This window comes from Gossypium raimondii, chromosome 6, assembly GCF_025698545.1.
Source record: "Gossypium raimondii isolate GPD5lz chromosome 6, ASM2569854v1, whole genome shotgun sequence".
Taxonomy (NCBI): domain Eukaryota; kingdom Viridiplantae; phylum Streptophyta; class Magnoliopsida; order Malvales; family Malvaceae; genus Gossypium; species Gossypium raimondii.
In genome coordinates, this window is record NC_068570.1 from 2,871,187 (window position 1) to 2,991,893 (window position 120,707).

General features: G+C 30.4%; 8 protein-coding genes and 1 long non-coding RNA gene across 16 annotated transcripts; 5 read left to right on the forward strand and 4 right to left on the reverse strand.

Moving 5' to 3' along the window:
* Window positions 1-4,751: 4,751 nt before the first annotated feature.
* LOC105772371 (phosphoglycerate mutase-like protein 1) lies at window positions 4,752-6,625 on the reverse strand. The gene is made up of 9 exons (XM_012593649.2): window positions 6,507-6,625; window positions 6,304-6,411; window positions 6,117-6,196; window positions 5,905-6,010; window positions 5,722-5,796; window positions 5,514-5,602; window positions 5,282-5,401; window positions 5,160-5,204; window positions 4,752-5,045 (listed from the first exon to the last, which is right to left on the reverse strand). The coding sequence occupies exons 1-9, from the start codon at window positions 6,564-6,566 to the stop codon at window positions 5,015-5,017; spliced, it is 714 nt and encodes a 237-aa protein (XP_012449103.1). The 5' UTR covers window positions 6,567-6,625; the 3' UTR covers window positions 4,752-5,014.
* Window positions 6,626-20,131: 13,506 nt separating this feature from the next.
* LOC105772290 (phosphoglycerate mutase-like protein 1) lies at window positions 20,132-21,148 on the forward strand. The gene is made up of 5 exons (XM_012593590.2): window positions 20,132-20,288; window positions 20,383-20,490; window positions 20,599-20,678; window positions 20,818-20,923; window positions 21,041-21,148. The coding sequence occupies exons 1-5, from the start codon at window positions 20,220-20,222 to the stop codon at window positions 21,146-21,148; spliced, it is 471 nt and encodes a 156-aa protein (XP_012449044.2). The 5' UTR covers window positions 20,132-20,219.
* A 48-nt stretch (window positions 21,149-21,196) lies between these two features.
* On the forward strand, window positions 21,197-22,505 carry LOC128041897 (phosphoglycerate mutase-like protein 1). Its single transcript, XM_052632622.1, has 4 exons — window positions 21,197-21,285; window positions 21,353-21,472; window positions 21,581-21,625; window positions 22,226-22,505. The coding sequence occupies exons 1-4, from the start codon at window positions 21,197-21,199 to the stop codon at window positions 22,305-22,307; spliced, it is 336 nt and encodes a 111-aa protein (XP_052488582.1). The 3' UTR covers window positions 22,308-22,505.
* Window positions 22,506-30,941: 8,436 nt separating this feature from the next.
* On the forward strand, window positions 30,942-35,154 carry LOC105773313 (CBL-interacting serine/threonine-protein kinase 8). Of its 2 annotated transcripts, XM_012595088.2 has the most exons (14): window positions 30,959-31,399; window positions 31,619-31,681; window positions 31,774-31,845; window positions 31,934-32,041; window positions 32,127-32,201; window positions 32,311-32,364; window positions 32,472-32,597; window positions 32,778-32,867; window positions 33,352-33,483; window positions 33,654-33,773; window positions 34,069-34,185; window positions 34,389-34,445; window positions 34,541-34,615; window positions 34,701-35,154. In XM_012595088.2, the coding sequence occupies exons 1-14, from the start codon at window positions 31,241-31,243 to the stop codon at window positions 34,800-34,802; spliced, it is 1,350 nt and encodes a 449-aa protein (XP_012450542.1). In that variant the 5' UTR covers window positions 30,959-31,240; the 3' UTR covers window positions 34,803-35,154. The 2 variants fall into 2 exon arrangements, with proteins under 2 accessions (XP_052488385.1, XP_012450542.1); XM_052632425.1 differs by lacking the exons at window positions 33,654-33,773; window positions 34,069-34,185; window positions 34,389-34,445; window positions 34,541-34,615; window positions 34,701-35,154 and adding an exon at window positions 33,187-33,249 and having other exon boundaries at window positions 30,942-31,399; window positions 33,352-33,484.
* A 91-nt stretch (window positions 35,155-35,245) lies between these two features.
* Window positions 35,246-37,849, reverse strand: LOC105773312 (pentatricopeptide repeat-containing protein At2g22070). Of its 2 annotated transcripts, none has more exons than XM_012595085.2 (2): window positions 37,647-37,849; window positions 35,246-37,513 (listed from the first exon to the last, which is right to left on the reverse strand). In XM_012595085.2, the coding sequence occupies exons 1-2, from the start codon at window positions 37,737-37,739 to the stop codon at window positions 35,333-35,335; spliced, it is 2,274 nt and encodes a 757-aa protein (XP_012450539.1). In that variant the 5' UTR covers window positions 37,740-37,849; the 3' UTR covers window positions 35,246-35,332. The 2 variants fall into 2 exon arrangements, with proteins under 2 accessions (XP_012450539.1, XP_012450541.1); XM_012595087.2 differs by having other exon boundaries at window positions 37,652-37,804.
* A 6,817-nt stretch (window positions 37,850-44,666) lies between these two features.
* Window positions 44,667-47,060, reverse strand: LOC105773508 (pentatricopeptide repeat-containing protein At1g09900). Its single transcript, XM_012595482.2, has 2 exons — window positions 46,896-47,060; window positions 44,667-46,717 (listed from the first exon to the last, which is right to left on the reverse strand). Exon 2 carries the CDS (start codon window positions 46,708-46,710, stop codon window positions 44,923-44,925), a length of 1,788 nt encoding a protein of 595 aa, XP_012450936.1. The 5' UTR covers window positions 46,711-46,717; window positions 46,896-47,060; the 3' UTR covers window positions 44,667-44,922.
* A 15,246-nt stretch (window positions 47,061-62,306) lies between these two features.
* Window positions 62,307-70,274, forward strand: LOC105773721 (uncharacterized). Its single transcript, XR_001127130.2, has 4 exons — window positions 62,307-62,689; window positions 63,237-63,293; window positions 68,970-69,861; window positions 69,993-70,274. It is a non-coding gene; the product is annotated as an uncharacterized LOC105773721 (long non-coding RNA).
* On the reverse strand, window positions 69,326-87,025 carry LOC105773720 (MADS-box transcription factor 23). Of its 5 annotated transcripts, none has more exons than XM_012595815.2 (9): window positions 86,911-87,025; window positions 86,522-86,746; window positions 74,054-74,132; window positions 70,886-70,947; window positions 70,265-70,364; window positions 70,123-70,164; window positions 69,999-70,040; window positions 69,680-69,834; window positions 69,326-69,591 (listed from the first exon to the last, which is right to left on the reverse strand). In XM_012595815.2, exons 2-9 carry the CDS (start codon window positions 86,701-86,703, stop codon window positions 69,573-69,575), a joined length of 681 nt encoding a protein of 226 aa, XP_012451269.1. In that variant the 5' UTR covers window positions 86,704-86,746; window positions 86,911-87,025; the 3' UTR covers window positions 69,326-69,572. The 5 variants fall into 5 exon arrangements, with proteins under 5 accessions (XP_012451269.1, XP_012451268.1, XP_012451265.1 ...); XM_012595814.2 differs by having other exon boundaries at window positions 69,326-69,588; window positions 69,957-70,040; XM_012595811.2 differs by having other exon boundaries at window positions 69,957-70,040.
* A 21,946-nt stretch (window positions 87,026-108,971) lies between these two features.
* LOC105774395 (uncharacterized) lies at window positions 108,972-112,510 on the forward strand. 2 transcript variants are annotated; one of them, XM_012596884.2, is made up of 6 exons: window positions 108,972-109,096; window positions 109,190-109,251; window positions 110,136-110,271; window positions 111,054-111,191; window positions 111,279-111,400; window positions 112,099-112,510. In XM_012596884.2, exons 2-6 carry the CDS (start codon window positions 109,208-109,210, stop codon window positions 112,256-112,258), a joined length of 600 nt encoding a protein of 199 aa, XP_012452338.1. In that variant the 5' UTR covers window positions 108,972-109,096; window positions 109,190-109,207; the 3' UTR covers window positions 112,259-112,510. The 2 variants fall into 2 exon arrangements, with proteins under 2 accessions (XP_012452338.1, XP_012452339.1); XM_012596885.2 differs by having other exon boundaries at window positions 108,989-109,092.
* The last annotated feature ends 8,197 nt before the right edge of the window (window positions 112,511-120,707 follow it).

Genomic DNA, 120,707 nt, shown 5'->3' on the forward strand with positions numbered 1-120,707 from the left:
AAGTCCTATAAGTAAACTTTATCATTCTTAACTTAACCTTACTCAAAATTTCTAACTCTTCTTTTCTCTCTATTAAAATATGAACTTTAGCTAACTTCACATAAAACTTATCTTGTTATGAAGTTGTTCTCTTGATTTCACTAAGAATCTATGGAGGAAATTTGAAGTTTAAAACTTGAAAGGGTTGGAAATGGAGGAAAAGAGACTAAAATGAAAGAAAATAAAACTTGATTTAGAAAGGGATGAAGGTGACATGAATTAGAAAGAAAGAAAAAAATGATGGAGCTTGATGACAATTGAAGTTGGAAAGAGTTTTCTACATCTTTCCCTAAAATATCTACTAAATTTTTATATTTTAAATTACTAAAAAATCAAGTCGTCATTATCCAAACAAGTAATTCTCATTATTTCAATTTCATCCACAAGCTTATGTACTCTCTTAGTCAAATTACTCTTCATGTCTTTCCCCTTTTTCTCATGCATCAAATTCTATTAATTATTATTTCTAATTTTTACACTACGGCCCAACACTTCTCACACTTTTACAATTTAATCAATACCTTAAATTAATTTCTCTAAATCCAAAAGTTTTTTTTATTTCTTATAATATCCAACCACCTTCTCCACTAATATTAACTATTCTATTTTATCTATTTCTAAATTTTCTAGCACATGCGAACCCGAATTGACACTATTCTCACTTTGGGGGGTGTCAGGGATGTTACACTTAGACTCATCTATATTCATCTCAAAGGTTTGTAGGAATCCAATGAGCTCATCAATTATCATTGTATCAATTTCCTTTGCCTATTCTATGATAATCACCTTGATTGAAAAGTGTTCAAGAAGATATCTCGATATTAGGATTTTTGGTTCTTAGTGCAGTGATTTCGTCATTCTACTTGTAAAGTTTGAATTGATTGAATAAATAAAATTCTATAATTAATTTATTATATCTTTGTATGGTTGTACTTAATGGTTTGCATATGTAACGCCCTAGATTTTTAATTTTGGGTATTGTGAATGTGTGACACAAATATCTGTCAGCTTTAGTGGTTATGTGCTCTGGGAGTGTTTGGGAGGTCCCAAGTTCAAGTCAGGACTTGGGCAAATTTTGGTATTTTTATGAATAAACTCTATCTTTGGTCAGTAGGCTTTTAAGTAAAAGTTGGCAAATAATTAACAGAATGGGCTTGCTGGTCTGGTGGATAAGTGGAGTGTTGGTGTGAGGGAGGTCGTGGGTTTGAATTTTTGGGACGGCAAATGTTGTAATTTTGCTCCTAATTTCGGTAAGAGTTGTGCTAAACTGGATTTCTAAGTGGTGGATGTGTAGTGGGAAGTGAGGGAGCGATTTTAGGAGTGAATTAGGGGATTATGAGGGAGAATATCCAAAATATGATCACTTTTTCCTTTTTCGAAAAAAAAGAGAGTCGTTTTTCTCTCCATCTTTCTGATGTTTTCTCTCCCCCATCTCTACCAAATTGTTTTTTCTTCCTTTCTTCTTACTCGATTATCTTTTCTTTTCTTTCCTCTACTACCGAAATTCCCTTGTGCCCTCTAAATCATTCTTTCTTCTTGATTTCGTAGCGTTAAGCAGCACTTGTGCAAATTCAGTAAGTTGATGGGTATCATTTTAAGAGATTATTTTGTGTTCAATGGTCTAATTCTGGGGTGTTGGCAACAGCATTTCACGAGGATTAAGGCTCTCCTTGTGATTTTCGTAAATGTACCGATTTGAAGTTTTTGCGGTAAGTGTTCATCGTTTTATGGGTAAGTATTTTGGTTTCGGGATTTTGATTAATGGCGAGGTAAGACTGATTATGGTGTTACTTGTTCAATTATAGGCTTTGGAGTGCTCGGGGACTATTTTAGCATCAAACAAAACCAGGTGTATACCCAAAACACAAAAATAAGGGATTCGGCGAAAAGCCGAAATTGCTTGCTACTTGGACAGCAGCAGTAGGCTAATTTTGAAAAATCACCATAAATTGTGGAAATTGAATTAGAAGATGAAACAAATATGGGATTAAATATATTTGAGTCTAGTTTCTCATAGAAGAAACAAAGTAAGCAAAATAATTTCATTTTATGATATATTTGAATTTTAGTGACACAAGGTCAGAATGATTTTGAAATCTGCTATCTTGAATTTGGAAAATTATTAAAATTGTATAAAAATAATTATAGGTTATAATTTATATTTTAAAATCTTTAATGAGCCTAATTTCAAGAGAAACAAACGAAAACATCATCCAAATTCTATACAAGAAGATAATTAATTTTTAGTGCAGAAAGGTCGAAACTGTCAGATAGTAGAATAGGGGAAACTTTAAAGAATAAATTGTACTTATTGGCTAAACCAATAATTCTAAAAATTTTATGGTAAGAAGATTTGTGAGTTTGGTTTTAGGGAAAATTTGCGGATCTTAATTCGGAATTCTGTAGCTTAAGATACAAATAATTTAGTAACAGTGACTCAAGTAGACAGCTTTGAAGGATAATATAAGTAAATAGTGAAAACACATATGAATAATTAACTAGCATGGGTTACATTAAAATGAATCATGAGGCCAAGGCCAATTTGGGTCATGTGGGCCACACGGGCGTGTGGGCCCACTCGGGCGAACATCATGGGCTTGTAGGGCCATTTTCACTGTTTGACTGATAAGGTTGCACGGGTCGCCCAAGTCGACTGTGAACCTACTGTAGGGTCAGTAAGTTTACCTAGACCTCTAATTGACTGAAATGATTGTATAACTGATATGATTAAACCTGATGATGTCCCCCTGATTTGATACTGTATGCCCTGTTTACATGCATGATATTATGTTATAGCATGTCATATCTGTATATTGCATTACATTGGGTTGGGGGATTATAATGTTCGGAGAAAGTGTACTGAAAGACCTTGAGCCTAACTTACTGGCAGTTCAGCTGCAAACTACTGTCTAGTGTCGCATTCGGTACTACTTGAAGTGTAGGGATAGATGGGTTGATTATATCCCCACATGGAGTGTAGGGTTGGACAAAGATGGTGTGTAGAAATTTGGATGGGTAGGATTTTGTGATGCATACACCATTATCGCTATCGATCTTGTGATGGGCTAAGGCCCAAACTGGATTGATACTGATACTGAAAAGGGTTTAAGCCTAGGCTGTGATTATTTATTTACTGTCTGTTCATTTGTATGGGGATTACACACTGAGTTTACGTAAACTCACCCCTTCTGTTTAATCTGTACAGGTAATCCCTAGATATAGGAGGATCGGTGCAGCGGAGGACTCAGTGGTGGCCACACGACTTCTTTTACACTGTTTACTACCTATTTATGATTTTACTTTTATTTAGGAGTATTTTGCTGTAATTATGACCTTTACGAATTTTGGTTTAAAATTTAGATTTTATACGGTTTTATGATTTAAATCTGCTAGTGTTAGGTAAAACTCAAGTTTTCAATTGAAATTAATGTTTTATCAAAAATACCACGAATAAGCAAACTATTTAAAAGCTTTCGCAATAAAAATAAAAATACGTTTTGAAATTGAATAATGATTTGTAAATGAATAATATTTTGAAAACAAACGACACGATTTAAAGTTAATATAAGATAATAAAAAAATGGTTAAATAGAAAAGAGGATTTAGCGATGACATATTTTTCGAAAAGCACTACCATGTGACATCGTCAGATTCGGCCATAACGTCTAGGTCGGGTTTGGGGTGTTACAGCATAAAAAACAAAATGAATAAGTAAATATTAGCTCACTGATTACCTAATGGTTTAACTAATATTAAGTTGCATTATATGTAAGGATTATAATCTGAGAAAACAAATTAAATTAGTAGTTAATTCGAATTGTCTATAATCCATGGAATCCAAATGAGTAATTGATTAATGGGGACTATTATGTTGTCTATTAGTCCAATTTGGGAGATACCTTGTCTTAGGTATCGGTGCAGTTGACTACTAGAAAATAGAGATATAGGTGATATTCTCAACTATTGTTTGAATTGACAATACATCAAACTGGATTGAAGTAGAATTTATCCTAGATCCATTTATGGATTTATTCACTTGTGACGTTCATGGTGTGACTTAACTCAATCCTGAGTAAATTGACCATGTGTACCTAACTCATATACTTTGATATATTAAAAGCGTGCATGTGTTCCTTTGGTATCGGAGTTGAAAGTTTGTATATTGGGTATATAACCTATGTATGATATGACTTCACTTAGAACAATGGAATTCATAGCTCGATAAAAAGGTAAATGGTAGCTTCTCTATGGAATTACATGAATTATGGAAAAGGAATGTGAACACGGATCATTTGTCCAGGATGAATGATTATTATTACTATTTGTAAGCAATGGTCTTTTTCTTCTTAGAAGATGCAATGATGATTATGTGATAAAATATTATTGAATTGGGTGGATGAATTTTAACCCTAAGGGGATCAAGGATATCCTGTGAGAGTAACACACAAATGACAAGATCGTTGGACAAAAACATTAGTCTAAGTTGTTTTCTTAAAGGTATACAATTGAGAGACCGGTCATGTACTTTTAGTGAATTGTTTCTATGACAAAATAATTTGTGATTACTAGACGAAAAGTCAAAACTTAATTACAAATTATTTAAACTTTAATTATATATGTCTGATTAATCTCTTCACTAGCTCAAGACAACTTTGTATGGATTGCTAATAAGAAGATCGATGTATGCAAAATATATTACATGAAGCAACAGATGACTTAAAAATTAATTTATTTTATTTGAAAATCAATCCAATTACAAATTTTGCTCACAGGATGGTTATCTACCGTTTGTTTTACAATAGAAACAGACATCAATTGGTCAAACTAGCTTTAAAACAAATAATAAAAAGAAAGAAAGAACAATAATTCAAGTTTGGATGCAATAGATTAAAGAATTCTTGAATGCAGCGGTGAGTATTTATTTCGAAGTCACTTGAGTCCAGTTCAACACATTCTCTTTTGCTACATTTCTTGGTTAGCAAAGCTGTGAATCCGCTTCCATTGAGCTGCAACATGTTCAAAACAGTAAGTGGATGCGGATGTTGATGTTTTATATATATGTATGTATACGAGGTTGTCTGAATGAATTATGTCCCTAAATTTGGGAACAAAATGCTCACCTTTTGTCCACGATGACCACAGATCGAAGCTCACAATTGTCAAAGCTGCAAATGGCCCACATCAGATCATTAGTCCTTGTCTAAACAACATGAAGAACATAGAGACAATGTTTAAGGCTCACCGTTTGCATAAAGCGGTTCTAACTGATTGATGACAGTCGTTTCCAAGTCTGTATAGAATATGTTGAAGCATTATTCCATGACTTACAATAACAATCTCTTGCTCTGGCCTTGTCCATAGCCTGCAATATATATAGCCACTAATGAAATTGTACTCTAATATGATCTTGAAATTTTACATTCCAAGATTTATTTATGAATCCTAAATTGTTCATACGAAAATTTGGAGTTTACCAATTCATTAAAAGACCCATTCGAGCAGCCATTTCTTCTTCAGATTCTCGAAAGTCTGGATTCCACATGTTGTCTTCTTCGCCATCCATCTGAACAACCAAAACTCTTTGAGTACTGATATTTAATGAAGATATAATATATATATATATATATATATATATCAGCATATTAAATCTTGTTCAAAGATGGGATGGTTAAAGGAACTTGCCATTGAAAAATCAATAGAAGGGAAAAGAGCTTGACACTCGCTGACCCTTCTCCTCATATCACAAGGACGAACACCCTGTATTGAATTCGAGAATGCGTCAGTATATATAATTGAACTGCAATCATGGTTGGCGCAAATGAAGGAAGGCCTAGCATGAGAGATTTTGGCCATATATGTTACTACCATGCGGTCTCGACAAAGCTCAACTGCCATAATTTTGGGGCAATTAACCCCTGCATCTTCGTTGCTTTCAGTACTACCGAATACTCCAAAAGCAGTTTGCATGGTCCTGCAGTGATCATTAAAGTGTATATGAAGAATACAGATATTTCCTTGATTCCTTTTTCATAGACTTAGATATTCCATTGAAATTCAGGCAAAACTGAGTTTTATACCTGTATAAAGGGGAAGTGATGACTAACTCAATCCGCTTAAGTAGCCCACTAGCATGAACATCCTCCCGCAGTTTACCAACCTGAAATAAAAAAGGTAGAAATTAATATGATTATATCAAAAACTGGATTAATTCAATTCAGGATTGAAGATTGATGATAAGCTAGCCATTGAATGTTGTGGAATTACCTGGTGCCGGCCCAGTGGGGAAAGTTCGGCATCAAATAGGTGAGGAGACAACAGTGCTTCACGGTTAATGTCTCCTTCTACATTATGCATGGCTTGTCCATGCCTCACCTTTAAAAAAAAAAAAGATAAAAAAAACTACGGTTTAATAAAAAACAAATTTCAAGCAAATAGTTGATACTGGAATGGTGTATGTATATACATACCAGGTGGACAATTTTGCAACGCTGCCATGGGTATGGAAACTGAGCTGCTGTGGTATTCATTTTCTGCAAATAGGGGAGTAATGATGAAAACAAATGATGGGTATCGATAGATGACACAAATGGCCAGAAACTTGTTCCGGTAAATGGTAAGAAGTGAATGTAAAACGTTGCAGACTATATGTATATTTATATATAGGGAGAGAGAATTTCAATGTATTTTCTACGTTGGTTCATATATATTTCTTCGTAACTCATAATTGAATAATTATGATGGAATTAGACAGTAGTAAACTAGAAGGAAAAAGATGGAAATTGAAGAAGGAAATATTAACGAGAAAGATTGATTTTGTTAATTAATTTCCTATTTCGGCTATTACAAAAAAGAAAAGTAATTTCAATGCAAGTGACTTGGAATAAAAGAAATACTATTTAGTAGGAAAATTCAAAATTTTCTCAGCTCATCATAAACTATAATTTAAATAACGCCTACACATTCAAATGCCTACACATTTTCATGGAAAACTCACAGCAAATACCATCAAAATGAATAGAAAATATCATTGACATGCAACTTCATGTCTTAGCTTTACTTACCAGAAAAGAGGCAAAACACAATAGATCGATCAAAGGAAAAGTAATTAAGTGTTAGGGGGAAGAACTGGTTGTATAATTAATGACAAGTGATGGATAGAGCCATAGAGGACTTATGGTATACATATATAGCATGCAAAAAGGGAAAGAAATATAATATCGTAGGCAGGGGTTTAGTTTGATTTTCTTGGTAGTAAAATTGAGTCCATGCAAGCGTAAAACCAGGGGTTTTTTTTTTCCTTTTTCCTTCCAAAAAGAAAATAGAAAATTTGTATGTGAACACTATGCTTTACGCGTGACTATATATATCAAAGTCTTTTTCTTTGTCTTTTTTGTTTTTTACTTTTCTTGAACAAATCTCTTGTTGATTTATTAATTACGCCTTATGTCTGAAATAGTCGAACATTCTCTTGTGTGTCACATCATCACTTCCAATTAGAGATATTCATGAGCCGGGTTTGAGTCGGACTCTAATAAAATTTTAGACTCTATTTATATGTTCGGGTCTAACTTGGCTCGAAAAATAAGCCTAAAGTTTTGCACAAGTCCAGTCCGGATAAAAATATTAAAACCCAAGCTTAACTCGGCCCACCCGTATTGATTGTTTTAATTTTTTTATATAATTTTTTAAAAAACATATAATATACCAAATATACTAAAAATATTAAAATAAATATTTCCCAACAAATTGAAAATAAATTGAAAAAAGTTTTTATACTTAAATAACCAGTGCAACTTAATAAGCAAAAACCTCTAAAATAGTAGCAAAATTAACAATAAAACAAGTATTATACAATATCCAAATATTAACAACATAATAGTAAAATGGTGATGGGTGTCGAATCCACCAATATAAACCTACGCCTTAGTTTGCAAATTAAGCAGTATAGAGAGTAGGGTCGATCCCTCAGAGACTGGTTTACTGTAAATTGTTGCTCGCTTGACCAGATTTATGTCGGGGCAGCTGTCTTGCCCAAGACGTTCGGGGATAAAATTTGAAAACACGAAATTAATGTAAAAATAACGTCAAAAGTAAAAGTTGAAAACCAGAATAATAAAACCGTGAAATAAATATTAAGAAAAATTTAATTAGAATAAGCTCAGCTTTAGGCACGAATTTTCCTCGTCTTTGAACCGATCCTCGAAATTGGATGAACTCCTCTTTTCCAATAAGCTAGTTATAGCTACCAAGGACGCCTCGGACACCAACTCTTCCTTGTGTAAATTAGTTATGGAACGTCCAATAACTAACTCTTACCGATCGAACAACCACGAAACGTTCGTGATTTAGAACTCCGCGACTTTGCGTTCTAGAAGAGCCTAGCTCGAACCAAAGTGCCCTCAACCGCGTGGGGCATTCAAATCCGTTACTACTTCCTTGAAGGAACTAAACAACTATCTCCACTTGGCACGCCAATGTGTTCCTGAAAACCGATTAGAAACGTTCCTTTCGAATTCCAATCAGACGTCTAATCACACTAAATCAAACGACGTCTTTTTGACTTAGTGTTGATCGACTTTATGGTGACAAAATCATACTCTTAATCGAGAGTAATAAGTCTTTGGAATTTTAGGAGTTAAATGGGCTCGGGTTCAGTAACTCACGGGTTTTGACGAGGTTAATTTCTGCCTAAAGCTGAAAATGGGTTTATTTGGCTAAGGTTTGGGACATGTTGGTATTTGATAAATTAATTAAGGTAAATGGGTGAAAAGGTGGGTGATGTGATTGAGTATGGGAGTTGGAATATATTAAAGTGGGGTGGTTGAAAAGGGAATTTGGAAAAAGGAAAGGAATTGCAAATGGCTAAAGTTGGTTGCTGCTAGGAATAAATTGAAGGCAAAGAAACTAAAGAAACAATGCTACGTGAGAAAGGAGAGAATTGAAAGATAGAAGCTAAATATTTTTTTGATTGATGAAATGATGAACAATACAAGCTCTATTTATACTAGTTGATTTACTAAATTAGGAGCCAACTAGTCATAGGAAATTAAGGAAAAAATATCCCAAAATAAAATAAATCTCAAAATAATCTCCCCCACTAAGTCAACAAAATTTTCAGCTAATTAATATTGGAAAAATTCTACTTTGGCCCTCCTTCTTTGCTTCTTTCTTTAATTTGGCCCAATTGTTTCCTTTTTCTTCTATTTAGCCTCAAATTGCATTCCTGCACAAAAATCAATAAAAACATGGAAAAATTAGTGGTGCACTTCATAAATTAACCAATTTAATTACATAAAATATGTAACTTTAGCATTTAATCAAATCCCCCCTACTTAGCTTATGCTAGTCCTCGAGCATTTTATATGTATCTGCAAAAGAAAATTTTTCCAAAATAGGACTTGATACTCATGGTTTGCACAATTTAACAATTCAATCCTAGCTCATTAATATCTCAAATAACCTAGCCTAATAAGTAAATAAATATATTTCAGAATTTATGAGAACTTGATAGGCTTACCTTTCATTTATTTTATATATATATTTTTGTGTACTTAGGACATTATCGAATTTTTTGACGCGAGACATGATGACAACCCAAGCACCATGTTCCGGTTACTCAATTCGGACGTCTCTAAGCGGGTTATTTCGCCCTACTCATGATAACTTGTTAGCGGAGTGAGTGCAAATAAATTGGACAGCCACACGAACCTTTTTACGCGAGATGTGATGACAACCCAAGCACCACGTTCCGGTTACTCAGCCCGATGCACAACCCCAATTGTTCACTCTTAACATTCATATCAGAGGAGTATTATTTTTTATTCTTTTTTTTTTTTTTGAAAGCTAAGGCATGATAAAAGGTAGGCAATCAAGCAAACTCATCATTTCCAAAAATTTCTTACCCACTAAGTCTAGGTTATTGAAAAGTTTCATGTGTAAAGAATTAAATAGCTAAATCGGTCAAACCATAAGTGTACCATCCCAATTAAAAGAAAAATTTACCTTTTACTAAAAACATGCAAAAATAGTGATGACAGATAAGCAAATTAGAACCAATTTATGTTTCCCTCCCCCTACTTATTTTACATTGTCCCAATGTAATTTAAAGAATAAAAGTAAAGATCAGTAGGAGAAAGAAAGAAAAAGAAACTCCCCAAGTATTTCAACGTCGTGGAGGGCGGTCTCGTAGGTAGAGTGGGCCTTAACTGAAAAAAGAATTTTGTGGGTTGACATATGGAATTTAATTGTCTTGGAATGTTTTCCTGCAAAGATAAAAATGAAAATAAAATAAAATAGTAAAAATAAATAATAATAATAATAATAGGAAATTTATTTTTTTTTCAAATTTATTAGCTAAGCTATAAACTCGAGAAATAAATTATTAAAAACCAAGATTACGAGATTTGGTAAAACAGTTGTGATAAATGCACCAAGTAAGTTCCCAGGAAAGAGAGGTGAGTCACAATGGACATACTTAAGTACCAAGTCTTTCCTTAGACAGAACTAATCCTCGACATGCATTTTTCATTTTCCATTTTACCAAAAGTTTTATTTGCATAAAGGAAAAGAAAATTTGGGTTGCCTCCCAACAGCGCTTTGTTTAACGTCGTTAAGCTCGACGACCTGTGTTATTCAAATTCTTTATCCTTTTGTAATAGACTGCAAAGCGGTTGCATGATCTTCGAGAAGTCTTTTATGAATTGTCTGTAAAATCCGTACACCGTGAAGTCATTCATGAAGACTTCAAGATTTTCTTGACATAATCAGAGAATTTGCTCAACATGCATCTCTGGAAAGTGGTCGGAGCATTATAAAGTCCAAACGGCATTCGTCTATACGCAAACATTCCGGAAGGGCACGTGAAAGTTGTTTTGTCTTGATCCTCTGCCTCTCTCAATGTTTCGAGGATTTCTTTTTCCTCCTTTGCTTTCTTATCCTTTACGAGCCTCTCTGGAAAAGGAGGTGGCATCACAAATGGTTTCTGAATTTTTTATTCTGGTCTGACTTTTAGATCAGAGATCTGCTTTTCCCGTTCCTTGTCTTGCCCATGACTTTTTTCTGGAACTGTTTCTAGAATCTTTGCGCTACAAAGAGTTATTGCACTTACATTCTGCCTAGGATTCAACTCTGTCTGGGAAGGTAATTTACCTTGAGATTCCAAACGATTAACTGCCATCGAGAATTTACTAACTTGATTAGTTAACTCTTGTATTGATGCGTCTGTCCTCTGTTGATATTTTGCAGCATCGACGGCAAGTCTTTCCACAAGAGCTTCTAGAGATGTGCTTGACTTGGGTTGTTGTTGTGGTGGTTGCAAAGGTCTCAGTTGGTATGATGGATTATATCGGGGATTAGCTCCGTAATTCAAGTTGGGATGATCCTTCCACCCGGGATTGTAGGTGTTGGAGAAAGGATCATAGCGTCTTTGTGGAGGTTCTGAAAATCCTCCGACAGCATCAACATGTGCCTTTGAATTTTCGTTAAGGATTGGGTACAAATCCGTCGGATGTTCAGATGTAGTACAAATTCCACACAGTTGGGTCCGATTCTTCTTTTCTGAAAGCATAGATTGAACAATATTAGTAAGCTTATCCAATTTATCTTCTAAGGATGAAACGTTTACCCCATTAACCCGTCTTGTGGGTTCTGAATTCGGCCGATACTGTTGAGAATTTGCTGTCATGGTGGATATCAGTTCTCAAACGCCCCTCCACTAGCAGCGTCAATCATTTTCATCTCCATAGGGAGCAAACCCTCGTAGAAATATTGAAGAAGTGATTGCTCGGTCAAACCGTGTTGAGGACAACTTGCACACAGTTTCTTGTATCGCTCCCAATAGTCGTAGAGCGATTCACTCTCTATTTGGCGGATTCCCACTATGTCTCTCCTTAGTTCAGCTGCTCGTGATGCTGGGAAGAACCTGTCAAGAAAAACACGAGATAAGTCATCCCATGTTGTAATTGAACCGGGGGGTAAGTAAAATAACCATTCTCTTGCTGTATCAACTAAAGAAAATGGAAAGGCCCGAAGTTTAATTTCATCTTCGGTTACTCCCTGTGGTTTCATGCTGGAGCAGACCATGTGGAATTCTCTCAAGTGGGTATGTGGATTCTCATTCTTCAAGCCTCGAAAAGTGGGCAAAAGGTGAATTAAGCCTGACTTCAACTCGAATGGGGTTTCTCCGGCTGGATAGTTGATGCACAACGGTGTTTGCTCATTAGGAGCAGCGGCTAGCTGAATGGTTCGGTTCGCCATCCTTTCTGGTTCACCGAGGTTGTCTTTCGCTTCTTTTGTTTCACGAAGTGGTTCGGTCTCAAGTTCAACCACTTCGACTTGTTTTCCACGTTCAATTGCTTCTACACGTTTAAGAACTTTCGTCTCTTTACGTCGCGCTCATGCGGATTTTTCGATCTCTGGGTCGTATTCGAGATCTCCGGATGAAGATCTGGTCATGAAGATAATCTAAACAATGTAAGTGTTGCGGTCCCAACAGCGGCGCCAAAACCGATGGGTGTCGAATCCACCAATATAAACCTCGCCTTAGTTTGCAAATTATGCGTTATAGGGAGTAGGGTCGATCCTCGAGACCGATTATCAGTAAATTGTTGCTCGCTTGACCGATTTATGTCGGGCAAATTGTCTTGCCCAAGACGTTCGGGGGGATAAAAATTTGAAAACCTGAAATTAACAGAAAAATAACGTCAAAAGTAAAAGTTGAAAACAGAATAATAAAAACTGTGAAATAAATATTAAGAAAAATTTAATTAGAATAAGCTCAGCTTTAGGCACGAATTTTCCTCGTCTTTGAACCGATTCTCGAAATTGGATGAACTCCTCTTTTCCAATAAGCTAGTTATAGCTACCAAGGACGCCTCGGACACCAACTCTTCCTTGTGTAAATTATTTATGGAACGTCTAATAACTAACTCTTACCGATCGAACAACCACGAAACGTTCGTGATTTAGAACTCCGGCAGCTTTGCGTTCTAGAAGAGCCTAGCTCGAACCAGTGCCCTCAACCGCGTGGGGCATTCAAATCCGATTACTACTTCCCTTGACGGAACCAAACAGCTATCTCCACTTGGCACGCCAATGTGTTCACAGAAAACCGATTAGAAACGTTCCTTTCGGAATTCCAACTGTACGTCTAATCACACTAAATCAAACGACGTCTTTTTTGACTTAGTGTTGATCTGACTTTATGAGCTGACAAAATCATACTCTTAATCCGGAGAAGTAATAAGTACTGGAATTTTAGGAGTTAAATGGGCTCGGGTTCGTAACTCACGGGTTTTGACGAGGTTAATTTCGGCCTAAAGCTGAAAATGGGTTTATTTGGCTAAGGTTTGGGACATGTTGGTATTTGATAAATTAATTAAGGTAAATGTGTGAAAAGGTGGGTGATGTGATTGAGTATGGGAGTTGGAATATATTAAAGTGGGGTGGTTGAAAAGGGAATTTGGAAAAAGGAAAGGAATTGCAAATGGCTAAAGTTGGTTGCTGCTAGGAATAAATTGAAGGCAAAGAAACTAAAGAAACAATGCTACGTGAGAAAGGAGAGAATTGAAAGATAGAAGCTAAATATTTTTTTGATTGATGAAATGATGAACAATACAAGCTCTATTTATACTAGTTGATTTACTAAATTAGGAGTCAACTAGTCATAGGAAATTAAGGAAAAAATATCCCAAAATAAAATAAATTCCAAAATAATCTCCCCCACTAAGTCAACAAAATTTTCAGCTAATTAATATTGGAAAAATTCTACTTTGGCCCTCCTTCTTTGCTTCTTTCTTTAATTTGGCCCAATTGTTTCCTTTTTCTTCTATTTAGCCTCAAATTGCATTCCTGCACAAAAATCAATAAAAACATGGAAAAATTAGTGGTGCACTTCATAAATTAACCAATTTAATTACATAAAATATGTAACTTTAGCATTTAACCAAATGGTAACAAAACAGCAGGAAAACAATAGCAAAACAATAGAGTTTTTATTGCAAATTCGGGCCAACCTGGGCCTAGGCTAAAAAAACATTGCCCGAGGCCTAGCCCATGTTCTAAACTAGCCTTATTTTTTGCTCATGCCTATTTTTCGGACTTATATTTTTGCCCAAACTCTCCCATTTTTGGGTGGACCTTCGGGCCAAGCCACCCCATGGACAACTCTAGTACCAACTTAATTATTAAAATATTAAAATATTAATAAATTTTAATTTAAGGATATTTTTGTCTTCTTATATAAAATAAAGAAAATATTCATGCCTACAATTGGATTTGAACCCAAGACACCAAGCATACACTATCCTAACATTAACATTTTCAACTAAAGTAACATTTAATATATATGAAGTATATGTTATTATCGGTTTCAAATATTACATTTCATTATTTATTGTATGTTATTTATAAATACTCTTATGCATTTTAAATATATGATTTCTACACGCATACTCGTGTAATAAAGTTTCTAGTATTATAATATTGTTCATTAAGTTAGTGTCACAAACTAAGTGAAACCAACACCATGATAAAGAATTGTACTCATTTTTATTTTTAATTTGATGTATTTTTTGTGTTTAAATTTCGTTTTAATTTGATAAAGAATTGTACTCATTTTTTATTTCTAATTTGATGTATTTTTTGTGTTTAAATTTCGTTTTACTTACAATTTATTTTTTTCATTTCAATAGCGTATATATTTCATGTGTTATTATTAATTAATTCTAAACTATATATTTCATTATTTATTGTATATATATATATTATTTTAAACGCACATCTATGTCCTAAATATTTCCATACGCATACGCATGATAAGATTTCTAGTAAAGATTGTTTAATATTAATATATAGTAATATATTATAAGTGGATTAAGTTATTTTTAATTATTAGAAATATTTTCTATTGATATAACCAAAGATATTCTCATTCATTTTACGGTTTGAGCTTAATCTTATTCGAGAATAGTGTATATAAACTTATTTGAATAAAAAATTAGGAGCATAATACTCTACAAACATATAGATACGAATATATGGATATGACTTTTAAATATCTAAAATACATATATGTATTCACACTCACATTCAATTTAAATAACTTAACAAATATTAGATTTTGTAAAATATTTTATATTAAAATTATTTTTAACTTTATTCAATAATAAATATAAATAGAGTGATAATAAATTTATATTTTAATATTGTTAAATATGTAATTATTAATCCTTAAATTTATAATTCTTAATTTTTTATTTAAAATAATTTAAAAGTATAAAATAAAACTACCATCATAATAATATTAATTAATAAAAAAATGATGTACTGACTTCTTTTCCTCTCCACATGTGTTGACTTCTACCATTAAATTCGAATGACTAAGACTTTGTTTAGCATTGCTTCTCAAAAGTGCTTTTGAGATCAAAAGTACTTTTGAAGCCAAAAGTACTTTTGAAGCCAAAAGTAATGTCAAACAGACAATTTTTTAAGTCAAAAGTGTTTTTCAATCTAGAAGTAAAAGCAATTTTTTTTAACTTTTTTTTTTGGCAAAAGTGCTTTTAGGATTAAATGACAATTTTAACCCTTATAATATATTTTATATAATACTTATATGGTGTATGTAATTATTTTCTTATTAAATTTTATTTTATTTATAATATTATATATTTAAATTTTTATTGGTCATATTTTATTATTTAAAATATAGTTTATATATTCAATTAAAATTTATGAATAATTAATATTAATTGCTTAAAAATATTTAAAATTTATATTTCATATATTAAAATATTAACAAAAATTATAATAAATTGTGTTTTATATTCTTACTAAGATATCATAAGATTAACTAACTTATTTTTTAAAATTTATATTTCATATATTAAAATATTAACAACAAATTATAATAAATTATTTTTATATTCTTACTAAGATATCATAATATTAACTAATTTGAATATTATTTAAATACATATTTATTACTTTATAACACAATGTCTAAAATGGACATTTTATTTATCAAAAGTACTTTTTGACAGCAATACTAAACATTTAAATCTTAAACCAAACTTTTTAAAAGTACTTCTCAAAATCACTTTTCCACAACACTTTTTAAAAGCACTTCTCAAATGCAATGCTAAATTAACCCTAAGTAGTACATTAAATAAAAGTAATCATTTTAGCCTAATTAATTATTAGGTGCTTGTCGCGCGCTTCTTAATATAAATACCGCGGATGAATGATTTTTTAAATCGGTAGAAAACGATTACGTGGTTGATTTATCGGTTCAATTGGTTCATTAAATATTATTAAAAAATTTAAAACTTTTGTTTAATCAATTTGCTCACCGGTTCAATTGATTTTTTTCGGTCCTCAATCTAGTCGGTTCAAAGACACTTTTCAAAATGGTACCTTGATCATAGTGGCATATCTAGGGGGCTGGTAGGAGCCCCGACCCCCTAAAATAAAAAATTATCCATTTAGGCCTTCTAGAAATTTTAAAATTTTAAATTAGTAAAGGTAAAATTACACTTTGACCCTCTAAAAATGATAAAAATTTGATTTAATCTTTTAAAAATTATAAAAATATAAGCTATTAAAAATTAAAATTTAATTTCAGCCCCCTAAAAGTTTTTCTAGCTTCGCCCTTGCTTGATCAATTCCTGATTTGATTAAAAAATTTTAAAAAAACCAGTTTAATTGATTTTTTTATTTAACCAATTTGATCACCAATTCAATCAATTTTTAATCAATTCGTTCCGATTTCTAATCTAACCAATTCAAATGCACTTTCCATCGATTCAATACAAGCAACACTACCGCAAATGATGATAAAATAACAAGCTTTTTCATATAAATGTCATAATATTGGTATTATTTTTAAAAATAATTTATTTGAAAATTATATCAAATTATTTGCGTAAAAAGTTAGTGGCGCTTTAGGCAACAGACGCCGCCATATGTAAGGCTATTGGCGCTTTAGGCGTTTATTGATTACGCCAGCAAAGGTTTAGTATGTTGTGGCCTTTACATCTAGAAACACCGCTAAGTTTACTTTAACCCGTCAAATACACTATTAAAATTGAAATACACATATTATTATAATAAATTATTTAACAATCATAATATTTAAATTTAATTAACACTTTACATTCAATAATTACTAATTACATGATTTACTATTATGATATTTATATTTTAAAAGTAATTCAAAATAATTTTTATATAAATTCAATGATGATGTTTTTTAAAATAAACTTCTAATTTTTTAATATTTTAGAATATTTTAAGATTGTTAATATTTTTATAATTTTTTACAATTCTTTAAAGATTCTAACATTTTTTAAAAAATTTAAACATTTATAATTTATTTTAATTTAAAAAATAGGTCATTTTAATGATGATGTCATAGTGATTTTAGCGTATGCCATGTGGAAATTTATGTTTGGCTTGATATTTTAACTAGTTTTTTTAACGTCTAAAGGATTAAATTGAGAACGTCTAATAATATTAAGGACCGAAGTAAATAAAGAAAAACTTTAAAATTAAAGTGAGAAAAGCGATACAGTTAAAAGAAGATGATGAAAGAGGCTATTCAAAGTTGGAAATTATAAACTTTATATTAGAATTATAAAAAGTAATAAAGCGAATTTAGATAAAGAAGAAATAAGTTGACCAATAAAGGAATAGATTCATCTTAAAGAGAGACATGTTAAAATAGGTTAGAAGTTCTCGTATTCAAATTTAATCTCTGTATTTCTATTTTTATGGAATTTAATTTTTTTTATTTTACAAATTTTAAAATTTAAGTCCAACGGTTAACATTTAGAGATGTTCATAAGCCGGACCTAAGAATGAAGTTAAAATACTTTGTACTTGCCCAAGTCAGGCCCAACCCGAACTATGAGCCTGAATTTTTGTCTAAGTCTACTCATATTTACAAAAAAACTAACCCAAGTTCATTTTAGGCCCACCCAAATTATTTTTTAAAACAATATAAAAAATATTTATATTATTTTAATTTAATATTTAATAATTTTATTTTTTACTGAAAATTTTTATATAATCATCTTAACATTATTTTAATATTTACATTAGAGTAGTAGTATATATTTAGTATAAGTTTATTTTTTAAATGTGTTATAAATTCATAATATATAAAAATAACATAATATAAAATTTTATAAATAAAAATGGGTCGGGTCGGGTCAGGCTCGAACCTTGAATGCTTATGCCCGAGTCCGGCACATATTTTAAACAAGTCTAATTTTTTTGCCCAAGTTCATTTTTGGCCTAATATTTTTACCCAAACCTTCCTAAAATTCGAGCTGGCTTTCGAGCTTGGGCGGGTAGCCCAACTCATGAAAAGGTGTATTAACACTATTATTCTTTTTGTTAAATTTGTTGCTATAATATTTTTTTAAATAAAAAATTTACTTGATAGTCATGTAATTAAAAATATGACTTTATAATTAACTTAAATTTAATAGGGTTAACAGTTGGATCTAAATTTTAAAATCTGAAAAATAAAGAGATTAAATTTCAGTAAATAAAAATACAATGACTAAATTCTTAACTTTTAAAAAGTAAGACATATTTTAACCTAAATAGTATTGCGTTTATATAAGAGTATAAAATTTTCAGATTTTATTTTTAAAATTATAAGAGCAAAGTTGAAATTGCCCAAAGCCCAGCTCTACCAATTTTGGATAAAACTTTTGGACAGAAATCAATTTAAATAATAAAAAGACCTTTCTTTTGAAATAATAATGATGATAATAAAGAAAAGTTTGAATACCCAAAATAAAGTGTATTTTAGGGTCACTATCATCATATGGCCTGGACTACCCTTTATCAAGAATTACATACATATTTTTTTATGATAGCCTCCATATGTACAGGGAAAACTTTACTTCTTTATTTCTTTTTGCGTTTTCATTTTTAGATTATTATAAATTTTTTGGTATTTTAGTTCGATTGGTATAGTAATTATTGCTAATGCAAGAGAACATGAGTTTGAGTACATTGAAGCATATTATTCTCCCATTTATGGATCGAGGAAAAACTATGATGTAGTTTAGTTGTTTTATTTTTTTAAATGTGAATTTAAATATATTTCAGTATATATATATTTTATTTTTAGGAGTAATCTAATATATAAATTATGGATTAATGAAGGGTATGATTGAGAATCTTTGAATACTTCATATCTCATAAGATTTGATTAATAAATCAACAGGAGACTTGAATAAAAAAGGAAAACATGATTGTTCACATTGGCAACCAAGTCTAAAGACTAAAGTCTTTTCTTTTCTGTTTTTTTTTCTAAAAGGAAAACAAACAAACCCAGATTTACGTATGCATGGATTGAATTTTACTACCAAGAAAATCAAACTAAACCCCTGCCTACGATATTCCTTTCCATTCCCCGTTGCATGCTTATATATATCCATCCCATATAGCATTAATTATACCATTAGCTTTCTACAGTTCTTCCCCCAGAACACTGAACTATTTTTCCTTTGATTTCTTGCCTTTTTTCTCTCAGTTTTCTGGTAAGTTAACATAAGAGACTTGAGGTTTTCATGTCCATGATATTCCTTTCATTTTTAATATATTTATTCTTTTGGGGGTTTCTAGGAAGACTGTATGCATTTCAAGTGGTATTTTATTATTTATTTGTTTTCTAATATTAGTTAGCTAGTTTTGGCCACTACTGAGGAAAATTATAGTCTATGATGAACTGAGAAGATTTTGAGAGTTGTTGGGAAATATTATAGCAAGTCAAATCCGACTAAATATTATTTTCAGAGTCCCATGCATTGAATTTAGTTCAATCACGTCGTCTTGATCTCGTTATTTCCTTCTTAAATTCCATCCCTTTCCCTTATTGATTACTAACAGGCTATACCTACCGAATATATTCTCATTATTCTATCATAATTGTCCAATTACGAGTCATGTAAAGATATATGAACCAACATAGAAAATACATTGCAAGTCCCTCTCTCTCTGTATAAATATAGGGTCTGCTACATTTTACATTCACTTCTTACAATTTCCCTTAAAAAGTTTTATAGCCATTTGTGTCAATTATTATCAATCCCCATTCTTTCTTTGCCCTTTATTCCCCATCCTTTTGTTCTTACGAGCATCTTCTATTACTTGAATTGAATTCCCAAATGCAGAAAATGAAGACCACAGCAGCTCAATTTACATACCCATGGCAGCTTTGCAAAACTGTCCACCTGGTATATATATACACACCATCCTAGTATCAACTATTTGCTTAAATTTTGTTTTTTTTTTATTAAATCATAGTTTTTTTTATCTTTTTTTTTTCAGGTGAGGCATGGACAAGCCATGCATAATGTAGAAGGAGACATTAATCGTGAAGCACTGTTGTCCCCTCACCTATTTGATGCCCAGCTTTCCCCACTGGGCCTGCACCAGGTAATCCCATAACATTCAATGGCTAGCTTATCATCAATCTTCAATCCTGAAATGAATTAATCCAGTTTTTAATATAATCATATTAATTTCTACCTTTTTTTATTTCAGGTTGGTAAACTGCGGGAGGATGTTCATGCTAGTGGTCTACTTAAGAGGATTGAGTTGGTCGTAACTTCCCCCTTATACAGGTATAAAGCTCAGTTTTGCCTGAATTTCAATGGAATATCTCAGTCTCTGAAAAAGAAATCAAGGGAATATTTGTATTTTTGAAATACATTTTAGTGTTAGATAAAGATAGTTGATGAGTGTAAATGATCATCACTGCAGGACCATGCAAACTGCTTTTGGAGTATTCGGTAGTACTGAAAGCAACGAAGATGCAGGTGTCAATCACCCCCAAATTATGGCAGTTGAGCTTTGTCGAGACCGCATGGTAGTAACATATATGGCTGAAATCTCTCATGCTAGGCCTTCCTTCTTGATTTACTCCAACCATAATTGCAGTTCAATATATGCATAATATACTGACGCATCCTCCAATTCAATACAGGGTGTTCGTCCTTGTGATATGAGGAGAAGGGTCAGCGAGTGTCAGGCTCTTTTCCCTTCCATTGATTTTTCAATGGCAAGTTCCTTTAACCATAAGATGCTGATATAGATTATATCTTCATTAAATATCAGTATTCAAAGAGTTTTGCTTGTGCAGATGGATGGTGAAGATGACAGCTTGTGGAATCCACACGTTCGAGAGTCCGAAGAGGAAATGGCTGCTCGAATGGTTCTTTTTATAAAATGGTAAACTCAAATTTCTTATCAACAATTTACTATTCAGAAATAATTCACCAATTTATATATATTGCAGGCTATGGACAAGGCCAGAGCAAGAGATTGTGATTGTGAGTCATGGCATAATGCTTCAACATATACTAAATGTACTTGAAAACGACTGTCATCCTACAGTTAGAACAGATTTATGCAAACGGTGGGCCTTATACATTGTCTCCATTTTCTTCTTCTTCTTTAGACAAAGACTTGATTATACATTCTTTGCTTTCAAATTCTGACCTGGTCTGATGTGGGCCTTTTTCAGCTTCGGCAATTGTGAGCTCCGTTCCGTGCTCATTGTCGACAAAAGGTGAGCATTTTGTTCTGAAATTTAGAGGCATTCATTCAATCACGTATATGTTGTTTTTTTTCGGTACAGATTTTGAGTTGTTAGCTGTACGTACATGACCGCATAAAATATATAAAACACATTAGGTCAATGTATTTTCTATATTCAAAGACCCATTAGGGTACATTGACCAAAGTCATTTATACTAATATTCATGGTACGCGTAAGGAATCACCTCCCAAAATCATTGTATCATATTAAAGTTTTATGGAATTACTATATAAAATGCCATTAATGGTCCCTTTCTCCACTCAACCAAGATTAATATTTTTTTCCCAACACTTAAAATCAAACATGAAGTGGACAAGGGGAGGGAAAAAAATCAAGTTTGCTTCAAAGTTTGAGTCTAAAATACGTATGTGTTTTGAATTGAATATCTACAAGATTATCATAAGTCATGTTCCAGAATTCCAAAACCCGAACGTCTCAAGATATGTTTCATAAAAATAAGCTGTATAAGACATCATAATTTTTATGGTTCACAAAATTAGTCAAAGATTCATTATTTTCTAACATGCTTAAATCTGAAACATCCACTTGCTGTTTTTGAATATGTTTCAGCTTGAAGGTAGCGGATTCACAGCTTTGCTCACCAAGAAATGCTGCAAAAGAGAATGTGTTAAGAGAGGAAGTTTCCGTCTGATTCGACTCAAGTTACTTTGAGAACTCACTGTTGAACTTGAACTCTCCAGGATCTTTAATCTGCTTTGTCAAAAATTGAATTATTTTCATTGTCAATTGTCTTAAAGCTAGTTTGACCCATAGAAAGTCTATTTCTATTGTAATTGGATTGGAATGATTCCACTAGGATGTTGTAATAAGAAATGAATATTATTTTATCTATTTGATGTTGATTAGGATAAAATGTTTTAATCTATTCGACTTTGATTAAAATAAGGGTTTTAAACCTATAAATAGACGTAATCGTTTTTCCTCTTGTATCATTCGAATTCGACATAGTAAATTTTTTTCTCCTCTATCCGTGACTTTTTCCTGAAAGAATTTTCACGTAAAATTCTATGTGTTGTATCTTTCTTTCTTTTCTTTACGGTATATTACTATTATCGACGTTGTAATTTTACAAAAGGGTATATTTCAAACATTAACATTCAAATACCAAATTTTGTTTATGTTGTTTGATAAACTTGTCTTTGGAATCTTATTCAGAGGTAAATTCACTAAATGAGTCACGGTACAAGTATTAATACAAGCTCAACCAATTTAAAATTTGTTGCAGTTTTAACCACGTATACTTAAAGTGAACTCATTCAATCAAAACTAAATTTTCCTACTGAAAATAGATTGGTCACTTGCCTAGAACAACTATAGATTCTCTAATTTGCACTTAGAATACCTCGCCACTAGTGCTTCACCAGTACCTCACCAATATCCAAGCACGTCAAGGCATGCAAATGTGACATGTGGAGTTCAGTCCCCCAACCTAGCAAGAGACAAGTGTCGTACCCTTCGGTCTATGGGGGACACGTAGAACCTCGCCATCTATCCCGTCATATTGAAACCTACTTAAGGTTGGGATGCTTTTAAAGTGGTGGACCATGAATAGACCAAAGACATATGCATGTCAAGATCTAAGGATCAAAGAAAGGACTCACATCCACCTGTAAGTTGTACTAATTGAGGACATGACATTATGATTGTCAAGGATTCTCCCATAGAGTTCCTCACAATCAGCCTTGTACCGTACCTAACAAAGACAATAAATGCACAAATTGGCAAAAATTCACTGTCACAAGATATATATATATGTAATGTTGCATTTATGTTCCATGGTTTAAAAGTGTATTGGGTTGAGCCTATGGCAATGCCAAATCCATTCACAGTCGAGTGCCACAACCAAAGGGCCTTCCGAAACCGTAGACTCCGTATGCTTGGCAAGTAGTGGAAGCCAACAATATTTATACCTAAACTTGGACATTATCAAAGGTAAATGAATAGTCACTGCTTAAAATTAAGAGCAGGTACAAGTATCATGGAAGTACCTATATTAGAAATCAGATTATATTTTGTTCAATTTATTCAAAAAATGGATAAATTAGTTTTTATATGTTAGATCAACAAGCAAATTGATCTTTTTTGTTAAAAATCTTATTAATTTTTACTATTAAAAACTGATATGACTGACAAAATAATCATACGGTTATATGTGACACGTCATGTGTACCTAATTCTGACATATAGGGACCAGTTTTTAACAATGGAAATAGATGAAATTTTTAATAGGACTAGTTTGCTCTTTGATTTCTCTTTGATCTAATATACAAGGACTAATTTGCTCATTTTTTTGAGTAGAGAGGAAAAAATGCAATCTGACTACTAGCATAAGGGCCTTTATGGTACTTTTACCACTAAGAATATGAATGAATACATTAAAGTTAATTACACCAGACACCCCCAAACTATAACCTTCATTCTTAATCGGTCCCCAAACTTCAAAACATTTTAATTACATTGACAAACTATTGACACTATACTAATCAAGTCCTTTTATTATTAAAGTTGTTAATTTAACATTAAATAATACATCACATAACTTTTAAAAGTAAAATCTAAATATAAAGTAAAACTTTTAAAAAAGTGAATGATAAATCTTCGCAAAGGTTTTGAAAACCTCAAAACTAAAATTTTTAAATATCTATTTTTACAGTATTCATTTTTCTTAAAATTTTATTTTAAATCATGTTATATAAGATCCGACGTGTCATGTAACAATTAAATTAATGATTTTAGTAATAAATTAAAGGACTTAATTGATATAACATCAATAGTTTAAGAGTGTAATTAGAATGAATTAAAGTTCAAGAACCAATTAAAAGTGAAGGACATAGTTTAAAAATGTTTGGTGCAATTAATTCTATAGATTAATATCATTCAAGGCAAAAATTAAAGGAAAAAAATTATTAGACTTATAAGATTGACCTATAAATGGCCAAGTCTAAGATAAGGCCATCATAGAGGGTCTGATTCCTATCAACCTCATCAACTTCGATAAGAAATCGTAGGTATTGTTTGGCTGAAGCGACAAGATCAACACTAATGGCGAGCTTTTAAGCCTCTCTCCATTCTAATTTTTGCCCTCTTTCCTTGCTAAACATAAACAAGGTTTTTGCTTCAATATTTACTCCAATAATAACTATTAATTCGAATTAATTATTGCAAAGTTATATTTAAATGCGGACGTAGGGAGTTTTTTCTACTCTAAACTTTTCGAAAATTTTTGAAAATTCTCATTAAACATTTAAATTTTTTAAAAAGTTCAGTTAGATGCCTTGAAATTTTTTTGTAAATTCTCATTAAACCTTCAAATTTTCTGAAATTTATAATTAGATTTGTCAAAATTTCATATTAAAACCCTCAAAATTTTTAAAATTTTAGTTACACTTTCCCAAAACTTAATACTAAAATTTACCACTAACTATATCAAAATAAATTTGAACAAAAATAACATATAACGTGATTTACATAAGGTGAAACTCGAAACTCTCTAAATTTCAGAATATATATGAAGCTAATTACTATGCAAGTCTAAACTCAACTGTACTCATGTCCAAAAAATATATTATTTTTAAAATCTTAATTAGATAATATTCAAATACAATTAAAAATAATTAAAAAAGTAAATACATAATCTTATCCGATATGAATAAATATTCATGGTGCACTAATGTGATATCCATTCTGTATCTTTCTCTTAACCAAATAATATAAAATTAAAATTATACAGCTGACGTGTGCAATGCATAAAAATTTTACTTTGATTAATTTATATAAATTAAAGGGTAAATTATATCGATAGTCACTTAACTATTAAAACTTTTATTTTAAACACTCAAAAAATAAAATAAAAATTTAAAATTTAAGCATCCACATAATATAGTTTGATAATTTTGGTCACTCCGTTAAAATCACAAACGTCAAGTTGGTATAACAATTAAAAATTAATATAATAATAAATTTAGTCATCAAATGTTACATATTATATCAATTTAATCCTAATTTTAAAAAAATCAACTCTCAAAATGTACAAATATTCTCAATTTGATACTAATTCTAAAAATTCAAAGAAATATATAAAAATACATAAATATTTTCAAAAAAATATATTAATAAATTTAGATTTTATATTAATATTAAATAAAATAAAAATCTCCCACCTCTCCCCCTCCCCCACCGGACCTCCCCATTACCGTCCCTCTCCCCCTCAGTTTTCTCCACAAATTAAGATTTCTTCTTAGTTTCAATTATGATAGCAAGCAAATTTTGGTTACGCTCAAATTCCCATAAAAGACTTGATTCATCTTAACAACAATAAATGGGTGAACCATAAGACTAAGCATATTTGATATTCATCCTAAATAGTTGATACTTCTAGTATATTTGCAAATTAGTCAGTATTTAGAGGAATGGGATTAAATTTTCAAATCGAGATTACCTTGATTCTAAGTCTTTCATCAACTTCAGACTGTTCATCATACTCATCAATTACTTGCGGAAGAAAAGAGCTCATGTTTTTGTGGTTCAAAATCCCCTCCTATCAACCATGAAAATTCTATCTTAAGTTGTTTATTCTTTAATAGAATCCATAAATTAGAATATAGGACATAAATTTTCAAAGTTTGGGTCGTGAAAAAGACACTCACATTATGTTTCAAGAAAACTATTGCAGCATCTTCATCACCAGCACCCTTGCTCTATGTACTTACAGCTTCCACAAGATGATTATGTTTCAAGAGGGACGGTGGGGGGGAAGTCCGGCAGGAGAAGGGGGAGAAGGACGGTAGTGGGGGGAGGTCCGATGGGGGATGAGGAGAGGGAGAGAGACGGGGAGATTTTTATTTTATTTAGTATATTATAATTATATTTGTTTAATATTAATATAAAATATTTATGTATTTTTATATATTTCTTAATTTTTTAGAATTTAGATTAAATTGAGAATATTTATAAATTTTGAGAGTTATTTTTAAAATAGGACTAAATCGATAAATATATAAAGGTTGATGGATGAATTTGTTATTATATCGATTTTTAATTACCACATCAATTTGTCGTTTATGATTTAAATGGGAGTAATGAAGATGACTGAACTAAGTAACGTGGATGCTTAAATTGTAAAAGTTTTATTTTGGGTGCTTAAAATGAAATTTTTTATAGTTGAGAGACTATATGTGTAGGTTATCCTAAATTAAAATATTAAAACATAATATAATAATATTTTTAAAATATATATATATGGTAAAAGTATTCGAATTATACAAAACACATCGTAAAAAAATCATCAATCACATGCTTTACAGTAGATAGAAATATTTAATTCCTTGATGGTAACTAAGATTTCATACGTAGTTTTATTAAAAAGGTTAAATGTGCCAGAAGTCCCTATACTTTTGAAAATTAAAATTTAGTCTCTTTACTTTTTAGATTTCAAAATTTAAGTCTAACTATTAACACTATTAAATCTTTTTTGTTAATTTCAAGTTAATTACAAAGTCATTTTTTAATTACATGGCTACCAAGTGAGTATTATTTTTTCAAAAAGTCACAGCAACAAATTTAACAAAAAGAATTTAGCAATGTTAAGAGTTGGACCTGAATTTGAAATCTAAAAGGTAGAGGACTAAATCCTATAAAATAAAGAGACTAAATTCTAATTTTTAAAAAGAACAAGGACTTCTGGCACATTTTAACCTTATTAAAACTCTTTATTGTTACATATGTTGTATGTGATTCTATGCCTTTAATTTTAATTATTTTTCAAATAATATTTTTTCAAGTTGTTAAATATAATTAAAATATATTAATTTAGTTAAAATTTAAATATTATAATAATAAATTTTAAATAATAATTAAAGCACTTTTAATTAGCATAATTAATATAAAACAACATCATTCAAAACAATAACTAATTAGCATAATTAATATATATCAATTATGTCACGTGTATTGCACATGAATATATGTATTTAATGTTAAAATGAAAATATTTTTCTATTATTCAATCTTTATTATTTTAGTCTCTAAAAATAATATACATAAAATAAATATTTAACTAAAAACACAATTAAACATAAAAACCTAGAACTACAGAAAAGAGTAAATTATAATATTAAATAAAAATAAAAATTAAATAAAACAAATTTTAATAATCTATGATAAATACGAAAATATTTACACTAAATAATAAACACATTAAATACTTTTAATAATAATGATTAAAAATTATTGTTGAAAGTATTTTCAAGAATCTAAATTATTTAGAATAACTAATTATTCTAGATTATCATAATTTCGTTTTAAAAACAATTATAGTATATTGTTTTTAACTAGTAAATCTAAATTAGATTATAAATCTTTTAATGTAATTTAAATAGATCTATATTATAATTAGCACATTTTTTACTGTAATCTAGTCCATTTTCCAACTAATAAATCTAAATTTATTATAATTTTCACAAATTTATTTTACTATTGCTATCGTATACTAATTCATTTTTAGACTTCTTCTTTATTTTTATTTAACTAAACCTAAATCTATAAGATAATTATCAAAACCTTTTTGTTATAATATATTTCTTTTTCAATTAATAAATTTAAATGTATTATAATTATCTTAAATTTTATTTTGACATAACTATTATGATATATTTTTCCCACTTTTTAAACTTGATAATAATTTTTTTAAATGTTAATTTAGTAATATAATAAAAAATAAAGAGTATTTTTATTAGTTCAAAAGTTTTTAATATTTTTAAATAAAATCTTAAAATCATTTTACCTGCCTATTATATTTCTTTCTTTCTTTTTTTTTTTTTTTGAAGTTTTTTTAGATCTGTTTCAGGAGAAAAAAAAAAAGAGTCAAAATTTGAGTCTAACAGGTGACCTGTCACCAACCATAGAAGAGAAAAGCAGCAGTCAGCTCAGCCCTTAGCTGATGGCCACCGAATAGAAAAATAAATAAATAGATAACAGAAAACAACTTTTTAGTGCATAATTTAGTGTTTGAGTAGTGGTACTGTACATATGTTTTTTTTCTTTGATAAAAATTATACATTTTAATACTTGAAGATAATTGTGTTAATTTTTAGTGTTTAATTCAAGTTTTAGAGTTTAATGAAAATTCATAATTAACTAATAATATTAACAATTAATTTTCATCGATCAATGCTAAAATCAGAAATAAATCACATTTGTACTTAACAAATTAAACATAAATTTAAACAAATTCACAATTAACATTAAATTCATTCTTTTAACAAAATCATAGAAAAAAATTTGAAACCTAATAATATTAGCAATTAATTTTCATCAAATCAACCCCAAACCTAAATTAAATAATAAAAGGTTAACACACTTTTTCGGTATCAAAATATATAACTTTTATTAAATACATGTACCAAATAGGACAAAAATATAACACAGGTACCACATTAGACAAAAATGTTCAACTTGAATACCAAATGATATATTACGTCAAACTAAAATTACTCAAAAATAAAAATAAAAGGTTTAATTCTGTTCAGTCCCATATTCTTTTGAACTTTAGAAATCTAGTTTTCTACTTTTAATTTAAAACATTTAATCTCTTTACATATCTAATTTAAAATTAAAATCCAATTAATAACAAGTACTAATTGAGTTTTATTAAATTTGAATACGTGTTATCAATTATAGTTCAATTTTTAAATTAGATATCTAAATATTGAAATGTAACATATTCAAACTTAACGAAAATCTATTAAAGGTGCTACCAATTCGACTTTTATTTTAAATCAAACAAGTAAACGAACAAATATTTTTGAAAAAAATAAAACAACATTTGGTCTCTAAACTTTACAACTTTTCTCAAGGTCTTTGAACATTTTTTGCCAATTAGTCTTGGAATTTGACAACTTTTTTCAGTTTAGTCGTTGAACTTGGATTCTAATGTTCTATTCGTGAGTAATAACATGACACTCTAAAATTACGTCATGTCATCACATGAAAATTTAAATTTTATAAAAAATTTATTTTTTAATTTATAAATTGTCCCGGTAATAACGTTGCATGATTTTAGAATGTCATATCATCATACTTTAACAAAATCCAAGTTAATGGACCAAATTGAAAAAAATTGTAAAGTTCGATACTACAATGGACCAAAATATTAAAGACCAAAATGTAAAATTTATCAAATTTAAGGATTAAATATTATTTTATCCCTTTTGCTAATAAAATTGGATGAATTAAATTGGGACAAATCTCAAATTTTCACGTGAACTTTGGTTTAATGTGCAATGTTATACAAGAACTTTAATTTTGTGCAATTTTATACATGGCATTTTTATTTTTTTATTTGTTTCGATTTTCACATGCCCTTAACATTATTATCGATATATCATTTGATGTTTACGTAACACAAATAATTATACTTATCTAATATAAAAATAATTTTAGATGTTCATTTCTTTAAATGTGTAAAATTAAATAAAAACTAAAAGTTTATGTACACATTTGGATCAAAATCAAAGTTTAATGTGTATAATTGCACAAAATTAAATTTCATGCATCAAATTGCACATTACCCAATTAAATTTAGGGTAAGGCCACTAAACTAATAGTCAGTTTACGTTTTGATCACTCAACTTCAAAAAGTTACAAAACAGACACTGTACTATACAAAAGTTTCCATTTAAGTCTTTGAGTATAAATTCGTTGTTGTATGGAATTCGTTGTTCGCACTGCCTACAATAATTGAAAACTCTCATTCCCCTTCTACTCTATAATTTATTTTTTTATTAAACAAATTTAAACGTCGTGAATTTGTAAACTAAAATCCAAACAACTTTATTCTCCGATTTCTGACACTGACTGTCAGATCTACTTGGATTTAAGGTATATTCTTCTACTCATTGATGAGAACTGATCAACTATGCCAGCCGTCAAATAATCTTTCGGAGCTCGCTAGTAGAACTTTTTAAAAAAGAAAACTTAAGAGCCCAGTGACTTAAATAAAAACTTTCAAATTGTTTGGTGATTTAAATGAAAGTTTTTGAATAGTTCAATGAACATTTTGTAATTTTTTGAAGTTGAATGACCAAAACATAAATTTACTAATAGTTTAGTGGCCATAAGTGTAATTTACCCTTAAACCAAATAAAAATTACCCCCTGTCTCCACCAAACGGTCAAAACCTAAAATCCCTCCGGCCTCCATTTGTTCCTAAGTTCTTTCGCCGTTTATTAAAATTCTACCTATATTTTAGTGGCCGTACCCTTTTTTTTTTATTGAGATTTCTCTTTCTCAAAAAAAAAAAAATCTATATTCAGAATTATTATTAATTTATTTCTGTCCTGCATTTTTTGTACTGTTATAATTCTATAATTATTTAATTTATCAGGAAGTGGTAGCAATTTTAAATTCCAAAAAAGCTAAGAGATTTCCACTAACACGCTTTGGTTTTGAATATCTGCTTCTGGACCGAAAAGCTCTTCGCTTTTATCTTTTGATCTTTTTCTTTTCTTTGTTTGGCGAGAGAGAAAGTGGAATGCTAAGACTGAAAAAATCGGAAGAAAATCAACGATGGTGGTGAGAAAAGTAGGGAAGTATGAGATTGGAAGAACTATAGGAGAAGGAACCTTCGCTAAGGTTAAGTTCGCCCAAAATACCGAGACCGGCGAAAGCGTTGCCATGAAAGTCCTCGATCGTAGCACCATTATTAAACACAAGATGGTTGATCAGGTCAAATTTTCACTTTTCTTTATATATTTTACCGAGAAATTTTATGAGAAAGTTCTTTAATTTGATACAAGGGATAGTTTTTGTTTAATCTTATTTTATATGTGTTTTTATTGAATTAAAGGTGAATTTGGTAAATTTTTATTGCTTAATCAGTTCTAGTAATCATGCTTCAGTATGATCTAAAAGTTTGAATTCTTTTATGTCTATTAATTAATGCAGATCAAAAGGGAGATATCTATAATGAAGCTTGTTAGACATCCTTACGTTGTTCGTTTGCACGAGGTAAGTAACTTAGAAGTATTATTAGAGTATGAAATTCCATAATTTGCATGCTTGGTGTGTTTCTAAATATGGAAATTTTTTTATTTGTTAAGGTCATAGCAAGCCGAACTAAGATTTATATAATCTTGGAGTTCATTACCGGTGGTGAATTATTTGATAAAATAGTAAGTATCGTAAATCAAAACCGATTTCGTTTGTACTATAGGGTCTTTTCGTTTCCGTGAGTACTAAAGAGTGATGGTATTCATGCAGGTTCATAAAGGTCGTCTTAGTGAAGCGGAAGCTAGAAGATTCTTCCAACAGCTAATTGATGGTGTGGAATATTGCCATAGTAAGGGAGTCTACCACAGAGATTTGAAGGTGTTCTTTTTGGTAGAATCTAGAATGTAATTTTTCTATTTGTTTGATTTCATAATTTCTGACAATTGTTTGCTTCTATATGCAGCCTGAAAATCTTTTACTTGACTCCCTGGGAAATTTAAAGATTTCAGATTTTGGCCTTAGCGCGTTGCCGGAACAAGTAAGAAATTAAGTGAAGGGTGAACCTTTCTGTGTTCCTCCCTTGTCAATAACATAGGTTAACAGTAGTATAATCACATGGGTTTTTACTTGGTGATATTTACGTTTAGGGAGTTAGCCTCCTCCGGACAACATGTGGAACTCCAAACTATGTGGCACCAGAGGTAGTAGTCATAAGTGTAGTTAGCTTTTGTGATGAATACTTCTTAATTTAATGGTCTATTTTGTGCTGTTGCATACATCCTAAATCAGTATATAATCTCTTTTATAGGTCCTAAGTCACAAGGGATATGATGGTGCTGTGGCAGATGTTTGGTCTTGTGGGGTCATCCTTTATGTTTTGATGGCAGGTTATCTTCCATTTGACGAGCTTGATCTCACCACTCTCTACAGTAAGGTGTGAATGATTTTCATGTGTACTAGTTTATCATTATTGTGTTTAACTTTCCTTCTGGATTCAGGACATAATTGCCTCTAAAGCATGAAAATGGATGAAGGGGACAAAAGAAATTCATTTTAAGTATTCAGTACTTTATAGCTGCTGTTTTTGCCTTTTACATTTTCTTTTGATCTGCAGATTGAGAGAGCAGACTTTTCTTGCCCTTCTTGGTTTCCTGTGGGCGCAAAATCCTTGATTCATAGAATTCTAGACCCAAATCCTCAAACTGTAAGTACTTGTTATCCAACAAATTTGAACTCTTTTATCTGCATGATATTATTGCAATGTGTCACGAGGATGTAGAAATTGATGATGTGGATTCAAGGCATCCTGGAATGCACCCTAAAACAGAAATGACCAACCTAATCTAGTAGAAGTTGAGATAGAAGTATGCAAGCTAATGAACCACAAGAATACTATCTCCTTTCTGATGGCTTAAAGGAGTCATTATTTAATTGGTTCTTGGTGTTCTGATAGCCTCGTGCTGACTGCCATAAACTCATGTTTCTATATGGATTGCTTTGACTCTTTACTTTGCATAACTTAGTGCAACCATGAAGGATTCTGGTCTCATATTTGAAACTAAGTGCTCCAATCCTACCATTATATGGTATACCTATTTTTTTTTGGCCAAGTGTTTTGGTAAATTTAGTTTGGTTTCAGTGTTTCATTTTGCTTGATAGCAAGAAATCTCCCATCTCTTTGTGCACAGCGTATTACAATTGAGCAAATCAGGAGCGATGAGTGGTTTAACAAGGGCTATGTTCCTGTCAGACTTCTTGAGTATGAAGATATTAACTTGGATGAAGTAAATGCTGTTTTTGATGATCCAGAGGTTGATACGGTATTTAACAACTTAAGCTTAATATGCTATAAAATTATAGTTTGGTTTTTGTATAAATAACTTAAACAAAGTTTCATTATGTTTGTGTCTGAATTGGGTTTATTTGTTTGTTTGAGTCCGTTCTTGTGATTAATTTCTAACTCTTAATTCTTAATATTATATTGCTATAGGAAGAAAGGGGTAATGAGCCTTCAGGAAATGAGGATATGGGTCCTTTGAGTCTTAATGCATTTGACTTGATCATTCTTTCTCAAGGCTTGAACCTTGCAACGCTTTTTGACCGTGGGAAGGTAGAGTTCTTTTAATAAATTGTTTTATAATTACCTCTTCACCATTTTTGAAGGTATCAATTATGTGCTCCAAGGTTTTCCAACCAAAAAGCATGATCAGAAAAGCTGCTAGGCTTTTCTTTGCCTTTTGATGTCTAATGCTATCTGTTCATGAGCATTAGTTTCACCTGGAAGTCATAGCTGGAAATCATATATGGCAATTTCTTGGTTTTACCCTTCAGTATATGTTTCTGCGAGGCAGTCAAATGTATGTGTTTAATATTAAGTTAAATGAACATATTATCCTCTCTGTCAGGACAATATGAAGTACCAGACACGATTTGTTTCACAAAAGCCAGCAAGGGTGGTTCTTTCTAGCATGGAAGTTGTTGCTCAATCAATGGGCTATAAGACACATATTCGTAATTATAAGGTATGTAAATCAAGCTATTAGCATTGCTTTTACCAGATTTGTTCATTTAAATTTGTATTTTCAGTCTAGCATTAACAAGTTCCTCTTGTTCCTTCACAACGATTTCATTCTCTCTGTTTACCGGTTATTTCATCAGTTTGAGTGGAGAACACTGGTTCCCATAGTTTTTCCATTGTCATCTAAACTATGATTATGTGTTTCAGATGAGAGTTGAAGGTCCTTCAGCTAATAAGAATTCTCATTTGTCAGTTATCCTCGAAGTAGGTTCAACTCCTGCTGATTCCACACCAACCTTTAAATTTAGTCTACTACTAATCTCCTTTTCCTTTTGCCATTCGGATTGTACGTTTTGAAGGTTTTCGAGGTCGCTCCCACATTTTTAATGGTAGATATGGAAAAAGCAGCTGGTGATGCCGGAGAATACCTAAAGGTTAGTTCCCTCGTTTCAATCACATGTCAAGTTTGTTTTCTTTAGTTTTGGAGTCCAACATAAACAATCCATCTTTGTCACGCAGTTTTACCAGGCATTTTATAGCAACCTCGAGGAGATAATATGGAAACCACCAAATGAATCAAGCAAAACTAGGATCACCAAATCTAGGAGTAAAAGACGTTGACCTGTCATCCCACAACATTGCCAGTATTTCAATGGCATATATGTTGTATTACAACCTTGAGGTCAACGGTACGACCAACTTGGCCCATGAAACTCCTCTCTTTGGCCCATGAGAAATAGGAAGCTGTAGTTTTTATTTATACCTTTTGGATGGATAGTGTTTGTAAAGCTCTCTTGTTTTTGATTCATAGCTTGTTTCCTTCAGTAAATGCCATCTGTTGTAAAAATACTAGTCCACGAAGTACACAGAACATTTTAGGGTTGGCTTTACCTGGAAGTCTCTTGTCTTGGAGTTTGTATTGTGATTTGTGTGTAAGATGTTATATATTTATAAAATTTTGACCCGTTAATAATTCATGTTTTTGGTATATTCATTGTTATGTTCGTATCGGAATCAAAATTACCTAGTTTAGTTTACCCTTTGGAATATTCATGAATATCATAGACAAAAGAATTTGCATGAAATGTCATTAATTCAACCTTCGTACACTGGGGGGAAAAAATGAAATGATGAAAAGCTGCCCTAACTCATCAAAGTAAACCCCCATAATCCCCACAAGAACACTGCCCGTTCACAAATTTATGGAGCCGTTTGCTATCCCTAATGATGATTTCCCTTGCATTAAGTGAAGAAATAGCCTTCATAAAATTATGGCAACCCCTGCACATGCTTATATTCTTAATGATTCGTATTGGTGCAGCATTAGGCATGTTCAATAACCCAAATGCTACAGCCAATTTCTCACTATGTTGAACATTTGAAGGTAATGTTTTCCCCTCTTCTTCTTCTACTTCAAGTAACTCAAAACTTTCAAGTGATTGATATCCAACAAGACTCTTTGCTTTATCAAGTAATTGATCCAAGTAGTCATACATCTCAGCTCCGTACGCTTGCCTCTCGTCGGGTTTGAACGAATAGACCCTGTCATGAATACTAATCCAGCTCCAATCCATTAACTTTTTAAGTCTCTTCTCTTTCATCAGTTCCTGTACTTTCGAAACATCTTCCCATCTGTCTGCGGATTTGTACATATTCAACAGCAAGAGACAAGTCTCGGTATTTTTCGGCTTCAGTTCGAGTAACTTTTCAGCAACATAAAAACCCAATTCAGTATTGCCATCTCTTTTGCATCCTGCAAGCAATAGAGACCATATATACTCATTGGGAGGAAAATCCATCTTCTTGATCACAACAAAAGCTTCGTTTAATAATCCCAACCTCACAAACATGTCAATTAAGCATGAATAATGGTCCATAACAGGCTTGATCTTAAAATCCTTTTGCATCGTCTCGAAATACCCAAGTGCTTCATTTACCATACCGGCATGAGCACATGCCGATAAAACACCGACAAAGGTTACCTGGTTCGGTCTTACTCCCATCAGTCTCATATCCTCAAATAGTTGCAGTGCTTGTTGAGTTTGCCCATTTTGTGCAAAAGCAGCAATCATTGAAGTCCATGATATCAATGTTCTAGCAGACATCTCCCGAAAAGCTTTGCTTGCTCTCTCAATGCTTCCACATTTGTTATACATATTAACCAATGCAGTTCCCACTATCATATCAGACAGATGCCCAGTTTTAAGTGTCTGAGCATGAACCTGCTCCCCTTGTTCTAAAGCGAACATCTTACTACAAACAGTTAAAATACTCGAGAAGGAATATATATCCGGTTTGAATCCGGAGTTATTCAATTTCGAGAAAACGTTGAGAGCCTCAGTTCCATTACAGTAAGCTGAAAGATCATCCTTTGCTAGTTCCATCATTTCACCATAGCCAGCAATTATCGAATTCATCGTAACCAAACTCATGTCTTCCATACCATTGAACAGCCGTAGTGCTTCACCGAACCGCCCACATCTGAGATACAAATACATGATAGAGTTCCTTATTCTGAGGTTTGGTTCATATCCTAGTTTAATGCTTAAACAATGAACTTGTACCCCAAAGCTCAAAGATAGCATTGTACAACACATACTCAAAACACTTGTCAAAGTGAATTCATTAGGTTCAACATTATCAGCAAGCATCTCAGTGAAGAATCTCAATCCCTTTAGAGCTTTACTATTATCTCCACAAGCACAAATAACAGCAGTCCATGAAACTACATTCTTTTCACCAATCTTTAGAAAAGCCTTAATAGCAGAATCCAAGTTTGCACATTTGGAGTATAAGCTACAAAGTGAGTTCCCAACACTTGTGTCGTGATCAATATGGTATTTAATACTGTATCCATGGATTTGTTTCCCTAATTCAACAGAGTTTATTGCAGAACATGCATTTAAAGCAATTCCCAGAGTATAATTCGTCGGAAAAGACCCGAATTCGAGCATCTCTTGGAAAACAGAAATGGCAACATCTGATTGATCATTATGAACATAGCCTGTCATCAAAGTTGTCCAAGCAACAACATTTCTTCTAGGTAACTTGTTAAAAACTTTTTGAGCATTTTCCATGGATCCACATTTGGCATAAACATTGACAAGGAATGTCATTACAAACACATCTTGATGAGTTCCAGTCTTGATGATATGAGAATGAAATTTTTGAGCCCCCGAAAACGAAGTCCTCTCAATGCATTCTTGCAAAAGAGGGACATAACAAGATGTTTCAATCTTTGAACCATCTGTTATGACTGATAGTGATTCTTGGAAGTTCAGAGACTCTGATGGGGTAGATGTTTGACTCTTGGGATAAGATAGACTTGGACTCTGAGAAAATCAATATGCAACTTAGCATCAATGCATATAAATAACAAAACCCATTTCTTGTAAACTTATATTGAAAATTGAGAATTTTAAATACCCAGAAAAGAGAAAAAAGAACTTGTGTTGCTTTGAATACCTTACGTGTTAAAAGAGAAACGGTGGAGTGCTTTGTGGAGTCTGGTTCGAGCTTGAGAGTGCCGGTGCTAGCAAATGAAGGGAAAGAAGCCATGGAGAAAGGTGGGACAGATGGTATAAATGTTATGAATAAAATGAAGACGCATTTTGTACATCACCTGTTACGTTATCCTAATTCCTATCTACTTTTGTGTGGGATAAGTGTGAGGCAAATAGTGGACCTCCAATCAACATTTCTACTCCATAACTCTTTAAATAAAATATTCTTCGTTCAATGGAATTTAGTCCAAAAAAATTAAAATTTTTATTTCAGAAAATTAGTCTTTTTATATTTCTAATTTAAAAAAAAAGTAAATTTAATTATTAATTTTGTTAAAATTAATATTCATTGTAATTTTTTATACATGATTATCAAGTGAGTATATTTTTATTTGAAATATCACACAAATGAATTTAACAAAATAATTTTTGTTATTTGGTTATTTTAATCCCAGTAATTTTTTAATTTTAAAATTTTAATCCTAATCAACTAATAACGATTAAATTTATTAAATTAAATTTTATTATTTCAAAATTTGATATTAAAAGCATACTATTATATATATAATGCTATACCACGTTTCTTACACTAGTTAATTAACTTAACAAATTGTTATTTATGTCAATATTAAAATTTAATTTAAAAATTTAAAAAGTACAGGAACTAATAATGATCCAATTAGAAAATATTTATTAAGGTTGGATTTGGATGGGCAATGCATTTATCTGCAGTTAATATAAAAATAGTGGTGACAATGATAATAGATATTATAGTGATCATTGTAACGTAAAATAAAAAGTAAACTAAATATCTTGTATCGTATCTCACCCTAAATTTATAACTTTGCCCATTATAAAAGACTCATAATAAAATTTAATTAGACGAATTCAACCAAAATTAAAATTTTAAAATTCAATTAAAAAAACATTTCTCCAAATTTCTTTCCCGGTCATTTTGCCCAATAAAGAAAAAAGGGTATGTTGTTCTCAAAAGTAGGTTTACAAAATGCTAATAATAGCTCACAATTTGCTTTTTTATTTTTAAATTTTCCTTTTCCCTTTAACTAAACTGATTGTGTTTTACATGTGACTACCTGTTGAAGGTCGAAGCCGTCATGTTGACCTCGAAGAAAGTGTTTTTTTGTAATTAAGCCAGTCCAAATCAAATTATTATTTCATAATAATTAATAATAATTTTATTTAATTTTAATTATGTAAATATATATATTAATAAAATATTTTTTAATATCTAATAAACAGCAAATCCCCACCTATATGTCAAATCAAAAGCATAAATATAACTTTTCTTTCAAAATGGTGTAAAAAATTATTGCCCCATATGGCTTTTCACTATAACTCCCCAAATGTATCTACCCCATATATATTTGTATATATTACTATTGTAAGTTAATTAGAAATTAGTCTTATTTTATAAAATAAATTATTTGATTTTAAAATTATTTCATCTTTTATATATTTTATATAAAATATATACTTCAGATATTATAGTTTTTAACGTCTTAAATATTTTTGAATTACTTTTTATAAATATATTTATTACATAATTATTTTTCATTTTAGGTGTGTCATAATCTAGTAAATTATAAATTCCTCGTTATCTACTAATTATAAAATTATATTTTTTATTAAAAAAAAGTAATCAATTGATGCTTAGTTCAGTGGTTGGTATTGATATTATTGTCAATGTAAAAGGACATGAATTTGAGCGCAGTGAATATCTTTCTGCTTACGAGTTTAGGAGAAGACATGAATAGTTGATGATCTAATTTTCTTTTTTAAAGATATATGACCTTAAATTTCAATTCAATTATTAAATTATCAAAATATTTTTATTTTAAATATTATTGTTGTTGTTATTATTATTATAATAGAGGACACTAGGTGGTGTTATTTTACAAAAAGAAAAAGGGTAATGGAAACAGAAACAAAAACAAAAAAAAATACAGACACAAAAACAAAACATGACCCTTCGTATAAGGTTACTACTTTATTTGCTAATCCCTTCGATTTTGTCTTCAACAATAAGAGCCTATAAGAGAACTGTAATAAATAGCCGAAACAATCAACCTTACAGTAGCATGGTGGCTGCTGCTCACCACAGTGTCCAAACACAGCCCTTGAACATGTTCCAGGCTGTTACCTGGGGTCTGCTTAGTTCCACCCAAAAGTATCTTTTTCATCCCTTTTATTATCAAACTATACTTTGCTCTCAACTGGTTCATCCATGGAGCTTGTGCTTTCACAGTTGAAACCTATCATGCAATATATGCCTACTGCTGCTACCTTATATTTCACATTGACCATGCAAGGAACATGTTCACTGTATTAGATTCATTTGAAAAGTTTTCAACATCTTTTTCCCTTTATTAACACTTTTCTCGATAAGAAATGGAAACAAAAAGAAAAGGAACTAAGAAAAATATCATGTTTCTATATATATTTTTTCCTTTTCTGCATATAAAAGGCTCAAAAAACCATTAATCTAAAGCACTATACACATACAGCAAAAACATGAAAGTTCTTCAGTGCTTCACCTCCAAAGACATTTTTCACTTGTCCGTAACTGATCTTGATGAAGGAGCAGCATATCTAGAAGAAAATCCATGATAAAGAGCACCCTCTGGGTCATCATCACCATAGCCATCATCAAAGTTTTGAGCATAGCTTAAAGGGTCATACTTAAAGCCACCAACAGGTCTGGGTCGCTTTGCCCTAAAAGCTGCTGTTATGCTATGCCCCAAACTCCTTATTTTCCTCTTTGTCCAAGGAAGCTTTAGCTTGAGACGACCCCAACAAGAAAGCAACTGTTCTTCATTAGGTGATAGTGATGATGAACTTCTCTCCATGGTTTTTGAACCCTTTTTAAAATCAACTTTATTGATTCTAAACGATGAAGAAAGCAAAAATGTTTTTTTGTTTATGAAAGGGGATTTGGGGTCTCTGGTTTTTTAGTGTGTGGTGGAGACGAAGGGCATTGGTACCACAAAGGAATCAGTATATAGGAAAAAGTTGTTCTCCTTTTGGGTTTTATGAGAACAAATAAGGACAAAGGAAAAAAATGGGTTAAAATATGTAACAAGTCTCTCTACTTTTCAAAAAAATTAGAATTTAGTCCTTATATTTTTATTTTCAAAAATTTAATTTATTTACTTTTCAATTTTTAATTTTAAATTTTCAAATATCAGGTGCAACTATTAATACTATTAAATTGTTTTTTATTACATTTGTTAACGTGACATTTTAAAATTTAAAAAATATTTACTTGTTAGCCATACAATTAAAAAATACTTGTAATAATCTAAATTTAACAAAAATAATAATAATATTAACCTTTGGATCTGGATTCAAAATAAAGAGACAGATCTCTTGAAAATAAAATTACAAGGATTTAATTCAAAAAATTTAAAAAGTACGGTGACTTATATCATATTTTATCCCAAAAAAAGTGCGAGTGAGAGTGAGAAACAATGCAAACAAGGAATCTAGGGTCAGAGAGAGAGAGAGAGAGAGTGTGTGTGTGAAGAAAGAATAATTTGTCGTCATTCATTTTTGCCAAAATGGAAACGTTATACATTGATGGTGTAATAAATTTGCACCATCTGATACGCTGTTGTGTCTAGAGCTGTATATAGTTGAGTTTCTTCTAACAACGAAACAACTCTATAAAACAAACAAACAAACAAAAAGAAACCGAAAATTGGATGTTGGAGTCATGTTTTAAATGATCATAGCTATGCCTATGAGATTCCCCATCAATCTTTATTAAGTTTCTCATTCTGGGATTTTCTTTTCTTTTTTTCATTTTGATTACGAAAAACAAAACAAAACAGCTCGGAAAGGACATTAAAAATTGGAAGCTTTTTAAAGTGAGAATATCCTCAAATACATGGCTGATGCCATTAGCCTTATCCTTGGAGTTTGGATTAAGGTAAAGGAGCAAGGAAATTTCCCTTAAATTGTTTGATTTTTGTTTAATAAATAAAAATATTTATTTTTGTCTTTTTAACATTTTATATAAACATTTTGTGAAAGGGTATATTTGAAAAATATATATTTCAACAATTTTTTATTTTATCATCCAAATAAAATATACAAGTTATTAGTATACCAACAAAAAAAGTAATTTAACTCCTAAAAACAACCTATTGGTCTATTAACCAAAGACGTTATAGGGATTGTTTGCTTGTGGTGTGTGTTGATATATAATAATTTGATCCTGTAAGTAATGTGTAAGTTATCTCTAAAACAAAATTTAAAAAAAACTGTTATATATCAATTAAGAACACATGATAGTGTATGAAATTCAAAAATTCCAATATTAATATATCAAATAATTATTCATGTAGTATAAGCATCATGGAGGCTCTTGTATTAGGAGGTAGATCGCATTTTGCCCCCTCTACTAAAAAAATAAGAAATTAATTTTTGTACGTTAAATCAAAGAGTAAATTGATCCTTTCTGTTAGTAATTTTATCCATTTATATTATTAAAAACTAGCGTGACTAATGGGATAATCAAACAATGGCATGACATGCCACTTATACCTCATGTTGATGTATGATGATTAGTTTTTAACTGTAAAAATAGATGAAATTTTTAATAGAAAGATCAATTTACTTTTTGATCTAACATATAAGGATTGGTTTACCAATTTATTGAATAAATGAGATAAAATGTAATTCGACTCCTAATATAAAAATCTCCATAATGTTTTTACTGTATTTTGATAACAATTATTATTTATACACATAATTTACTTTTTTCTAACCATTTCTCGTGTACTTCCTTTTCCTTATCCAAGCATCCAAACATAGGGGTAAAAAACATGGGTGGATAATCAGCTACATTAAGTAATGGCCCTTAAACCACGTGATTGAAGGGCGTACAAAGCTGCCTTCCTCATCTGGTTAATCCTTGGATACCTGTCATTTTGTCCTACACACGTCCAGTCACCCTTGTACATTTGTCCCGTTATTAAACCACTATCCCATGCTATAACCATGACATATCTCACATATTCATCCTTATCATTTCCCTTGTTTAATGCCCTTTGACCTCACTCAAGGAAGTAACTGACATGCCTGTTATATAAGGGAACTTGCACACGGATTTCACTAGACAAAAAACAATGGGGTTTTGGAAATGGATAGAGTAAAAGAGAAACATTTATAAGCACACAAAAAGGAACAATGCCCCTGGAATTCGATGCGAGTACAATTTATATATATACACAGTCTCAAAAGATAAAATATAATTATCGGTTCTTAAGATTCGCTCGCTTAAACTTAATGGGAAGTTTTGTAAGAAGTATCATAGAATAAGAGTTAGATTGCATTTTAACTCTTTTACTCAAAAAATAGACAAATTAAATCATTTATGTTTAGATTAAAAAGCAAATTGATCATTTTTGTTATAAATTTCATCCATTTTTCTGGTTAAAAACCGATATAGTTTATGAAATAACTATACAATTACATATAGCATGCCACGTATATCTCAAGTTGACATACATGAACTAGTTTTTAATGGTATAAATGAATAGTTTTTTTAACAAAATGATCAATTTACTCTTTGATCTAACAAACATGGACTAATTTGCCATTTTCTTTAGTAGATGGGGTAATGCAATCTGACCCTTAGTAGAAGGGCATCCATGATGCTTCTATCAATAATCATGATACTGATTGCGGATGTAATAAACATGAACATGATGCAAAACATGGTATGTATAAATTTCACTAAATTTATCAAGTATCTTAACATCACAAAGTTGCAATTCCGATCATTACAAATTCGTTTGTTTCACTGAAAATGATTTCTGGAAAATGGCTTACTTTTCTAGAAAAGTTAATATTTTTTTTTGTGTTTGGATGAATCTGTGTAAAATATTTTCTATTATTTGGCGATTTCATAAAAATATTTCATAAAAATTGTTTTCAATGAAACAAACATACATTTGAGATTTATGATGAAGAGTTTAAATGAAGTAGCGAATTGATTAAAAAGTGATGTTAATGTGAAATTATAGTAAACAAGAGAATTAAATTGTAAATTTTATGAAATTTATAATTGAAACAAGAGAATTGATATGCATGAAAAATTGTTATGTGAAATAAGATATTATAATGAATTATTTGATTAAAGTGCTTATATGGTGAAAAATAAATTACACGATAATAGGGACTAAATTGAAAATTGTACAAAATTTAAGTATGGAACAATTTAATATGTGAATAAGGAAATTATGATAAAATTTTAATGAATGTGATATGAGATGATGAAATATGCAAAAGTGTTGTAAAAGTGAAATTGTAAAAAATATGAATTTTTATTATTATAATGACTAAATTGTTAAACTTGAAAAAAATATGTGAATGAAATAATAGAAGTGAAATACATAGAAATTTAATATGTAAAACAAGATATTGAGATAAATTATGTGATTAAAGTGTAACAAGAAAGAAAATTGATTTAATATGATTAATTAGTGAATATTGAACTTTTATGACAAAAAGGGATTAAATTGAAAATTTATGAAAGTTTATAAGAAAATATTTGATAAGTGAAGAATGTAGTAGAGAATGTAACATTCCGGTGCTTTGACTTGATGTTCGAGTTGGGTATGGAAGGTGTTACAGTGAACAAAGCCTTATCAATTTGAAAAATGTCTTACGAAAAAAATTTTGATAAGACATTTTACAGGAATAATGGGGTAATTTTACGTTAACCGGAAAACCTTTTACGTTGAACATCCTATTTTACATGAAATAAATATCAGAAAAAAATAAAAATATTTTCCGTAAAAGTTTTTACAAGCGTAAAATGTGATGAAATGCCACACAAGTAACGAAATAATCCACAAACAAACCTTTGAAGAAAGGTACTAATATTAACATTATATTAAGCAAAGAAAACATAATTACCACATTAGCTGCAAGCTAAAACATAACAGGGCAAACATGAAAATCGAAAAGCATATATAAGCTTAAAGAAGGATATAACAAATGTTCATGACAGGTACGAAAGTTCGATTCTAGAGTAAAAGGATGGTACAAAAATAGAATTCCAACAGGCTACATGGCTATGTACCAAAATTGCACTAGGATATCATCCAGAAGCGAGGAGAAAACAAAGTAAAACTGTAGTTTATGCAGAAATGTGGCAAGACTTAGTGTTTGCCACCTGCGGAAGAACTAAATAAGGCATGCACCGTAGCCTACATCTTGACAGCTACCTGTTCTGCCGAACTTTTCTTCACAACTCCTCTATAGCACAACTCATTTAGTAACTCCAATGCCTCGTTAGCTAAGCCTTCATATGCTATACCTTCAATAAGAATGGTGTATGTAGATTCAGTAGGTTTACATCCCCTCATCACCATATAAGCCAAAAAGTCAATAGCACGATCAGTTTGCCGAGCCTTACAAAGGCCCAACATGATGGAATTATAGGTTATGGCATTTGGCCTAACACCCATTCTCTCAAAGTCGTGAAAAAACTTTATCGCATCATCAACCTTTCCTTCCCGACTGAGTCCTCCAACGAGTGAAGAGTAGGTAATTATATCAGGCTTTAGACCCTTGGCACGCATCTCATCCAAAAGCTTTATAGCTTGATCTGTTTTACCTACTTTTGACAGCCCATCAATCACGGTATTGTAAGTGATTAAAACAGGCGAGCAACCCTTGGTACTTAGTTGATTGAGTATCTCGACTGCCACATCAACCTTCCCATCTCGGCATAATGCCGTAAGCAAAGTGTTATAGGTCACTATATCAGGGTAGCAACCTCTAGACACCATTATCTCCAAATACTCAATCGCCCTCTCCATCTTCTTTTCTTTGCAGAACCCATGGAGCAGTGGATTATAACTTAAGGAATTTGGAGTACACCCGTGTTTGTGCATCTTCTCCAATACATCAATTGCTCGGCCCAATAAACCTTTTCGGCATAAGAAATTAATCAGAATATTAAACGTGACAACACTAGGGGAACAGCCCTTACGTAGCATATCAGCTAACAATTTCTCTGCATCCATCCACCTGCCGGTACTACACATGCTACGCAAAATAATATTATGAGTAATCACGTTGGGTTGGCATCCATACGATGGCATGCTATTCAAAAACTTGATTGCTTCATCCAATCTCCCTTCCTTACAAATCCCATTAACAAGAACATTATACGTAACCACATCTGGTTTACATCCTCGACTCCTCATCTCATCCAAAAGCTTCATAGCTTGTGCAACGCCACTATCCTTGCAAGTTGCTTCAATCAAAATCGTATATGTAATAACATCCGGATAACATTCTTTCTTCAATTGCCGATCCAAAACTTCCATCGCTTGCTTCAACTTCCCACTATCACACAAGCTACGCAGAATTGTATTATACGTAACAACATCAGGAGCAACACTCATCCGATCCAAAACTTGTAAAGCATTATCAATCTCCCCAGCCCTGCAATACCCACTAATCAACACATTATAGGTTATGACATCAGGAACAGCCCCTGAATCTTCGATAATCTCCATAACCCGTGTAGCTTTCCTCGTCTTGCCTCTCTTACAAAATCCACGAATCAAACTCGTACAAGCTATAATATCAGGAATCTCACCGTGATAAACCATGCCCTCAAGAAGCTTAAACCCTTCTTCCAGTTCACCATTCCTAACGAATTTACGGAGTTGATTATTGCTGCCAGATTCCTCAATAATGGAACTCGACGGACTAGACAAAACATGACCATTCCCAAAACCCCCTTGTTGGGAACTTTCATAACCTTGCAACCTACCATTAACACCAGCACTTTCAATCTTTGAAACAGCAAGTACCTTACATCGCCTCCGCATTTGGAACCCCCCGAGTTTGCACCCCATAGAAGCTTTAGCAACAGCTTTAGCCTTAACCCTAGCTTCTAAAAAGCGACTATTTCTTAAACCCTCCCTGTGAAAGTAACAAAACCCTTCATGGGCATGGTTTGTATATACTATCATATCCATACTTTACCTACGAGTTTGTAAATAACCAAAAATATCAATTCTCAAACACCGCCACTTAAAAAAAAAAAACCATACAGTACTTCAAACAAACCAGAAATTTAAAAGGGCAGTTATTCCAACACAATTATAAAAGTAATTGAAGTTCAAATGAGGTTCTCTATGGAAAGCAAAGGGAGAGAGCTTACCTAGAAATAAGCTGTGGAAGGGATAACTTTTAGAAAAAGGGGAGAGGATGCCGGCGTTGTTTGTGACTTTATCCAGTTTTGTTTTGTTCTGGTTAATGGTTTCTATGAAATATCATCAGCACTGGAGATAGAGCAGCCAAGTCCCATTGTTGAGGCTAATTGGGACTTAAAGAGAGTGAACTCCAATTCTTATGGTTGAGAAAAAGCCCAGTGATTAAGTCCCCAAATATGGGTTCATAGCTATGTCCATAGAGACAACAATGTTGGGCTCAGTGGATGATTGATTTGATTCTCGTATCAAGGTTTATGGATCTCGCATCGAATCTCCTTTGGGTCTTTAACTTTGTGCTAGTTTTTAATGGTGATTGGTACTTCAAAGATATTTTTTTTAGAAAAACTAAAATATAAAATTAAAAGGACATAAATAACCTTATATTATTATTTATTGGTTTATAAAAAACTTGTGCACAAATTTATCTGAGTTATATTTATTCACTTAGTTTAGCATTACTTTTTAAAAGTGCTTTTAGCTTAAAAACATTTTTAAGTAAAAGTTAAAATTTTCTGCTTCTCATTTGACTAAAAAATGTTTTTACAAAGATTTTTGTCTTAAAAGTACTTTTGAAAAACTTTTGTCTCAAAATCCTTCTTAAAAGCAATCCGAAATTGACCCTAAATTTCCTCAAGACTTTTATATATGTATATAAATTGTAAAATAAAAAGGGATTAAGTAACTTTATATAGATAAATGAAGAAATAGATAAATCAATTCTATGTTTTAAAAATTATTTACATAAATAAGCCTACTATTTTTTTAAAGAAAATAAGATTAAATTAATTTATAGTTGAGTTTCAATCTAGGCGAAATTCAATTAAAATTTGTATATAAAATAAGTAAATGATTTGTATACTTCAAAATTTTGTTTTACTCAATTAATATATTATTTTGATTTATCTAAATACTTCTATTGTTGTTATACCCCAACAAGAACATTACATGTGGTAAGGTATGAGGCATCCTGTTAATGACTATCGCTGAAAGCGGGTCCGCATACAACTTCTTGTTGAAAATCGCCTGTGGCGACCCCCTCGTTTAAGACGGTCCGTGAGGAACCTCCTACATATCCTATTAGAACTAGCTTAGAGGCAATTCGTTGCGCACCTCCACAAGGATCACTAAAGGACCACTTGATGCATACCCTCTATGAGTACCATTGTGGTGCAACAACCTTGTACAGCTTTAGGGAGGAGCATGTCAAAGTAGGACCACATAGCACACTATATGGCGACAACTAACCTATAACGACCTTGTCACTTCGCCAACCACACAATCATGCCTACCCCCATACTATCGACTACATGGCACTACAGGATAAGGGGTGACCCCTCTATACACCTAAAGCACGAGGGACTAAGGATCCTCTTCTTCTTCCTTAATAAAAACCATAAGTATCACCAAGTTTTCTTCTCTTTTCTCCCTTAACACCTAAACTCAAACTCTCTGTTTGTCACATGTGAATCAACGCATCTACCTCCACCTCCTACTCCTCATTGTTAATATTGTTAATACTTATATAAATAATTATACTTTAACTTTTTTATTGTGTTAGTGTCACAAGTTAACTAGGCACAAATTTAGTTGGGAAATTACTCAAAATCATTTTTTAAGTAAATTATATTTATTATAATGCCATTTTGATATTTTTATATATTTTTATAAAATCAATAAAAACTCATATGCGTAAGATATGAACTTAAGACATTATAATTTTTAAATGTTTGGCTTTACTATTTCAACCAAAACTTTATTTGTTGACTTTTAATAGATATATTTTTACGTAAAATTTTCACTCGCGTCGTTGTTATGTATAATTTTATATATATATATATATAGTTTTACCCAACTAAATATGTTTAAGTGACATCAACTTCAATCAAAATTTTATTTTAATAGAAAATATATTTTGCATTTGCTTTATGCTATATAATGGAGTGGTAAGGTACTTATAAATAAATCCTTATTAGTCTCAAATTCAATTCCTTAGATATTCAGGGCATGATTGATAAAACATTAAAATTTTGTATTTCCAATAAAATGAATGTTTTCAAATTTTAAATTTTAATTGTATTAGATAATCATATTACCTTTTACTTAATATAAGATTTTCAACAAATAAAAGTGTTGAATATTGTAAATAATTAAATAGCTACTTATCACTTAATGCGAAAAATATTAAGTTTATTTTATTTTTCAAAATCTTATATTTTGAATTAAATTATTTCCTCATTCTATTAAATATTAAAATATTAAAATTTATCTTTAACTTTTATTCGAACTATTTAAAATAAAATAAATAAGATCATACTAATAAAATTAAAATTATGAAATAATGTATTTTAGAAAAGAGATAAATACTAAAACTATACATGAACTATGATTTAATGTACAATTGTATACATAAACTTTGATTTTATGCAATTTTATACATGAAATCTTGATTTGATCCAATTCTTGTAAATTATTAACACAATTATAGGTATAATATCATTTTATGTTTATATATTGCATACATAAATAATTATATTTATCCAGTATAAAAATAAATTGGCATATTTATTTACTTAAACGTGTATGATTAAATCAAAATTAAATATCCAAGTATACATTTGAACCACAATTAGAGTTCCACGTGTATAATTGCATCAAATTAAAATTTATGTATACAATTGCTCATTAAATCAAAATTTTAAAATTCATGTATAATTTTGAGATTTATCCTTAGAAAAATCAAGATATACTATTATCAAATAAAATATTTATATTCAGTGCTTAATTTTACTAATACATCAAACAAATTTATAATATAAATTCAGTGCATATAAAATTCAATACTAAACATTTAGTGCTTAATTTTTAGCACTTAATTTTATAATTCAACACACTGTAATTTTTAATTATTTTAATTAAATATTTCATATAAAAATAGTAAAAGAAAATAGTAATACCGCTATATTAACATTCATTACTTTAAAACTCACTTATTAACAAGATCCATAAATTAAAATGTAATTAAGAGTTATTCTTTTAAATTAAAAATTTTCATACAAGTCCTTATCAAATTATTAGATTAAAATTAATTTATATTAAAATTGTATTTTATCCTCCAAAAAAAATATGTTTAATCTCTTAAAAATAAAAAACCATAAATTAATACAATATAAAATTATATTTTAATCTCTTAAAATTAATCAATTTCACCTCTAAAAAAATTCCTAAATTCTCCCGACCTTCTTAAAAATAATCAAAGTTTTACAATAAGATCTAAATAGATTTCTAAAAAGGAAGAACCAAAAATCTAAGGTTTCAAACAGCTACATCGGTGATAAGTTGTAAAGAACAGAACCCAGCTGTAAAATTACGTTGGGAATTACCTACCCATCTGTCGGGTTAACATCAACATGGAGACAGCCACCCAATTCAAGACAGAAAATCTAAGTTCAAAAACAATGAACTACTACTTCTCCCGTTACCCGACAAGCCGAGTTTCAAAGAGATGGTAAAATATCTACAACATGAGCCAATATGGTGTGGACACATAAATATTTTTATTTACTTTTTCATTTCCACTTTACTTGATTGCCTGACTTTAAGATCTTGGGAAACCAAAGCAACTTTGGTATTCAATGTATCCAGTCCTCGATAAGAGATTAATGATTCAGACAGAGAAGATATTTTTGCTTTCTTTTTTATTTGTTCTTTTAGGTTTGTCCCCAATGTGTTCCAATTATAAGTCAGCAGAATAATTTGTTTCTTTTTTAGATTTGTCCATAATCTGATTATTTTAATCCCAAGATAATTTTAATAATTTATTCGAATTCAGATTCAATAATATAAAATATTTTTATTTGAATTTATTTATTAAAAATTATTAATTTAATATTTATATATTTAATTTAATTTATCTCAATCTTAACCGGAATCTCAATTACATCCTTCTTTTAAATATAACATTTATATTTATATATTTTACTAAATTGATATCATCTTTATTTATAAAATTATAGAAATATTCTTCTTTTAAATTATAATAAATACTATTATAATGCAACTTCTGTCTTTTCATATGATTATATTATTTTTAAATAAAAATTAAATTTATTAACTTAAGGAATGATTGAACGAACATATGTTCAATAATATTAAAATATAAATTTATTAATACTCTACTTACATTCATTGTCGAATATATTTTAAAAGAAAATGATTTTGATATATAATATTTCCTTTCATCCGCATCATAGGTATAACAAAAATCTAATATTATTATAATTTTTAATATTTTATAATGTATGAACTGTGAAAACAAATCGTCAAATGGAGTTGAAACAAACTCAAGCCTGGATATGGCAATTTTTTTAGATTTGAGTCATAGTTTATGGGCGAGTCCATACTTGAGACAAAGAAAATATTTTCTTCTCTTTTGCATGTTGTTTTAGGTTTGTCAAATGAATCGCAATGTATAATTTATTGGCTCATTTACTTTGTGATTTGAATCATTGTTGTACATAATAATAATAATTTATTATCTTATTTGATAAATAATTTGTAAATATCAATTTTCGTCGAGTCGAGTAACATTCCCTAACTTTAAATTGGATAATTCCCTCTCACTTAAATTTTACCAAATAAAAAGATAATGTTATTTTTTCAGTTGGATTTTTTTAGTTGAAATATCTTATGATGCAGAGTTTTCAGAATTAGATTGGTGACTGAATCAGTCAAGTCATCAGTTTATCGGTCTACTGATATATTTGGTTTAATAAAATAAATTATTAAAAAATTTCAATTCAACGATTTAGTTTAATCTATTTTTTGTCTAATTCAACGGGTTTTGTACTAATTTTTGGATCAATTAATCTAATAACTTTCACTGAATTAATATCTCGATTTATTCCCAATCCATCCTCATTTCAACTCTGCCCAAGAAGGATAAAATTTTGAGTTTTATAATATGAATCCAATCTAGATTTTATTAGAAGGCAGTTTGATGTTTCTTCTGCGTCTCTTTAATATACTGTCAATAGCTTTATGAATATCCTTTTATGTGCGTGAATTAAAATGTAAGAAAATGTTTTACATGTTAAGAGATAAGCTCAATACTTTAAGAAACAAAAAGAAGACAAGTCTTTGGATAAGATTGTTCATTAATACATACTTCAAATATTTCAATTTAGACATAAATCCTTTAAGCATTTCCATGTTCAATGTCGCAAATTGGTTGGTGATGAATAGAGTAGTGGATTGTCACCAAGGAAAGGTTGTGGCTTTCTTTGTTTATACGAAGAGTGTGATTAAGGGAAAGACAGATTGTGATTATGACAGTGTTTGGTGTACTTTAATTTTTTTAATCACGTACAAATTGAGGGAGAAGAGATTGTATTAATGGAATTTTGAAATACTAACAAAGAGTTTATTTATGTTGTTGCTTGTATTTTCACTTTTGTCACTTCTTTAGTCACGTGTATCTTGATCAAATTCCTTTTTATGTTGTTTAAGTATTTTGTATAATATGGTACTCTGAAAGTTTAATTTAAATAAGGCCTATAAAAATAAAGGGATAGAATAGTATCAAAGAAAATAAAATAAAATAGATTTCAGTTAGGAATTACTCAAAGAGTTTTAGGTGGTAGAAACTCAATCTAAAAGGTCAAAGAAAAAGCCTCACTGAGAAAAGAAACACATTGAAGTTAGAAGATCATCCAACAATCATGAATGGAGATTGAAGAGCTTATCCGTTAGAATTTTGGGTTTAAATTAATAGAGTTTTAAGTCATTTCAAGGAAACTTAAACTATGGAGTTGAAAGAGAAGAGAAAAAAGTATAAAAGAAGGGAAAAAGCTTCAATTCGATGTGTTTTATTGCCAGAGGAGGAGGTTGAGCTGTGGCGAGATTATTGGAATACAACTGTGGACGAGGTCTCTAAAACCCCAAAAATTTCAAAAAATTCAGTGAACAACTTGTAACTTTTTTTTTAATGAAGTGACTAAAGTGTAAACTTAATAATAGTTGAGTGACCTTGATATAGCTTACACTATGAGGAATGGAGAGTTAACGACCACACCTCACATGGTTACCAAGTAAAAACTAGTGACCAACTTGTAACTTTTTGAAATCGAGTGATTAAAGTGTAAATTCGCTTATAGTTAAGTGACTTTGGATATGGTTTACCCTTTCAGTTATTTTAAAGAAACACCCTTTCAAAATTTATGTTAAACTGTAGATGGTGTTTTTCTTTCTAATCACTCAAGTATGATATCGATACCAAACTAATTGTAATTATAAATAATATAGATCCAAATATTTATAACCAAAATAAACTATTATCAAAATAGATTTGTATAAAACCTACATATAATCGAACTTAAACTAGAATAAATCTTAGATAACTCATTAGAGGTGTTCATGAGTGTCAAGTATGACTCCTATTTTCAGTCAAATTTGAAAAATAATCTTTTAGTTAAACTCTATTTATTTATTTCAGTCAAACACCGATTAGTTTAGATTATTTTATTATTATTTGACATATGAATTTAGCCTATAAATAGGCTCTTTTATAACCTTAGAAAATAGATCCAAATATTTATAACCAAAATAAACTATTATCAAAATAGATTTGTATAAAACCTACATATAATCGAACTTAAACTAGAATAAATCTTAGATAACTCATTAGAGGTGTTCATGAGTGTTAAGTAAGACTCCTATTTTCAGTCAAATTTGAAAAATAATCTTTTAATTAAACTCTGTTTATTTATTTCAGTCAAACATGATTAGTTTAGATTATTTTATTATTATTTGACATATGAATTTAGCCTATAAATAGGCTCTTTTATAACCTTAGAAAATACACCCATTAGATATTAGAACTCATAACACATTTAGAGAATTTTGTGTTTACGTTTTGAGGGTTCTTTGATTTCGGGTTTTTGGGGTCTAATTTTATCTCCATCTTTTGTACTCTTCGTTCTTTTGCCATTATAGTAAAATTATCTTTGCCCATGGTTTTTTATCCTCTTTGGAGGGGTTTTTCCACGTTAAATTTGTGTGTTCAATTTCTCAATTTATTCCGCTATTTTTGTTACTTGTTGCTTAATCGGTGTTGACACCATTTTTTTGGATGAAAACGGGGTCGACTTGGGTTTTAAAAAAATGAAAATGGGAGTCGCCACCGATCCTTTTTGATGAGGAGTGATCGGGTCACCTTTTGAAAATAGTTGTTTTTAATAAACAATTTAATTTTATTAAAACAACGAATTTGGTCGACGAAATTCAGAAAAATGGGTTCGGGAGTCGGTTACGCACGAGGAATGATTAGCACCCTCGATACGCCCAAAATTGGTACCTAGTTGATTACTTAATGTCTTAGTGTCGAAGATTGAAAACTTTGAGGAATTTTTTAAAAACACGATCCTTGTATTAAAATGTTGAAACTTTTGAGAAAAGGGGCACATTTCACGTTAATCGAGAAAAAAAGCATCATATCCAGTAAATTAGGACACAATGTCTCGAATTCCTGATACGCGAATGAATACCGAAAATTTACTTATTCAAAAAGACGTTTAATTATCTCGGGTTTAGAAAATGGATCATGCCCAGTAAGTTAGGATACGATCTTTACTTAGTTCCCAAGATCGTTTGAAACTTAAGTTCGAAAATATTCGCATATTTAGATTTATTATGAAAATCGAAACCCAATAAGTGAGGGCACAACTTTCTCGAATCTAAACACGAAATGCCATTTATTTAAAACAAGTTTTGACATATTGAGTAAAACGAAACACGAAGTCGTAATAAGAGAATGTGAAAACAAATTATATTGTTGATATGCATGGCAAAACCATAATGAATACAAAAATATATAAAAATAATAATACGAGCAATAGCAATCAAAATAAAATAAATAAAAGAACAAACCAACAACTCACAAAATAACAAATGTATAAGCAAATAAAAATAAAACATTTTCTTAAAATAATAATGAGACTTAAATAAATAAGTAAATAACAAAATGCTTAAAATTATAAAAATATAAAAGTATATATATATATAAAATAAAACAATGTAAATATGTACATATATGTAAGCATATAAAATAAAATAAAAATAAAAATATGAATACGTATATGGATTTACATATATATATGGATTATAAAACATAAAAATATGAGTAATTATATAATAATAACTATAATAAGACACCTACACTTTAAACTTAAATAAGTAAACACAAACAATAATATATTAACAATAACAAACGATAATAACAATTATAATAATGTATAATTTATCAATATTATTAATAAAATAGCTAAAAATAATAAAACAAAGGGCTAAATCGAAATTTGAGATGAAATTTGGAGTTTAAAATGTAAATGAACGAAAAAAAAGGGGTTCCGAGGGACCAAAATATAATGCGCCCAAAGAATGGAGGGCTGATTGAGCAAATATTCCCAACCTTTAGCGCGTCATTTCGTTCAGGACCAAATTGGAATAAGCGCAAAAATCGCGGGGCCAAATTAAAAACAATAAAAGACTTTATTATAAAACCATTAAAAAGCGGAAGGGCTAAATATGCAATTAGCCCTTCCGTCGAAAACACGCGGATCCTCCTGGAGCGGGTCGGGTCGGCCAACGGGTCAGATCAAAACGGCGCCGTTTTGGTGCCTGAGAAGGCTGCCCAAAACGACGCCGTTTTGGAAGCCTATTTAAGCCAAGTTTTTTTTTTCAAAACACTTTACTTTCAGCCTTCTTTCTAAAAAAAATTTCTTTCTCTTAAAATCTCTCCCCTTCCCCTTTCTCAGCCCAGAATCCGGCCAGAGGACGGGCCGACCACCGCCTCGTTGGCCGCCGGTCACCGGCGACGGCGCCGCCGTCCACGGTGGCCGGAAAGGGAAAAGGTGCGTTTTTTTCCTTTTTCCTTTTTTATAACTTTTTTCAATATATGTATAATAGTTAAAAAAGAAAACTAAAGAAATATATGTATGTATATAAACAGTTTCAAAAGGAAGGAAAATAAAGAAAGAAAAAAAATAGAAAGAAGGGAAATAGATCTTATACCGAAAACAAATAGTCATTTAATCTGTTTTTTTCTACTCTTTATTTCTTGAAATCGTTCCCCCTTTTACAATGTTTTTCAATCGGTTTTGTACCGAAAATAATATACCCTCCCTACTTTCTGTTTACAAATCAGTTTTTATACCCGAATAAAAATTTAATCTTTGCTATTGTCTTCTGGGTCTTTGCTTGTTTCTATCTGTTTAGCTTCTGTTTTTGCAGGAGTAGGTGCGGCGATATCAGGCAAAGCAGGTGGCTGAGGTGACCAGGGAGCAGGTTCGGTAGCCCTACGGAGCACATGGCCCTGGCATGCGGCACTGGAGAAGGTTCCCTGATGTTGATTAATTTTTGGGCCCAATTGGGCCAATTTAGATTTTGGGCCTTGGGCTATTGGGCCGGGTCAAAATTGGTCTTGTACAATCGGGACGATCCCTAACAAGTGGTATCAGAGCTAGTTCAATTTTCATAGATCAACCCATTTAGATATGGCAACAACAAGGTTTGAAATTGAGAAGTTCGATGGTGAGACAAATTTCAATCTGTGGCAAGTTCGAATGATGGCAATTCTAGTTCAATTTGGTTTGAAAAAGGTTGTTACCGGGAAAAAGCCTGAGAATCTAAATAAAACAGAATGGGAAGAGCTTGATGAAAAAGGCCTTGTCTGCAATCCAGTTGTGCCTCGCGAATACGGTATTGCAGGAGGTATTGATGGAGAATACCTCATCCGCCTCGTGGAAAAGGTTAGAAACTCTTTATGCGACTAAGTCTCTAGCTAACCGTTTAGTGTTGAAATAACGTCTATTTACGCTTCGCATGAACGAATGTGAGTTTCTTAGAGATCACATCAGTCAATTCATTGCTCTTTTAAATGATTTAAAAAATGTTGAGGTTCATATTGATGATGAAGATCAAGCTATGCTATTATTGTGCTCTTTACCCCCTTCATACAAGTCTTTCAAGGAGACCCTGATTTATGGCAGAGACAAAATCTCGTTTGAAGATGTGAAGGGTCATTTGTTGAGTAGAGACAAACTCGACAATGAGCTTCATTTGGATAGCGAGGCAGATAGGCAAGCTTCCGTTTTAGTAGCATCAAAGAAACGAGACAAAAGGTGTCGCTATTGTAAAAAGTTAGGTCACGTCAAAGCAGATTGTTATAAACTGTGAAATAAAAGAACTGCTGAGAGTAACGATAAAGATGTAGCTGGTGCTAATTTGGCCGATAAAAGCAGTGGTGATTTATTGTTAGTGTCAACGAGCGATAACTCCAAGCTCACATCCAAGTGGATCCTAGATTCGGGATGTTCTTTCCACATGTGTCCCAATAGAGAATTGTTCTCTACATACAGTTCGATTGGAGGTGGAGTTGTGCGCATGGGAAACGATTCATCTAGTAAGGTAATTGGTATTGGTACTATTAAAATTAGGATACACGATGGGATGATTAGGACACTCTCAGATGTCAAGTATGTGCCTGATTTACGAAAGAATCTCATCTCCTTGAGTATTTTAGACTTGAAAGGATGCAAAATCAACATCAAGTCAAGCGGCATTAAAGTATCTCGTGGAGCTCTCGTTTTGTTAAAAGGTAAAAGAACTGGCAGTCTTTATATTCTGGAAGGTTCAACAGTGACCGGTGAAATTAGACGTCCCTCATCCGTTACAGAGTCGAAGTAAACTCGTTTGGAGCGGAGACAACTTGGTCATAGGAGGGAAGAATGTATGACCGTTTCATTGAATAGAGGTTTTCTTTTGGATGCAGGTTTTGAAAAGTTAGGGCACTGTGTTCGTGAAAATCAGACCCGGGTTAGTTTTGATTTGGCAGTGTACAAGTCGAAGGCTAGAAGTCTTCCAGTTTCTAAGCACAGATTCGACTCAGTTAATTCCCTGCATGGTTCAAGATAGGCTCGTGGCTGGCTTTGGCAAAGATGGAGTTGTGGAAATATGAGTCAAGGTGGAGATTTGTTAAGTATAACTCCTATTTTCAGTCAAATTTGAAAAATAATCTTTTAGTTAAACTCTGTTTATTTATTTCAGTCAAACACTGATTAGTTTAGATTATTTTATTATTGTTTGACATATGAATTTAGCCTATAAATAGGCTCTTTTACAACATTAGAAAATACACCCATTAGATATTAGAACTCATAACACATTTAGAGAATTTTGTGTTTACGTTTTGAGGGTTCTTTGATTTCGGGTTTTTGGGGTTTAATTTTATCTCCATCTTTTGTACTCTTCGTTCTTTTGCCATTATAGTAAAATTATCTTTGCTCGTGGTTTTTTATCCTCTTTGGAGGGGTTTTTCCACGTTAAATTTGTGTGTTCAATTTCTCAATTTATTCTGCTATTTTTGTTACTTGTTGCTTAATCGAGACGATCCCTAACAATGAGTCGAACTTAGATTTATGTTTTTCAACTTTGAGTTGACTTGACCCAGCCTATTTTATTATTTAAAAAAATAGTATATTAATATATTTTAATAATGAATTTGAAATAAAAATTATTATTATTTTTGAACAACGAAACAAGTTATTTGAGCAGATTGGGGTGGATTAAACTTGAATTTATTTTAAAATTAAGCCTTGACCTGATTTGATCTGGCCATGATCACCTTGATAATGGATGTTTCAAATGCATTTGCGATGTAGTAACTTTAACAATGTATAATGACTTATTTGACCCTCAAATTTTACGAAAAAAACCATTTTACCCCTTCATATATTTTTCACCTCCTTTAGCCCTTAAACTAGTATTTTTTGTCAAAACACTCCGGAATTGATGAAAAATAAGACATTTGTTAACTTTGCTAACATCTACATAGCAGTAGAGGTGCTCATGGGTCGGGCGGCCTGGCTCGACGGCCCACCTGAAATATGGGTTTGGGCAAAAAAAGAGGCCCGTTTAGAAAACGGGCCGAGCCTCGGGCACCACTTTTTCAGCCTGACTCGGCCCGGCCCGGCCCGAATATAATAAATAAATTTTATTTTTTAATTTTAAAATAATTTTTTATTTTTAAAATAAATTTTTGGTGTTTATTAAAAAAAGGGCCGGGCCGGGCTTGGGCTTAGGAATTTTTTCCCGGGCCGGGTCTGGACAAAATTTCAGTCCCATATTTTGGGCCGGGCCAGGCCCGAGCCTAGGACGCGGGCCGAATTTTTTTCTCTAGGCCCAGCCCGACTCGGCCCAAGAGCACCTCTACATGGCAGTCTATGTGTATGCCATATCAACAATTAATTAAATTTTTTGCTTAAAAAATATAAAATATATAAAATGGTTAAGAAGTATAAAAATTACAAAAAAGCATAAAAGTTATTTAATAATAAAAACTATAATAATATTTTATAATTATTGAAATGTTAAAAAATTAATTAATTGTTGATGTGGTATACGCATGGATGTCATATCAATAAGGTTAACAGACGTAAGCTTTCTATCCAATTTGGGATAATTTGACAAACAATATAAGTTCAAGGCTAAAAAAATAAAATAAAATGGAAAACTAAAATGAATATTTTGCAAAGTTGATGGGTCAAATAAATTATTATCCCCTTTAACAAAGACGTTTGGTTCCACCATCTCGTTTACCTTACCAACTCATTGACTGTCTAAAATAATTAAAATTAATTTTATATTAATATTTATATATTTTGTATGATTAAAAATAAAAACATTTTTATTATTTTGGATAGTGATATTGATGATTTTGATGAATCAAGTTTGAGCTTAGACATTTTTTAAGCGAAAATAAATCCTATTTAACCCATAAACATTTTAATAATTTATAATTATTTTACATTTTAAGATGAGATTCTAACTTGACATCTGCGTTTGTAATGGAGTATTTTATTTTCAAATATAGTTATTTACCTTGTAAATAAGACATTCGTACTTCAAGCTATTCGAGTTTAACTTGAAAAATTTTAAACTTAATTTGATAATTATCAAGTCAAGCTCAAGTGACTTGAGCTATCGATCGAGCCAATTTTGAGTTTAATAATACTTTACTTGAACAACTCACGAGAGTTATCAAACCTTTAATATATATTATTAATCTTAAACTTAATTATCGAGTTGAATTTTAGTATAAAAATTGATAAATAAATTTAATCAAACTCAAATTTAAATAATTTAATTATATCTCGAATCAACTTAAACTTAAAATTAGATATATAATCAAATTCGACTCGAATATAAATTTTAAATTCCGAATTAAATTTCAACTTAAACTTAAACTTAATCAGCTAGATTACACCCATACTTTACCTTACCAACCCCGCCTATAATTATTGCACGGTTATCAGATTCCTTTCTTCTGATGAGATGGGCTGTAAAATAACTAATAAGCACTCTCACTTTTCAGAGTCCACACTCCCCTTCAAAATATCTTGACCTACACTAAAATATCTTCTTCCCTTTATCAATAAAATATTATTTTCTCCAACATATTTTTTAAATAATCCTACAAACCTCGACACGTGTTTCTGACAGTACGAATACGACTTTTTGCCCTTTTTTTGGGGGTTATTTTTTCTAATTAACAAATGGAAGTTTCTTTCTTTGATTCCTCCAAAACCCAATAAAGAAAAGTCAAATAAAAAAATTAGCCAATGAGATTTCAAAGAACTCCATTTGGCTACGCGTCAAGTTGTTGTTCGTTCATTTTTTTCACGTTGCAAGGCTTAAAAATTCTTATGGTTGTAGACGACTCATTGCTGTCGCTGTCTTTTGGCAATACGTGTCCAGTTTGTTTTCCATGCCCTTTGCCGCAGTTGGTTTTTGTTTATTAGTAGATTCGTCAATTGGCCATAATATACACTAAAGTTTTTGAAATCACACAATTAAATCATTGATTTATTGATATTAAATAAATTTTAAAATATTAATAAAAATAAAAGTTTTGAATATCGGTTGAATCGATTTTTTTATTAATTGAATCGGTCGTATGAGTTTCGGACTTAACTAGTCTAAAGCATTTCATCAAATCGGTACCCTATTTAGTTCTCAATCTGGTCGTCTATCCGACTCAATTCAAATAATATTGATATACGCTGATGCATGTAATTTCACTATTTATTAGCATATATTTTTATAGTTTTTAAAATGACTAAATAAAAAATTTATCAATTTAAGGGGTAAACTATATTTTTACAACATATTATCATAAACTTTTATAAATTTAAAGAGGCTAAAACATAATTTTTTCATTTTACGAGGGCGGATTCTGCTGTCCTAAATATCGATACTAACTTAATTAAAGCTCAATCGAAGATTGATTTTAAATTAAGATAAATTAATTAGATTTAGAGTATAGTTATGAATTTATGTCATTTTAAAAATTTTGATAATATAAAATGTGATTTGTTTATTGATCAAATAATTTGAAGTTGAGGTTATTCTTGAGTTCAAATTATTTTAAAATTGAGTAATGTTGAGTTTAGGTTATATTCGATTTGAGTTGTTCTTAAATATGAGTTTGTTAGTCAAGTATTTTTGTTATACCATTTCTAGATTAGATTATTTTGGAATTTTTATCATCGTTTTGGTTATAAATAATTATTTGATACACGGCAACGGAATTAAGAAGAATTAATATATTATTAATTAATATTAAAAACAAATAGCACATGTGATGATTTTGTTTAAAATATGTCATAAGTCCTTGTATTCTTCAAAAAATTAAAATTTACTTAATTCAATTATATTTTCAGGAATCTAGTTTCTCTACTTTTTTATTTTCAAATTTAGGTCTAACTATTAAGATAATTTTACCAATAAAGGCCCATTTCTAACTTTATTTACGGAAATAAGCCAAATTTTTAATTATTTACTGAAATGGCCCAAAAACACCAAAACGCGTCCACGTAAGAGCGTTTTAGGGAGAAATTCCAGCAAAACGCGTCCCACCCTGAGAGAGCAATTTTGCCACGTCAGCACAAAACGTGTTGATGTGAATGTGCTTTGGTGACGTGGCAAAATCGCTCCTTCAGGGACATGTTTTGCTGGAATTTTCCCCTAAAACGCTCCTATGTAGAGGCGTTTTGGTGTTTTCGGTCCATTCCAATAAATAATTAAAAAATGACTTATTTTCGTAAATAAAATTAGAAATGAGCCTTTATTAGTAAAATGGTCGAAATTTAAATTTGAATTAATTATATCTAATTTTAAAATTTGGATCATAATTGATAGATTTTTTTCTACAAACCGCGCCAGCGGTCAGCCCATGTATTTTTGCTATACCCTTAAACGGTGCGGGAAAGGGAAACATCGGCGGCTCGAAACTCATACAGCGGCTTAGCTGGTTTTCGGGTGAAATCTCGAAAGAGCCAGAAAGCGAATTTTAGTTTTTAATGTTATTTTTTTTCCTTTTAAAAGGAAAACCCGAAACCCTAGATTATGAAGAATCAAATCATCAAAAATAAAATAATTCCTTCGCACTAATTTTTTTTTCCAAAAGCTAAGCTTAAAGCGTCAACCAATGTCTGATTATTGAATAATTTTTTTGATTAATTAGCTAAGAACAAGATTAAGTGGGGGCATCCTTCATTAGCTCTCCCCCACGTTAACTTATTTAAATCCCCAAAATCTAATGTCTGTTCCAGCTCTTTCTCCAGATTTTTTTTCTCTCTCCATTTTTTTTACCTATATCACTCTTCTTCGGTTTCCCTAGCTTCTTGAGGTATAATCTTCTTTGTAAACGGATCCGATTTTTTTCTAATTTTCTCGTTTTTATTTGGTTATTTTCTTGATTCAGTTAAAAAATTCGTACTCAGATCGTTAGGTTATATATATATATATATTGATTTGACGTTCATTTTATGTTGTATTGTTTTGCGTTTGCATTTTCTGCTTTGAACGTGGATGCTGATTCTTTTTCCGTTAAGTAATTTGTTTGTTTGAGGGTTTTGAGAACTGTTAATTCGTTTTGGTTCGGAATTTGTTACTGATGGCGGTGAAAAGCTTTGTTTTCGAGGTTTTTTTGTGTGAAATCCGTTTGGTTACCGAGAAAGTTATTGTAAAAGAAAGCCATCCGAGAAACATTTTTCTTGTTCAAGACATTTCTATAATAAACCGTTTTGACTTCTTCTTGTCAAGCTTTCTCGGCCCCGTAGTTGAGAAATGGAGTGTTTCACGCCCACTCAATTGCTAGCATTTTCTTTCTCTTTATTACAACATTTAAAAAAAATATTGCTAAAGGAGTTTTGTTATTTTGGACTATTTTTCAGGTGACAATAAGAGGAGAGAAAGTTTAAGATTCAAAGCAAATTAGCTTTTGTTTGCAGGTGGCTCTTATTAATCTTCTTAACATTTTCATGTACGCTATATTTTTTAATTATTTTATATCCTGCCGTTGTCTGAATAGTGTTTTAGTACTGTTCATCTTTCTTTTTTGTTTTGGTTGGGTCACTACAAAGCGATTATATGATTATATCAGCTTAGTTTCAATTTAAATTTGTATTACTGACCCTCAAAAAAAAATTGCATTAGTGAATGAGCTTGAGCCCTTTTATACATTGAGATGCGAAATATATGTCATAGCATACACGTTTTCAACAGTTCTGATCATTTTTTGCAAGTTGGCGTTTCATATAATTTCGTTATGCTTTCACTACTGTAGAATCATCATTATTTGTGTTTATTAGGTGTGCATAGTGTTAGTCCGTAGCTCTTTCAGCACAATAATTATGGAAAAGCACATAAAATATTGTGGTAATGTCTGTCTTTATTGTCATGCGAGATGTTTCTATACATATTGTTACTGGTCATTAAATACTTGTTTAAAAATTTGAACATTTGTTAGAGAGTTTATGATGAATAAATGGTTTGTATGCATGAGTTTCATGTGGAGATTTGCTACATGGCTACATATATCTAGCGTTCAGTTCCTTTTTGCTAGCTAAAGTACAATTCAATCAAACTAATCATTTTGCTTTTCATTGAAGTTCTGTTGAAGTAGAAGAAAGGAGGTAAATTGAGTGCCGAATGACATTTTCTTCGAGCAAGTTTTGAGTTTTTTTGGTGTTTCTTTTCTGTATTAATTGCTGCTTATCGCTTTTGTTGTCCTCCATTGGAGCAAGTTTTGGGTTTGTTGTCCTTTCCTTTTAGCAGTTTTTAGTTTAGTTTTATTGCTATTAGGTTCTGGTTAAGTAACTCAAAACTCTATGTGAAACATTACTTTTGAGAACTTATCATTTGCTAAGACTGCTAAACTTGCTGGCTCTATTAAGGTAGAGGCATGATCTTATTGGATAGGAGATCTTTGGAATATGTAAAAGAATAGGATAAGTCTAGAGTGTAGAGCCGGAGGGCATGTTTCTAAGGTTTTTTTCTCTTCAACTTGCAAGTTCGATCCTTTCCCCCAGGTTTTGTTTTGTTCTTTTAGTAACTTTGCCTGTACTTTGACCAATTTTTTTGTTGGCTATTATAAATTTTTGGAGATTTGCTTGGTTTACGCCAAGCTTTAGTGTTTTAAGATATTAATATTATTTAAAGTAATACACCATTTTAGATATATTTCTCCATTTCATTTTTTAGAAGTTCATACTAACCTGTTTTAAAAATATATGTATAATTTATCCCGATATAAAAATTAATAATACATTTTTGCAAAACAATGTTAAACCTTTAAATTTTTTGCTATGTTATGAACATGAGAGCTGAGTCACGAGACCATTGATCGGTAAGTCGAAGTCAATTGTCTTCCCTTTATCTCTATTCTTGTAATGATCTATTGTGATTGATAATTCAGCTAATCAAAGGGAGACCGAAACCTTAAGATTCAATAGAGAGAGACCCAGACACCTTAGGGTTTTTTGATAGAAACTCTGCTTATTCTTCCATACGCCTTTTCAGATAAGGACCAATCTTATTACATAAATAGGAAAACCTATTCTAAAAAGGAAATTAATTAACTGAAATAAATTCACAATCAAGAAACCTAAGGGAACAAATAAAATCGCAACCCAAGACTTGATTAGTGAAGCGAAATTATGGCCTTTCCTAACATAGGTTCAACCCATAACATTATCCCTTCTTGCCATATGAGCTTATCCTTAAGTTCGAAGTCAAGATTACTTGACAACATAAATCAACCTAGTTCAGTCTCAATTTTAGTTTTTGGTTCATCATTCAAATAAGCTACTTTCAACCAAAAGGGGTAGGAAAATTTACTGAATTTGCTTTAATAGTTCCCCCTAATATATTGCTGCCATCATTACCATGCCAAGTTCCTCTATGGTTATTTCTGACATGTAGTATTTGCTGCTTCTATTCAAAGGCTTTAGTGAGGCTTATAGTTATGGCTAAATTAGGGGGGTTGTGCATTTGAACATCCAAGCGAATGGAATCATTTGGTCCAGCCATGAAAAACCCATCATGTCAGTTTACTCGAATGTATTGACTAGCTCTTGCTAATTTTTGTTGATATTGTTGCTGTTAAAGCTCTAAAGTTCCTGTCTATTTCAAACTAACCAGATCTACCAAGGAGTTGCCGCCCATCAGAGCACCAAAACTAAAGGAGCCATAATTATAGGATTCTTACCGGTTCATCACATGCTCCTCCAATTTGATTTAATAATACCAAAGTGGTGCCTCACCCAGAATGTGGAAGGCTGCCAAACTTACCTTGTTTGCCTCATTGGCGTGTTTTTTCACATCGATGTAGCCAAATCAAAGGATCCTTTGATCCATCAAAAGTTTGAAAATCCACTTTTGTGTACTTGGGAATAGTTCCAATTGATGGAACCCTCAACCCCCCAAGTGGTGGTGGTGCCATGCCTCCTACAGTAGTTGGTGGGAAATGCATCGGTCTAGTTGGATTGTGTTACTGCCTACATCACCATCCCTATTTTTTTTGCCGAAGTAAAAAATTAGGGTTTTCAGTTGTTTCTAGATATGTCGAATCATTTGTTGAAGGTAGATGTTTATACGAGTTTTAGATTGATGAACTTAGCCTCCACCACAGGTTTCGAAACAATTCTCTCTTATAACAATGCTCATCCATCATTGCCATTGTGATATGCTTTGATGCCAAATTGCTATGGACATGAGAATAGGATTGAGTCATAGGGCGATTAATAGGGAAGTCGAAGTCAATTGTTATTATTGTGATTGACATTTCAGCTCATCAAAGGAACACTAAAACCTTAGGACTCGGTAAAGAGAGACTTGAATCTCTTTAGTTTTATTAATAGAAATGTTGTTTAGGGTTTATTATTCTATACATCCCTTTAACCGAGGACCAATTTTATTACATAAATAAGAAATTTCTTCTAAGAAGAAATAAATAAATTGATATAAAATCACAATCAAGAAACTTAGGAAAGAATTAAAATTGCAACCTAAGCTTTAATTAGAGAATCAAAATTTATGCCCTTCCTAACATAGGTTTGGCCCATAACATGCTAATTGTATTTTGTATTACTAGTCCTTTAAACTATTTAATTCTGTCATGTAATTGATAGTTTTTCCCACCCTCTTTTTCACACAATAAAGCTCAATCAATATGTCTTTGCATGCATGTTTGTATCTATCATTTTGGTTCCAAACTTTAACTAGTTAATGCTGGTTAGATTAGGCTTCCTTTGGTGTGTGGCTAATAGCTTTTACTTGGATAGTTTGCACACTATTTAATTGATATAAGGCCTTGTTTAGCAATATTCATTGCCTAAAAAGTATTTAAAATTTATATTTTATATATTATACTTAACAATGAATTATTATAAATTATTTTTGTTATACTTTCTATTATGAGCTAAGTTGAATATTTGTTTATACCAAAATAATTTTAAAATGACATCGTGGTTATAATAATAAAGACAAGGGAAAGAATGATACTTTGCATTTGAGTCAATTATTCATTACTTATGAAATTTTAATTAATTTATAAGAGTTATGCTTATATGTTATATGGTTTATACATTAGAATTAAATTTATAAACAATTAATATTAATTGCTTAAATGTATTAATTACTTAAATGTATTAATTATTGACATTTCATACATCATAATACTAACAATTTTGAATACCATTTAAATTAACTTATTTTTTACTTTACAACATCATGTCTAAAATAAATATTTTTACTTTTTACAACACTTCTTTATAGCAATGCTGAACATTTGAAATCGTGTATCACACTTTTCAAAAGCTAAGTTTTCTCAAACTTGTTACAAGGTCATTATTCATATGTGGAATCAAAATCTTGAAATCATTTAACCCTGCTCAGTCAAGAAATAGAAGTCATGGGTCATTGATATTATTGCTTGTTCTAAAATTCCAAGCAAAAATCTCAAAATGTACTCCTTATTTGATTGAGGAAAAAATATAAGGAAAATAACATATTTGGGGGTAGAGATAAACACTACGATAATGAGATTGAAATGATCTAAGTAATTCATCATAAGAAGTGTTCTTGGTGACGAAATATAATAAACGCTTTAAAAATGTAAGTGACTAATTTACAACTTCAAATCATTTAATCTGCGAAAGTTATAAATATCAAGCTGTTAAGTTTCAACATGCACGAGCTATGCTGAATTTTCCCCTCCAGGCCCTTTGGTTAGTCCTACCTCAAATAGAGCCAAAACACATTTAATGTCAATATGTTGGAAAACTTACCTTGCTGCTTTAAGAGTTCAGTCCTAATTCATGTTTTCGGGTGCATTGAGCCGTTGTGAGAGGGTGATGTGCATATTATTAATGTTTGTTTTTCTTTCTTTTGTTAATTAATGTAAAGATATGAGTCCATGTCTCTGTTTTTTCTCCTTTTAGCTTATTTCTTGTTTGCTTTCTTCCTTTTCCTTTATTATTGTGCTTGATTATGTCTCTTGATGAATAACTAGGCTTTGGTTGCATGAAGACTTAATGTTCCAAATGCAATTTTGAGGTGTATGTTAGATATGTCCAATATGCATCTAAGTTCTAGTTTGCTGTTGTTATACTTGCATTTTTACAATTCAAAGTCAGGTTATTTTGATAGTCAATCATTGTTCTATGGTATTTCTTTCCAACATGTTGCATCCCTCCTTTTCCGTTGGATCAACATTTGAATATAACTAAACTTAATTGCAAGGCACCTGTCTAAGTTCTATTTTGCTCTTATTATATTTGCATTTATTTTACAATTGGAAGTCAGGTTATTTTGATGGTCCATAATTGTTTTTTGGTGTTTCTTTTCAACATGTTGCAACCCTTCTCTTTTTTCCGGGCTTGGGACCGGCTGTAATTGCAGCTATAGGCATCTTGTGCTATCACAGGCAGAGTTATTGCAACATATGCATATAGTTTCTTGTTAAATACACGGATTCCTTGCTCTGTGAGCTATATTTTATGACATTGGGTTGTGAACCTTCTTGGGATGCTTGCATGCTGTCCAATTTATTGTAGTGTCCTCTGAGACTTTCTAAAAGTGAATGTAGCCTGAAGTTAAGTTACTTTTACGGCCCAAAGTCTCAATTGTAACTGTATATGCTGGTTATGTCAATCCAAGCTTCTTTTTTTTTTTTGTGTGTTTTGGGGGGGGGGGTGGAGCGACTGTCCCATAAGCCATGTAGTTATATTTGTGCATCTTCTAGTTAGGCAGTCAACTAGAAACACGAGTTGTAACTGTATGTGCTGGTTATGTCAGTCAAAGCTATTATTGGGGGTGGGTGGACTGTCCTAGGTCTTAAAGCCATGTAGGTTATACTTGTGAATTTTCTATTAAGCAGTAAACTAGAAACACGATCCCATGGTTTTAACATTTTGAAATTGTACTGCCATCATATGTATATACTATGTTTAAGTCTCTTAATATTGGTTTGTATTAACTAATCATGTTATGTATTAAATACCAAAGAAACTCGTTTTTACCTTCTGTTCATATAGTATTGTAATGTATTATAAGAAGGCTATTTTCTTTAGTTACCTTGAACTGGTATTCTAAAACTCTATATTATTATTCTTTTGGTATTGCAGGTCATGATATCAGCTTTACGTCTACAATGTAATGAAGGAGAAAACGTGGGACTCTATAAGAAGGTAAACCTAATAAAAAAAATGAATTACATAAGAAGGTATAAATATCATTGAAAATTGAGTTGTAGTAAAACTTGAATGAATTTAGTATTTTAAGGATCTTGTTGGTGATGCTTCTATATTTCGAATTTTTTGTAGCTTCACCAATCTAAATATTAACATTTTTCTGAACCACCATGTTGCTGTCATATAAGTTTCAAAAGATGAAGCTTTTTCATTTCAAATTAACAAAAACAAGTGTGTAATTACGATATTCATTTCAGTCATCTTTGAAACTTCAAAAAAGTTAATGCTGGTTTCTCCTTCTTATATATATATTTATTTATTAGCTTAAATTATCTTTACATAACTAGATGGTTTTCTTGATCATCACACACATGCTAAAGTTCATTTGTTTAAACATTTCAAACCAATGTTTTGCTGAATGATTGGTGGTTTTAACATACCACATCTTACTATGAGAAGCATAACTTTTGGAACCATGAGATATTTGTTGATAGAAGTCGAGTGACATCCAATCCCATTTCTGTACATCTGCTTTTGCTACTGCAATTGCAGTCTGCTGCAGTTACCATGAAAAAAGGTGTACATCAAATTGGGGCACAGAAATCTGCATTAAATCAAAATCTAACATATAGAGTGGGATGTACCCCATATTTGTAGCTCTTGTTGGTGTTTCATAGCTTTGTTGCTGTGGCTGGCACAGCTGGAGACAAACTGGAACTTGTGAATCCTCTCCAATGCCTAAACCATTTGTGAGAAGGGAGTCTTTGTTTGCACCATCGACATCCCTTGTTCCATAAACCTGGATGCGTTAAACTTTGATTTTGAGGTTGGTTTTAGAAAATCTTATAACAGGCAAAGGTTTAATGGTTGAATCTTTTTAATGTTTCTAGTATAATTGGGATTGTTATGATCCATTAATACCTTCTTATATAATTCATTGTTTTCTTGACGAATTAGGTTTACCTTCTTATAGAGTTCCACATTTTCTTGATGAATTATGTTCCCCTGCAACGAGACACTGCAATTTAGCCACTTGTGCTGAGACAGTATGGTAGTAAGGAGCTGAAGTTATTGTTTCAGGATTTACCTTTCTGTTCAATTCTTGAATTTCATTCATTAAAATTTGATCCTACAGCAGTGGAATAAATGTTACTAAATGGGGTTGCTTTATTTTGCATGCTGTTTTGAAATTAAAATCTGAGCATGACTTGGAAATAAAAGTTTCAAACCTTCTTAATACGAACACCGCGAAGGCTCATTTCCAATTGGCTCTCCAAATTTTGTAACTCTTTTACACCCAATCCAGAAAGTTCTTCACCCATCATTTGCCTGTTTTGGTGCGCAGAAGCATAATTTCAGTCTATAAATTTTCATCTTAGACATTATAAAAGTCTTTTGTAGGCATGTACACGAGATGCAATGGACTTTACATTCTCATTCTATTCTTGGGTCCATTCAATGGTTTAGGGTTAGATATGAAATCCTTTTATAGGAAAGAAAATTATGGCTAGGACCACTAGTCTCTGTGTGTTCATTTTTGTTGAAGGATGAATGATTCATTCAATCTAATCTTTTGATATATATGAATCATGCCATAAAGGATAGAACATTCTAAGCATAGTTGCATCATAAAAGGTCGGAATAAGTAGTTCTAAAATCCATAGAGAAAGCTGTTATTTGGTTGAAAAGTATGAAGCTGACTGTGTTGAACTGAGACATATGGGCGTAAGTGTTGTGTTTGGAAGAATGCCTACTGTAAAAAGAGTTCTTGATTCTGCATTTTTGGTTCATTGTATTTTTTTCATTGATGTTTAACATGATGCATTTGTATTGTCAAAAAATTGGTTTACCTGTGATTTTCTTGCAGGTTTTGCAATTTCTGTCTCAGAATTGCTGCCTCCCTTTGCCAGAACTGAAAAATATGGTTCATTATATTTAGATAACTTTGTTACTGGTATATGACAATAACCATGCATATCATAAATGTGGACTCAACCATGTTCTGAATACTGCAAATGTAGGCAAATTTACACGCAAAAAGAAATCAAACATATTTAGATTCAAGGTTCTTGCTAGAGAAGATTTTCAATCTTGTAGAGAAGTTAGACTATGAGTTAAATTAAGCAAGAATATGTATGTTTAACTATTTTGATGATAAATCACTTCTTGAGTTCTTGGTGTACTTGTCAAAGTTATGCACATTTTAGCTCTTGCTGTGGAAGCTTTATTCTATTTTTTCTTTTGGATTTAAAAATTATGATTTTAGAGCTAACAACTAGTAAAAAGCTAGGTGAAATTTATATGCACTTATAGATGCTTTTTCTTCTAGAAATTGCCAAGTACAAACTTCAGGATATTGGAGGATGCTTCTAGCATCTATGTATTTCACCAATGGAAGCTCAAAGGCATAAAAAGACATCAGGATGTGAATTCCAATGTAGATAGATACTATATAAATTTCTGGATTTGGTCTACAAGCAAGCAAAGGAAAGTTCTATTTTGCCATTGGACTATGTTATTGACTTTGGAGCTGTTGATGAATATAATTTGTTGGAGGAAGCTATTGCTTAGCTTCTCAACAAAGTTGAGGCAGTCTTTGGAGAAAGGTAACTGTAAAAATTTCCTCCTTTCTTTAGGGTAATTAAAGGCTCTTATTTTTGGCTTGCCTGCTCAAGAAACTTAGTAAGTAAAATCCCATGTGAAATTTATATGCACTGATAGTTTTCTGCTGGATATAGCGAAGTACAAACTTTCTTCAGCGAGTTATATGGTTTTTTTTCTAGAATTAATCAGAGAATGCTTCTAGCTTCAATATATATCATAGATAAAAACTGTAAAAGCATCAAAAAGCATAATAAGAGGCAGGAGTCATGGTTTTCGGAGTAGAAATATTATACTTCAGTATTTGGGTTTGGTCTAGAGGCAAGGAACATCAGGTCTATCCTGCCCTTGGAGTATGTTGTTGACTTCTAGTTTGGAAAATGCTTCTAGCTTCTCTCTATCACCGGTAGACGGTTTAAAACCATAAAAGAGATGGAAATATGAATACAGAAGTAGATAGATCATGGATGAGTCTTTGGATTTGGTCTAGAAGTAGGAATGGCAAGGGTCTAGTTTGCCTTTGGAATATGTTGTTGACTTCCGAGCTGGAGTTATCCATGAATATTATCTATTGGAGGACCTTTTGCCTATTTTGAGCTATAAATGAGATGAAAGATGGCTTTAGAAGGAAATTTATGAAGTCATTAGGTAAAGCTAACTGTAAGGATTTTCCCATTGTGTAATGTAACTTCCTGTTAGAATGTTCATATCGTGATTTAAACATGAGGGAGAGTTAAAAGCAGGTTTTACTATTGTCAACCGTTATAGTGGAGATTTCTCATTGGTGAATTAAAAACTTTTCACCGGAAACTTTGAACGTACTGTTATTCTTCAAAGAGAAAGACACTTACAGAGGAAATTTACCATTACGGTGGCTCTCTAAAGGAAATAACTTCCATGCACATAGGAAACTTAGAACAATTGACTGCTATGCTACTCTGTAATCTCTAACTTCGTCGAATCTCTTCTTTACTTAATTCTATGATTTTGCTTTAAGATAACAGCTAACATTGGAAATTTTTTGCTCTGTTGATTAGTTAAGATTTTAGTCATTTTTATGCTGTAGTTGCCCCTTAAACCATAAAAGCATGACAGCAAGCTATGATAAGTGGTAGTTCTCTCAACTTTCCAGGTTGAATGTCATGACTGTGGCAGGTACAAGTACCTCCTTATAACTTTACATCCCTGCGTGCGTATTTATGTTAGATGTTAATTCTTTCATCACCACATGAATACTAGTAGGAGAGAGCATAAGTATATATTATATTTTAATTATTTTACATATATTATAAATATATAATATATTATTTAAAAATTAATTTGGTTAACTGACTGAATTGACCGATGTTAAGTTGGTTTGGTTATAGTAGGAGGATGGTAAATTAAGTAAAAAGCCATCCGAACCGACTGACTTAACCATATGCGCACCCCTAAATACTAGTGCATGATTTGACCATAGTTCTTGTTTTCGGGAGGTATCTTACTGCTCTAACTGGTCTATTCGTTGTCTGGTCTGAACTTTGTAGCATTCTCACCCTCTTCAATTTTTATATTTTGAAATATATCGTCTTTATCACGGTTAGAATTAGTATGTCCTAGGCTTGTAGATTTTGTAGACCTATCTCATTGTGTTTTTTAACTAGTCACAAATAATATTTTTTTGATTGATAGGTAGATAAATAGAGAGAGAGAGAGAGGGAGGGAGGGAGTTAATTGAAGTGTTGCCTAGCCTTCCAGTGGCGATCTGAAGTGTTTGGTTATCCAAACTAATCTCCATTTAATGTCCATTGTCATGCCTGAAGATGATAATTTCTTAGCATTTTTATTTTGCTCAAATTCGCCATGGACCCATTTTGGTTTCTTCGATGTTGTATCTTAATTGGTAATGTTTCCATCATCCTGTAGCTATGAGAAAGACACGATCCTAGCATGGTTAGCCTATGCATGCACTTATTCACATTCCTATTCCAACAATCGGAAGAGTAGTTAATGGAATGTATCCAAACCAATTATCTTCAGGTTTTGCTGCGGCCAAATTTTTGTCAGCAGTTGCACAAAATCTAGACCTGAAACTGATGCTTTACTATAAAATTTTACATAAAATTTTACGAGCATTTTGTCTCAGTAACTTAGCCTGCTGCCAACCTGAACTGATGCTTAGCTATATAAATTTACAAGCATTTTGTAACAGTAGCCTATGCCTGCTGCCAACCTGAGACCCATGCTTAGCTATAAAAAATTTGCATGCATCATGTTTCCAGGTATGCTTGTAATGTTTGGTCCACAAAAAGTCATTTAACCTTGCAATCTTACATTTTCTTTTCCCGGCAGAAATTAAATGCCGGCTAATAATAAAATTATGAATCAAGCATGCTCTGTAGATACAAGAAATTTAGGATTAAGTACTTAAACAATACCTTGACTTCTGAGTTTGGGCTCCCCAGTTGCTGATGTTCCTCCTTTGCTTTGTTGTATCGCTCAATTATAGATCTCATGCTAGCAATAGAAGATTTGAATTGTATCAGACATTCTGTAATTTCTAAATGCTTACACTAGAGAAGAAATACAGAGAGGACATTCAAAATCATTGTACGTAGCTCTAGAAAGTATAATGATAGCGACTGTCAACTTCACTAGTATCTAAAATTGTTGTATCTGACAGTTTTGGTTAAATGACAGCGTCCTTCTAGAAAGATAAACCAGTTAGTGAACAGAACAGTTGAAGTTGCAATCCTATACGTAAGTTTTCTTTTTGGTTAAATATGATAGTCTTGATTTGTCCAAGTGCTGTTTCCTCTTTATGCTTGCTTTGTTTGCCTCATTCAACTATAACATTAAACCCTATGCTACTTCGATTCTTTTCTTTTTTCTTTTTAAATATTCATGCCTAATCTGTACGAAACAAACTTTTAGCAAGATGAATATATCCATATCTTGAATCACCACTAAATCTGGTTACATTCATGGTAAAGTATATTGTATTCTGTCATCCCTACCCTGTCACCCTTGCGATTCCCTCCCTACTTTGTTTTTGAGTCTGATTATGTGGAGGTAAACTATCTGGCTGAAATTATCAGTCATGTTGAGAAAGGAATTCCATCTTTTTTGTTAACTCTGCATGATTCGTTACCACAACCATGAACATAAAGATGGAGCTTGTTTGATATCATAACCTCAAGGTATAGCTATCCCATAGATGTGCTCCAGGCAAACTTTTACTGGTTTTTAGGAGGATCACCTCCTGTACTCCGTTTGAATATATTAGGTGTTGATGTTAGACATAAATGCTTTTAAGGAAAATGAATAATTTGGATAACGTAAGTTAGATATGCTCATGCTTAATTCATGTCCTAATGGCAAAACCTTCATCTAAAAATTGCTCAAGGTATGACATGTTTGAGTATGAATTCAAGGGGAAAAACGGGTAAAAGATTATAAATAGATTTTCATGGGTTGAGATGACTTCAAGTTGAGCCTATTAAGAAAAGTAATATTCATGCATGATTTATTTGACCCAAAATATTAGATAGAATATTCTGCTTACATTTGGTGTGATATGTAAAAAAGGAACCATCCTTGTTTGAAAAAGCCCAAATTTGTACGCAAAAGTCAATCTCAAGGGTGGTTTTTATTAAACTACCTTTTGTGCCATCATTAGTACCCTCAATTTTAGGGCGATCGAATCAACTTTGACGTGTTTGAGCATCATGAGCAACATTAAGTTCTTGTGTCAAAAGAAGCTACTTAATTTGTTATTCAAACTACTTAGAAGCTATCAATTTAAAAACGAATCACTTCTCACTTGATAGGTTGCTGCTAAGTTAAAGCCATTTAAGTTTCTCTTCACTTCTTTTTGTTCTCAACTAGTGGTAGCAAAGCTTTTGTCTTTAGCTACCTAAGTTAGGCGATTGGTTTGTGGATTTGGGAGCATCTGATCATATGATAGGGGATAAAACCTTATTTGAATCTTTAAACTCATGTTATGAGAATTAGACGATAAGGAAAGCGGCAGATTGACCTCCTTGAAAAATAGTTATAGCAAGTTTCGCTAAAATTTGAATTAACTTTTCGTTTAATTCTTTTCCAAATATAGATTGTAATCTTTTGTTGCTATTATTTTTTTTTAAAAGTTTGTGAATTTTAGGACTTGAACTTGAGGGCAAATAGATATTTTGAATTGTTGTTGGGTTTATGTTCTCAAAATTCTTGGCAATCAAAGAATAAGGCCATCCAAAACCCAATTGTCTAATGGGTCAAACCCAAAATTACTTTGACCTTGTTTCCCAGATGGCATTATTGTTTAGGACATCCAAATTTATCTTACATCATAAAACATATTCCTTGATCATTCATATAAGCCATCATCTCAGTCTTTGTTAATAATCCATAGTAATGTGTGGAGACCATCTAGGGTAAGACCTATCACAAACTTTAGTTTGTTTGTTTCCGTTATAGATAATCACACTAGGCTTGTATAGGTTTTTTGAATGAAAAAAAATGTTAGGTAGGGCAAACTAGAGAAACTCCCAACACCATGACCCTAACACATTTTAATTTAAGAAACAAATCCTAATAACTGATAATCCTAGAGACTATTGCAGATCCAACTTAGGGTTTTACCCAACAAGTCAGTGCATGGTTCACTAAAGTTCATGTGTAATCACGCCCCAACAAATTGACATTGTTGAAAGAAAAAAAGTAAGCATGTATTTGATAAACAGAATGCCCCATAGGATTTTATGTAATCATATCTTTTCTAAATATAACCCCTTGCGTTAATTGTTCCTCTGAAGATATCTAGGTGTATTGCATGTATCCATACCTATAAACCACAAAGGTAAACTAAATCTGTCATTAATGCTGCGTTTGGTTATTAGTGTAATAACAGGAGTAGATAACTTATTTAACACATGTTTTAAAATAGTTAAGCTATAAAAAAATGATTACTACAAATTTAAACCTACAATTAGAAAAGCGAGTAAAAATTATTGTAAAGGTTTTTCAAAATAAGCGAAAAGTTTTCAATATATTTGCTACAAACAAGTCATGTGAGTGGTTAAATATTATTAATTGTGGTTAGTTTATGACTAACCAATGACAAACATGTGGAAAAAATAAAATTGTTACTAAGCGTAACATAAATATATTTTTATAAGGTATTCTCTAAACCAAGGGTGTAAGTGTTATTTTTCCACCACGCACAAATAATATAACATCACATTCTTTGAGCAAATACCATAGAACTTGAAATTGACTATTTCAAGTATGGAACAACTAAATTTGTTATTGAGAGTGAACTAATACTCGTATGCTAACTTTGAGATAACCAAATGAATCATAATTAATTAGTAAACAACTCTTATTTAGAGGGTTCCTACATAGAGTCCAAATTTAGCAACAAGATCTAGACATTTAGCATCTTACAAAGGTTTTAGGAAAAGAAAGAAAATATATAACCTCAAATCTTTGCACTAAAAACATTAAAACCAAATAAAGACCTTATTGTATTAACATTAATTTATCAAAGTCAAAAGTTAAATCCAAGTTAAAATTATAATATGCACACACTAAGTAATGAAAATTATGATTCTCATATTGAGTTGGCCTTTAATGCATTGTATTCTGCCATTTGAAAGGGATAAGAGCATGCTTTCAACACTTAATCTCCAACTTTGATTCACATGAGGGATTGTCCTTAATATTTGAGCATTGGTTACTATCTTGATAAGATTAGAATCCCAAACAATGTCTATAAAGCTCTAAAGAACTAGAATGGAGGAAAGTTGTGCATGAAAAATTTAAAGCCTTAAAAAAAATGAAACCAGGGAGATTATAAATTTGCCACTAGAGAAGAGTTTAGTAGGATGCAAATAGGTGTATGTTATAAAGTATAAAGGTGAAAGTGTGGATTGATTCAAAGCTAGATTCATTATAAAAGGATTCACTTAATTTAATGGAATTGACTATCAAGAGAAATTTGCTCTTTTTTCAAAATACAATACAATTAAATTTCTCCTTTTAGTGGCGGTAGGCCTTGATTGGTCCTTAAATAACTTGATGTTAAGAATGCATTTTTTAGCTGTCTAGTGAAAAAAGTGCACATGAAGGTTCCATCAGACTCTAAAGCATAGACTCAAAAAAAAGGTATGCACTTGGGTTTGTTAAAAGAAAAAAGAATGCTTGAATTTACATTGAGAAGTGCTCAAATGAAAACAAGTTAAAGTTAGGGTGTAATGAAAGTACTCTAGTTAACAAATGTATCATAGGCTTGTTGGAAAATTGATATTTTTAACTCACTAGAAGTGATATTGCTTTCTTAATTAATGGTGTAAGCCACACATGAAGCTAATAAAGTAGAGGTGTAATGTTCTTTCCTTCATTTTCTTTTACTATTGTATATCATTAAATAAGTAAACTTTTTCAAGTTTAACTAACAAAATATAGTTTTAAATTCATTTAGGTGGTTATGAAGTTGATAGTTTAATTATTCTTAGATCATTTTGATTATCTAATGGGATATTAGACAAAGAGATCCAATTTCCCCTTTCCTCTTTTTGCTCAACTAAAACATTATCTTTCTAATGTTAATTGAAGTAGAAAACAATGGTACAATCAATGCCATTAGAATCACCCACGAAGTAGTCCATTCTAATTACTTTCTAGATGATTGCCCTCTTTTTTAAGGCAAATGTTATATCCTATCGTCATCTTAAATCCAGTCTTAAGGAATTTTGTGATCTTTAGTGACAATTGGTCAACCTTGATATGTTGAAACACTTTCTTCTCTTAAACATAAAAAATGAGGTAGTTTGGTGGTATTTTAAGGGTTAAAGATTTGACAAGCAAATGTTTTCTTTCAAAGTACTCTTAACAAAATTAAAGGGAAACTTGTGCTTTGGAAAGCTAAATGCTTATTGCAAGAAGATAGGCTCACACTCATTAAATCTAAGCTAGCTTTAATCTCCCTTTATATGTGTTCCTATTATAGAGCTATTCATTATACCTATGGAAAAATTGATCAAACTCTCAGAACTTTCTGGTGGGGATCATGAAGTGAGGGAAAACACTAACTATGAATTTGGGAAAACCTTTGCAAACACATCAATGTAGATGGGTTGAGTATTTGAATGTTATAGTCAATGAATGAATCCTTACTAGCAGATCAACAAACTTGGAGGATTATGACAAATTCAGTTTCAATACCAATGAAGGAAATGAAGGCTAAATGTTACAAGAACTAAAGGTTTAATAATGTGGAAAAGGGATCAACAGATATACTAGAAAATGTCTTTTTAGTAGGGAATGTAATAGAACATTCCATGGCAAGTTGGGTTATGGATGACCCATAAAATGTCTTTTAGATGGTAGGATATGGATGCTCCTAGTTTAAACTTATTTTTTGGGAGAAAATTATCATGTCTTTCAAACAAGGATGAACTATGAAAAATATTTATCAATGTAAAAGACAGTTGCTCCATGTGTAATAGGGATATCGAGTTTTTAAAACCTTTGGTCATAAAGTATGAATTTGCCATAGCTATTTGGTTTGAGAGCTTTCTCTTAGTCAAACTTTAACTTTTAAATCTTGTTTTGGTTAAGGGTTGGATATTTTTGGTGGCTTTAGCTAAATGATCAAGGTAATTAAAAAGTAAAAGACTTACATTATTCTTTTATAGCCCGTGAGGCTTATGGAAAGTTAGTAATGTGATGATCTTTAAACAAGCTATGCTTGGCCCCTTTTGGATGTTACACATGATTATGTACCATTACTTCTCCGTTGGCAAACCATGATATAGATAACCTAGAGATTGCAAAATGATCGATAATGGGTGACTTGACGAGAAGTGTGGTTCAAAGATGGATGAGGTTGCGAATGATAGTTGGAATTTGCGTTTTAAAATAGTTAAAGGAAATCTGAAACTTGGTTAATGAGTTGTAATGGCTAAAGATACTAACAATGTCACGCTAGCATGCAGAGAGATTATTGCCAATTAAGAATTCAAGCTAGGATTATTTTCATTCGAGGAACCCTTCTTTTGATGAACAAACAAGGATCAACTCATGCAAAAGGAGGTCAACATTTAAGCAACATTTGTTGCTTGGTAGACATCTTTTTTAGCAACCAAAATTCTAACTTGTCAAGGACTTGTAATGGCTAAAGATATTAACAATGTCATGCTAGCTTGCAGAAAGATTATCGCCAACTTGAGAATTCAAGCTAGAATTATTCTCATTTGAGGAACCCTTCTTTTGATGCACAAAGAGGGATTGATTCATGCAAAAGGACGTCAACAATTAAGCAACATTCATTGCTTGGTAGACATCTTTTTCAGCTAGCCATAATTCTTTACTTGTCAAGGAGTTGTAATGGCTAAAGATATTAACAATGTCACGCTAGCTTATAGAAATATTTTCGCCAACTTGAGAATTCAAGTTAAGATTATTCTCATTCGACGAACCCTTGTTTTAATGAAAAAACAAGGACCGACTAATGCCAAATGAAGTCAACATTTAAGCAACATCAATTGCTTGGTAGACATCTTTTTTAGTTAGCCATAATTCCTTACTTGTCAAGGAGTTGCAATGGCTAAAGATATTAACGATGTCACGCTAGCTTGTAGAAAGATTATCGCCAACTTGAGAATTCGAGCTAGGATTATTCTCATTCGACAAATCCTTCTTTTGATGAACAAACAGGGATCGACTCATGCAAAAGGAAGTCAACATTTAAGCAACATCTGTTGCTTGGTAGACCCATTTTTTAGCTAGCCATAATTCCTCACTTGTCAAGGAGTTGTAATGGCTAAAGATATTAACAATGTCATGCTAGCTTGCAGAAAGATTATTGCTAACTTGAGAGTTCAAGCTAGGATTATTCTTATTCGACAAACCCTTCTTTTGATGCACAAATAGGGATTAGCTCATGTAAAAGGAAGTCAACAATTAAGCAACATCCATTGCTTGGTAGACATCATTTTAGCTAGCCATAATTCCTCACTTGGTGTTTTTATTTGTTTGATCACTTGTATCAAAAGAATGTTTGAACAACTTTAATTAGAATACGTGTAAGCAATTTTATCTTGAATATCAAATCTACACATGATGGAATGGAAATATGAAACCTTGAAATTTTGCCCTTTTTATTTTCATCATCAAGCATAGGCTGTATTTAATTACATTGATATTTACTTTTTAGTTTTATCGGTTCAAACATCTACTTACCATGCCAAATAAAAAAACTTACACAAATAGATCAAATTTACGTAAATAATGACCATTTCGAAAAAGGATCAATTTTCTTCGAAATTTATATTATATTACTAATAAAATGTTCCTGGATAAAAAGAAAACAATTCTAAGAATTGATTTACGTTTAAAAGAGTTTTGTTACATTGCAATTCTTTTTTCAATTTTGTCATTTATGCGCAAGTGTGTAGGAGACACGGAATCAAGCTAGCAAATCTCGAGTTCTCATAATTAAATGTTTAAAGTTAGATTTGAACTACCTAAGCTCGCTCGATTAAGTTTGTTTTTCGAGTAGAATTTGAATTCAACTTTTATTGCCAACTTCAATCTTAATTGTTACTAAATATGTGTTTGATAAATCACTAAAAATTTTCTATTTCATTAAAAATATTTCAAATGTATTTAAAAATCATTTTAATTTTGTACTTAATATAAAATTTTCAACAAGAAAGTGTAGGTAAATAGTTACTTATAACAAAAATTAAGTTGATTTTATTTTATTAAAAATTAAAATATTTTTTAAAAAAGAAAGAGATATCAAAGTATCATATGTATTTTTATTCAAAATTATCTAAAATAATATAAAATATTATATTATAAGATTAAAATTAGAAGGTAAATAATCTTTTATAGAACAATATGATTATATTCAGTATTTACATTTACTAATTTACCAAATAATTTTCTAATATAAATTTAGCACTTATAAAAATTAAATTTTAGCACTTAAAATTTCAATTTGTTCAACACACCTAAATCCGAAATTAGCCTACAAATTATTTGAGTTGGGCATTATGACGTTTGAACTAACAATCGAACTTGACTCGATTATAAATCAAGTTAATCTGAGTTTCTTTTCTAACCAAATTGTTTATTACATACAGAATTGCATGTAGTCACTATATGACACTAAAAATTATAGAAACAAATGTAATAATCAACGAAAAAATAATATTCACCGGTGCAATTATTTTTAAAATGAATTTTGGCATCTGATAAAAAGGGATGGGGTGGCGATGTAAGACTAGATTATTTTGACAGATAAGTTCAAACCGACGATCGTGGTGGTGGAATTTTATTTTATTTTTCTTGGGGTTATTATAGGGTTTATAGAAAACTTGATGTTATTTGTTTAAGGTTTCGAGTTTAAGTTTCGTGAAAGAAAAAAAAATGTTGGGAGGACTTTAGTCAGTTTAAAAATTCGACTAGCACAACTTCAAATTTAGTTAGAGCTTAATGTAATTACTGAATATCTAAAATTTTTGGTAAAAGAAATGTGGGATGGGGAAAGAATCAAATGTATTAGAAACAAGTTTTGTTTCTTAAAAGAAAGCGTGTAAATTGAATATTTTGTATTATAATTCCTATTTCGAGACCACAATAATATTCTATCTTATGCATATCTTATCCCCTTCAAATTTTAATATATTGTAGTTTAAAATCTCATGTCTAAATACTAGATAGAATTAGTAAATATTAAGTATAATCATCATTGTAATTTCAATACATACAATTTTCATTATAAAGCACCTGTTTTTATAACCAATCGTATAGTTGTCTTGTTGAAATCATCTCATTCAATGTATTTAAGTTTTAAATTATAAAAATATGTAACGAGAAGATTTACAAGATTCTTTTTCTAGAAGAGGATATTAATTAATCTTTAATATAAACGTGGATAAATTTTCTATATAAAGTGCTCCACATTCAGGATTTCCTACGGATCAGAACGCACCTTTTGACGTTCATAAAGTTGAGGCTGGCAACAGTATAATTCAACAGCTAAAACTGCTTTTAAGAACATTTAGCTTCGAATGAAACTATGCTATAGTTTTCAAATGAACTAATTAAAAAGAAAAAAGCTAAAGAGTGAGGATTTGAGTTTGACAAATTGTAATAAACAAAGAGTAAGTGGTGAATAATGTGCTTTGAAACCCGTCAGTGTCATAGATATTGAATAATATTACGCATTACTTCATAAGATTTCATGTGATTATATATATTATAAAGATTGATTATCTTCCCAATATTCAATTCCATAAGAATCTAGAATTAGTTGGTAAAATCATGGTCCATGAATCACACCTTAGTTTTTGGTTCTTTTTTTCAATTATATATTCACTTCCTTTTATAGGAACATCTTTGGTTCGTGACTTTTACAATGAAGATGATTAGTTCTTATCTCTTGTTGGGGGGCCCCATCATATATATAGTGCCTATGATCATGAAAATAAAGTGAAAGCCTAACTTATGGTTAGAGTTCAATTTTTGCATGCGGCCTTTGTACTCTCTTTTTTCTATGTTCTCATCTAATTTGATTTAGATGGATAGTGTTCTTTCGAATTTAGAATTATTTTTTCCTAGAAACCCTAATGTTGTTATCAAAATATTGTGAGGTGGAAGGTTGGAATATCCATGATCTCCCTTGATTCTCCTGTTTCTCTTTTTCTCTTTAAAAATATAAGATAATTTATTTAATATAATTTTCACTATCGAATAATAATTTATTTTTATTTTTACATTGAGACATTTTTTTATTTTATATATTTATTTTATTAAAAAAAAAGGACCTCTAGACTTTGGTCTCTTGCGACCAACTTTAGAGATAAGGTTGGGGAAGCTTGCTTTCTCCTATATTAATGTTTTCTGTATTCCATTACGATATTTGAATATTACATATGAAACACGAAGCCCGAATCAGAAATCATGGAACTCTAATGATGAAACCCTAGGATTATATTATACAGTTCACTTAAAAGGATGTTTGGTTAGCATATTATCTTTATATCTCCACTAAAATAATGAAGAGAATATTTAAGGTGCAAAAGTATCATTATCTATAATTAAATATTAAAAAAATTATACGTATGTATATATAAAACTCCTTTAGATTTCCTAATTTTCTGTATTAGATATTAAATTTTATCATCAAACGTTTTTTGCATATGCATGCTTACAAAAGTTAAGTCGTTAAATAAGTTTTAAATATTTTATTTAATTAAATATATTTTTCATTGTTTATTAACCACTAAACAACTTACATTCTGCTTCAATATCTTTAGTTCCTTATTAATTGTATATACATTGTTGAACTAGAAAACATTTAGATAGGTTTTATATGTTTGTAGTTTTTTATTTTGTAATTTCAGTTGTAAACCTATCTAGTCAATTTATCCAAGGGAATTCACCTAGACTTTATCTTAATTTCTTTTATTTAATTTAGGATTTTGTTAACAATCTTCCTGTGATACACACAGTAGAGCACAACAATTCTATTGATACTTAGATCACACAAGGCAGAAATCATGACAGTGTGAGACGATACTTAGATCACACAAGGCAGAAATCATGACAGTGTGAGACGATTCACCTTGTCTGTGGACGAAGGTCTTGGTAGTGATGGTTATGAGTTGATCAGAGTTGAAAGAGAATAATTGAGAGAGGGGGGGGGTCCCCCTTCATGGACGAGGCTAAGGGCTTATATACCCTTAACTATGATCCCAAGGTGTCATGTGTCATCCTTCTATTGGTGACTTCAAAGTAAATTGGTCAAGTGGTCTGCCACTAGAGACATAGGTAGGGTGATGATTAGACACGCTATCAATCATTTTAGATGGGGCATGACAATTGATAAATGACAATTATTATGAGAGGTTCACGCGGTTGTGTAGCTAAAGAGTTGTTCTAAAAGGTTTTTCTGAAGGGTTATTCTCAAAAGTGTGTCCAAGGAGTAAAGGTATAACAAATTTCACTTATCAAGTTGCTGATGTAGCCCTCTATGAAGCCAGTAGCATGTCTTGATCTTGGATTGGGATAACCTCCTCTAACCTAAACTCTTATGTACCAAAAAATATATCTAAGTTGTTGATGTTGATCATTTAGGTATATATTTCGTCTTTTATCATATATATTCAACGAATAAATGTCAACCTAGCTTAAGTTGAAATAGCCTAATGGTTTCTAAAATGATGTTTTTATTGAAAAAGAAAGCAGTATTCTTATTGTAAAAAGAAATTTAGGTTTAGTTAATTCCTAGAAGTTTCCACAACCTAGCCTTCTTTCTTAATTCAGCATTAAGAAAATTCAAACAAAAAACACATTTTTGTGGAAAGAAATGTAGTTAGTTAATTACTAATTGAAAGAATACATGTAACTTGTCACTACTATACGTACCCACGCTCATAATTACCTCTTATAATAGCACAAGCCTCACTATCACTGCACTGATCAGACTATGCAAACAGCCTCATTGCCATCACCAACAATATTGCATATATCATCACTCAATGTGACACTCTTGACTTTGAATATATACATATGAGTATGTTCATATCCACCATCCTCCATAGGATAGTCAACTTGCCACCAAAAATATTTTTCCAAACTTCAAGCAGAAACTTTTTACTACTATACATATCCTATTCATGAACCCTATTTTAGTAATGTTTCATTCGCATTTCATAATATTTTCAGTAGTACAAGTTGTATCTTAAAGTAATGGGGTGTCATCTTTCCATTTATTTATGATAAAAACACTTTATAGATACTATAGATTGACAACTTATATTTTGGATCATTGGTTATCTTAGGAGGCTAACTTCTATAGTTATTTTATACTAACTTTCATATATTATTTACCAGAACTGCTGATAGGTAGTTAGTGGCATCAACTGTTGACAACATCATTTATCTTTTTCTTCCTCCTATTTCTTCAGCTAGATGTGGGGTTGACATTTCCCTAATCTGACCTTTTATCAAAGGGACCGTATTAATTGTTGTGCTACAAAGTAAATATATATGTATATACACATATCATTCTATAATTATAAGCTTAATTCATGAATTAATTGGGATCCTGTTGGCAAGTCATTCAAGTTTTTTTTTTTTTTCACTTTTCCTACAGTGCTTGGAGTTCTTGTAGGTTATATATATACCTGGTGTCATTATGGAAAAAATAAAAACAAGAGGAATTTTAATTTGTAAGTGTTTATTGAGACGACCATTCAACCCCAAATCTCTGAAGTTTCTTTTTTTCGTTTGTTTCTTAAACCAAGCATTTTGATTAGGAGCTTTAAATTGAGTCCTAATATTAAACAAAAAGCATGAGCTATAATTCTTCTTAGATATTAATTATTTAGTATACTCTAGCTCTACCATGTCCAAAAACAAAGTTACTCTAGTTCTATGGAACCTTCAATCAGCCATCGCTAGTCTTTGTAGAAAATCTCAGAAGTCAACTCCTGAACTCAAATTACTCTCTCTATAGCTTAGGCGTACTTTTCTAGTTTTCTAAAATTTCGAACTCAGCCAAACCCTAAATCATAACGAAACGACGATGACGAACAATCAAAGGCGAAACTCAAACTAAATCCGCACATTTTTTTGAATCATAAAATCATAAAATCAAAGCTAAATATCTCTAACGTTTAAATCTCCCTACCGTATTTCAACATTAAGGTCTCATTTAATTTCACATCTAACAAAAAAAAACTTAAAAAAAAATATTACGAAGAAACATACAAATCAAATCTATGAAAATAATAATAATAAGCTAGCTAGAATCACAAATTATGATAATAAAGAAAAACCAAGAACATTTTAAACAAATAGAATATGATGATAAGAGATCTTAAAAGGACCTGGTGCTAGCAAAATCGTAGAGCTTTCCAGTGCTGGAGAAGATCGTTACTCCAACTTCAGCATCACACAAGATCGCAAGCTCCTTAGCTTTTTTCAACAATCCGTTCCTTCGTTTCGAAAAAGTTACTTGCCTACTCGTTGAGTTATCGATCCTCCTTATCACTATTTTCCCTCTACCCATACCTTTTATAGCTCAGCGAAGTCTCAAAAACGATTAAGCTTTTCTAATTATTCAACCCAAAAAAAAAAGTGAAAAAAAATTAAAACTCTCGATATCCGACAAAAAAGCTAGAAAGAAATGATAAAAACTTAGCAAAAATAAACTTAAAAAACAAAAATTGTTTTTTGCCTTTTTTATTTTTTGAAAAATAATAGGGGAAAAACTTACTTGGAAAGGAAGTGAGGAACGGGAGTCAGAGAAAGGAGCCAAACCGAGGTTTCAGAGACGTCGTTTTGGCCTTGATTATCATTAGCGTAAAGGAAAGCCATCTATAGAAGGAAAGTTTTTTTTTTTTAAGCGGGAGCAAAAAACCAGCGGTTTTGTGTATAAACTGCTAGTGGTTTTCACGGTATTTGGGACACGTGGACGAATCAGTACTCGAAAGAATTTGTTTAAATTGCTTTGATTTGGGGGAAAGAGCCGTCCATCGTATAGGCCACCGACACGTGGGATATGCCGTAACGTAGACCGTATTTCCTTTTTTGGGAGATATTTGTTTGGTCTAATTTAAAATCCAGTCCCTGTACTCTTTGGCTTTTAAATTTAGTTATTCTACTTCGGTATAACATAATTTATGGCCTTTTGAACTTGACAATTAGGTCCATTTTGGTACTTGTACTTTTTTTGTTCACTTTGGTACTTAAACTTGACAATTAAGTCCATTTTTATTCCTGAACTTTGATTCCGTTAATATTTGATGATATAACCAGTGTTCTTGGAACATGACTAAATTGGTTGGTTGGATCGATTAAATTGAGAATAGACTGGTATACTGGTAAAAAAAAAGGTTGAACCAATTGAATCAAAAACTATTCGAAATCGGTAAAAATCGAAAACTGAAACAAAAACTAATAGTTGAATAGTTTAATCTATTTAATGTTTTTTAAAATTTTAGAAATTTTAACTATTTATTTAATTATTGTTGGTCTAACAGTTGAACTGATCAAATCGATTGAATTGAGAACCAGTGGTTTGGCTGGTTCAACCACTAGTCTAGTTATTAAAACATTGTATGTGATACTCTAAAATTGTACTATGCCATCACTTGAAAATTTATATAATTTTTTAATTTTTAAGTGATGATGTGACATAGTCTCAAAGTGTTATATCATCAAATTTTTATATTTTTAAAGTTCAGGACTCAAAATGAATTTAGGAGTCAAGTTAAGGTTATCAAAATAGATAAAAGAATACAAGTACCAAAGTGAACCTAATTACTAAATTCAATAACTAAAATTATATTATCCCTTTTACTTTTAATTACAATAATGTATTCACTTCACTTATTTGCTATAAAATTAATTTCAATTTATATTTAATTCAAATTTAATTGGATTTCAATTTTAAATATTAAATATTAATTTTTTAAAAACAAAAAGATTAAATCTCAAATGCTCAAGAATAAAGTGACTATTAAACCTTCCTTTTTAAAACAAAATTTTGGTTTATCAAAATAATATAAAAATAAAATTAAAAAAATACCAAAATAATATAATTTTTTTTATTTATCAAAATAATACAAAAAAGTATACCAAAAGAAGGGCCTGCCACAGGCGGCACCTTTGGTGCCTGTGGCAGAGGCAGCACCAATTGTTCGTATTTTGGCTCTTTGTTCGTATTTTTTTCTTTAATTTTATTACTTTTAAAAAATATATTATTTTCTAATTTTTTTATTTTACATTATTTCAGTACATTATTTTTGAAATGTATTAATTTAGTGTGTTTTTATTGAAAGTAATAAAATTGAAAAAAATACGAACAAAGGGCGAAATAAGAGTTTTTTTAATTTATTTAAAAACACACTAAATGAATACATTTCAAACATAATGTCAAATAATAAAATTAGAAAATAGTATATTTTTAAAGTAATAAACTCTGGGAAAAATACGAATAAAGGGCGAAATAAGAGTTTTTTAAATTTATTTAAAAATACACTAAATTAATACATTTCAAACATAATGTACTAAAATAATGTAAAATAATAAAAAATAAAAAATATATTTTTATTGAAAGTAATAAAATCCGAGAAAAATACGAATAAATGACCGAAATAAGGGTTTTTTAATTTATTTAAAAATACATTAAATTAATACATTTCAAACTTAATGTACTAAAATAATGTAAAATAAAAAAATAGAAAATGATATATTTTTTAAAAATAATAAAATTCAAGAAAAAAACATTAAAAAATAACCAAAATATGAATAATTGGTGGCGCCTTTGCCACAAACACCACCACAGGTGCCACCTGTGGCAGGCCTTCTTTCAGATTTGTTTTTTTTAACTGTTTTGGTAAATAAAAAAATTATATTATTTTGGTTTTTTTATTTTTTTATATTATTTTTGTAAAAGACCAGGCATTGTGTCCCCCAATGCAATTGTGGGAGAAGGGCCTAAAGCGACAGCCCGGTGATGGAAGGCCGTAAGCTGTCTCTTTTTGAAGTAACAACCATCTCATTATCTTATTTTTGACCATCCTTAATCGTTGCGTGGAGATTCAACCAAAAATATTTTTTTTCAATAGCCTTGTATTTTATTTTTTCAAATTTGTTAATTTTATTAAATATTTTAAGACTAATAAATGGGATCCAATTATTGGTTATCGCATAATGGAATTGAGTTGTAAAAATTATTTGTTAATGATAAATATGTGGTAATGATTTATACTCTTATCTAGAAAAGCGAATCACAAGAATTATTTGTAAGTGGTACATGAGTTACACTAAAAAATTATGACTAAAATTTGAGATAATGACGTGCAAATTAATTATAAAATTGATTGAATTACAAGTAAAATAATTAAAAATTTAATATGAAGTCTTCAATTGACATAAATTTTAATTATAAATTTACTTATAAATAAAACATTTAATTATAATTTTTATTAATTTTAATTTTGAAAAATAAATTACTTTAAAAAAATTACTTAGCGGTCTACTATATAGAGAGAACTTAATTTTATAGTCAAATTTATGTAGAAGGAACAAAAATGATGATTTCTTTTGAATTTTTGGCAAAATTTAGGGCAGTTATGATAAATATATTTGAATCATTGACTTGGGTGACATCAAAATTTCTTAACAGTTTGCTCCAATTAAGTTTTATAATAAAAGAAAAATTAAACAAAAAGCTTTCTCAAAATAGATTAAAGGGATGTTTGGATTTATTTGGAAACTTGTTAAGCAATAATTCATGTCTTCTTGGTACCAAAATTGCAAATCATGTCTTCTCAATTAAGCATTAAAGCCATCCTATTGAAAACAACTTAGATATCTAGCTCACCACCTAAAAAAAATAGTATCTCATTAATTGCTATATATACCTTTTTAAAATGGATAAAATTTATTCAGGGTCGTTAATTTATTAGTAAGTTTACATTTTGATCACTTAACTTTAAAAAGTTATAAAATGGTGACTGAAATATTAGAAAGTTTTCATTAAAATCATTGAACTATTCGAAATTTTTTTTGAAGCTTGATTAGTAAACTTCAATCGACAAGTTGACGATTGGTATGATGAATCTGTACACACCGATAAGTAGAATAACATACATTAGATCCAAGTTAAATTGATGATCAATGTCAGATATCGAAAAAGAAAACTGTTTGAATTTGGGTTTGTAGATTGATGACGTTCAAAATTGTGCCATGAAAAAACTAAGCTCTAGAAGAGAAGGGGAATGAGAGTTTTCGATTGGTGCAAGCTGTATGAATAGAGAAGGCTTTGCAACAACGATTTTAATAACACAATGACTCAAATAAAAATATTCAAATAGTTCAATGATCATTCTATAACTTTTTGAAGTTGAGTGACCAAAACGTAAACTTACTAATAGATAGTTAGTTTAGTGACCTTGGGTGTAGTTTACCCTTATAAAAAATATGATAAATAAACTTGTATTCATTATAAATATACTTAGATAAAGTATGTGACTAAATATCACATAGTGTGATATTATCTAGTATCATCTTAAGTCGTTATATAAAATTGCTTAAAATTTAAGTTAAAATATGCTCTAAGTCAATGCATTTTTATATACTTAGAATTTAGTCCCTTACTTTTATTTCAAGGAATTCAATCATTCTCGCTTTGTATTTAAAAATGCAAGTCCAATTGTTGATGTCATTAAAATTCAATTGTTAAATTTATGTTTATTACAATGTCATTATTTTTCTTACATGGATACTAAATGATTTTTTCCTAAAATATTACGCCAACGAATTTAATAGAAACATGTTAATAATATTAACAATCGAACCTAAATTTTGAAATCTAAAAAGTAAAGAAAGTAAATTATTTAAAATTTAGTTAATCAAAACCTAATCAAACGCTAATTAAGTGGACCAAAATATTATCTTACAAAAAGATTAATGCACTACTTTTAAAAAATAAAAGAAGAGTAAACTATAAAAATAGTCATTTTTGTTTGCTTCAGATTACATTTTAGTCACTATGTTTGAAATGTTACATTTTAGTCACTTACGTTATTATTCTGTTACGAAGTGGTCACTCTACCATTAAATTCGATTACCTCCCTAATGACAGTCCTATGTGGCAGTCCAAATGGGTTTTAAATGCCAACTTAGATCTCCTGTTGCTGGGTGGAAATATGTTTTTAATTAAATAAATTTAATTTAGACTGTCATGTAGGACCGCTATTAGGGAGGTAACAGAGCTTAACGGTAGAGTGATCACTTTGTAACAAAACAATAACGTAAGTGACTAAAACATAACATTTCAAACATAAGTGACTAAAATGTAATCTAAGGCAAACAAAAATGACTATTTTAGTAGTTTACCCATAAAAGAAAATTAACTCATTACTTGGTAAATTTTTAATTATTACCTTCACTAGTGTTATGAAAAACTAATAACTATAATTTATAAAAAAAGAGAGTTAAAAGTAAACTATTTTCTTAATTAGTGTCTATAACAAAAATGAGTTAAGGATTATTTAAGTGTTAATTTTGGGAAAATGTATTTGATATATTGGTTTTATTAAAACTCAAAAATTTAATATTTTTTAATAAATTACAATAATAAGATAAAGCTTAAATAACAAATCGACTATCGTGATTTAAACTCAAATTATACATGCAATGATAAATATTCTTAATTATTAAGCCACCGCTGAATATTTATTTATTTATTTATTTTTAATATCACATCGATCAAAGACACTAAACACTAACTACCATTTTACAAAAGTATATATAAATAGGATTGGAACTGTTTGGATTTAGTTTAAGTCAAATCATTCAAAATCAAAAAGCAGACAGCAATGGAATTTCACTTGAAAAGACATATGAATGACAAATTGACAATCCAGGACACAAAAAGAAGTGTAATCATAAATTTTTATTAATTTTCCATGAATATTTTAAAAGCACACTCTTCATTTATTTACAGAGGACATTCTCGTCATTTCAAGTAAAAGGGACATATCTGACAATGAAGGAGACGGCGGGGGCAAATTGGGTCATTAAAGAATAAAATTACTAATTTGGTGCGAGCCACGTGTCGGAAAAGATGTGGAAACTGGTAAAGGATTCACCTTTTTTTCGTTTTTAAGGTTTCCTTATTGGGATATTGGTGACCGTGCAACACCAAAAAAAAAAAAAAACTCCCACTGCCAAAAAATCCAAAGACTTTGGATGTTACCAAAGAAGCTTGGAAATAGAATAAATATGTGCTTCCTCTTGCCTTTTTTCCTTCTTTCTTTATATTTAACTTATTTTTTATATTGATATAAATATATTATGAGAAAATAATTTTAAAACATGTATTATTTGAAAAAAATAGAGTTAAATTGCATTAAATATCTCTAAATTATGATATCATTCTAAATTGGTCCTTAAATTTTAAAATATTTTAATTATATCTTCAAACTATAGAGGTTATATCAATTATTTCCTTTTGTTACTTAAATCTAATGTTTTCTTTTTAAATCTGAATGTGGTCGAACCAGTTAGGCCATCAGTTTACTGAACCAACCAATTAGATTAAAAAAATTAAAAAAATTCGATTCAAGTACTTTTTTAGTCGATTCAATCATTCCATATTGGTTCCCAATCTAATCAATTCAAAGCCACTTTCCAGATTGATACTTCCCAATTCAACCTGTTCGGTCCGGTTCAAACAACATTGTTGAAATCGTCAATTTAGCCTTAAATATACTTAAGACCTTATGTGGTATAATTTAAAATGAAGATTTAAAAAAAATTGATATAAAATTCTGGGTTTTGAGATTTTTGAATTATTTACGGAAGTTTTCTCGATCGCATAACTCTCTTTTTCTAGTTTTATTTTATTTTTATTTTTTAAATTTATATAGCAAAGTTTAATTTTATTTAAATTTTGTGATTAAAAATGCGTATGAGTAAAAAATACTATTTTAAAATGACATGTGGAATTTTTTATAGTTTTAATTTTTTATTTCATAATGTGTGTCGATTCTAGTTAAATTTCAAATGAAAATATTAGTAAAATAAAAATAGTAAAAGAAATAAATGGCTAATTACGAGAAGTTGTAGGTGTTTTTTTTTTAATTTGATAAGTAACTTTCCAACAAGTTTTCTTTTGTTACTTAAAAGATAATAAAAATATTTTTTGAAGGTAAGAATAATTAGAAATTATGAAAATATTAAAGAATTTTATTTATATTAACGTATCCATTATTTAATTTTTTTGAAAAATTATTCCTCGATTAATTTATGATACTATTTTTTATTAATATTATAACTATAATTATAATAAATAAATATATGATAATTAAAAACAGACAAAGCATCTGATCTTCTGTGTTTTTCCTAGAATTTTGACAAAGCAAGTTCCCAGGTTGTAGCAGTGGCAACCCATCAGCTCATCTGAATCCCACCAAGATCTTCATGCTGTATTAATTGATTAAATTAAGGCATTAATTTTAGCAAATATTAATCATAAAGTTTGCAGACATGCTCACATCTTTCAATTCTCCATTCAACAAAATTCTTAGCTGATTGAGGTTGTTTGAATTGGATTGGATTAATAAATTAGATTAATGAGATTGAGAATCGATTAAAGTCTCGGTTTAAAAAAAGATATTTAATTGGTTAATTTAAGAATTGGCATGAACTGGTTAAATCGGGTAAAATATCGGTTGAATTGAGCGGTTAAGTTAGATTTTTATTTTTTTAAATTTTATGAATTTTTAATAATTTTTTAATCGAATCGATTGAACCGACAAATCAGTAACTTAACTGGTTCTCGATCACCGATCCGATTTTAAAAATCTTGTATGGGATTTAATGTTTTAAAAAGCTCTAACTTCTTTGCTCTTGTTTTAAAAATTGCTGACATTTTTTTCTTTAAATCGAACCGATACTTGCATTTAAGTACTTTATTTAGTTGGTGTCATCATTAATCAAGTCACCAACTTAATTATAAAATTATAAAATATTATTTCTTTTAAATTATAAATAATATTATTTTGACACTTTAGTCTTTCAGATCATCTTTAAATAAAAACAATTACAAATTACAAATACAAGGATCAAACATATGTTTAATAGGATTAAATACAAACTTATTACCATTTCATCAATATTTATTATAAAATAAATTTTAAAAGAAAATATGTTTTAACATATTTTATCTATCACCTAATAAACAACATATGTATATACACAAGTAAATGATCACCTAGACATATGTATATACACAACCATTTAAACTCTTAAATTTGATGGGTAAAATTAATAATAGTATAGTATTGAAAAATAATAATAGTAATTAGTGAAAATAAGATTTTTTTAAAAATTTTATATTTTTAATAAGAGAAAATTATTGCTCGAGCACATCATAAGCAGATAATCTTTATTACTTAAACTCACAATACGAGCTATGAAATAAACACTCGTAATCGATAAATCAAACACTAAAATTGTGTGAAACGTTAAATATTAACCAATGTGAAAATGGCTTAAAAAGAAATTTATTTTAATTAAATTAATAAGATGGAAGAAGGTGAAGGTTGGAGCAAGGGTGAATTTGAATTAGGATGCATTAGCATCATAGGGATATCTTTTTCTATATAGACATATTTTTTGTCTTATTATTTTTAATGGTTTAATGATAAATTTGACCATTAATGTTTGCATGCTTTATTAAAATGGCCCTAATTGTATTTTTGAGCCTTTTGGCCATAAATCTTTGTTTTTTCTTCAATCTTTTTTCTAATGATTTAATGAATAAATTCAAAGTTTCATTTTTTTCAAAAGATTTCAATCTTTCATACCTTTGTCTATTGAGAAATTTTTCTCTTTGGGTGAATTTTTTAGATAATTACGTTTATTTTATTTAAATTAAGACTTATTCTTTTAAGTTAATGTATTATTTATTTTATTATTTTCTACATGTAATTATCTTATTGGGTTATCTAAGTAATAAATTACATCTCATTAAAAATATTTCACATATGAAATTCTACATCATCCCCGTTAATTTTTTTAATGATACTTTCATTAAATCGCAGATTGAAAAAAGAACAAAGGTTGATGGCTAAAAAAAAACTCAAAAATATAATTAGGGCCGTTTTGACAAAACAAGCAAATATTAGTGGCCAAATTTGTCATTAAACCTTTTTTAATTTGAAGGTTAATTTTGGAATGAAAATAAATACAACTTGCATTCGATGATTCAAAAGAGAGTAGAATATACTATTAATCGCTTAATTTTTATAATTTTTCATTTTGACGCTAAAAGAAATTGTATTTTAGACATTGCAATTGATAATCATTTTCATTTTGATCACCCACCATTAATTTGAAGTTATGTAATGTTATTTTACATACATTTTAGTCATCAAACTTTAATAAATTTTCATTTTGGTCATTCATTTATATTTTTATAATTAATTTTATTTGAAAAAAATGAATTTTTACAAGGAATTGAATTATTTAGCTACAGAGATGAAACCCAACTTTCTCCTTATAATACGAGGGAGGACCTTCTTAGAGCCATATGGGGTTTGGATCCCCAAGATTTTTGAAAGTTATAAATTAAATTAAATTAAATTACTTCATCAAAATAAATTTCATCAATTTGCATTGTTAAAAAAGTTTTTTAAGTTGAAAATAAAGTATTCACATACTTTGAATAAATAAATTAAAGTATTTATCGCTAATAATAATGACTAATCTCTACATCATGAGTGTTGTATGAAATGATATATGACTGGTTACGAAATACGTTCCATTCTCATAAACAACGATTAAACTCCCGACAACATGAGTAAAAGATGAAATGAATAGTCAGTGGTGGAGCTAAAAAAAATTTTGGAAACTAGAATTAAATTGTATATTTTACGATAGTAAAAATACAATTTCATCATTTTACCAACTTATATCTTTATAATTTTTAAAGAGTTAAATAAAACTTTTATCATTTTGGGGTTAAAATATAATTTTATCGTTATTAATTTATAATTTTATAAATTATAAAAGTCTAAATTAAAATTTTATTATTTTATTTATTTATTATTTTATGTACAATTTTTTATTAAACTTCTAAAATTAATTGGTTTGTCATCATTCTCAGATAAATTTAATCTAATCTTTTAAATATTAACTTCCTTTACCGGACTTTGACTAAGAATATTGAAAAGTCAAATATTTTATGTATTTTTCTGTCCATGTTTCTCTTATTTTTAGCAATTTAATTTTAAGGGTCGTAATTTTCTGAACAATATAATTTTATATTTAGCTTTCAAAATTAAATGTCTAAATTCGTCACACTCATTAAATTCAAAGATGTATTCTTGCATTAGCACCTTAAAGAAAATGTCATATTAAATAGAAGATTTTCAAATGGTTGACTAATAAAATTAGTCTTCAATGTTTATAAAATTTGTCATTTTAATTTTAATTTTAAAAATTTAATAAATTTAGTCTTCAATATTTATAAAAGTTTTCATTTTAGTTCTAATTCTAAAAGACTCAATAAATTTGATCCTCAACATTTATAAATTCTATCAATTTAGTCCTAAAAAAATACTTTTAATTCATTTTTAGCCCTTTATAACTCATCGCCTAACCCATGTGAGATATTAAAATAAGAAAAAAAAGCACCCTCTTTCAAGTCACTTGCAACAATTTCTTTTACTATAATTTAGGCTTCACACTAGACCAAACAAATTGATTTGAAACCTATATGGAATAATTGACTGCATTGCTACTCGAACATATAACGTTTTTAATGCATTTATTTTCTTTTGAATCTTTTTTTTTGTGTGTGTGTTTTATCCCAACCTTTTAGAGCTCTTTTGCAAGTGACTTGAAAGAGTGTACCTTTTTCTTATTTTAATATCTTACATGGGTTAGTCGATGGGTTATAAATGGCTAAAAATGATTTTTTTTAAAATAATTTAAAATTTTTAGAGTTAGGACGACATTGACAGATTTTGTAAATGTTGAGGGTCAGATTTATTAAATTTTTTAAAATTAGAACTAAAATAAAATTTTTGTAAATATTGAGGACTAAATTTGATATTTTTATATTTGGGATCAAATTGATGGAATACGTAAGTATTAGAGGGCTAATTTTGTTACTAGACCAATAAAAAAGGCCACATCAACTCGAGTGATTAAAATATTTAATTTGAAAAGTTTAATGGCTAAATTGAAAAAATCAATAGTTTAGTGATAAAATAAAACAAAATACATAATTGGGTGACCATTTTAATAGTTTCCTCACAACAAAATAATTTTAACATGAATTTAATGTTCCACATCAGCATTTAACAGATAAAATTTAACGAATGGAAAAAATTATACGTTTTGAAATGTATAAGGACTAATTTATCTATTTTTCAGTAAAATGGCTGAAATACAATCCACCCTATGTATAGGGGATTCCCTGTAGTTTTACCAAAAAGTACAAAGTAAGAATTTTTTTTGTTTAGCTCAACTTGCTAAATAAACCTGCATCGTAAAATTTGAGTTCCCTATTTGGGGATGATGGTGATGTTGGCAACATGGACATGGGACAGAGAGATTCATCACTAGCGCGGCAGTTAGTCAATAGTCGCAGTATCTCATACATATACATGTATGCCTCGAAAGGCATTGCAATTGCAAGTTGCGTTGGATCCCAAATTCATATAGATTAATGATAAAATCCAGCTTCATCTACCATGAACCACGATGCCTCACAATCATGGCTACTTAAAACAATTATAGCCATCTTTATTCCCACCTTTACAACACGTTAATCTATACTATATTATATAGCTCACCTATTATGCGATGAAAAATTTTATAAAATAAATATATTTATAAAAAAGTTGCTTTAAGATCAAATGAAGCTTTAATTAAAATATTAAATATTATGGTATTTTGGGTTCAAATTAGATCTATACATGGCCCATCCCGATCCAAATGCTTTTTCGAGAAATGAGAGAATTTGGATAAAAATATAAGCCCGAAAAATAGGCTTAAGCAAAAATATAAAGCCGTTTAGAAAATAGGTTGGGCCTCGGGTAGTATTTTTTTTTTTTGCTCAGCTCGGCTCAAATATGCAAAAAAAAAAACATGCTGTTATTATTATTATTATTTTGTTGTTGTTGCTATTTTCTTTTCTTTTTTTATTATTTTGCTACAATTTCACTATTATGTTGCTACTATTTTGTTGTTATTGTTTGGATATTATATAACTTTTGTTTTACTGTTAATTTTGTTACTATTTTAGAGACATCTGCTTGTTAAGTTGCACATATCTTAATGTTATTTAAGTATACATATTGTTTTTTAAAATTTATTTTTAATTTTTGGGAAATATTTATTTTAATATTTTTTTAGTATTTTTTATGTAATAAAATTAATACGGGCGGATCAGACTGGACTCAAGTTTAGCAGTTTTATCCGGACAGAGCTTAGGTAAAATTTTAGGCCCATTTTTTGACCGGGTCCTGAGCCTAACAAACGGGCCTAAAATTTTGTTGGGCCCGACCCATGGACATATCTAGTTCAAATCCTATCAACTTATTTTTTAGACTTCATATAATTAAAAATGACAAAAATATTTTACAATAATGTTTACTATTTTATAAAAGGAAGGGTTTCGATAATTACTCAATTGAATTCTATGGTTGAAGGATGATATCAATTCAATAAACCCTTAAATATAATTTAAAAGATTTACACTATTTTTTACTCAAGGCTATTTTTCAACCAAATCTCAATTCAATTATAAAATAATAATAATATTTTATTTTTAATATTTTATTTCAAAAATTAGAAAAATACACGATACCATTAAATTTAATATATCAACTTTAACTTTTCAATCAAAACCTCAGTTATTTTTAAATCAAATTTTTATATATTTATTTATTACATTAAATTTTCATTCACAAAATAATTATACATCTAACGCATGACGCTTTTCTATTTAATTTAAGATAAATCAATCACTCTCTCTTTTAGATTTTAAAACAACTTACATATATACATGTCTTTACTTCTTTTATTTTAAGCAATTAATATGATGTAGTTTAGAGGTAGAGTGAGATTGAATTTATGTATAATATCAATACATTTTATGTTTGCTGGAATTGAATTAATTTAAAATATATTTTAAATTTTATTTAAATACATTCATATTTGTAAATATTAATTAACCTAAAACTGTTTTAAGTCCATTCATGTTATTATTATACAAAATTATGAAAATTTTAATTTAATATGTTTTATTAAATTTTAAATGGAGACAATTTAATATATTTGTAATATTTACATTATACTATTATATATTACTATAAATTTAACTTTTATATATTATGTAATTAAAAATCAAGTCAAGTTCGACTTTCAAAATTAGAATCCGAGCTAAATTCATCTCTTAAAAAATTATCTTTTTTTCTCTATAATATTTTTATCCAACCTTTTTAAATATTGAATGGAACATCAACCTTGAATAATCTGTCCTTGAATTGTATTAAAAATAAATTACTTCTTTTAAGCTTTGTAAGCAATAAAAATTCATCTCATGAAAGAGATAGGTGAAGGCTAGGGAAATAAAAAAAAATGAGGGTGGGTTTGGATGGGTGATTAGGTGTGGTGCGGTGCGTTTAGTTTACTTTTTGTCTCACGCTACAATATCGTTACAGTATCTAATCTCACCGCCACTGCTGTTTTTACACTAACCGCAGGTAAACGCACTACCCATCCAAACTCACCCTGAATCAGCTATTATTTTCAACAATCATGTTCACCTTTTTCACCTTTTTCTTTCTTAAATAGTAGTCAATGCATGTCACTCCATTTTAATAACCAACATGTTAGGGGGATACCATTATCTTACTAAATTATTGGGGAAAAAAACATTTTTAATATATACCACTTAAAAATGTCAACTTCACACGAGCTTTGGATTAATTTTCATATTTAACCAGCAATGAATCACATCTTTTTTTTTTTTTTTGTATATATATAAATTTGAGCATGGGAAATGTTAATGAACCTTGACAACATGGGTGAAGTCAGAACAATTTTTTAGGAGGCCGAATAAAATTTTATTTTTTTATAGTCTATATTTTTATAATTTTTAAAGGATTAAATCAAATTTTTATAATTTTAGGGGGGCAAAGTACAATTTTACCTTTACTAATTTAAAATTTTTAAAAAAATTAGAGAGCCTAAATGACAATTTTTCATTTTAAAGCGGGCCGGGGCCCATGCCAGCTCCCCTAGAATTGCCTCTGCCTAACAACAGGAGTTGAAACAAAGAACATAAATGATTAATTAATTTGATAGGAGATTGCCTATGGAATTTATGAACGTTATAATGGTTTATTTGGTAGGTCGAGAATTGTCACGTATGATCCAGAAAGTTAGTAATGGATTGTTAATAGATATATTATTTATGTTTCCAAGAGGTTTTTAAGGGGTTTTCCTTAATAAATCATATGCCATTTAGTAATTGGCAAATTGTTAATAGATATCATGTTGCTTACATCTTTATAGGTCTACGATGTGATCTGATGGTACATGGTGAAAGAATACGTGAATGATTAAGTGATAACAATCCTGTTGAAATACCCTCTTTAGTGATGGTGATGAATTGGTAGAAAACAGGGACAAAGATAAAAGGGGCAAGTAGTGGCCTTGCTCCCCCTCAAATGATAGTTATCATTAATTTTTTATGAAATTACATGTTACTATTAATGATAAAATTACATTTTGACCCCTAATAATTTATGATTTATCTCTGATCTCTTTAAAGTAATTTTCTGGCTTTCCTTGATAGATGATGTCCCATTTTCTTGGAAAAGTGGACCGGAACAAGATTCATAAAGAAAATTGGCAAAGAATTATATAATAAGTTAAAAAAGCAAGTGAAAAGCCGATTGAGTCTTAATTCGATTGACATTGACATTGCTATTAGTGTAAGAGGACGCGAGTTCGAATGAAAAATGAATTTTCTTTTATTCAAAATCAAAGAAAATGATGAATTAATAGTTTCCCAAAACCAAGATTTGGGGAAATGAAGAGTTAGAAACTTTGCTTGATGCTTTACTTTTGTTCTTAGATAAATAATAATTCCATGCACATGAAGTCCTTGATGTGTGTGTGTATGTATATAGATATATTATCCACTGGGAAAGGAGTTTGTTGGGGGTGGGAACATAGGCATTTCCAAAAGCAACATCTTACTTCCCAAAAGAAGACCAAATCTTTAGTAGATACTTTGCTTTTTCTCTCATAGCCCCATAAACATCATGAACAGACAACTACTAATCTATTTTTCAATTCAGAAAATGACTTAAAGTTTTATAATACAAAAGCCACTATTATTACTTCCACTTTTTTTTGGATTAAATCTAATGTAATCCAAATCATAATGGGAATTGGACTTTCCCTTTATCTTGGCTGATGTTTGGCATTTGTCCTTTTGCTTCTTTTAGTTGGAACCATAAGATATATATATATATATATATATATATAATTATAATTATTTTTTCTATTATTCCTATTTATTTTAATGTTAATGTTTGGGGTTGGTCTTATAATATCGCTTTTAAAAATTTAAACACGCGTTTTGTGTTAAAAGTGTAGTGTGTTTTACTACTACACCAAATACAATTATTAGTTAAAAATTGAATTAATTCTAAAATCGAGTATTACTTTAATAAAAGGTTATGATAATTACACATATTAAGATAAGGATAAGTAGTGGTGTTGTCCCCAAAAATGATAAATTTACTATAAAACCTTTTAAATTTTATCAAATCATAATTTAGTATAATAATAAAATTATATTTTGACTCTAAAAATTTATTATTCATATATGATTTTCTAAAGTATTTTTTGGCATTACCCTTGATTGTATTATTTGTGAAATGCTGTAATTTTTAAAAATTAAAAATAATTAAAATAATTTAATTAATATACATAATTAATCCCTACATATACGAGTTAAAAACTAGAAATTATATTGTATATTTCCATCAATTATATCATTTCCATCTTTAATTTCAAAAGATTTCCCATCGATAGATTCTCAAAATTTTATTGCACTATCCCTTCACGGTTCACGTGGCCTCGACCAATCAGACATTGACGTTAAGGGAAGTCTCCAAACCTAAACAATGGAGTTTCTTGCATGGGGTATGCCTGAAATATTCTCAATACAACTTGAGATAATTAAAAAAGCACCAATTATTCCAAAAATAAAGTATTAATTATGCATTATTTTTATATTTTAAAATAGTATTAAAAAACCTCATTTAGTTTTTTTTTCAATATTCCTAATTTAAAATGCAAAATTTTCAAATGATAATTAACTTAATGGTAAATTATTCAGATAGTCATCCAACTATAGAAAATTTATTTTAAGCACTCAAAATAAAAAGTTTACAATTTAAGCACACACATTATATAGTTCGGTTATTTTGGTCACTCTCGTTAAAATTACAAACAGCAAGCTAGCGTGGCAGTTAAAAAAATTAGTATAATAATAAATTTAACCTTCAACTTTTAAATAATATATCGATTTAGTCACAATTTTAAAAATTAATTCTTAAAATTTACAAATAATCTCAATTTGATCTTGTACAATTATTAATAGCGATTTAGTCTAAGGAAACACAAAGCGAAAGAGTTTTGAGCATGAATGGCGTTTAGCCTTGTTTGATTCAGCAAACATTATTGTTGTTTTTCCCTCTTTTCTACACATAAAAAGGGTTCCTTTTCCCCTTTCAAGCTTCCATCCTTTTTGGGTTCTTCAAACATACAACAATAATAAAAAAAAAAAATTGAAGTGACATGCTTGTCTTGATGAATATGAAAAGCTTGTTATGAAGATGAGTACACTCATGTTTGTATTATGTTTGATTTTGATTCTAGGATTCCATTTTGGGGTTAAATTTATATTGTTGTCTTTTTTATTGGGTTATGATCGGGTCGAAGTAGGAGGGTTTAGGTAAAAATATAAGTCCAAAAAATGGACTTAAGTAAAAAAAAAAAGGTCCGTTTAAAAAATGGGTCGGGCCTCAAGTATGACATTTTTGGCCCGGGCTTGGCCCGCCCCGAATTCACAAAAAGGACAAAAAATTTGCTATTCTTGTTGTTTTAATGCTATTTCCTTGTTGTTTTCTCTTTATTTTGCTACCATTTTAGTATTATATTACCACTATTTTGTTATTATTATTTGGATATTGTATAACACTTGTTTTATTGTTAATTTTGGTATTATTTTAGAGGCATTTACTTGTTAAGTTGCATATATCTTAGTGTTATTTAAGTATACATATTTTTTAAAATTTGCTAGGAAAATATTTATTTTAATATTTTTAGTATTTTTGATGTATTATATATATTTAAAAATCATATAAAAAATAATATAAAAATTTAATACAGGTGAGCCGAACTAATTGAATTTTAGCATTTTTATCTGGGTCAGACTTAAGCAAAAATTTAGGCCCATTTTTCAGGCCAAGCTAAACCTAAACCTAGCAAACAAGTATAAATTTTTTATTAGACTTGACCCGAACCCGACCTATTAACACTTCTAATTATGATTCACAATGCCCCACTGTGACTTTGGTCAAGGTTAGCCTTCTACGAAACCATCTTCAAATATGAATGCGCCACCCAGAATTTGACTTGTGGGTTTTCATGAAATTTTCAATTTTCTTTTTTCTCTTTCAAGTTCCTATTTTTGGCTTTTTTATTTTCATCAGGTTGATAGTGCTAGAAGACATGGAATTTTGTTGGATGCTGTTTAGGTTTTAACATATCTGAATCTTTCAATTAAAAAGGCTTATATTTCATTTGATGGACGGTATTATAGATGGTAAGCTGAATTTTTTACACAATAAAGATTTTGAGGATCAAATTGTGATGTCAAAGGTAAATTTTTAAATTTATTTCTAAATCGATATAATATGTAATAGTTACGGACTAAATTTGTTATTATGTCGATTTTTTAACATCATGTTAACTTGTCATTTGTTATTTTAATGGGAGTGACCAAAATAACCGAATTATGTAACGTGGATGCTTAAATTATAATTTTTATTTTAAGCACTTAAAATGAATTTTTTTATAGTTAAGTAACTATTTGTGTAATTTACCCTTAATTTAATGCCTCTTATTAAAAGAAAGTTCGATTTTGTGTTCTAACATTGGCCTGAAATTCTAATCTATGTAATTTACGTTATTGCAACAATGTCTTACGTGGCAATCTAAATTAAATTTATTTAATTAAACATTGATTTTCATCTCAACAATTGGACATCCAAGTTGGCATTTAAAACCTATTTGAATTGTCATGTAGGACTCCCGTTAGGGAATAACGGAGTTAATGGTAGAGTGACCACTTCGTAATAAAACGATAACGTAAGTGACTAAAACGTAACATTTGAAACATAATTAACTAAAATATAATGATAAATAAAAAGTGAGTTTTAATTTAATATCTACATTAACTAAATCGAATAAATTAATCACTCCACCAATAAATTCCTTTTTTAGTTATTTTTTCCCTTTTTCTTTATTTTCTGTCTCCTCTCCTTTTTTTCATCTTCTCCCCTGGCAATCATCATCGACACCACTGTCTAGCCATCATCTATCACCCACAACATCAAGTCACCATTTTCGCAACCTAGCTTTGTCGACAAGCTCAACCGGCACCACCAATCCCCCTATTACTCATTTTCAACCTCCTAATCACCATTTGCCTAAGCCCTTATCCAAATCATAAGAACCTACACTATCCCCTGTGAAATCTACCAAACATAAAAACACCATAACAATACCCTAAATACCAACAACCATAAACACAAGAGCACACCTAATAACCAAAAAGAAAAAGAAGGGGTCTCAAATCTAGCAAACCCAGAACATGAAAGAAGCAAAACAAAAAATGTCATAAGAAAAAATATAAAAAGTGAGAAAAAGAAAGATGAGAGAAGACGAAACTCCTTTCAGGTTCACGGTGGCTATTTGGATCGACGGTCTGATGTCGAAGAAGACGTCAAACGATCATGGTAGCAACGCTTGCCGATGATGGTTCAACGGTAGCAGCAACGACATATATATTTGAGGGAGGTGATGGCTAGGGTTTCTAAACTAGAAGAGAGAAGATAAAGGAAGAAAGAAAGAAAGAAAAATTAAAGAAAAAAGAACTAAAAAAAGGAAATGGGAGTATTATGATAATTTAACAGTTAAGTGATGAATTTAATCAATTTAATCCATTTAATTAACAGCGGTGATTAAATTAATAATTTTTTTTAGATAACAAAAATAAAAATAACTTATTTTTAAAATCACTAACAGGATATTTTACTTTTAAAAATATGACAAATCAACATTTTTAACATTTAACATTACTATTGTGTACAAGGGCAACATTGGGGCAGGCATTGGCCTCCAAAAAGGTGAAATTATAGTTTAGTCCCTTAAAAATTTTAAAATTATAAATTAATATAATGATAAAATTATATTTTTACTTCTAAAATTTTAAATTCAACTTTATATTATTTTTATTTAATTATTATTAAGGAAAAGAAATTTATCTAATTGTGCTTTTGCTCTATTAAAACAATCTCATATTTAATAGTTAAACTTTGAATTGTTAGATTATAGAATATCATTCTCAAATTATTTTTAGCAAATAGCAAAATTTTGAAACAAGTTTAAACCTCATTAAGAATAGTACTTCATAGAATAAAACTTTTTAAAATTCTTACAACTAGATTATGTGACTAGAGGAAGAAAACATATTTATAATCTGATTATTTCATGATACTAATTCAGTTAAGAGTTTTTGTACAGTAAAAATATTTAGGACTAGAATTGCTATTCTATAAACATTTTTTTTTTTTGGTTACAAAAGAAGAGGGCAATCTCCCAAAAGCATCACTCATGTCTTGTTGTGCTAGTTGAGCAATGTGATCCGCCACCATGTTCAACTCTCTAAAAGCATGCCTCACCATGACCTTCCAATCCCATGGCCAATCACACACTCCCTTATACTCTGAATTAGAGCTAGCGGGCTTCTCCCGTTACCCTGGGCATTAATCAGTTGTACTAACAACTTTCCGAAATCTACAATCACAAGCTAGTCTCACTTCGAACAACATCCACACTTCTGATTGTTGCACTGAACACCGCCCAACACATTGGGCTATTCTGTTTGATCCAGCCGCGCCACCGATATTTAATTTCACCCACCCTTTTGCCAGTGGACACCAGCCGACACTTTGATCTGGTTGAGGCCTCGTTATAACCCTTCTTGAAGCTATCCAAGAGCAATGCCTTGCCCATGAGAGGCTTCTAGCAATGATGCCCACGTATGAAGTATCGTCATGAATGATTAAGCACTCATTTATTCCTCCTCTTCCACAAGTTCCAGCAAATTAAACTAAATGTAATACTCCATTCAACATTAATAACATTGGATATAGAATTATCTTTTTTTTTTTCACAAACAAAATTAGAAGTTACTCATGTGCCATTTAATTAGCTTATCATTTTCTAATACTAATTTTTATTTTTCACTACATCTTAAACGGAGTATGTGTCACTTAGTCTCCTTGTAGAGTTTAAATTATATTAAAATATTTTAAATATTTTATTTTTATATTTTCTAATGCCAAGTTTTAAGGACTAATCTGAATTTTCTTTTGTTATTCAATGTTTCATGGAATAGCCATTCTTTGATGATACAAAAGAATAGTTGTTACGGGAAGACAAGTATTAGAGAAGTAATGATCATTCCATTGAATGAATGTTACATTCAATCAAAGAAAGAAATGGTTTACCATTCAATGAATAAGGGGAATAAGCGTGGTGTTAAATTTATTTTTCAAAGAAATATAATTATAAGTATAATAGCTAATAATACACCCAAATAATTATAATCAAAATTAATCATTATAATTCACAATCAAATTGATAATCAAAATATATTCAAATTTAAATTAAACTAAATTTGAACAAAATAGATAGATATTAGGATTTAAATCAAAATAAAATATAGAAATAACCCAAATATGATTTGCACAATATAAGACTCAACCCTCAATTTCTAAGTTCCGTTGTTTTTATTTTTGGCTTGACTATAAAATTGACCTTCAAACTATACACTTAAGTAGCTAAAGTTTTTTTAATCGAAGTGGTATTGAAACTATAAATTTTATCTTATTTTATCTCAAAACATAATACCAACCAATAAGAGTGTGACAAGTAATAAGTGACATGTTTTTATTGGACATTGTACACTTTTGGGTAAAATGAGATGCAATGGATAGTTTAAGTATCACTTTTGATCAGAAAAAAACTTTAAATATCTTAATTTATAAAACAGTATAAGGAAAATATTGCAATTAAGCCTTTATTCTTTTATAGTGAAAAGCTTTAGAATTATTAATTCTTTTGTTATGTAAAATTGAAAGCAACCAAACAGATGGATTTTTTAAAATAATAATAATATTTTCAATTTTAATATGGTTAAGGTTATAAAAGCACTCAAATTTTTCTAAAAAACAATTAAGCATTTATTATTATTTTTTGCACTCAATTGGGTACTTGAACTTTCAAAATACATAAAAAAGGCTTTCAAACTTAAAAAAAAAAACAATTAAACCATTTTTTTTGCACTCAATTGAGTACTTTAACAGTTGACCGTTAGCTACCACTAATTATTTTTTATTTAAAGCTACCTCGTGTCACAACCAAGGCGTGACATGAGGAAAAAATATAAAAAATAAAAATCAATAAAAGTTATAGAATTATAAAATTTTATTAAAAATTATAAAAATATATAAAAATCATAAAAAATATAAAAAATTGTAAAATTTTATAAAAATAATAAAAAAATTATATAATGCATCAAAAAGGCCTTTTAACCGTTGACCATTAAAGTTAACGGCCCCAATTTTTTTCCAGTTAAAGTCATCACATGTCGCAACACAGCGTGACATGTGGCAAAAAATGATAAAAAATAAATTTTAATAAAATTTATAGAAAAATTATAAAATAATTCTTTTGGTACGATAATTTTTATAATTTTTTTACAAATTTTATATTTTTTTACAATTCTTTATAATTTTCTTACGATTTTATAAAATTTTATATTTTTTCTATATTTCTATATATTTTATATTTTTTTTACGATTTTTACAAAAAAATTCTAATTTTTAATATTTTTATTAAAATTTAATAATTTTTATAATTTTATAACTTTTATTAATTTTTATTTTTTATAATTTTTTGTCACATGTTACGTCGTGGTTGCGACACATGGTGGCTTTAAATGAAAAAAAATTAGGGCGGTTAAATTTAATGGTCAACTGTTAAAGTATATAATTGAGTGCAAAAAAAAAAAGGACTTAATTGCTATTTTTGAAAAAAATTGAGAGATTTTTTGATGCATTTTGAGAGTTCAAGTACCTAGTTGAGTGCAAAAAAGAGAGCAGGGGCTTAATTATTATTTTTTTAAAATTTGAGGGTCTTTTAGATGCATTTTAAAAGTTTAAGTACCTAATTGAGTATAAATAAAAGGGTTTAATTATTTTTTTTAAAAGTTTGAGGGTTTTTTACAATGTTAAACCTTTTAATATTAAAAAGAATAAACGAGTCAAAGGCCCAATTGTATGGACCGGATCTACAACAAACATACAAATTTAATCCAGCCCGATCCGATCCAATAATCAAACATCTAAAGTTGTTCATTCAACTTCAACCTATAAATTAGTCAAAATAATAAATGCTCTACGAGTCTTGGCCATAATTTTATTTTATTCGATTTTCTTCTCTCTTAGAAATTTAAAGAAAAAAAGGAAAAAAAATAAAAAGAAGAGGGCTTTTTGTAGGTTAATTCTTCTAATATCTTATCCCAAATTCATTTTCCGCTTATCTGAATTTTCCCCTCAATTTCTTGTTTCTCATTGAATTTTGATTTGCAGATTTTGGACGGATCGCCCATGGAAATTGCTTCGGATGAAACCACCCGCATATGCAATCACTGGTATGTATTAATATACGGGTTTCTTGAAATTGTGTATCTTTATGATTTTATTTTGTATAATTGATTTTAATTCGTTGAACTTTTGATGCAATCTTTTTTCTTGTCTTTCTGATCCCTGCCTTTTTGTTTCAATTTTCATTGTGGATGAATTCTTGTTGCCTGATTTGTCTGGAAATTTGTGTACTTGGAAATTAGTTTTTGCTTAAAAAGTGATTAGTTGATTTAAGTTGATCAAATCAAGCTGGAAAGGGAATGACTTAGTTAAATTTCTTGCTTTGATATCTTTTAGAACCTGAAATTATGTTTGTTTGATGCGTTTATGATTGCAATCAGTTCATGTGATCAGGGGTGTCATCTTTTTTAATTGCTGAAAATCTATTAAATTATGAAAATCTTGCTGGTATTTTGAACATTACAATATATTGTTGGAACCCTTTCTTGAGGTTCTTTTATGCTTTTGGACTATAATTACAATCTACTTGATACTGAACTGCAAGCTTAGCAATATGTTGAATAAAGCTTTCAAATTCCTCTTTTTCCTTTTTATAACGAATGCTTGCTGTTGATATGGAACCTTCACATGTGCTTTGTTGTGTTCCTAACATTATTAGGATGCGGAATATAAGTTTTCGATTAAAGAAACTGAGGTGCATAGCTATTCCCTTTTTTGTACAAGATGTGCGTTTTTAGTTTTTGAATCCTGTTTTGATGCCTGCCTTAGTTTTGAGGTGGTTTAATAATTAAATTTTATGTTGCAATGATTTCTTTCATTAATCTAGTTGAATGAGGGTGGAGGTCTTTTTATTCCATATGAAATGGTATTGGAAAATTGCATGCCCTAGAAATTCTAATGAGTAACTTTTTTTTCTTTTTAATGTTTTCAGTGACAGGGCCATACCTTCTTCAAATATTGATTTGCATTACGCTCATTGCTCCCGGAATCTAGAAAAATGTAATGTTTGTGGTGATATGGTTCCAATAAGGCATGCTAAGGAACATTTCTTAAACACCCATGCTCCGGTATGGTTTAGGTCTTTTCTGATTGTTTGTAATGAATCAACTTTTTACCTTTCTTGTTTACTTTTTCTGATTTCCCTATCATTTTGATGGCTTTGATGCTGCTTGAGCTAGAAGCAATTAAACTCTTGACCCTTGGGTGTAGCTTAATAAACAGCAAGACTAGATAGTATTCAAATCTTAAAATATGTTACAAATTTTCAAAAGTTGATTTTTTAAAAATTCTTTTAAAATACTTTATTTGGAAGAAAGCTTGGCAGAGGGATAACTAAGTTGTCACATTTGAATATCTTATTGGCATTGGATTTGTAGTTTATCTGTGAAAGCTAATCGAAAAAGCCTCGTTACATTGATGGATATTTGAGTTGATAACTCCCCTCCCATTTCCTGATTTTGTTCTTTCATTTGAACTTCTTATTTTTCCTTTTGTTCGGGTTTTGATGTCTCATTTTGGCATGAAGTACTATTTTCTCAGCTATTTTCATTTGAACTTATTAGGTCTGAAGAATCTATCAACCACCAGAGATTTAGTTAAGTGTAAACATTCATGAAATATTAAACACTTAAATAAGTGGAAATATAGACTCCAACTAGTCCTTAAGTGATTGATAACAATGGGGAGGTGCAGTTAACCAAGATTTGTTAACCAAGTCACCAAGTTTATTGTTGGTTAATTCAATTATGCTTTTGTGTCTTTTGGTAATGTGCAAGTGCATATCTACTTAAAAATCTCACATAATGCCTTGTACTAAATTGATCATGCTATTGACTCATTATGTGAGCAGGTGGCTTGCTCATTGTGCAGTGCGACATTGGAACGTGGAAATCTAGATATACATAAAGGTGAAAGTTGCCCCCAGAGGATTGTTAATTGTGAGTTTTGTGAGTTTCCGTTGCCTGCTATTGATCTGGCTGAGCATCAGGTAATTATGAATAATTTTGAATGAAAGGATTCATATTATATATGTTAGGAGAAATTTTTACAATATTGTTTTGCTTTGTGATTTTAGGAAGTCTGTGGGAACCGGACAGAGATGTGTTATCAATGTAACAGATACATTAGACTGAGAGAAAGATATAACCATGCAAGTAGGTGCACTGGTATTGCAGAAAACAATGTGGAATCTTCCAGGTACATACACTATTTACCTTTAGAGTGTTTTGTAGATGCACTAATTCAGTCATGACCTGACATGGTGCATAGTTTAACTTTGTTCCCGTCATCTGCATATAGATGGAACTTATCTCGGTGAAAGTACCATGTAGACCCTTGTACTAGTAGTTGCGGATTGCATTTTGCCCCCTCTACTCAAAAAATGGGCAAATTAGTCTTTGTACATTAGATCTAAGAGTAAACTGGTCTTTCCTTTAAAATTTTCATCTATTTCTACTGTTAAAAAATGGTCACGTCATCATGAGGTACACGCTGCACATTATGTGTAACTATATGGTTATTCTGCCAACCACACCAGTTTTCAACAGTAGAAATGGATGATTTTTTCAATAGAAAGGACTAATTTGCTTTTTGATCTAATGTAAAGGAAATAATGTCATTTTTTTTAGTAAAGTGGAAAAATGAACCTGACTTCTAGTACAAAGGTCTCTAAAGCCCGAGAAGTCATGTATCTTATGACCTAAGATTATTATTTTTTGTTCAATATGACCTAAGATTTATTGTAACAATGTTTGAACATATCACCCGTACTCGAGCCTTAGTTTCCTGAAAACCATCCCCAGAATTTTGCTCTTCGTTGCCTGCCATATCCATCGTCATTATGTTTATACGAATTCATCTTGGGTTTCATTAATGGGTTTGGGATCTATGGTTAGGGATGTGGGGGCCCCTGAAAGGGAACAAGGTGCTCCGAGAAGGCAGCCACCTGAATATTCACGGAAACGACTTATATTCACCATTGCGGTAACCGGCATTGCTGTTTTATTCGGATCACTTTTTTTCCAAAAGAAGGCGGAGGCCAGTCAGGTGCATTAGCAGAATACACTACACAAACTGGGGCGTTATGTAAATCAGCTAGAGAGCTACGTTTTTAACGTTTTGTCACTTATCTGTATCCATCATATTATCCTAAGAGCATATATTAGTATTATTGGTGCTGTATCAAATTCATTCAGATTGGGATAATATGCTAACAGTCCAATGCCATATCTGTTTCTTAGTTTGGGTCACAAAATGTAATTTTTTTCATTTCAAAATTTAAAATATAGAGAAGAAGTTTTCGACTAATTTTTTGGGCAATTATTTTTAAAGAAAAGAATAGAAAATTTCGTTAAACGCTGCTGTTATTTATCATTAAAAATATTTTTAATAAAAGAATATTATTATAAGGATATTTTTAAAAATATTTTTATATAAAATTAATAAAATTAATATGTTAATCAAAGTTTAATTTGATTTTTACATAATTTTTATAAATACATATTTTATATAATATCTTTTAGTCCACATAATTTAATATCCTTAATTTGTTTTTTTTACTAATACATTATCATACGTTCACCATGTGCTTGTTTTGTTAAAAAGAATGCATGTACGTATAAGCATTAAAATTATTGGCGATTTTTTTTTTGAGTAGACGTTTTATTTAAAGAATGTATAATTATTTTTAAAAATAGTAGAGGCTTTAGGATGATTTTTCCTTTTTACAAAAATAAGTATTTTTAAAAGGAAATTATATTAAATTTAATATTTGTTGACTTAAAAAATTATAACTAAACTAATCATCAATTAATTCGTCACATCAATTTAATTTGGCTTTATATAGCATAGAGAATTGGTTTTTATATCATTTTCAGAGTTAATTGCATCAAACATCCTCAAATTATGACACTCATTCTAAATTAAGCCTCAAATTTTAAAGCATTCTAATTAAATCCTTAAACTATATATTATATCTATAAGGTCCTTTCATTACTAAAATCGTTAATTTGATTCAAATTTTGAATAATTAAAAAATAATATTATATAAACTTGATTTTTTCAGTCGATTTAGTTTTGGGTTTCAAAAATTGAGAACCAATCGACAACACCATCTAAACTAATAGCGAAATAGACAAAATCGTCCCAACCGACTAAACTGAAACAAAAAAATCAATTGTGTCTATTTTTTTTTGGTTAAAATCGATTTTTGCTCTCCCCTAAATATCATAGTTTTAGAATATTTTGTGCAATTAAATCAGGGGGGTTGGTTCATCCAATATAACATTACGACCCATAATCTTACATTCCGGAATGAGATTATGGTGTTTGGATTTTAACATTCTGACCCTCCTGTAATATAGGGTGTAATCTACTATTATGGGTAGAATTTGAATTTTAAGACAAAAACACCCTATATATTTATTTTATTTATCAATATAATCCTTTTTATTATATTTTAAGACAAAAAAATCAAATATCTCCTTGTTCCTTTTCTTTTTCTCTTGTAAGTTTGAAAATTAAAATCTCTAGCCTTTGCTTCCCAATTTTAACTCTACACCCTCTTGGACATTCACTCTCGTCTACTCCCAATTTTAACATGATATTTCTGAATTCATATCCAGATGTTTAGTATGTCAGCAAGTTAAAGCTGAACATCAGGTACCTTTAGGACTTTTATAGCCAGTAATGATACCAGAATAAAAATCAGAAAGAGTTATTGTGGACTTTGTATTAAGGTTGCCCTTATCTCCGAAAAAGAAAGATGTCATTTGGGTAATTGTTGACCGTTTAACAAAGTCTGCACACTTTATTCTGGTACGTATGAATTTCTCCCTGGATAGATTAGCAGAGTTATATGTTTCTGAGATTGTCAGATTACATGGAGTGCCGGTCTCCATTATTTTAGATAGGGACCCTTGGTTTACATCTCGATTCTAGAATAAGTTGCAAGAAGCTCTGGGTACACAATTACATTTCAGTACTGCATTCTATCCTCAGACTGATGGTCAATCTGAACGTGTGATACATATTTTAGAAGATATGCTTCAATGTTGCGTGCTAGAATTCGAAGGTAATTGGGAAAAGTATCTGCATTTAGTTGAATTTGCATATAATAATAGCTATTAGTCAAGCATTAAAATTGCACAGTATGAGGATTTGTATGGTCGCAAATGTAGAACTCCGTTGTATTGGACGGAGATCAATGAGAAAAAGATACACGGAGTTGATTTAATCCACGAGACTGAAGAAAAGGTAAAGGTAATTCAGGATAGCTTGAAAACAACCTCTGATTGTCAAAAATCTTATGCAGATCTTAAACGAAAAGAGATAGAATTCCAAGTTGGCGACAAGGTATTCTTAGAAGTATCGCATTGGAAGAAAGTTCTTCGGTTTGGTCGTAAAGAAAAACTAAGTCCACGGTTCATCAGACCATATGAGATCACCGAAAGAATCGGACCTATTGCATACAGATTAGCATTACCACCAGAGCTTGACAATATTCATAATGTTTTCCACGTGTCTATGTTACGATGGTATCGATCAAATCCTTCTCATGTTATTTCCCCGACAGAAGTTAAGATTCAACCTGATATGACTTACAGTGAGGAACCGATCAAAATTATAGCAAGTGAGACGAAAGAGTTAAGAAATAAAAAGGTAGCTTTAGTAAAAGTTCTTTGGCAATGTCACGGAATAGAAGAAGCTACCTGGGAATCGGAGGAAACAATGAGAAAGCAATACCCAAACCTCTTTACTGGTAAGATTTTCGAGGGCAAAAATCTTAAAGGGAGGGAGAGTTGTAACAGCCCGTTTTCAGTAAAATCAGAATAGTGGTTTCGAGACCACAAATCTAAGTTAAAAAGAAAAATCATTTTAATAATAATTCATGGTCTGCATAATTATAGGAATAACGTATAAAAATTTTGTTAACAAAATTTTACCGATTACATGTTAAATTGATAAAAGGACCAAATTGCATGAAATGCAAAAGTTGAGTTCTAAGTAGATATAAGTATAAAATAGCTATGGAATTCAAAACTTGAGGTCCTTATATAGAAATTAGACCATTAAATGAAGTTAGTAGATAATTATGATGATTCATCTATGGAATTTGAAGAAAAGAAAATGACTAAATTGGAAATTGAAATAATTAAAGATGATAATAATTTAATGTCATCTTATTTTCATCATCTTCCCAGATATTTTTATGGAAACCTAGCTAAGAGAAAAGAACTCAAGCAAGCTTAATTAGGTAAGTATTCTTGTCCCGATTTTAGTAATTTTATATTTACGAGATCGTAATAACCTAATCTAGTTAATTTGGGGATTAATTTGCAAAGTTATCAAGTATTAAAATTTTTCCATGGATGAGTATGTTGAAAATTTGAAATTTATGGTAGAAAATGAAAGGTTGTTGATAGATAAACAACTTTTGTAAAGGAAATTTCCATGAAATTGTGATTTAAGGACTAAATTGAAAAGATGTAAAATTCATGAATTTTTTTTGATTTTTGTGAAATACGTGGACTGCTATTGTTATATGTAAAAAATCAGTTAGGCTTGGAATAAGGATTAAATTGCATGAATTTTATTTTCCGAGCCTAGGGACAAAATTGAAATTAATTAAAAGTATAGAGGAAAAATGATACTTTTGTCTAAGGTGTGAATTGGGTTGATTTGAATATGAAATTCAATAAATTGATGATTAAATTTATTTATATAGATCCGAAAAGATCAAATAAGGAGTTAGATTGAGGAAAAGAAAAAGTGTCGGATTAGTAGATTTTCATACACGAGCAAGTGTTGAGGTAAGTTCGTGTAACTAACTTGTGTACATTTATATGTTTGAATTAAATGATGTATATGTGAATATCAAATTGTATAATTGTTATGTTTATGAAATTAATCGTATATCCAAAAAATACTCGATAAATATTAAAATCTGTTTGAATACATGAAAATCGATTAGATACAGGGCTCTCGTATTGGTTGTGGTATTGCATATGTTGCAGACACACTATAGCTCGAAAGAGCGTCCCGATATTTGCTCTCATGAGCATCCAGTTATATGGTTCTTGCGAGCTTCCTGTTATAGCTCTTTGGAGCGTCTCGATAGGTTGTGATCCTACATGTGTTGTGGACACACCTTAGCTCTTATGAGCATCCCGATATATGGCTCTTCGTGAGCTTCCTGTTAAATTGGCTTTTTGTGAGCTTCCCGTTATGGCTCGCTTGAACTTCCAGACATATGGCTATCCGAAGCTTCTCGATTAATGACTTTTCAGAACTACCCGTTATAGGCTCGCACGAGCTCCTTGAATACGGCTCTTATGAGCTTTCTGTTTTAACTTGGATAAGCTTCCCGTTTATGTCATTTTATAAGCACTCCCGAATATGAGTTGACAGGTTTACCACATTGTACACTGTGTACTGCCCATGTATCCATCGCTATTTTAAATGATTTAACGGGAAAGGTATAAGATGATATGAATTCAAGATGAGTGACTTTTGCCTTTTTCCAAAATTGAGCAATACCCCTTTTCTCTGCTATTTTTCTTTTCAACAATTGTTGCTTGTGCCGATTCTCCCTTTATTCTCCTCCTCTTGGCACTTTTTTGCTCTTCTTGTTTCTCAATTTGACTAAACCAATCCCTTCTCTCCCTCCTTTCTTACTCATTTGAAGTTCTTCTTATCACTTACTTAAAACCGAATTCTCCTTCTCTTTATTTCTTTTTCTGCAACTTTTCATCTCTGTCAACCTTGAGCATTCTTTCTTAATTTGGAATTAGGCCGAATATTAGTTATCTTTTCTTCTTCTTCTCTTCTGATTCAGTCGACATTTGATTGTTGTTCGTAACCGATTCTCTTCATTCCCATCTGCTTTAATCTGCATCGTCAAAAGTTTGTTGGTTCTGTGGCTGAATGCTAGTTCTCTTGTTGGCCGTGTGTTTTCCTTAGGTTAGTATTTGATTAACCTTGGTTATTTGATATTGATGCTTAATAATGGTTGTAGTACAGATAAACCACAGGAAGGTGAGATCGTTTCATAATCATACGGCTTAGGAAGTATAAGCCGATTTAGTTAAGGTAGGTATTAATCTTGGGTTCGGCTTTTGTATTAGAAAGGCTTGTTAAATCTTATTAATGGAATGGCTAACTGAGTACCCTAATCGAATATAGGTTCTACGCTCGTGGGCTACTGCGTTTTTCTTCAACAAGGTGTGTATACACACCATTTTAATCGTAGATCAGCAAATGCCGAAATCCCGAAATGTCAAAAAATCGAAAAGCCAAAAGTACGGCTATGGCTATCACATGAGTGCACAAACGTACGTGTGGATAAGTCGATAGAACGACAGAGGTCGCCATGAGCGATCTCGTGGTCTTAGGCCGTTTTTGGGCCAAATGGACCGGAATGGGCCGAGTGGCCCAATAGGCCTATGGGCCCTACACAAGTAAAATTTTCTTAGATGGAGAGAAAATAATGAGTTGACCATGGCGATCGCATGGCCAAGGGCAGTTTTGGGCTTAGTGGGCCACACGAATGTGTGGGCCCACTTAGGCCTATTTTCACTGTTATGACCATTTAGGTTATCTGAGTCACTCGTGTGATAGCCGTAGCCGTACTTTCGACTTTTTGACTTTCTGGCATTTTGGGATTTCGGTATTTGCCGATCTACGATTGCAGTGGTGTGTATACACACCTTGTTGAAGAAAAATGCAGTAGCCCACGAGCGTAGAACCTATATTCGATTAGGGTACTCGGTTAGCCATTCCATTAATAAGATTTAACAAGCCTTTCCAATACAAAAGTCGAACCCAAGATTAATACCTACCTTAACTGAATCGACTTATACTTCCTAAGCCGTATGATTATGAAACGATCTCACCTCCTTGTGGTTTATCTGTACTACAACCATTATTAAGCATTAATATCCAATAACCAAGGTTAATCAAATACTAACCTACGGAAAACACGCGGCCAACAAGAGAACTAGCATTCGGCCACAGAACCAGCAAACCTTTGACGATGCGGATTAAAGTAGATGGGAAGGAAGAGAATCGGTCACGAACAACAATCAAATGTTGACTAAATCAGAAGAGAAGAAGAAGAAAATATAACTAATATTCGGCCTAATTCCAGATTAAAAAAGAATACTCAAGGTTGACAGAGATGAAAAGTTGCAGAAAAAGAAATAAAGAGAAGGAGAATTCGGTTTTAAGTAAGTGATAAGAAGAACTTCGAATGAGTAAGAAAGGAGGGAGAGAAGGGATTCGCTTGGTCAAATTGAGAAACAATAAGAGCAGAAAAATCCAAGAGGAGGAAAATAAAGGGGAAATCGGCACAAGCAGCAATTGTTGAAAAGAAAAATAGCAGAGAAAATGGGTATTGCTCAATTTTGGCAAAAGGCGAAAAGAACAAAAATGAAAGGGTTGAGTTCTTATGTTGCTAATTGTTATGGCTCCTCTTGTTTGCTTTTTAGAAAAGGTTTTTTCGATTGTTATAAATCATTGTTTAATTAATTAAAGAAACTATATTGAGAGATAGGTACAAAGAGGAGACTTTGTACAATGGCCACCATCACCATCTCTTCCTCTATGTTGTATTGTTTGTAAGTTTCAATTAGCTTTCAATTTTTAAATCCCAAATTTATTTTTTATTATGATTTTAATTTATTTTTATCTAAAATAATTCCTAATACTTATTAGATTAATTTAATATTCTTGTTGTACATTGAAGTTTAAAGCTTATCGATTTGTTGTTTATGATTTAAATTGTCATTTCAATAGGAAATTTCATTGAGGCCATATCTTTCAATCAAATTCTTTTTTCTTTACAAGATTATAGGTTTTTTTCCCCAGTTATTAGGATTATAGAATGATTGACAATTTGGTAAACTAGCTTGCTCTTAAGCATCCTCCTAGTAATTAAATTATTTGCTTAATGAGTCCATATTTTATAACAAGAACAAGATAGTAAAATTTGTTTTTGGGTAATTTTACATTTCATCAACCAAACACTTGAATCTTACATTCCAACCGAATGAACCACACAAGATAATCTCACATTTCACCTATAATTTTACATTATTGTAATTTTATCGAGGAACGTAATCTAAGATTCGTCGAACCAAACGCCCTCTAATTTTCATGATAGTCAATATGGGGCTGGCACTAGATGGGTTCTACTATAGCCACAGGGAATTTCATGGGCCGTTCCATGCCTGTTAGTCCTTCAAACGGCCACTTGCCATTGGAATTTGGACCATGTGATGGCGGGCTGGATTATGTAGCTAGCACAATTATATTTGCATCTTAAGGATTTATATTTGTCTCATACATTATACATTGTTAATTAATGAGATAATAAGATTATTATTCTGTATGGTGTCAAATATATTTAGGATAATGTTATTTTTTTGTGTAATAAGATGATAAAATAATTAAAAATAATATTTGACATCATTTTAAATTTGTTTGTAGAGTTTTCCTAGTGAACATAATAATTATCCTTAGTTAATATTATCTCATTAAAATTAAATCATCCGTATTTATATTTTTTTATTTGGATATGCAATTATTTGGACACCAAATCATATAAATTCATAATATATATATTATATAAAGTAAGATATATAAGCAAATTAGGAAATAATCTTATATGATATTGTAGAATTACAATAAGTGAACACTTTTGACACCTCATTTATTATAATATTAATATAATTATTGACTCCAAAATTTAATTAATATATAATACTTCCTTTAATTTATGAATAAATATAATTATTTCTTACCACAATTGAATGAATATATTATTTTCCCCTTATTATTATTTTTTAAATATTTTATTTAATTTATGTTATTTATAAATTGAAACTACTACAATCTATATTTAAAAGTAAAATGTCATTGTGGTAGCCTAGTACTAGGCTAGTAGCCATGCTTTTACTTGAAACTACCATCATCATGATATTCGCAGTGTAACAACAGTTCATTATCAAGAGCAAAACTTTCGTCAAAACTTAATCTTAAGATAAAGACATCTATAACTTAATTCAACAACCAAAAATGGATCTCATCCTCTATTTAGGGCTAATTTAGCATTATCCTCAGAAGTATTTTTGAGTCAAAATATACTTTTGAACAAAAACTAAAATTTCTTGCTTCGGTTAAAAAAGTGCTTTTGTAAAACATTTTTTTATCTCAAAAGTACTTTTGAAGAACTCAAAAGCATCTTATTTAACAATGTTTTTGTCCCAAAAATGCTTCGGAAAAGCAATGTTAAATTGACCCTTTACTATGTAATGCGTGATGATCAAGGATTAGACTAGATTGACCTTAATACCGGGCCAAAGAAAAGTATTAGATCAATTATTTTGAGAACTAGTATAACTTAGGTAGTTGAATCAGATTTTTATTCTTTAATATTTTTATGAATTTTTATTGATTTATTTAATTAAACAAATCAAATCAATTGGACCGGTGGCTTGATTAATTT

Excerpts from the sequence above, each read along its gene's own strand:
- LOC128041897 (XM_052632622.1), top strand. The coding sequence starts at position 21,197 with ATGGATGGTGAAGATGACAGCTTGTGGAATCCACACGTTCGAGAGTCC. Across the intron at positions 21,286-21,352 it reads ATGGTTCTTTTTATAAAATG|GCTATGGACAAGGCCAGAGC; the intron begins GTAAACTCAAAT and ends TATATATTGCAG. Across the intron at positions 21,626-22,225 it reads GTGCTCATTGTCGACAAAAG|CTTGAAGGTAGCGGATTCAC; the intron begins GTGAGCATTTTG and ends AATATGTTTCAG.
- LOC105773720 (XM_052632394.1), bottom strand. The coding sequence starts at position 86,703 with ATGGGTAGAGGGAAAATAGTGATAAGGAGGATCGATAACTCAACGAGT. Across the intron at positions 74,133-86,521 it reads TACGATTTTGCTAGCACCAG|CATGAGATCTATAATTGAGC; the intron begins GTCCTTTTAAGA and ends TTCTATTGCTAG. Across the intron at positions 70,365-70,885 it reads AACCTGCAAGAAAATCACAG|GCAAATGATGGGTGAAGAAC; the intron begins GTAAACCAATTT and ends GCACCAAAACAG.
- LOC105772371 (XM_012593649.2), bottom strand. The coding sequence starts at position 6,566 with ATGAATACCACAGCAGCTCAGTTTCCATACCCATGGCAGCGTTGCAAA. Across the intron at positions 5,603-5,721 it reads CTTCTATTGATTTTTCAATG|ATGGATGGCGAAGAAGACAA; the intron begins GCAAGTTCCTTT and ends TTGGTTGTTCAG. Across the intron at positions 5,205-5,281 it reads AGAACCGCTTTATGCAAACG|CTTTGACAATTGTGAGCTTC; the intron begins GTGAGCCTTAAA and ends GGCCATTTGCAG.
- LOC105774395 (XM_012596884.2), top strand. The coding sequence starts at position 109,208 with ATGGAAATTGCTTCGGATGAAACCACCCGCATATGCAATCACTG. Across the intron at positions 109,252-110,135 it reads ACCCGCATATGCAATCACTG|TGACAGGGCCATACCTTCTT; the intron begins GTATGTATTAAT and ends TAATGTTTTCAG. Across the intron at positions 111,192-111,278 it reads TTGATCTGGCTGAGCATCAG|GAAGTCTGTGGGAACCGGAC; the intron begins GTAATTATGAAT and ends TTGTGATTTTAG.
- LOC105773312 (XM_012595085.2), bottom strand. The coding sequence starts at position 37,739 with ATGGCTTCTTTCCCTTCATTTGCTAGCACCGGCACTCTCAAGCTCGAA. Across the intron at positions 37,514-37,646 it reads TTTCTCTTTTAACACGTAAG|AGTCCAAGTCTATCTTATCC; the intron begins GTATTCAAAGCA and ends TGATTTTCTCAG.
- LOC105772290 (XM_012593590.2), top strand. The coding sequence starts at position 20,220 with ATGCAGAAAATGAAGACCACAGCAGCTCAATTTACATACCCATGGCAG. Across the intron at positions 20,491-20,598 it reads CCCCACTGGGCCTGCACCAG|GTTGGTAAACTGCGGGAGGA; the intron begins GTAATCCCATAA and ends TTTTTATTTCAG. Across the intron at positions 20,679-20,817 it reads GTAACTTCCCCCTTATACAG|GACCATGCAAACTGCTTTTG; the intron begins GTATAAAGCTCA and ends TCATCACTGCAG.
- LOC105773508 (XM_012595482.2), bottom strand. The coding sequence starts at position 46,710 with ATGGATATGATAGTATATACAAACCATGCCCATGAAGGGTTTTGTTAC.
- LOC105773313 (XM_012595088.2), top strand. The coding sequence starts at position 31,241 with ATGGTGGTGAGAAAAGTAGGGAAGTATGAGATTGGAAGAACTATAGGA. Across the intron at positions 31,846-31,933 it reads GTGAATTATTTGATAAAATA|GTTCATAAAGGTCGTCTTAG; the intron begins GTAAGTATCGTA and ends GTATTCATGCAG. Across the intron at positions 32,202-32,310 it reads TTAGCGCGTTGCCGGAACAA|GGAGTTAGCCTCCTCCGGAC; the intron begins GTAAGAAATTAA and ends ATTTACGTTTAG.